At 50.8% G+C, this 136621-nt stretch overlaps 9 protein-coding genes, 2 long non-coding RNA genes and 1 other non-coding gene across 19 annotated transcripts in view; 7 read left to right on the forward strand and 5 right to left on the reverse strand.

Moving 5' to 3' along the window:
* Positions 1–1427: 1427 nt before the first annotated feature.
* FBRS (fibrosin) lies at positions 1428–13964 on the reverse strand. The gene is given in 19 exon segments (XM_086692379.1): positions 1428–3246; positions 3359–3566; positions 3689–3772; positions 4741–4821; positions 4927–5047; positions 5357–5428; positions 5808–5837; positions 6638–6706; positions 6943–7038; positions 7254–7298; positions 7414–7619; positions 7825–7930; positions 7932–8127; positions 9522–9822; positions 9914–9962; positions 11024–11053; positions 11174–11209; positions 11948–12127; positions 12417–13964. Coding segments are annotated over 19 exon segments (2949 nt in total). The 5' UTR covers positions 12873–13964; the 3' UTR covers positions 1428–2663.
* Positions 13965–15429: 1465 nt separating this feature from the next.
* Positions 15430–20356, reverse strand: PRR14 (proline rich 14). Of its 2 annotated transcripts, none has more exons than XM_025920400.2 (12): positions 20279–20356; positions 19410–19481; positions 19117–19285; positions 18342–18463; positions 18082–18271; positions 17804–17847; positions 17493–17602; positions 16603–17191; positions 16397–16466; positions 16225–16316; positions 15893–15964; positions 15430–15802 (listed from the first exon to the last, which is right to left on the reverse strand). In XM_025920400.2, exons 2-12 carry the CDS (start codon positions 19430–19432, stop codon positions 15523–15525), a joined length of 1761 nt encoding a protein of 586 aa, XP_025776185.1. In that variant the 5' UTR covers positions 19433–19481; positions 20279–20356; the 3' UTR covers positions 15430–15522. The 2 variants fall into 2 exon arrangements, with proteins under 2 accessions (XP_025776185.1, XP_086548506.1); XM_086692380.1 differs by having other exon boundaries at positions 15430–15742; positions 20279–20355.
* A 24462-nt stretch (positions 20357–44818) lies between these two features.
* LOC112856248 (uncharacterized) lies at positions 44819–54140 on the forward strand. 2 transcript variants are annotated; one of them, XM_086692382.1, is made up of 4 exons: positions 44819–45262; positions 45449–45562; positions 46503–49519; positions 50753–54140. In XM_086692382.1, the coding sequence occupies exons 1-3, from the start codon at positions 45067–45069 to the stop codon at positions 47717–47719; spliced, it is 1527 nt and encodes a 508-aa protein (XP_086548508.1). In that variant the 5' UTR covers positions 44819–45066; the 3' UTR covers positions 47720–49519; positions 50753–54140. The 2 variants fall into 2 exon arrangements, with proteins under 2 accessions (XP_086548508.1, XP_086548509.1); XM_086692383.1 differs by lacking the exon at positions 45449–45562.
* A 1002-nt stretch (positions 54141–55142) lies between these two features.
* On the forward strand, positions 55143–60650 carry ZNF689 (zinc finger protein 689). Of its 2 annotated transcripts, XM_025919825.2 has the most exons (3): positions 55146–55876; positions 56089–56202; positions 57783–60650. In XM_025919825.2, the coding sequence occupies exons 1-3, from the start codon at positions 55672–55674 to the stop codon at positions 58964–58966; spliced, it is 1503 nt and encodes a 500-aa protein (XP_025775610.1). In that variant the 5' UTR covers positions 55146–55671; the 3' UTR covers positions 58967–60650. The 2 variants fall into 2 exon arrangements, with proteins under 2 accessions (XP_086548510.1, XP_025775610.1); XM_086692384.1 differs by lacking the exon at positions 56089–56202 and having other exon boundaries at positions 55143–55876.
* Positions 60651–67532: 6882 nt separating this feature from the next.
* Positions 67533–67639, reverse strand: LOC112857420 (U6 spliceosomal RNA). Its single transcript, XR_003223320.1, has one exon. It is a non-coding gene; the product is annotated as a U6 spliceosomal RNA (small nuclear RNA).
* A 4338-nt stretch (positions 67640–71977) lies between these two features.
* On the reverse strand, positions 71978–76148 carry LOC147573007 (uncharacterized). The gene is made up of 2 exons (XR_015245536.1): positions 76079–76148; positions 71978–72817 (listed from the first exon to the last, which is right to left on the reverse strand). It is a non-coding gene; the product is annotated as an uncharacterized LOC147573007 (long non-coding RNA).
* A 409-nt stretch (positions 76149–76557) lies between these two features.
* Positions 76558–79022, forward strand: LOC112856268 (uncharacterized). The gene is given in 7 exon segments (XM_086692805.1): positions 76558–76591; positions 77911–77959; positions 77961–78048; positions 78051–78168; positions 78171–78433; positions 78435–78738; positions 78741–79022. Coding segments are annotated over 7 exon segments (909 nt in total). The 3' UTR covers positions 78794–79022.
* Positions 79023–79026: 4 nt separating this feature from the next.
* LOC147573008 (uncharacterized) lies at positions 79027–79525 on the forward strand. Its single transcript, XR_015245535.1, has 2 exons — positions 79027–79234; positions 79467–79525. It is a non-coding gene; the product is annotated as an uncharacterized LOC147573008 (long non-coding RNA).
* Positions 79526–86293: 6768 nt separating this feature from the next.
* On the forward strand, positions 86294–89182 carry ZNF688 (zinc finger protein 688). Of its 2 annotated transcripts, XM_025919668.2 has the most exons (3): positions 86299–86846; positions 87158–87271; positions 88040–89182. In XM_025919668.2, the coding sequence occupies exons 1-3, from the start codon at positions 86651–86653 to the stop codon at positions 88558–88560; spliced, it is 831 nt and encodes a 276-aa protein (XP_025775453.2). In that variant the 5' UTR covers positions 86299–86650; the 3' UTR covers positions 88561–89182. The 2 variants fall into 2 exon arrangements, with proteins under 2 accessions (XP_025775460.2, XP_025775453.2); XM_025919675.2 differs by lacking the exon at positions 87158–87271 and having other exon boundaries at positions 86294–86846.
* Positions 89183–98451: 9269 nt separating this feature from the next.
* On the forward strand, positions 98452–103294 carry LOC112856093 (zinc finger protein 764). The gene is made up of 3 exons (XM_025919639.2): positions 98452–99092; positions 99254–99367; positions 100151–103294. The coding sequence occupies exons 1-3, from the start codon at positions 98897–98899 to the stop codon at positions 101062–101064; spliced, it is 1224 nt and encodes a 407-aa protein (XP_025775424.1). The 5' UTR covers positions 98452–98896; the 3' UTR covers positions 101065–103294.
* Positions 103295–107297: 4003 nt separating this feature from the next.
* Positions 107298–109663, forward strand: ZNF768 (zinc finger protein 768). Its single transcript, XM_086692381.1, has 2 exons — positions 107298–107687; positions 107979–109663. The coding sequence occupies exons 1-2, from the start codon at positions 107600–107602 to the stop codon at positions 109511–109513; spliced, it is 1623 nt and encodes a 540-aa protein (XP_086548507.1). The 5' UTR covers positions 107298–107599; the 3' UTR covers positions 109514–109663.
* A 5422-nt stretch (positions 109664–115085) lies between these two features.
* ITGAL (integrin subunit alpha L) overlaps positions 115086–136621 on the reverse strand; it is a 42426-nt gene continuing 20890 nt past the window's right edge. For 3 of the 4 annotated variants that reach the window (XM_086692385.1, XM_086692387.1, XM_086692388.1), the window contains 17 exons: positions 136463–136593; positions 134777–134937; positions 134538–134689; positions 133127–133216; positions 129804–129860; positions 129637–129710; positions 129156–129297; positions 126730–126840; positions 126328–126407; positions 126124–126210; positions 124517–124592; positions 119922–120062; positions 119628–119684; positions 119433–119531; positions 118923–119018; positions 118086–118196; positions 115086–116460 (listed from right to left, as the gene is read on the reverse strand). In XM_086692385.1, the coding sequence (XP_086548511.1) occupies positions 116287–116460; positions 118086–118196; positions 118923–119018; positions 119433–119531; positions 119628–119684; positions 119922–120062; positions 124517–124592; positions 126124–126210; positions 126328–126407; positions 126730–126840; positions 129156–129297; positions 129637–129710; positions 129804–129860; positions 133127–133216; positions 134538–134689; positions 134777–134937; positions 136463–136593 (1839 nt within the window). In that variant the 3' untranslated portion in view covers positions 115086–116286. The remainder of the gene's footprint in view (positions 116461–118085; positions 118197–118922; positions 119019–119432; positions 119532–119627; positions 119685–119921; positions 120063–124516; positions 124593–126123; positions 126211–126327; positions 126408–126729; positions 126841–129155; positions 129298–129636; positions 129711–129803; positions 129861–133126; positions 133217–134537; positions 134690–134776; positions 134938–136462; positions 136594–136621) is intronic. The other variant, XM_086692386.1, reaches the window with a different exon arrangement.

Consider the following 136621-nt stretch of genomic DNA (forward strand, 5'->3'; position numbering starts at 1 on the left):
AGACGGCTTTGGATATTCTGTCCTCCTCTGTCCCTCCCCCATTCACACATGTGCACATGCCCCCACCCTCTCTCTCTCAAATAAACATTAAAAAAAAAGAAAGCATTTTCCTGAGAGTTTCACACCCAAATGTTTATGGGGGATCGTCAATAGTGACAATGGCTCGTTCCTAAACAATAGAGTGGGGGAGACAGTGGCAATGTGGAAAGATCATGCCCCATCTCAAGGGGCAGTCATAGGGAAAGCAGGTATGGCGTCAACGGATTTTTAGATTTTTCTAAAGAAGCTGAAAGCGAGGACTGCCATGTGAAATCTTGTCTACAAGCCAAGTTTCTTCTTCTGGTCAACCTGTTTGTGACTTGTTGGAGCGATCTAGGCTTGAGTCTTCCCTACAAGTCTTGGGTATGTACAGTGAGTGACAGTAGAGAATGTCAGACGCATCTCTTCTAAGGCGATGGATACAGTGGGACAAGACAATTCTGGGTGGCTTGCGGGGGAGCCAGCGGCTCTAGCTGGGTTTAGCCACTTGGACTTTTTTTTTTTTTAACATTTTTAAAGTGTATTTATTTTGAGAGAGTGAGCACAAGCAAGGCAGAGGCAGAGAGAGAGGGGAGAGAGGATCCCAAGCAGGCTCCATGCTATCAGCACAGAGCCCGATGTGGGGCTCGAACTCAAGAACCATGAGATCATGACCTGAGCTAAAGGCAGACGCTTAACCGACTGAGCCACCCAGGTGCCCCTAGTCACTTGGTTTTCAATGATCACATCAAAAAATAAAGTTAAGTGTAAAAAAGGAAAATTAGGACATTTGAAAAATAGTACATTTCACAGGATCCCATTTTTTTTTTCACGGTATTTTAAGCTTCTAGCTAGAAAAATAACTGGGGGAATATACTCCTGACAATTAGCAGCGGTCATCTCTGAGGGGTGATATTATGAGGCACTTTCCCTCTGTAGTATGTATTTGCATTTGTTTTATAGTGACCACACATAAAAATTAGTGTTTAAAAAAACTGCAGATCTTTTTCTAACACAACTACGCAAGTACACGTACGTGTACGTAAACACACGGAAATGGGCCTGAAGAACGTAGATCAAATGATCAAGAGTGGTTACCTCAGAAAAGGCATGGGGCTTGCGTGGGTTGGCAGGTGAACGGGAAATTTAGTTTTGCCATCCTTCTGTCTGGTTTGAACCCGTATAGTATGTACCCCTGGGTTATATAAAAATGTGTGAAAAACGTCAATGCCCAACACCCCAATTCATCCATCTACAAGTAAAATAACTACTCTCCCAGGTGGGAAGGGGAACCTTCCAGGACATATCCTGTCTTCAGTACTGTCCTCCCTCATCCCTCCCTGACCCAATGCCCCTTGCCCGCCGCCAGATGACCCCCCCCCCCCACACTGAAAGAGCAGCCAAGGGGCCTCATTGTAACACTCATTTTTATATAAATATCCGCAAGTCATGTTACAGAATAAGCCCCACCGGGGAAAAAAAGTCAACGTTATGTTTTTGTTAAATTGACCCCTGCCTTCTAGGTTGGGCCCCAGCCTGGGGGCGCCTGCTGCTTTGGGAAGGCTGGGACTGCTGCCGAGAGGCTGCTGAAGAAGCTGCCTGTGTGGCCCACCCCCGGGCCGACCCCCTTCTTTGGTGTGTGGTACATGGTGACCTTCTCTGTCCCCCACCCCCCCAGCCTAGGGCAGGGTTCTGGGGAACAAGGTTCTGGGGAGCAGGGCCCAGGAGTCCTGGGGGCACTTGGAAATGGAGTAGGGGGACTGAGCCACTAAGAGGTGGAGTCTGAAGCTTAGAGAGTTGAGCCTTTTGGGAATGGTGGCACACAGAGGTAACAGGAACAAGTGGGGGGGGGGGGGGGACCTGGGCTGTTAGCCAAGCAGGAAGCGTTTGCCCTTCTTTCCAGCCTAGGTACCCAGGTCCCTTCCCCTGTTGCTCTGTCTCCTGCTGACTCCATATTTCCAGGGATAAGCCCTGGGTTCCTGCCTGTCCCCTCCCAGCTCTTCCCTCTACAATCCCCCCTCCCCCCACAGAGAGGCCAGAGGCTAGGAACACAGCACCAGTCTGAGGATTTAATTAACCAGGAAGGGGGGTTATTGGGAGGGGCACCCCTGTAAAAATGTACAAAAGGTCTGGGGGGCTATGTGGAAGGGGAGATAAATATGTACACGGAACCCCCCTTCCGTTAGCCCCTCCTCCCCCAGCCCTGAGAGGGCATGAGGACTTGGGTGGTAGGTGAAGGGGAGGGGGGGCACTTTGGCCTCTGGCTTAGTGAGCCCTTGGGGAGGCAGGCCAAGGGCCTAGGGGCCCTCAGAGGGGGCGATGGTGTACCTCAGGAGATCATGAGCTATGACCTCTGAAATGACCCCCACTCTCATCTCTCACATGTACACACACGCGCGCGCGCACACACACACACACACACACCCCTCTCTAGAGGATTGTGACCTCTGCCCTCCCAGTGACCCCAAGGTCCATCTGATGCTTGATCTTGTGGGGGTTGGGGCTTAAGCTCCCAGGTTCCATGACCTCAGAGATGGCTGGTGAGGTCATGACCTCTGCCCTCTAGCCCTGGCTTGAAACCTCAGCTCTAGGACCTTGTCAAAAGGAAAGGGGGATGGAGCTTGGCCCCCGCCCCTCCCCTTCCCTCACCTGTCAGCCCGGGCTGGGCCAGGGGCCCTAGGTGGGGAACTAGGCCGGGGGGCGGGCACAAGTGGAGGTGGTGCCCCCAAAAGGGCTCCTGGGGGGGTCTTGCTGAGAAGGTGAGGGGTTCCCGGGGCCGCAGCAGGTGGCGGCGGCGGGGCCAAGCGGCTGTATAGCAGGGGGTGGGCAGGCTCCAGACCGTAGAGGCGGGCGGCAGCCACAGCCCCTGGTCCAGTCAGCTCCTCGCCAGCCTCATAGAAGCGGGGTGGCCTAGCAAGGCGAGGGGGCCCTGCCAACCAGGTTGGCTCCAGAAAGCCAGCGCAGCGCTCTGGGGGACTAGGGCCCAGAAAAGGGGGTGGCCGGGGCCTCTCAAACAGTAGGTGAAGGCCCTGAGGCCCGGTGGTGGCGGCAGCGGCGGCGGCGGCGGCGGCGGCGGCAGCGGCGGCAGCGGCGGCGGCGGCGGCCTCCTCCTTCCGTTCTTCCTTTACCCGCACTGATTCCTTGGCCGGTCTGGCCCCTTCCTCACCAGCCCTGGCCTTGGGAGTAGCAGGAGAAACTCGGAGCTGGGGCCGTGAGAAGGGGAGGTCCCTGTGGGAAAGAATGGAGGTACTCCAGTGGTCTGACCAGGCTGCGACCAGACCAGGCTTCGGGGAGGGAGGGCCAGGGGTGTGGGCAGTAGGGGGGGGACGGGGAAGCACACCTGTCTTTCTCCTCCTTGGTAATAGAGGGCTCTCTCCGCTCCACAGGCCGCTCCTTGTCTGAGCCTGGAGTCCGGGCGGCCTCAGGGGGCCGGACCCAGGCAGGAAAGGCCAGAGGACTGCGGTGCAGGCGGCCCCATGGGTCTGGCGGGGAGGCGAAGGCTGGTGGAGCCCCTGGGCTTTCTTTCTGGGCAAAGACGGCGCCGGAGTCTAGACAGAGGGCGAAGCAGGGAGTGACAGGAGCCACGAGGAGGAGGCCCCACTCAGGGACAACCCCCCCTCCCCAGCCCACTGCCACAGCCACCCACCCGCCCCACCCCACCCGCACTCACTGAATGTGGGGCTGCCCAGGCCTCCAAAGGCCCCGTTGGAGAGGGCAGCCAAAGAGGCGAAGCTTGTGGGACGCCCAAAGGGATCTGTGGGAGAAAAGGGGAATGGTCAGAGCGTCGGCAGCCGGCTCTGATCAGGCACCAAGACTGGCAGGGAAGAGGCAGCTTATTAGCAAGCAGGCCCCAGAGCTCTCGGCCGCTTGGGTCTTGGTTTTAACCACCAGGTGCCGAACACCTCCTTAGGCCTGGCAAGGCACTAGGCTTTGACATGCATCGTGTTGGTTAACCTCACAAACAACAAGCCCCACTAGGCAGACAGGATCACTCCCACTTAAAGATGATGAAACAGGCTCAGAGAAGTGAAGTGACTTGCCAATGGTCATCTAGCCAGTAAATGGTACCCCCAGCCCAAGGCCTCTCTGACTCCAGAGGTCAAGGTCTTACCCCACAATCCCCCGACACCGGCCACCCAGACCGGCTCTAGAGCAAACCATTCACCCAAAGTTCTCTGCTGGCTTCCTCCCACCTGACATGCAGGGCCTTTCCCAACCTGACCCTAACTTCATGCACATAGCCAGTCAGAAAAACTAACCTATCCCACTAGGGGAACATCTCACAACTTCCTCTTCCAGGAACACCTAATCCTATGCTATCAGGCTCAATTCCCTTGTGTCTACCCAGACCCGAGTTAAATCTCCCCACGAAGCCTGACAAGACTGCTAGGAGCCAGCGACTATGTTCTCACCTGGGCGTGCACAGCCTTCCTCCACCCTCCTCTCCCAGGTGGCACGCTATACCCCCTACCACTGGCTATTTCAGAGACAGTGTCTGAGGTGGCAGAGATTGGCAATCGCTTCTCCCTTTCCTATCCCACTTCACAGGTGACAAGATCAAGGCTCAGATGGGTTAGAGTAACTCGCCCAAGGTCACGAATCAAGTGGAACCAGGCCTACCCCCATTCCAGCTGCCTCTCAAGTCTAATTTCCGTCCCCAGCTTGAGAACTCCTGAAGTCAGGGACAAGGCCTGGGTTGCCCAACATGCCCTTGGCTCTTACCAATGTGGGTGCTGGGGCTCAGAAAGGTTCCGTGGGCCCCGGGAGCTGCGGTGAAAGGGTTGGCTGCAGCGTGGACGGCACCTGGGGCAGAGAGGTGGGAGATTCTGGTGAGGCTGAGTGGGCGCAAGGTGGGCCTTGGGCTATAGACAGGGAACCTCAGGCCCTGAGAGGGCTGGCCAGACTCACCAGTCGCAGTGAAGAGGGAGGCGGCCGGGTGGGAGAGCTCCTGCCCAGGGGGCAGGGCCCCATAGGGCCCCGGAAGGCAGGGCAGGAGGTCGTTCCGAAAGTCAAGCTTGTGGGAGTCGCCCTGCGTGGGACAGGGAGAGGGGTGGTGAGTGAGGAGCCAGGTGAAGTCCCGCTCTTGCTCTTCCACCCCTAGGTCCCCTCCAAGGGCTAGCGGGCGCCAAGAAGGGGCTTGGGTGCCTAGCCTCTGCCTCTCTCAGAGCCTTCTCAGACCACCTCCCCCTAGTTAGCCAGACAACCTAGTACTAACTGTGAAAACGCTCAGGCAGTGACCGGGACAGAGCCAAGCAATTCGGCCAAGCTCTGCCAAAGGCAGATGCCCAGGGCTCAGGCTGGCCCACTCTCGCTCTCCCCAGCCCTCCGGCCCCAGTACCTTCATCTTTTCCTGGTGTCTCAGGATCATGTAAGCCACGCGCACGTGCATGGCACACCACTTCCCTGGTTTCTGCCGCCCCAGAAGGATAACCAAAGGGAAAGGGAAGGAAAGAACGTTCACTCATCACCCACTCCAGGCCTGGTCCTAGGCCCAGCCTTGCCACACAACATCCCCACTCATCATCCCTACAACTGAGGGATGACTAGGTTCATTTCACAGCCTAGGAAACTGAGGCTCAGAGAGATAAACTGTCTTGCCCAAGGTCCCACGGCCAGTTACATCAGAACCCTGGTCTGTAGCTTGTAAGCCTTTCCCTTTCTGTTGTTCCACATCTGGCTGCCTCCACGTCTTGGGCTTCTCGCTCATTCCCAAGCAAGACCCGCCCTTAGCCAAACACCCTGACACCAGCCCGCAGCCTCATGCAGCCTGAGGTCCTCACCAAACTCACCCTCAAAGGTGGCCGGAAATGGTCGGGGATCTGGGGATGGCAAAGCAGAGATTGGCGGCGATTCAGACCTGTTTACTGTCTTGGGCACCTCGTCTCCACAGTCCCCAATCCCCACCCAAACACCAGAGCCCTTGTGTGGCTCCCTCGGGCCTTGCCTGCCTCTGTCAAGACTAATTTCCCCATCTCTCCCACTCTGGGTATCTCCCCTCCAGCACTAAGGTCTTGAACCAGGCCCCAAGGACGTGCCCCTGCTTGGAAGACTGGGGAGTGAGGAGGCAGACAGGCAGCTTTCTCAATCTCAGAACCTATCCTACTAACAGCTTTACATAGTGAGACTCTGCTGAAGATTCCTCTAGTAAAAAAAACCTTTACTGCTGCTAAAAGAGGTTGCAAAATCTCTGGTCTAGTCTACCCTTTAGGAAACACATCCTGTGCTTTTCATGATATTCCCAGAGCCGTGGGCTCTAAGGCTGCTCCCTGTGCCACTTCACAAAGGAGCAGCTTATCTTTTCATTCATTGTTTTATGGACAGGACTTCCTGGTGTGATGTCACTTGAAAAAAAAAAAAAAGGATTTTGTAACTTGAAAAATTAGAAAACTCCTACAAAAACTACTCTCCTAGTAAGCTCACTTCTGGGACAACTTCATGAAATTTCCTATTCCTCATGCATGGTAAAACTTGTCCTTTACAGAAATTCCCTCTTGTCAGATTCTCAGGGATGCCCCTGATCGTGTATTAAAGGCAGGGATCAGTCGTTCACTTTCAATCAACCCTGCTCTCCCTCAACAGATATTCTAATTCCCCCAGGACCTGCCTTGGCCCCCCTCACCTGTGTCCCCTTTTGGGGAAGCCCGCTCGGCACTGGCCCCAGTCGTGGTGGCAGCTCGGGGTTCGTGCTCTGGGAAAGGGGAGTGGAGGGATCAGTCAGGAGAGCTGGCGCCAGGCATAAAAAGGGGTCTGGAACCAAGCTGGGGGCTGGGACAGGGAGGGTGCATTGGCTCTGAAGAAATCTAGGTCCACAAGGGGAGGACAGGAGAATGGGCGTGGTTTTGGGGAACGGAAGAAGGTATGTGGATCTGGGGCGTCTGGGTTTGTACAGGGTGGGAGGTGGTGGTATTTGGATTGGGAGCTCACCTTGGGCTGGAAGGCCCCCTGCAGGGAGCCAAAGGAGACAGCCGGCGGGAGGCCCGGAGGGAGGCCGGGCACTGCGGGAGGGAAGGCCGTGTACGGCTGTGGAGAGAAGGGGACTAGTCCAAGCTGGGGGTGGAGGGGCAGCCCACGTCTCGTCTGCCCATCAATCCTCTGGCCTCCACCCTAAAGTCCCCCAGGGAGCTCTCCCAGGCTCAAGGCTCTTGCTTTTGAAGCTGAAGACTGGATCCCCAACAGTCAGGGCCACACGCATTGATGCATCCATCACATGACACACCACACACACACACACTCACATTATGCCGGAAAAGGCCTTCCATCTTTCCTGGATATTTCTCAAACTGGGGAAGAGAAGGGAAGAGTAAGCTGCCAGCCAGGGACCCATGATCTTCCCCTGGAAGCCACACCCTCCCCCCAAGTCTCTGAGCCTCATCACCAGCCCAATGAGGAGCTCACCATGTGGGGGCCATGGGGTGGCAGCAGGCCCGGGGGATAAGGGGTGAAGTGCTGGTGGGTGTGCTGGTGGGTGTGCTGGTGCTGGTGGTTGTGCTGGTGGAACTGGAAGGCCAGGGGCCGGGCGGAGCCCCCTGCCCCCACCACCTCGGGGCCACCCTGGGCATTCAGGTAGCGAGAGTTCAGGTCCTGGCCGATCAGGTCCTGCTCTGTGGGAGGGGAGGGGGAGAAGGCTTTAATATCTGTCGCCACCAGGTCAGCCTCCTTGGGCCCAGGTGACTGGCCTTCCCTTCTGGCCTTTAGCCACTCCCTCCTCAAGCCCTGATGTCTGCTGAGGTCCAGCTGCCCCAAAGCCGACTGGGCCCAAGCCCGGGGCCATGGCCCCCCACCCCCCGGCCAGGACCCCAAACTCACCAGAAAGGGCGTTAGCGGCTGAGGCCCCAGGGTGCCCTGGCACCTGCAGCAGGGGTGGGGGTGGGGGCAGGGTGGGGCCAGGGGAGAACAAGGAGGGGTGGGGGGGGCGGTGGGGGGGGCCGCAGCCCAGGGGGGGGAAAGCTGTGGGTGGACAAAGGCAGGGGCAGTGAGGGCGTCGGGGGCCGGTGGGTGAGCTGCGCGGACGAGGAGGAGGCAGATGAGGAGGAAGAGGACGAAGAGGATGATGAGGGGGGAGGCTGAGCCACGGGAGGGGCCGGGGCCTTGGGGGGCGGCCGTGAAGAGCTGGGGAGAGAAGTGGGGAGATGAGTGAGGGGTTGGGAGGTGCCAGCTCTGACGGGAGGGGGTCAGAAGCCTGGGCGATACCTTGACCCTGGTTCTCCAACATGGAAGGTGGTAGAACCCGGCCCCCAGGACCCCCACCCCCGCCCAGGGAGCCCATCCTCAGACTGAGGTACCTCCCACACCCAGCGACCCCCACGCTCTCCCTCTCCAGATCTCTTCCACACAGCTGCCCGGACGTCTCTGGCCACATGACTTGCCCTTTTCTGACTCAACTGCAGCACGAAACATGTCGTTCGCTTTGCCGCTTAGTTACAACCTAAGCCACCTGGGTTCCCACCCTAAGACAGTGGAAGCAGCACCTCCCTGGCCTGGCCTAGGAGTCAGGTGACCTGAATTCTAGGCCCATCTTGCCATTGACACCCTGGGTGACCTTGAGCAAGTCACTGCCCCTCTCTGAGCCTTAGTTTTCTCAAGAATAAGAAAAAGAACAATAATGAGAATGACAACAATAGAACAGCATCGATAATGATAATAATAGTGTCAGTGATTCTTACCCTTTAACAAGCACTTACTGTAGGTCAAGTGCTGGCACCTGCTTTACATGCTAATCCAAATCTCCAACATGTCACACCACCTTCCCAACTGCTGCTGCGTCCGTGCAACCACCTGTACCATTTACTTCTTTCTTTAATTTAACTCTTTCTTGACTTTTCACTTAGCCTCGCCCAAGCCACACATGTGAAATCAAGGGTTTGAGATACTAGTCATGTTTTTCTAAAGCAAGTAACAACTGAAAAAAATTTACTCACGTAACAGCTCAAATTATCTCACGCACCAATGACGATGCACGTACACACTTTGGGAAACACTGCATTAACTCATAATTAATCCTCACAATAGCTTTGTTAGGATGAAAGTACTCTTGCTATTTCTTTTTACAGGAGGAGGAAATGGAGGCTCAGAGAGATTAAGTGACTTGTCAAAAATCACACAGTCACTATGTGGCAGAGCAAGATTTTGAGTCCAGGTCTGACTGACACCAAAGCCAGCACCCTTAATCATCATGTCAGCATTTCCCAAAGTATGTTCTGAAGAACAGTATTCCTAGCAGATGTGCCCTGCAAGAAGGTCTCACCAGCAAATAAAATTGAGAAACGGCACAAAGCGGATTTCCCTGCATGTGAATGTAGGGTGGAAAGGTTCTGGTAAGTCCTGCAAGCAAGTAATTTCTTTAAATCTGTTTCACCCAGTGTCTCTAAAACTTTTCAGCCTCGGAATCCTTTCTTCAAGTCACATCCCACAGGTACCATCCCATGTCCCAGCCACAGAATGCAGGGGTTGGCGCCAAAATGACCAGGTCCTTCCAGATCAGACCAAACCCCTGGACCACTCACCTGCCAGTGCTGAGGTCCAGGCTGCTGCCATAGGGAGAAGTGCGGAGGCCGAAGGGCGAGACCCGAAGCTGCAGCTGGGGCTGGGGTGGGGGTGGCAGACTGGGGGCGGCCGGCAGGGGTGCAGGGGGTGAGACAGGAGGCCGAGGGGCCGGTGCAGGCGGTGGTTCCTTCGGGGGGAAAGGCACTAGCAGCGGGTCGGGCCCTGGGGGCTGTTCCTGGCTCCGCTCCAGGCCCGACACTTTAGGGACTACGGAGAGTTTTGCTTCACAGTTCCCATTGAAGGCGCCGTGGGGGCCCGAGGCTGTGAGGACAGGACAGCAGACATATTCAGTTGAGGCCCATGCTCACCCAACTTCCCTCCCTTGTCTCCAGCCCCAGCCCTTGAGACCAACCTTTGCTGGTTGAGACAGTAAAGGATGGATCGAGGTCATCATCGGAGACCTGGGGAAGAAGGGTAGGGACAGGGTCAGGTTCTGCTCAGGAAGGCTCTAACCCAGGAAGGCTAACAGCCTCTAGAGCCTGCTAAGAATAAGTGATGGTAAGAAGTCTATTTCACCAGGTTAGCTAAAATCCAGCAAAGACTATGGGCTCCAGAGGGCCTATCCTTGGGAAAAAGGGTAGGATAGCTGAGCCTGAAATTAGGCCAGGAGGACTGAATCAAGGTAGAACTTATATAGCAAAGAAGTAGACACATCAAAGCAAAAATGTTAGAGATCACTAACTGCTGGCCCACATGTCTACCTGACTTACAGATCAGTTTGGTCCACAAGTGTTAGCAAAATCTTTGAAAATTAATTGCTGATAAATGCAAGACGTCCTCATAAAAACTCAGACTTGCAGGTTCTCTTAAAAACTGGCTCCTATTCTTGCATGACAATTAGCTAGAACTAGACAGTGGTCACCTCCTTTAGACAGACAAGAACTCTCTGGTTCACCACAGCCCCTGTCCAGCCAACTTTTTAAACTAAAACTAGACACACATCAGGGAATACAAACTCAGTTAGTTATAGGAGTAGAGCATCAACTGCTACAACACGTTATTTCAAAACAAGCACGTCAAGCCTGATGAAAAAACTGAAATCTAATTTATAAGACTTGTTCTGACACTGACCACAACAGTTTAGAATCTTCGCTGCCATAATCTCTGCTTGGGACTCTAATCTGTGACAGCAGACTAACTGCTAGCAGGAAGGACCAGCTTAGTTTCACAGTCACCTAGGATTTCTGTGGAGAACCACTGGTATCTCCAAGGGCTTTGAAAAACGTGGGATACCAAAACATGGGCTTTCTATTCTTTGGTCAACTGGCGCTAGTTACTAAAGAAAAGAAGTCATTTACCCTCTCAATCTCCCTCCCCCTCCCCACATTCAATCCTGGCCCACCCTAACCTATGTTCCCCACTCAAGGGGAGGCTCTGTCTGCTGCACATAGGAGACCTTTAAGCTGCAGTACATTTTACAAGTTGTAACACTGCCCACCCCACAAGTTCTACCCCCACTCACCCTCTCGTCCAGATCGCTTTCTGCATCGCACTGGGGAGAAGGAAAGACAGAGATGTCACAAGAGGGAAGAAGAGTGGGGCCCAAGGTAGAGAGGGGACTTCCAAAGAGGAATTGAGAGGGGAGGGACCAGTACAGGTGGAGAGCACTTACTATGTATCCAGCTTCCAGAGAATGACGGGAGGAGGCCTGAGAAAGACCAGAGTCCAGAGGTAAGGGAGGCTGACTGGCAAGGCCTTTGGATAAAGTCTAAACTCCCCGGCAAAGAACTCAAGGTCTTTCATGACACGCTCAATCCTTTTCCAGCTACTTCTCCTGCTAGTGCCCACCGTTCCCAATGTTCTATCTTCCAAATACATTCTCACATCTCTGTGTTTTTGCTCAAAACAACTTGGCTCGTTTCTTCTCTTAGCACAATTATGACTATCCTTCAAGGCCTGACTAAGACATCCTAGGGGGCTTTCCCTAACCACAACCCTCCTCCCATCCCCCAGGCAGAATGAGTGGCTTCCTCATGTGGGTTTCTACAGCATCTCTCCCAGACCTCTGCCTTCTATAGCTTCTCAGATTTTGGTCTAGGTATTTGTTCACAGATTGTTTTTTTCTTGGGAGATTACTACTGCCTCAAGAGAGAGGGCTGAGACCCTATCTAATTCATTTACAATTCAGTGAAATCTCTTTGATACAGCTCTGAATTATCAACATGTCTGAAACAGAGCCAGCCAAAAGCAGAAAAGTCTGACTGTAGGAATGTCTCTGTCAGACCCGGACTGAGGAGTAGAGGGCTCAAATTTGCTCTGCCTTCTTTGCCCTTAGAAAATAAAATCACTGTTTACGATGGGCAGTGGCATTACTGATGAAAAACAGGTCTATGTGAAGGACGTTCTGCCCAGAGTTTTAAAGGACAAGGATCTATGACAAGCTCACCTCTTTCCTTCTCCGTTTATTGGGCCATTTTCGGGCCCGATCCCCAGAGGGCCGGCCAGGCTCCCGATCAGAGCTGTCCCCTGGCTCCCCAGTGGCCCCACTGGAGCCCCCCCTCTTCCGCTTCCCAGAATGCTTCAGCCGATGTTCCAGTCGCTCTGGGGGCTGAAGAGATGCATCCTTCTGTGGAGGAGGAGGTGGGACTAAAGTAGATGGAGAAAGGAAAGCTCCCGACCTCTCTGGGGGTGACCAGGCTACCAAAGTGGCTCTCAGACCAGATAACCTGGTTGGTCCCTGGAGACTAACTCTACCTCCTCCCACCCCAGGGTGGGGCAGAGGCCTGGCCAGAGGAGCCGGTTGCTCTGGTTTGGGGTGCCAGCATTCCCCCCTCAACTCCACCCACTCCAGGCACGATACCCTTCTCTCTGCCCCTCTGAAGCCCCCAAAGGTCCCCAGCCCCACCAGGCCCCACCTGCAAGGCCTCAAGGCTGGCGAAGCTGGCGATGGCGAAGCCATCGATCAAGTCCTCCTCTTCTTCTTCCTCCTCCTCAGGCTCCTCCTCGGCCTCCCCGTCGTCTGCGCCCCCCTCCTCCTCCTCCTCCTCTTCCTCCCCGCGGCTGCCCGAGCCGGCAGGCCGCTTCCGAGCTCGGGGTCGCGGGGGCCGAGGCCTGGGACGGGGCCGCCGTCGTCTCGGGCCTCCGGGCCGCTCTCCAGACGAAGCTGACGACCAAGGCCTGGCCGGCGGTGGCGGCGACGAGGACGACGAGGAGCCGCGCGGGGCGGCCAACAGGGCCCGGGGCGCGTCGCCGCCGGGACCTCGGCGGCGCCGCTGCTCCCGGTCTCGGTCTCGGCGCGAGCAGCGCCGCCGCCGCCGCTCCCCCTCAGCGGCCCAGCCCGGGCCCGGAGCCGCGGCCGCTGCCGTCTCCATGGCGACCGCCCTCAGCGCCGCATCCGGAGGCGGCGGGGCCCGAAGCGACCTGTCCGCAGGCCCGGGGTCGCAGGCGCGGCGCTGGCGGCTGCACAGGGACGAAAAGGCCACGGCTTCCCCTTTAAAGCAGGATCTACTGGCCCCGAGCTTGCCCCAAGGCCAAGGCCCGGGGAGCCGGCGCCGCCCCCGGGGCGACAAGCCCGAGGGCCCCCCCTGTGGGGCCGCCGGGGCCGAGACGCCGAAAACGGGGCGGCCGTCCCTTTAAGGCGAGGCCTCAAGTTGTCCAGCCCCTGACCCCTTTAAGACGACCCGATGGTGTCCAGCCGGCCTAGTGCAGTGGCCGCCCCCTGCCAGGGGTCGAGACAAGTCTCCCCGAGGAAGAGGAAGGGCCACCCCTTTAAAAGGGACCGAAAGCTCGCCCCGAAACGTAGACCTCCCCTTTAAAAGTGTCTCAAGTCCTCCGGCTAAAAGAGGCCACCCCTTTAAGGAGTCCAGGGTCCTCCAAACAGCAGGCCGCCCCTTTAAGGGCCCGGGAGTTAAGTTTCTGGTCCTCCACAAGCGGCCACTTCCCCTTTAAGCTGATTTTAAAGGACTTCTTGCGTGAGAGAGAAACGGCGGTGAGAATCCCCACTCGTTCCAGCTCTCCCAACAGCACAGTTCTCAATTTGTCAAGCTTCTGTTCGATGGCTTCCCCTTTAAGGCTGCCGATGTAGTCTGCCGAGTTCAGTGGCCGCCCCTTTAAGGAGATTTAAAGGGGCCTCCTCCAGGCCCAGCTCTTCCAGCCTCCGCCTCCGGTCGCCATGAAAGGCGAGGGGGGGGGCGGGGCCGCGGGTCCAGCCCTCCAAAGCCCCGGATGTGAGGCAACGGTGACGGGTAGAGCTTCTCTGTCTGCCGACATAAAAGTCTCTTCCTCCTTTCCTCCGTCTCTGCCTGACTTGCGCCGTAAGGGATCCGGAACAGCCGCTGGGCAGCGGGGTAGCTCCAGCGCACCCTCCTGTTGTCTCCTTTGGAGTCCTGGGCCTCTTCTTCGTCAGGACTTCCCTGCCCCTCCTCCCTCTTCCTCCTCAGCCTACGCCTCCTTCCTCTCTCGGCCTCCTCCCACACTCCGCCCCTTTCCCCTCACCCCTCCACAAGCTTAGTCGTTGATAGGTTGAGAAGTGTACGTCAAGGCGGAGGGCGGAGTCAAGCTCCGGGGAATGGGTAATATGTAACCGCCCTCAAATCTTGGATTGGGTATACGTCAGGTTAGCCCCGCCCTTCATCAGGTCTTGTGACTAGACTGGTTAGAAGTAAGCGCTTGGGGCGGTCCCTCAGGTGACCCCGCCTCTTCCTGCTCTCTGCTCATTGGCCCGTCTTCAGACAGCGTCGAGACTAGGAGCCAGGAGGTGGTGCGCAAGTTCTAGGAGGCGCTTGGCCGCTGGGCGGCGTGCGGCCGCGGAAAGTGCCTCTCGAAAGCAAGACGTCGTCTCTCCCTTTCCGCCGCTTGCCTTAAGTCCACAGGCCGCCTGGCTTTCTCGCGCACGCGCGTTGGCAGTACTGTTGAGCGGCTGGCAACTCAGCGGGATCCCCTCGGTGCCGGGTGGCTCGAGCACGCGGCATGCCTTGCGAGCACCAGACGCGCTAGAAGGAAGCTGCGTCCTCATTATCGGTTCATTGCGTGGGAGAGTGGTCTCCGCGTGCTAATAGGAAACACTTTGCACTTGTGTGCCGGCCACGGCCACTTTCTCACATATTAACTCATTTGACAGTAAGAGTTCTTTTAGGAAGCTACTGATATTGGCCCCGTTTTACAGAGGGGGAGGGGAATTAATACACATTGAGTTTCCTACACAGGATTTGGGCTCAAGAAGCCTTAACTGTGCTCTTAGCCACTGCTCTGTTCTGGCCCTAAGTTACCAAAGATGGAGAATGCCACTTCTGGCCTCTGCTTGCCTGGGTTAACCATTTTAACAAGGACATCTCATTACACATTCAGCTTCCTTCCTTTACTTAAAAAAAAAAAAAAAAAATCTGTACCTCCAATGTGGGGCTCAAACTCACGACCCCGAGATCGAGTCACGTGCTCTACCAACTGAGCCAGCCAGGTGCCCCAGCTTGCTTGTGTGTAAAATGGGTATAATTCCCTCCCATAGTGCTATCTGCAGGGCAAGTACGTATGACAGGTTGTTGTAGGTGCTCAGTTACAGCTGATTACTCTTATCTCTTGAATCCAGAAGCAAATCCTGGCCTGCACGTTCAGAGGAATTCAGGGCCATATTGATCAAGGCCTTGGTCCACTCTGGGTCCTTCAGTCTCCTCCTTGATGTAAGTGAATTTAGAGAACCCTGCCCAGGGTCCAGAGCCAGTATCTTCTGGAACAGATTCTCAAGTATCCCTCCACACAGGAAAATTCTTAAATCAAGGAAGTATGTCCGATGACCATTCCCCCACTTCCCGTATCAAACCCTCATTGCCTTCCCTGGCACCTCCCCCATTTCCCAGTCTTTGGGAGCCAAAGTAAAAACATCAGCTGGTACTGTCAGTCAATCTCAAACTTAGCCAGAGACATACAAAAGAATCAGAAACATATTGAAAACTTTACTAGAAATATAAAGAAAAAAATATAACTGCCTCAGATGCTTCAGGATGGACGGACAAACAGATGGAGCTCCTAGGTCCGATGGGGATGCTCCCTATCCACTTCCTCCTCCTCCAGGAGCGAGGCATCCAGCTCCTCCAGCCGCTGCTGCAGCAGAGGTCCCACATCTGGGCTGGGGGCCACGTTGGAAGTAAGGGTCCTGCCAGCTGCAGCCCGGACTCCACGAGATGGCCGCCGGGATCGAGGAAGGCTGCTGTCCCGAAATTCTACAGCCCGCCGAAGCTTCTTTGAGCTGGTGAAAATCAGAGTCCCGTTGCGCTCCCGGGGCTCCTCAAAGATGGTTTCAAAGGTCCTGGACCAGGCAGGGAGGGGTGCTGGTTACCAGCATGGCCCCTGGTTCCAGCCTTCCCTCTATTACCCCCAAGCCTTCAGAGTTTCTCACCTCCTGGTTGTAGGTGACTGATAATTCTTGTTGGTATAAATTTCTTCTAAGCTGAACTCCTTCTTGTTCAACCTGGGAGCAAAGAGCAGAGGCCATTGAAAAACCCAGGGCCATTGTGCCCTGAAAAAAGGATAAGCAAGGTGTGGTCTATATTTTAGTTTCTGGGACACACTGAGGCCAGGAGTGCTGCCTGAGACAGACATATAGTTCTAAGTGCAAACCATGTTCAGACCAAATTGACTCCTCCCTGGGAGAAGACAGAGCCCCACTTCAGAGGGTCCAAGCCTACACCTATTTGGCCAAGGCAGCTGCATGTACAATGAGCCACTCACCTGATTGGTCGAGGCAGTCCCATTGGTGTAAGGTTTGGCTGAGGACGGACTGGTGTCCTGCGTATTCTGAATCGAGAAACCTTTCCCATGGTCTGCAAAAACAGGGCAGAGGATAAGGGTGCAGCATGGACTCAGAGTCCCACCTGTCTCCTCCCCCCATCTCTACTCCTACCTTGGTCTCAGGGTCTGAAAGCACCTGGTCCTCTGAGGCCCTTGGCTCCTTCCCCTTGGTTGAGCCCAACCTGCAGATAAGGTCAAGGCTCAGGGACAAAAAATATTCATAGCAATATCCCCATCTCCTGCCCACTGGATAGTAGGGAAGGAGGCTGGGCCCAGACTGTGGCCAGGGCTTTAAGAAGGGTTTATTGAGAGCACTACCTGGGTTCTGCAGGTTCAGAGAAGGAGGAAGTAGATGCGGTGGACGAACAAGATGTGATGAGGGGAGGAGAGCCTCCCGCTCCTCCAAGAGGGAAGACCTCTTTCCGGAGACAGGGCCGAGGGGGTGGTGGGGCTCGGGCCATCTCTCCACCACCCACAGTGTGCCGCCGGAGCCGTGACCGGCTCGGGTGGTGTGGAGCAGGGGGCCAGCTGCAGGTATCTGGGCCAGGGGGCCCCAGATCGGGGCAGGAGTGGCTTCGGCCCAGAGAGGGCTTAGAAAGAGGTGCTGGGGGATTGTGGTCTTGGGCCCGCCACTGGCGGATAGGGGGCCGGGGACTGACAGATGCAGTGTCCTCAGTAGCCCCAGACTGCTCAGCCTCTGAGATGGCAATCTTCAACTCCAACTTCATGGGAGGTGATGGGGGTGGGGGCCGTGGGGCTTTGTTGGGTGTGAGGAAGATGTCAGCAAAGCTCTCCAGCTTGGAGCGGACGGAACGGAAGAGGGGAGCCAAGCCCCAGGGACTGAGGCGGGGGCGTAAAAGGCTGGACGGCGGTGGGATCGATGGGGGCTCCAGTACAGGATCCGGGGCTAAGGAAAGGAGAGGCTCAGATGGGCATTCCTCAACTGCAGGTGTCTAAGCCCTACTTCAGTAGCCTCAGCTCCTCCCCCAAACACTAAACTTTGCCCACAGAAGTCTAAGCCCACCCCTAAAAAGCTAAGTCCTAAATTGAGGAATTGAACCTCGGACCTCTGAAGTCTACACCCCAACTTCACACACTGAGCTCCCTGAGGGGAAGGAGTTAAGCCCCACCCCCACCTTTGCCTCTGATACTTTTAAACTCAGCTAGGATTTTCCAGAGCCCTAAATCTCATCCCTCTGAGTCCTTACCTCCTGGTGGGCTCTCCAGAGGGTCTTCAGGCAAGGCAGATGGCTGGAACGGGGGATCCAGGTCCCTGGACGGAGGCATTGGCTGGTGAACCACGGTCATGGGCTTGGCTCTGGGGTTAAGGGGAAGGTAAAGGCTGAGGGAGCTTCCAGGTCCAGATCCCACCTGAGCCAGCACCTCCCCTGTCCCTTAAGGCTTCTGAAGGTGCTACAAGGAAGGATTGGACAAGTAAATTCTGATGCCCCTAACTCTAGTTGCCTGGGTAACAGGTGTTGCCTGGACATTTCGATAATTCCTTCCCCAGCCCTCTCACCTTCTTGCTGGGATGATGAAGTTGGGAGTCTCATCAGCAAAGCCCTGGGTGTAAACAAAGAATGTTTTGGGGGAGGCAAGGAAGCCCCCTTCAGCCTTCTTAGCTACCCACATTCCGACCCTCTCAAGTCTCCAAAGGCCTGCCGGGGTTCACACCAAAGACTTTTCCATATAGGTCTTTCCTCGATGTCTTCCATCTAAAATAATATTCTCCTTACTCAGAGCAAAAGCTACCCCAGCTGAACGAGTCCTGACATCCTTACCCCAAAATACTCATACCTCAGCTGCGGATCTTGAGCTGGCTATGTCTTCTAGCATCACCACCAGAGTAGGCTGGGGGGCCCAGTCCACCTTTTGTGAAGGGCCTTCCTCTGGGCCAGGGGTTGTTCTTGATCTCCGTCTCAGGGTAGAAGGGGGCCGGTGGGTGCGGCTCAAGGGCTCTCGGCATAAGTGCAGTGGGTCGGGAGGCCTAGAGAGGACACAGGAATATCAGAGGGGTTCAGTTGTGTCCCGTTTACGCTCTATCCTGCCATGCTCACCTGGTCTGCGAGGACCACATAGCCTGTTGGGATGGCGAGGCAGGCGGCTGGTTTCGGACAGAATCTCGGCGGTTGCTGCGGTGTTGTGGGGTGGTGGTCTCTTCTTGGGGCACCAGGGGAACCTAATTGAGGAGAAAGTGTCAAGAGCAAGGTGATGGACTGAGGTCAGACTGGACAGGGCCTCCCTGAACCTAACAGTGCCCTGTGCCATCAAAGTGACAGAGACTGTGGCTAGAATTCACGTAAGAACCCAATGAAGTGAGTTGAACTGAATCAGGGGCCAGATATTACAGTGTCCTGAGCTGCAGTAATCTCACCCTGGCTATTTGGCGAAATGAAAGGGAGAGAGTAACCTTGGGTGAGTCACTGCCCTATTTGGGGCTTCAGTTTTTCTAATATGTGCAATGGAGCCAAAGTCCTCAGCCTGCTTCCCAAGGATAGCCTAAAAGTTTGCCCGGGAAGAAAGCAAGGGTTTCTCATACTTAAGAGTGTAGAGATGTGGTTGCAGCCCAACAGGGTTGATGGTGGGGCAGGCGAGATTCTACCACTGAACCACCAATGCTGGGTTGATAGTGGGGAATGGGCACCAGAGACTCTGCCCAAATCTAGGTTGGATTGAGAGCTAAGCAGAACTCTAGTATTAGTGAGACTACCTGAGCAGGGTGTGAGAATGAGGTATCTGGACCTCAATTATCCTCACTAGTGATCTACTTTCACCTTGGTACTGAAGAGAGGACCTGAGGAAGAAGGGGGCCTTTCAGTTCAGGGGGCTCACCATACGGGCAGCCATAACATCTTCCAGCACTACAGCCAGGACCCGCCGAGAGGCCTTTTCCAAGGGCGAAGGGGCTGCCAGAGACTGCAGCCTCGGCCGTTTGGGGCTCCTGGCTCCCCATAATGCTCGAGCCAGGGGCTGGCGGCACAGACGTGGCCGGCCAGGTGGGCTGGAGGATGAGAGAAGCAGAAGACAGTCGCCTGGGTCTGTCGTTAGCTCTGTGGTTTCCCCGGTACGGTCGCCAGGCTCCCCGTTTCCCGTGCTCAAGACAGGCGGGCGGGGTGCGCTCTCACCTGGAGTCCCCGGGCAAGTCCATGGGGGAAGCGGCGGCTCCGGGGAGTCCCTGGGGGATCCCAGGCTGCAGCCTGGGATGGGGGGGGAGCGGGGGAGCGGGGAGTGAGGGCCAGCCCCTCCCCTGGGGCTCCGCCCTTCATGGTCCGCCCAAGGCTCCCGGTAGCCCACAGGCCGGGGCCCTGGGGCGTAAAAGGGCGCCCCCGGCTGGCCGTCCGGAGCGAGTGTCTTCCCGCTGCCGTCGCCCGAAATCAGTGGATCACCCGCGCCCAGACTGGCACTTGCCGGGAGAACCTGGCTTGTAGCGGCCCCAGTTCTCCCACGGCCCGAGCCTCCTGGTGGGGCCTTTGTCCCTGAAGAATCCACCCTGAGATCCCCCGGGATCAGCTGGGATCCCGGTCCTGGGAGGCTCACTTTCTGCCGGACCCCTCTGCAATCCTCATCCACTGCCAGCGAGTGGCCGAGAACTCCGAAGCAATACTCTCACACACCGACGGCACCCCCCGCCCCACCAGATCCCCTACACTAGATCCCTGTGGAAAGAATCCTACAGCGCGGTTCCTCCAATCAGACGCCGCGAGGATCCTCCTCTCCCTGTAAGTTTGGGCTCCGCAAAGCTCCACTCTGACAGGGGCAGCCCGAGCTTGAGCATCACGAACTCAGTCCGGATCCCCGGGGATCCACTGTCAAACAGATACCCCCTTCACTCCAATCTCGGGAGGTCCCACCCACAGACCCCATCCTCCACCCCTCCCCGGCTCCCCGCCCAGTGCTCTCCCCAGCCCAGGACCAGATGGTTCAAATGTTTCCTTCCCTCCCTCCTCCCGCCCTCTCTCCAGCCGCTCGGTGCCCTCCCCCGCGCGCCGCTCACCGCCGCCTCCCGCGGATCCCGGGTCTTCGACGGCTCCCACCTCCGGCTCCTTTAAAACCAGCCTTACCCAGCACTGTCCAACCGCCAAGGGCCTTCTTCTCGGAGCCTTCGGGCGCCGCCCAATCGCCGGTCCCCGTCTTCCGGGGTGGTGAGAAACTAAGTGAAGCCACCTGGCAGCCATCTTCCCTAGGGGCAAGAAGCCAAATTGGGCAGCGCCGCCATTATAGTTGAGGGCAGGTAGCTCTGTCCTCGAAGAACCGAAGTGGACCGGATGGAGTCGTTTTGTGAAGGCCAGTCAGTGGCCGAAGACTATGCCAAGTTTCTTGAACTACTGAGGCAGCTGTAGTGACTAGAGTGCCGCCACGTTTTTTAAGGGCATCTTCCGGTTTTGTTTTTTTTTTTGTTCTCAGGCCAATAAACGTGAACTGAGTTGCTAGCGACATGTGAAATTCCCAATTTCCTAGAGAGGCCTCATCGAGGGCGGTTCCGGTTACCCTCCGGGATTCCTCAGCCGGGTTCCCACGTCGCTGAGAAGATCGGGAGGGACTAGGGGCCAGAGACTAATGATAATGCCACCTCCAGCTCCTGTGTTTGCGCTATGTCCCGGAGAGACTGCTGGGCTGGGCCAAAATTGGGAGGAGGCTGGGGCGTTGACCTTCCTGGAGGTGTGGGGGTTTCTGCGGCGCACGCCGAGTGTTCAGTATAGGGGCGCCTTTGCAGGGGACCAATAACCCACCTTGGCGTGCTCCGTAGGGTCCGGCAGCTTGCCTCTCTGTTCCGGGCTCCCACTAACCTTCTTTCAAGAGGGGCCTGGAAATAGCCCTTAGTAGTAAGGGATCGAGGGTGCATTCCCACTGCTTGGGAGAGTCTGCATCATGCAACCTTTACCAGGAGTCGGGCTATTAGTGGGGAGGAAGTGGGCAGGTACTAGGTTTTTGAACTGTGAAGGGGCTCTCACCGCCTAACCAGAGCCTGTACCTCCACTAGTTCTCCTTCCCCAGAATTTCCTCGTCCAAACCAGTACCTGATTTTCGTGGTGGAACAAGAGAGCCTGAAGCCTAGAATCCTGGGTCTGAGATGAAGGTGCAGCCCAACCCAGCAGAATTCTGCCTTCTGGGACTTCGTGATAAACGTATTGACATAGTGAGAATGATATGGAAAGAACAGACTCGGCAAGAGCCGGTGTGGAAAGTGAAGACTCGCCCACTCTGTAAGCAAGGGCTCATCCAGATAGCTCTCCCAAGCCTACAGCAATTCTCTTTGTAACACAAGGCCTGCTGGGTCCTCTGGAAATCCACGATGAGGCTTCTGGTGTTGGGGGAGCAGCAGCTTTTCCAGTTGGAAGTGTTCTCTCTTCCCTGGATAGGGGCTGGCTGTCTGGTGATGCTTGCAGCTGTGAGTGCTTGGAGATCCTTCTCAACCTTGTTGAGTTGAGAGGCCCTCTGAGGCTCTCACTTTCTTAAACAGGTGCTTCCCCAGCCCCAAGGCAAGAAAAGCACTCAAGGGTAGAGCATGCCTGATCAGAGTTTTGATTCTCTGGGTCTCCTGAAGAAGTCAGGCAATGGCAAAGGACATAGGCTTAAGGAAAAGGTCTGGGTCTGAGGATTTGGCAGGGACGGCCCAGCCCTAAGACCTAACTTGGGGTGCTGGCGTTTATCAAATTGAAGTTTAATGTAGACTGTGGTGTCTTGGCCTTAAGCTCAGGTCAGCAAGAGCAAACCTGATAGCCTCACCGTGTTACCTCTGCCTTTTTTGTGACTACCATTTCAACAACTCTTACCTCACCCACCACCTGTGTCCACCCTCTAGGGCCTGGTCAATGTGTGCTGATCCACTGGCAAGAGGCCCCACACAACTTCCAGTGGGGCAGGTGATGTGGCTGGAGGTTGGCCCATCAGTGCATCATTGTTCAGAAACTCTAGGGTGCCTGGGTGGCTCAGTTGATTAAGCATCCAACTTCAGCTCAGGTCATGATCTCACAATTCATGAGTTTGAACCCCGCATCAGGCTTTCTGCTGTCAGCACAGAGCCCACTTCGGATCGTCTGTCCCCCTCTCTCTCTGTCCTTCCCCCGCTCGTGTGCACACACCCATTCTCTGTCTCTCAAAAATAAATAAACATTAAAAAGAAACAAACAAACAAACTCTGGGTCCCTTTGACTCTGGGTCTCCCATCTGCTTAACTATTCTTGACCTCAGTGGTCTCACTTGTGAAATGGGAGCAATGAACTCTATCATGCCTATCTCAAAATCGACTTGAAAGATAAAGATCAAATAAGACACACCTGAATGTGCCTGATAAATGAAGTCTCCTGTAAACTGAGGAAGATGGGGGTGCCTGGATGGCTCAGTCAGTTGAGCTCTTGATTTCAGCTCAGGTCATGATCTAATAGTGGATCCTGCATGGAGCCTGCTTAAGATTCTCTCTCTCCCTCTTCAGCTGCCCCTCCCTAGCTCATGCTCTCTCTTTCTCTTTCTCTCCCTCTCTCTGTCAAAAAAGAAAAAAAGATAAAAACCACCTCTTCTTTCTCTCAGAGTACCCTATCCCTTCTGGCCCTCAAGCCAGCTCTGCTCAATACCTTTGTCTGCAGAAGCCTCTAGCCCGAGCTCCAGATCAGCTGGGGTGGGATGAGTTGGGTCGTGGCTGCAGGGGATTGGGAAGGGTGGGATGGTCAGTGACAGAGCTTTCCTAAGAACCACCCCCAAAAAATGACAGGAAGCTTCAGGTTTGGGTTGCTGTTGTGGTTCCCATCAACCATTTAACAAGAGTTCAACTCCTCCTACATGCTCTGCCCTGGGGATAAACGGGTGCTTATTTCCAGGAGGTTGGAGTTTAAGTCCCTGTACACAAAATTGCCATTGGCTCTACTACTTCCTGCAGCTTCTGTCCTCTCCACCTTAAAGGACTTATTCCAGCCAGGTGGCAGCACATGCCTGACCAACTTAGTTCCCCAGCTGAGGAGCTTTCAAGATCCACCTCTGAGGGCTTTTCCTCTCTGGTCAGCTATTGCTAGAATTTGTAAGCAAATCCTGAGAAAAGCTGGTCCTACCTATGGTCTAACTCCTCTTCCCCAGTTAGAGAGCCACCTGCCATCAGTTCTATACTTGTCTCGTTGTTGTTGTTGTTGTTGTTGTTGTTGTTGTTGTTGTTGTTGTTGAGGGAGAGATCATAGGGAGGTGTCAAGGTCAGAAGAACTGATGGTGAAGTGATAGGGCTTATGGTGAGGGTTTCAGAGGAAGGGAGAAGGTTGGGGGAAGTAGAGAATCAAGAAGGTGAAGGGAGGGGTGCCTAGGTGGCTCAGTTGGCTAAGTGGCTAAGTATCTGACTCTTGATTTTGGCTCAGGTCATGATCTTGCAGTTCCTGAGTTTCAGCCCCGCATCAGGCTCCACACGGACAGTGCAGAGTCTGCTTGGGATTCTCCCCTCTCTTTCTCTCTCTCTCTCAAAATAAATAAATACACCTAAAAAGAAAAAAGAAGGTTGGGGCGCCTGGGTGGCTCAGTTGGTTAAGCATCGGACTTCAGCTTAGGTCGTGATCTCATGGTTTGTGGGTTCAAGCCCCACGCTGGGCTCTGTGCTGACAGTTCAGAGCCTGGAGCCAGCTTTGGATTCTGTCTCCCTCTCTCTCTGCTCTTACCCCACTCGAGCTGTCTCTCTCTCTCTCTCAAAAATAAATAAACATTAAAAATAAAAAAGAAGGTGAAGGGAAGTGTCCACTAATATCTGAAACAATGACGTGTCACTGTTATCAGTTACCAATTTATTACTTAGCTCCAAATTCACTCTTTTTGCCTCCTCTGTGAAAAGGGATCTGGGCCCTTTAAATATATTTTCTTTGCCAGCTGGCATCGTACTAAATTGTCAGTAGACAGCTGGGGAGGCATTGCAGGAAGAAAGGATTTTCTTCCTGGTTCCAATGAGCCCTATGGTCAAGCTCCTGCCGTGTAAGTGGGTTCCCCAGCCCCCAGCTTCTGCAGTCCCTGAAGCTTCTCCAGCACCAGCGCGCAGTGGCCAGAAGCTCTCCCTGATGTGCCTCTTGCAGTTTCCTAGTGGAGTGCCTCTGCTGAGATGCCTTCCTGTGACTAGTTTCCCCTGACATCCCAGAGGGAAGATATCCAGGATGTTCCACCAGAGGTGACACCCCAGCCACTTCTGTGCTCTCTCTAAAAAGTTCTGGATCTCAGCCCCAGGGAGGCCCAGATAGAGGCTCTTCCTTGGGTGTTATATCCCCAGCGAAGGGTTAGCGTCTTCTTATATCTCCTATTCCTGCCTTCTTTAGAATTCTCTTTACTTCCTGCTATCTGTAGTGGGCAGAACTGTGTCTCCCCCTCCCAAATATATGTTCAAATCCTAACCCCCAATTCCTTTAATTGTGACCTTATTTGGAAATAGAATCTTTGCAGGTATAATCAATGAGGTCGTACTGGATTAGGGTGGGTCCTAAGCCAGCGTCGGGTGTCCTTGTATGAAGAAGGGAATTTGGACACAAATAGAAAGGAGAATGCCATGTGAAGACACGCACAGAGACACAGGAAGAATGCCATGTACAACAGAGGCAGAGACTGGAGTGATGTATCCAGAAACCAAGGAATACCGGAGATTGCTAACAGCTGCCAGGAGCTAGGAAGAAGCAAGGAAGGATACTCCCCAGGGTCTCAGAGGGCGTATGACCCTGTTGATGCCTTGATTTCAGATTTCCAGTCTCCAGAACTATGAGAGCACGGATTTGTGTTGTCTTAAGCCACCTAGTTTGTGGTAACTTGTTAGGACAGCCCTGGGAAACGAATACACATTCCAAACCCTCATTTCTCTATTTCCCTGTTATAGATGATAATTTTTTTTAAAGATTCTATTCTATTCTTTCTTTCTTTCTTTTTTTTTTTTTTAAATCAGGCTTTACACCCAATGTGGAGCCCAACACGGAGCTTGAACTCATGACCCTGAGATCAAGACCTGACCATGCTTACCTGACTGAGCCACCAGGCACCCCCTTTAAGATTTTATTTTTTAAATTTTTTTTCAACGTTTTTTTTTTTTTCAACGTTTATTTATTTTTGGGACAGAGAGAGACAGAGCATGAACGGGCGAGGGGCAGAGAGAGAGGGAGACACAGAATCGGAAACAGGCTCCAGGCTCCGAGCCATCAGCCCAGAGCCCGACTCGGGGCTCGAACTCACGGACCGCGAGATCGTGACCTGGCTGAAGTCGGACGCTTAACCGACTGCGCCACCCAGGCGCCCCAAGATTTTATTTTTAAGCAATCTCCACACCCAACACGGGGCTCAAACCCACGACCCCAAGATCAAGAGCCGCACCCTCCACCAACTGAGCCAGCTAGCTGCCCCTATAATTCTTTATAACAAACTTGTCCTTGTTCAAATTACTGTGTGGTTTCTCTCTCCTGATTGGTCGCAGACTTATTCTATGATTTAGAATACAAAAATACTAGTGTTTTAGCAGTAAATAAAACAGAATATCTGAAAGTGCCTACTGCGGTAACTAAGGAGATATTTCAGACAGTCGGTCATTTCCAAGACAGGCTTAAAGTCTGCGTTGTAGACATAATCCTTAAAGGCATTTGAATGCTCCCATCACACTTGAGGAGGGGGCAGGGAGGAGAAAATGCACGCAGATGGTGCCTGTGAGGACAGCTGGCTCAACTGGGATGGAAGAAGTTGAACTGCAGAGCTCCCATGTTGTCTAAAGGCACTTCCTGGCATCCTGTGTTTCAGATAGGGGGATAGTGCTCTAGGGAGCACTCAGAAAACAAGTCGAGGTAGAGGCTCGTGGAAATGACCGTGGTTGATGTCACAGGCTGAGGGGGCAGAGAGACAGTGGTATTCAGGGCTAGAATGGCAATTGGGGGGCAGGGAGAACCATGACCCACACACCTGACAGATTCACACAGCCATGATCTTTCCTTCAGAGAAAGAGGCCTAAATGGAGGACAGTAATGTCCTTGGCTGGTCAAGAAGGCTAAGGTGTCCATTTATTTGCTCAATACATTTGTTGAATTCCAACCACATACCAGACACAAAAGCTACCACGGTGAATGAGACAGTGAGAGTCCTTTTCCTCAGACAGACAAATAAATGGGCACAGGGCATAGGGAGATAAACACTAAAATCCACTTGTACACAGCTTCCCAAAAGAGCACAGAAACAGAGCCAGAGAAGACTTCTCTGAGAATGTGATGAATCATCTGAGATTTAAAGGAAAGGGGGTCAGGAAGAGAGACTGTGCATGGGTCACCCCAGTCGTGCGAAGGGCCAGAGGGCAAGACTCAGGAGGCTGCAATTCGGTCGTCAGCCTGTTGGAAATAATCCATGCCTTTTATTTATTTAAAAAAATTTTTTAACATTTTATTTTATATTTGAGAGGGAGAGACAGCATGAGCAGGGGAAGGGCAGAGAGACTGAGACAGAATCCGAAGCAGGCTCCAAGCTCTGAGCTGTCAGCACAGAGCCCGACCCCGAGCTCGAACCCACGAGCCGTGAGTTAATGACCTGAGCCAAAGTTGGACTGAACCACCCAGGCGCCCCTGCACGCCTTTTAGAATAAATATTTTGAATGCTCCTTTAATGATGATGAAATAAATGAATAGAGAAGTAACTCATTTACAGTCCGACTTTTAAAAACTCAATATAACCCTCAATATAAAAGACAGGCCATTGATATTAAAATGTGTATCCAGTAGTATAAGAGTATACTATACATGATTTAGAATACAAATTACAGACAGCAATATGAACTTTAGAAGGAAAAGAATCCAGACACGAAAGAGTATGTATGTATGTATATACTATATACTGTATATGTATGTACATATTATATATATAGTATGATTCCATTTGTATTACATAAAAAGAGGCAAAACCAGGGGTGCTTGGCTGGCTCAGTCAGAAGAGTATGCAACTTTTTTTTTTTTTTCAACGTTTATTTATTTTTGGGACAGAGAGAGACAGAGCATGAACGGGCGAGGGGCAGAGAGAGAGGGAGACACAGAATCGGAAACAGGCTCCAGGCTCCGAGCCATCAGCCCAGAGCCCGACGCGGGGCTCGAACTCACGGACCACGAGATCGTGACCTGGCTGAAGTCGGACGCTTAACCGACTGCGCCACCCAGGCGCCCCAAGTATGCAAGTTTTGACCTTGGGGTGGTAAGCTGGAGCCCCGCATTGGGTATACAGATGAATAAAAAATAATAATATAAAAGAGGCAAAATTAATCTATAATGTTAGAGATTGGACTAGCCAATACCCTTGGGAAAGACAGTGATTGGAGAGTGCATGGGAGGGTCTAAGGTGCTAGAAATGTTTTGGTTTCTTGATCTGGGTACTGGTTATATCCACCAGTTCACCAGTTATATTCTGGTTATGTTCACCAGAAAATTCATTGAGCTTACACTTAAGAATTGTGCACTTTTCTGTATACTATTCTTTAAAAACTTAAGTAATGTGTATCTCAATGTGTGAATGCTTGGGTAGGGCTTTGCCAAAAGATTTAGTGAAGTGATCATAATGAAGTCATCACATGCTTGCATCTACATATAGGATTTTCGTGAATTCTGCAGCTACAAGCTCAGACTGTCACAGATGGGTTGCATTGGTGACTCAAATTCAAATTGGCCATCTGTGCCACGATTTTCCAAAATGCCAACAATTCTTGGTGAAATTCCAAAAAAACAAAATACAATTTTCCCTTGATATATATGGCTGTCTGCCTCTCTGAAAAAGTCAGGATTAAAACTATTCTTAAAATTTTTAAATATACATATATTTAATGTTTTATTATTTCTGGGAGAGAGAGAGAGAGAGGGAGAGGGAGAGAGGGAGAGTGCACGTGGGGGAGGGGCAGAGAGAGGGACACAGAATCCGAAGCAGGCTCCAGGTTCTGAGCTGTCAGCACAGAGACCGATGCAGGGCTTGAACTCACAAGCCTTGAACTCACAAGCTGCAAGATCATGACCCGAGCTGAAGTCGGACGCTTAACTGACTGAACCACCCAGGCACCCCTAAATATATTTTTAAGTTTTACTTATTTAAGTAATCTCTACACCCTTCGTGGAGCTTGAACTCATGACCCCGAAATCAAGAGTCGTACGCTCTTCTGACTGAGCAAGACAGGCCCCTGAGATTAGAACCATTTATAACTTTATGTTTATATATATAAAATGAATGTTGGTTCTGTACTTGGATAATTATAAATGTGTTCTTACTTACATGAATGTCCACGGAGCCTTCTGAAAATGGTGGAGGACAAGGGACTTTTTTTTTTTTTTTTTTTCATTGAATAAGGCTGTCTGGTACTATGCAAGACAACTGATATCCCTGGGTCCACCCATTACATGCCAATAGGTCCTCCACCACTGTGATAAAGAAAAAAAAATGCCCCCACAAATTCACAGAACAGTCCCTATGGGTAGCACTGCCCCCTGTTGAGGACCACTGGTTTAGGGCCACAGATTTAAGGCATAAAGGTCAGCAACGGGGGGACGAATACCCAAAGAAATGGGAGGTGAAAAGATTAGTTAGAGCTCAGCGAAGGTCAGCTTAGTTGGAGGGGAAATGTAGTGGGGGAAAAAGACGGTGAGTGGCACTGGTATGCTCGAATCCATAAAGATTTGTTAGGTGAGTCAGGGAACAAATGAATGAGTGGATGTTTGCAGGTAATAAGAAACTATTGACTTTTGATTATCCTGTTTTTATTTTTATTTTTAATTCATTTTTAATGTTTTATTTATTTTTGAGACAGATGGAGACAGAGCATGAGCAGGGGAGGGGCGGAGAGAGATGGAGACACAGAATCCGAAGCAGGCTCCAGGCTCCGAGTGTCAGCACAGAGCTGACACGGGGCTCGAACTCACAAACCGTGAGATCATGACCTGAGCCGAAGTCGGACGCTTAACCAACTGAGCCACCCAGGCGCCCCAATTCTGTTTCTATTTTATTAAAAAATTTTTTAATGTTTATTTATTTTTGAGAGAAAGAGAGAGAGTGTGAGCAGGGGAGGGGCAGAGAGAGATGGAGTCAGCACAGAGCCCAACTCGGGGCTCAAACTTGCGAGCTGTGAGATCATGACCTGACCCAAAGTCAGACGCTTAACCGATTGAGCCACCCAGGCACCCCAAGTGTCTGACTCTTGATTTCCGCTCGCGTCATGATTTCACTGTTCCTGAGTTCAAGCCCTGCTCCTGGCTCTGCACGGATGGTGCAGAGCCTGCTTGGGATTCTCTCTCTCCCTCTCTCTCTACCCTTTCCCCACTCATGAGCACACTCTTGCACTCTTTTGCTCTCTCAAAATAAATAAATAAACTTGAAAAAATAATTTTCTAGTCAGTCCTGGCACCCTATAGAAAATCATTCTTATTGGATTCTTATCTATCCTGCAGAGTTTCTTTGTGCATACAAAAGCAAATTTCCATATCTACTATTTTCCCCTTGGCTTTGTTTATACTTAAGAGGTACCATACTACATATACTGTTCTGCTCTTTGCTCGATGAGTCTGGAAGCTTTTTCCTTAGCGGTGCCTAGAGCACTTCTGTGTTATTTTCAACAGCTGCCTAGTTGGCCATTGTGTGATTCCACCATACTCTCTTCAATCACTCTCTTATTGATGGGATTTGAGTTGTTTTCTATCAGTATTAGAAACAACGCTTCAATGATAACCTTTACAATGTGTCATGTGTTTTATGGTGGAGATTTTTGAGGAAGGACAAAACAACATTAAGATGATGTTTTAGGAAGATTTAGCAACTCCTGGACAAGATGGGTTTGGGAGTATGGGCGAGTTACTCTATCATATGGGAGGGCAAGTTATTAAAATAGACTAGATATAACAGGGTGGGAGGTGTGGTGGTTTTACAAATATATCCATAGAGGGGCGCCTGGGTGGCTCAGTCGGTTAAACATTTGACTCGAGGTCAGCTCAGGTCATGATCTCACAATAGGGAGTTCAAGCCCCACTTTGAGCTCCACACTGAGCATGGAGCCTACTTGGGATTCTCTCTCTCCCTCTCTCTCTGCTCCTCCTGCCCCCTCCTCTCAAAATTAATAAATAAACATTTAAAAAACCAAATATATCCATAGATTCTTAGAATCTTCTCCCCTCAGATTTGGAGGCTAACTCCCCCCCCCCCCCCCCGTCTTGAGTAGGAGCTGACCTAGTGCCTTGAATCTAATAAATGGAAGAAAGCAGAACCAATGGTATGAGACTTTGGGCACCAGGTCATAAAAAGGCATTCTCTTCTGGGGCGCCTGGGTGGCTCCGTCAGTTAAGTGTTCAACTCTTGATTTTGGCTCAGGTCAAGATCTCATGGCTCCTGAGATCAAGCCCCGAGTCAGGCTCCTCGCTGACGGTTCGGAGCCTGCTTGGGAATCTCTCTCTCCCTCTCTCTGGCCCTCCCCTGCTCTCTCTCTCTCTCTCAAAATAAATAAACAAAACTTAAAGAAAAGACACTTTATTTTGCTCTTTCTCTCTATCTTGGATCACTTGCTCTGGAGGAAGCCAGCTGACGTGTTGTAAGTAGCTCTATGGAACCCTATAGAGAGACCCACATGGGAGAAACTGAGGCCTCCTGCCAACAGCCATGTGAGTGAACTTGGAAGCAAATCCTTCAGGCCCTGTCAAACCTTCAAATGACTGCAGCCCTGGTCAATACCTTGCCTGCATCCTCATGAGAAACCCCGAGCTACAGCCATCCAGCTAAGCCTCTCCTAAATTCCTGCTTCACAGAAACTGAGATGATAGATGTTTGTTGTTTAAGCTACTAAATTTTGAGGCAATGTATTACAAACAGGTGGAATTTTGGGCATGAGAAAGAGAGGGAGGGTAAAGGAGGCATCTGGAAATATCTTCCACCTCTGTTTATTAGAAATTGTCCATACTCTCCCCTTGCAGTGTAAGCTCCTTGAGGAGAGGATCTTTGCCTGGTTTTTTTTCACTGACTTATCCTTAGCTTCTAATATATAACAGACTCTCAGGATTGCTAGGGAAAACCTTGAAAAAGGGGTCAGATAAAGGAACAGTAGGTCTGATATGTCAGTAACAGGAGTGAAGTGTAGTTGAATAGTCAATTAAAATACCCCCCAAAATAACAAGCAGCCAGCTAGATGTGTAGGCCTGGAGGAGGATTTCTCAACCTCAGCACTATTAATAGTTTGGACCAGATTATTCTTTGTTGTGAAGAGCTGTCCTGGGCATAGAAGAGGTTTAGTAGAAATATCCCTAATCTCTACCCACTAGATGTCAGTAGCGCACACACATCGCGTCCCTGTCCTCTGTCACCACCCTCCTCCCAACCAAAAAGTCTTTGCCAAATGTTCCTGGGAAGGAGGATCACTCCCCAGTTGGGGATCACTGACCTAGAGGATATAATGACAATTGAAACCAAGGGAAAGGGGTTGGATGCCTGATCCTTGGGGAAATGCACTTTAAAAAGGAGGGCCAGGGACGCTTGGGTAGCCACCCAAGGTCTCACTGTCAAAGGTCTCACTCTCGATGAGTGAGATGGAGCCCCACGTCTGGCTCAGCACTGGGTGTGAAGCCTGCTTAAGATTCTCTCTCTCCCTCTGCCCTTCTCCTGGGCACATGAGGTACATGCGCTCTCTCTCTCTCTCTCTCCCCCCCCCCAAAAAATGAGGGCTGTAGGGGCATCCGGCTGGCTCAGTAGGAAGAGCATGTGACTCTTGGCCTCAGGCTCATGAGTTCGAGCCCTATGTTGGGTGCAGAGATTATTTAAATAAATAAATAAATAAGCTCAAAAAAAAAAATCAAATAAATAAATAAGAAGGCTGTAACAGAAGACAGAAAAGCCGAAAAGCAAAACCAACAGAACAAAAAGGGATTCAGAAGTCAATGAAAAACAAACAGCAGAGTGTTTTAGTGAAGAGGTTGGCAGGATTTGGGAGAGGATTGCTTTAATAGAATAGTGTGACAAAACCCTGGTTGCGGTGTGTTTGCGTGTGCTTGTGCACACCTATGTGTCCTCTCAGGTGAGAGAGGCGAGGAAAAAGTAGAGGCAGTCTGGTAGCTGGTAATAAGAAAGCAATCAACCGAATGCGAATATGGAATATCACGGTGGGTGGAAAGCAGAGAGAAAGGATCAAAGGAGAGGGCGAGGCTGTAGGGGAAATGTGAAAAGAGAAAGCAATGGTGTATTCCACCACATCCTTCATCTCTGGAGAGTCATGGAAAGGACGGAGAGTATCAATCTTTACCCTTCCCTAGAAGGAAGGAAGAAGGGAGCAGAGAGCTTTAACAAATTAGGTTGGAGAAAACCGTGAAATGGGATCTGCAATGGACCGTTAACTCCCTCAGACTAATTTCAAGAGGTAGGCTTCCTGGGTTGGAAGCCGTAAGAATTTTCTCTGAATAAAACAGTATGAAGCCATGCCATTCCTTTAGAACACAGTAGACCGGGGCGCCTGGGTGGCGCAGTCGGTTAAGCGTCCGACTTCAGCCAGGTCACGATCTCGCGGTCCGTGAGTTCGAGCCCCGCGTCGGGCTCTGGGCTGATGGCTCAGAGCCTGGAGCCTGCTTCCGATTCTGGGTCTCCCTCTCTCTCTGCCCCTCCCCCGTTCATGCTCTGTCTCTCTCTGTCCCAAAAATAAATAAATAAAAAAAATAATTAAAAAAAAGAACACAGTAGACCACCAAAGGTTCTGGAAAGGACCCTCCTGTGCATTTCTACCACTCTTCCATGAATTAAGACCCCTGTTTACTCTGATGTGGATGAACTAAGGCTCTTCTCACCTCCAGGTTCTCCTCTTCCAAATCTTCACATCATATAACCCCCTTGCTTAAGAATATTTACTACCTCCCTGCCACCTACAGTGTAAGGACCAAAATTCTTGTTTAATTTTCAGGGAAGGGGAGGAAACTATCACTCATCAGTGCCTAGCATATGCTAAGTGTATTCGTTTCCTAGGGCCGCTGTAATAAAGTACCACAAACTCGGTGGCTTTGAACAACAGAAATTTATTCTCTCACAGTTTTGGAAGCTAGAAGTCCAAAACCGAGGTGTCAGCATGGCCATGTTCCCTCTGGGACCCTGAGCAGAATGCTTCTTTGCTTCTTCCTGGCTTCTGGTGGTGGCCACCAGTCAGTCCTTGGCATTCCTTGGCCCACAGCTGCATCGTTCTAATCTCTGTGCTGCCATCACATGGGTTCTCCTTGAGTCTGTCTTTGTATGTGTTTTCCCTTCTTATGAAGACATCACTCACTGGGGCACTTGGCTGGCTCAGTTGGTAGAGCATGCCTCTCTTGATCTTGGGGTTGAGTTCAAGCCCCAAGTTAGGCATAAAGCTTACTTAAAAACAAATAAATACGAACACCAGTTCTATTAGATCAGGGCCCACTCTAATTGGGTGTGATCTCATCTTAACTGGACTACATTTACAAAGACCCTATTTCCAAATAAGGTCACATTTCTGAGCTGCTGGCAATTAGGACTTGAACATGACTTGAACAGGGACATTTGCAAAAACTCTCCCTCAGATACTCTACACTAGAGCCAAAGGGATCTAATCATTGCTAGGCTATATAGCCTATGCTTTCCCACCTTGTGCCAGGCCATTGTTAGGTTTCCATTTACCCATTCTTGAAGGCCCAGACGAAATGGCACCTCCTCCCTAAAGACTTCTTCAGTGTCTCCTTCTCCTGATCTTTCAGGGCATTTCTCATTGTCCCTTCTGCCCTGCAATTATTTGTGTTCCCTTCTTAAATGCTGCTCACCTCCAAGAATTGGATGGAGGACAAATTGGATAATACATGGGGAAACTGTTGTTGTTGTTTAATTTTTTTCTTTATTTTAGAGAGAGTGTGAACGGGGGAGGGGGCAGATGGAGAAAGAGAATTTCAAGCAGGCTCCACACTCAGCAGGCATGACCTGAGCTGAAATCAAGCATCTGACGCTGAACCTGAACCGACTGAGCCACCCAGCACCCCTGCGTGAGGAAGTTTTGCAATACCAGAGTGCCCCCAAATTTTAGGCCAGTGACAACGAACTTTCACACACTTTAAAACAGCTTTATTGGGGGAGAGCTCACATCCCACATAATTCACCTCTTTGAAGAGCGCAATTCAAAGGCGGTTTTTTTTTTTTTTCCTATTACCATCACTGCAATCTAATTTTAGAACATTTTCTTAACCTTCCGAAAGAAACTCCATACCCATTTACTGTCACTTCCTATTCCCCAACCCCCTCCCCAGCCCTTCTACAAATATGTTTATTCCGGACATTTCATATGAACCTTCACCCATTTTCATTGGGCTTCCACAAAGGCTTCACGTTGTGGGATTTTTTACAGTATTGTTTGGGGATCAACACCCCTATTTTCACGGGACAAGACTGACCGCTGTTGAGGATGTGTAAGACTTCAACTCGCACACGGATTTCGGATTCCATCGCTCTGTAGATGCAAGGATATCTTGAGTGGGAAGTCCGCCGTCCTCCAGCAGCCCGGTTGAAATCGAAGCGGCGCGGGCAGGAGCTAACCCCGAGCTCCTCCTGGGTTCCCCCCCGTTCTGGCCGCTGCACTGCCAGTGAGGGCAGCCACACGCTCCCTTTTCCTCCAGGCGCCGCGGTCACCAGCCCCACCAGGATCCTGAGCCGCGCCGAGGCAGGTCACTCCACGCAAGCGCCATCCAAACCTCCCCGCCCTCACCCCCACCCCGAGGCCCAATCACCGCGCTGCTCCTTTCGGCGTGCTACTGTAAATGGCCCACCTACCAGCGCGATCGTGGGACCGCCCGCAGCTCCTGCGCCGGGGGCCCGGTGCCCCAGTCCCTAGGGCAGCGGGGAGTCTGGAGCACGAGTCGTGTTCGATTCAGAGGGTGAACTTGACCTAGCGAGGAAAGGCCATCCCACGGCTCTGGGGGAAATGGCTGTGAAGCTGGCGTCGCCGGGTTTCCTTTGGGACTTTCTCAGGATACGGATCCAAAACGAGGGGCTCATAAACTTAAGGGGAGGCCCGGGGCCCTGAGTGGGGAGGATCCGTGGGCGGGAAGGAGGCCTCCCGGGAGCGGTGCCCCAGGCCTATGTGGGTCGGCAGACTGCCCTGGCCCTACATATCTACCCCCCTCAAAAACTGCCAAACTTTTTAAGGGGGGGGGGAGGGAGGGAGGGGGGGGCTTACAAAACAAAACAAAAAGTGTAACAGTGGTATAGCTTAAAGCGCATTTAGCATGAGCTTTTAACACAAAAGCCCACTGCAATCTGGTCGCCTGCCTGGCTCAGGCAGTTAAGTGTCTGACTCCTGGTTTCTGTTCAGGACACGGTTTGTGAGATCCAGCCCAGCATTCGGCTCTGCACTCACTGGCAGTGCAGACCCTGCTTTGGATTCTTCTCTCTCTCCCTCTCTTTCTGCCTCTCCCCTGTTCATGCTCGCTCTCTCTCTCTCTCTCTCAAAATAAATAAAAAAGTAATTTTTTTAAAAAATACACTGCAATGTAATTGTGCTTCACAAAATAACTCTATGAGAAAAATAATACATAAGATCAAGGTAAGGTAAGGCCCAGTAATGGTCTCTGGGTCCAGACTACTTGTTTGAAGATAAAAGTTTACATTTCAGAGTTTCCTGGAAGTAAGGCCTGGGACCAAAGACCCTCTGCCCCTCACTCCCCCTAGGCCATGCTTCCGAGGCTCTATAAAGCTGTGGGTCACAGAGGCAGCATATTCAGTAGCTCCAAGTGGTTAACTACTTGGGGACTGATGTCAGACAGACTTGAATACTGATCCTGATTCTTTCTCTTACATGTGGTGTGGGCTTGGGCAAACCACTTGATTTTTCGAACGTCCAGTTTTTTAAACGTTAAAACGGTTCCAATAACGCCTAGCTGAGGACTCACAGGAGTTGTACACACACGCACACACACACGCACACCCCACACACGCTTCCTTTGGGACTCCTATACCACTCTGATTCATTTATTCTTTCCTAGGATCTGAGAGAACTTCTGTTTCTTGGGTGGGACAAAAAGTTGAGGTCTGTGGTCCTCTGAAGAGATCCCAAAGATAAGGCACGTCCCAGAGAAGTCAGTCTGTTGAGTTGAGGGGGTCAGTGTATGCCTGAAGTCAGACTTCTTGGAAAACCTCAAGGATCCATTCCCCACAAAGTTCTCCCTCTAAAGGCACTTATCTAGTGCAATTTCAGTACCTTTTCTTTTTTCTTTTTTTTTTTTTTCAACGTTTATTTATTTTTGGGACAGAGAGAGACAGAGCATGAACGGGGGAGGGGCAGAGAGAGAGGGAGACACAGAATCGGAAACAGGCTCCAGGCTCCGAGCCATCAGCCCAGAGCCCGACGCGGGGCTCGAACTCACAGACCGCGAGATCGTGACCTGGCTGAAGTCGGACGCTTAACCGACTGCGCCACCCAGGCGCCCCTCAGTACCTTTTCTAGGTTAGTTCCATTTTCTCAGATTCCAAGTGGTGCCAGACTGCTCCTAGATTTGGGGAATATAACAATAAGTTTGTAAAAATAACCCTTGACTATTCTTTCTCTATACATCTTTTCTCCAGTGAGTTTTATATATAGAGAGGGTCCTGAGGTGGAACTAAGGGAGATAAATAAATTTGGTTCAGCACTGGGGCGCCTGGGTGGCGCAGTCGGTTGAGCGTCCGACTTCAGCCAGGTCACGATCTCGCGGTCCGTGAGTTCGAGCCCCGCGTCGGGCTCTGGGCTGATGGCTCAGAGCCTGGAGCCTGTTTCCGATTCTGTGTCTCTCTCTCTCTCTCTGCCCCTCCCCCGTTCATGCTCTGTCTCTCTCTGTCCCAAAAATAAATAAACGTTGAAAAAAAAATTAAAAAAAAAATAATAAATTTGGTTCAGCACTTACCCAACTCAGGTCCTGAACTCCAGTGTTCTTAAAAAGGATCTTTAATTACATTATCTCATTTAATCTTCACAACATCCCTAAGAAAAAAAAGAAATGATTATCCCCATTTAACAGGTAAGAAAATTAAGGCAGAGAAGTTGGGCCCCTTGCTAATGGGGGGGGGGGGCAGAGGATCAGAGTGCTTCATAAATGGGAATTTGCAAGGGAACATGAACTCTTTGGAAGGGGTACCAACAAAGAGTTGGGAGCTCAGAGTTCATTTTCTTTGGTTGGGGTGGGAGAGTTGTATAAGGTCAGTCGATGTACATGATTACTTCAAGGTGAAGATCAGAATTTTAGTATGCCACTCATTAAAAGAGGTTAAGATCTAGTAGTTGTTTTTTTTGTTGTTGTTGTTTTGTTTTGTTTTGTTTTTTGTTTTAAGGTTTCCAGCTACACGTTTCTGAATACTCATGTGTTACCAATCTTGGGCCTTTAGAAAGGTAAAATGTAAAGGACGTTGAAGTAGTTTCTCTATAGGGTAAGGATCTCAGGACCCTTGTTTTTTCCTGAGCTAGTCCTAGAGGCTCCCTATAGCGTTCCTGTTATTGAAAAGGAGAGTTGGGGCGACTCTACCTTCACACATGGAGAATAATGCCCCATCTGAGGCATTCTCTCAATCCTCACTGGTGAGGGATTAATGGTCCCAGATTTCCATAGGACTATGAGCCAGCTGTGGGGACTTGGGACACCTCTCTCAATCAACTGTCCAGGGGAGCTCTGAGTCAAGTCTTTGAATTTGCCCACTGCTCTCATCCTCACCCTCATGGACCAAAAGTGGCTACAGCCTAAGTTCTGAGATTCTCCCTATTTTCCAGCAGAAAACAAGAAGTGGTAGATGCAGAAGGAAGGGACCAAAAGCAAGAAACTTTGGGGAGCTAGAAATATCAGTGCCAGAGCAGATGCCTCACCTTGACACTGAGGACCATGGGCTGGCACTCATGATGCCCTGATATCTTTGGACCTAAAGTCTGTGTCCTGGTCTGTGTTAAACCCCCCCACTGCAAACCCTGGAATCAGGTATGTTACCTTGACTGTAACCGGGCTTTCCGGAAACTCTCTACCTTGGATTTGCACCAAGGTGCATGGCCTTGCCTGTTTCCTGAGTGTGAGTGACTGTTGCTTCTCTAGGGCCTAGAAACTGATTAGCACAGAAGCAGCACCCAGGAGTATGTCACTACTTGTGCGGGGGCCCTTCTCAGCTCTTACAAGGACATGCCGGAATGAGTAAGTGGGAAATGACCTCACACCTTTCCTAAAGGCCTGAAGTGTTGTTCTAGCTACTAGCTCTGATTAAGCATCGGCAGAATCACCCTCAGTAGTTGGAAACAATCCAGATTAAGAAGTAGCAAAAGGACCCAGGGTGCCTGGGTGGCTCAGTCGGTTAGGCCTCTGACTCTTGATTCAGCTCAGGTCGTGATCTCATGATCTCATGGTTCGTGAGTACCAGCCCTGCACTGGGTGCCACTCTGACACTGCGGAGGCTGCTTGGGATTCTCTCTCTTCCCCTCCTGAGATCCTTTGATATTTTTGAACAATGCTGTGCTTGGAAATAGCTGTGTAGCACCATGGTTACGATAAATGGGCTTCAAAGTTGGATACCTTGGATTCTAATGCTGGCTGCTTAATTTAGCTGTGTTACAGAGGGTAACTGAGTTTGAGCACCCCCATTCCGAAAGTGAAATGATCAGCCTCATTAGGGTTGTTTCTTGAGGATTAAATGAGCTAATGGTTTTGAAGTGTTTTGCAGTTCCTGGCACATTGCGTGGGTTGTTGTTTTTGTACTTACACTACAGTTTTTAGATGGTTAGGAACAACAAAGAATAAGATTCTGACTTTGGCCGCTCAGCCTTCAGAGCGGTGGATAAAAGGGAAGAGGGCACTTCTGTAAGTCACTGGAGCCCAGCTGGTGGCCAGGACTTCTATCCCAGGAGTGTGTGTGAACTGCTCAAGGGCGGAGATGGCTCCGGAGAGAAAGCTTTAGTGTTAGGTCAGCAGAAAGAACACTGGACTAAGGAGCAGTAGCCAGTCTCACTGTTTTTATTCTTTTTTATGTTAATTTTTAAATGTTTATTTTTAAGAGAGAGACAGCCAGACAGACCGTGAGCGGGAGAGGGGCAGAGAGGGGGCAAATCCGAATGGGGCTCCAGGCTCTGAGCTGTCAGCACAGAGCCTGGCTTGGGGCTGAACTCACCATCTGTGAGATCATGACCCGAGCCGAAGTCAGATGCTTAAACCGACTGAGCCACCCAGGCGCCCTTCAATGTTCTTAAACAGGGGCCACAGTCCCTACCCTCACAAGGAGTGTTGCTCAGTTAGATGATTCACAAGAAGGCTGTTGCACACGTGGGACAATGAAGAAATTCCATACATATGCTTAGCTCCCTAGAACTGGCTTCATTTTTGCAGCCAGGAAGCACTCCCGGAGGCCTGTGGGCCAGCGGAACAGAGGTGGAATGCTCAGAGGACGCTGATCAATGCGGGCTCCCTACACACAACCTCCTCCGGACACCTGGTAGTACGCGTGTGGCGTTACCTAGCAACAGCGTTCTAGAGTCTGGCCCCAGGGACCAACCAGAGCAGACCTAGTATTTCACCAGGTCCAATCACTGGGCGCCGCCAGAAGGCACGTCCTCTAGCCAATCTCCGCCGGCGCCCAGAGGGCTTGGGAATTTCAAGAGCCGCAGCTGAGCGTTTGGAGCTGACTCAAATGAATAAGGTCAACCGAAACGAGTAACAACTTTCCGAGTGCATCTGAATGACCGTTGTGAAGGCAGGTCGCCATATTCTCTTGGGAGCATTTTCCTGTACCGTTGTCCACTCTGAGTACCAGAGTGACCCACGACGCCGTGATTCCTCTGTTCCGACCGCAGCTTGGCCCCCATGCGAAGCCGGATCCGGGCCAGCTCCGACGCTGGGCCTAGCGCAGCAGTGTCTCCTCAGCTCGGAAAAGACAGTGGACCTGGGGTTGGAGCTTCCAGGGTCTGGGGACTGGAAAAGTCCAAAGCACCCCCTGCATCCCCGCTCCCCATGCGGAGCCCAGAGCCTAGACCCGAGCCTCGCCGCGGTGGTGGTGTATTTTTTCTCGGGGGAGGGTGGAGAATCTGAGGCTCAGAAGGCCTTGAACTAGATGTGATGCCAGAGACCTACGGCTACCTGGGGGCGCTCACTTTGCCCATTTTTGCACACCCCTTTATTAATTTTTCACAATGTGTCTAAACCAGTCCTTGGGCGAGAGCTGCAGACGCAGACACCACTCAGACAGTGCAAAATGCCTAGAGCGGCTGGGGGACAGAGGGCAAAATGACGAGTATTGGGCTGAGGCTTACCGAGGGATTATTCTAGAATGCCTCCTGGAAGCCTTGAGGGTTTTTTATTTTAAAAAATAATTTACCTTTCCTTGTCTAAGGCTACAACGTAGTTGCTTTTTAAAAACAGCTTCATTAAGATGAGATATAATTCACACGTCATAAACTTTATCCCTTGAAAAGTATACAATTCAGTGATTTTTAGTATATTTAGAAAGTTGTACAACCATCACCACAATCTAACTCCAGAACATTTTCATCACCCCAGAAAGAAACCCTTTAGCCATCACGACCCCATTCTCTCCTCCTTCAGCCCCTGGAAACCACTAATCTACTTTTGTCTGTTGAGTTCCCTGTTTCAGACATTTCATATCATTGGAATCATAAGATATGTGGTCTTTTGTGTCTGGCTTTTTTCACATGGCATAATGTTTTGAAGGTTCATCCATATTGTAACATGAATCATTATTTTTAAAACATTTTTTTAAAGTTTATTTATTTAGGGGCGCCTGGGTGGCTCAGTCGGTTGAGCGGCCGACTTCAGCTCAGGTCATGATCTCTCGGTTCGTGGGTTCGAGCCCCACGTCGGGCTCTGTGCTGACAGCTCAGAGCCTGGAGCCTGTTTTGGTTTCTGTGTCTCTCTCTCTCTGCCCCTAACCCACTCGCATTCTGTCTCTGTGTCTCTCAAAAATAAATAAACATTAAAAAATAATTTTTTTTTAATGTTTATTTTGAAAGAGAGAGAGATGGAGAGTGTGAGCAGGGGAGGGGCAGAGAGAGAGGGAGAGAGAGAGAGGGAGAGAGAGAGAATCCCAAGCAGGCTCTGCACTGTCAGCAGAGAGCCGGACTCAGGGCTCAAACTCACAAACCATGAGTTCATGACCTGAGTGGAAATGAAGAGTCAGACACTTAACTGACTGAGCCACCCAGGCACCCCATTTTTAAAACATTTTGAATAGATTTTATTTTTAAAACATTTTGAATAGATTTTATTTTTTAGATTTTTATTTTAATTTAGGGTTAAGCTGACAATGCAGAGAGTTCCCATATCCCTTTACCCTCTATCCCGGCCTCCCTACTATCAGCATCCCATACCAGATTCGTACATTTGTTATAATCTATGAATCGACATTGATATATCATTATCACCCAAAGCCCATAGTTTACATTAGGGTTCATTTTGATTTACATTCTATGAGTTTTGGCAGATGCATAATGCTATGTATCCACCATTATTATAGAATCATTACCCTAAAAATCCTCTGTGTTCCTCCTGTTTGTTCCTTCTCCCCAAACCTTGGCAACCACTGATCTTTCTATTGTCTCCATGGTTTTGCCTTTTCCAGAATGTAATATAGTTGGAATCATACAGTATATAGCTTTCTCAGATTGCCTTCTTTCTCTTAGTAATATGTGTTTAAGGTTACTACATGTCTTTTCATGGCTTAATGGCCCATGTCTCTTTAGTGCCACTATTTCACGGTATGAATGTACCACAGGTCATTTATCCACTCACCTACTAAAAGCAACCTTGGTTGCTTCCAAGATTTGGCAATTATGAAATAAAGTCGCTATAAGCATCTGTGTGCAGGTTTTTGTGTGGACATGATTTATCAACTTATTTAGGCAGATACCAAGGAGCATAATTGCTGAATCATATGCTTAGTGTATGTTTAGTTTTGTGAGAAATTGACAATATTCATTCATTCATTCATTCATTCATTCATTCATTCAACACTGGGCCCAAACTCACGACCCTGAGATCAAGACCTGAGCTGAGATCGAGTTGGACACTTAACCGACTGAGCCACCCAGGCACCCCATAGGAATTGACAATCTTCTAAAATGGCTGCACTAATGGCTTCTTTTTTCTTTGTCAAAGTATGCTCTACACCCAGTGTGGGGTTTGAACTCACGACCCCAAGATCAAGAATCATATGCTCTATCAACTGACACAGCCAGTTGCCCCAGTACTAATGACTTTTTAAATGAATTGCTCAAGAATTTGTATATCATGTCATCTACAGATAGCAGTAGTGTTACATCTTTCTAACCTGGATGTTTTATTTGATTTTCTTGCATAATTGTTCTGGCTAGAACAGTACAATGTAGTCAAATAGAAGTGATGAAAATAATAATGGTGAGGAGAATAGAATAGAAGTGGCCAGAGTGGCAAGAGCCTTGTTCCTGATCTTATGAGGAAAGTATTCAGTCAGCAGGTTGAGGACATTCCCTTTTATTTTTAGTTTTTGAGTGTTTTTATCATGAAGGGATGTTGGATTTTATCAAGTGCTTTTTGCACTTCTGTTAAGATGATCATGGGGTTTTTGTCTTTATTTTACTGACATATGATGTATTAATTGCTTTTCAGATATTAAACCAACTTTACATTCCTGGGTTAATCCTGTCCAATCATAGTATATACTTTTTTTTATATGTTGCTGGGTTTGGTCTGCTTGTATATTTGGTCAAGTATTTTTGGTTTTATTTGTGGTAAAATACACACTGCAAAAAATTTACCACCTTAACCATTTTTTTAAGTGTACACTCGCATTGTTGGGCAACCAATCTCCAGACCTTTCTCATCTTGCAAAACTGAAACTCTATACTCATTAAACAACTCCCGCTATCCCTCTCTCCTGAGCCAGTGGCAATCACTCAACCACAACCCCCCCTCTGCTTATATGACTTTGACTGCTTTAGATACCTCATATAAATGGAATCATTCAGTATCTTTTTGTGACTGGCTTATTTCACTTAATATAATGTCCTCAAGTTTAATCCAAGTTGTAGCATGTGTCAGAATTTCCTTCCTTTTTAAGCTGGATAATATTCCATTGCATGTTTCCACCATATTTTGTTTATCCATTCATCAATCAACAGACACTTGGGTTACTTCCATCTCTTAACTATTGTGAATAATACTGCTATAAACATGTGTATACAAATGTCTCTTCGAGGCCATGCTTTGAATTCTTGGGGGTATATACCCAAAGTGGAAAAACTATTTTTAATTTCTTTAAAACCCATCATACAGTTTTCCATAGGGGCTGCACCATTTTACATTTCCACCGACAGTGCATAGGATCCCAATTACTCCACATCCTCACCAACACTCGTTCTTTTCTTTTTCTTCTTCTTCTTCTTTTTTTTTATAGTAGGCATCCTAATGGTTTTGAGAACACAGCTTTTTTTTTTTTTTTTTTAATATTGAACAGTTTTCTCTAATCATCCCTGTTTTAAACAACTGCTTTTAATATAATTTCTCTAGTTCTCCAGGTTTTAGACAATTGGGAACTATTTGCCTTTTTTCTTCCTTTCTTCTTCCTAATTCATTCACAATATCTCGTTTTTTCTGTGCTCAACTCAGGTGAAAGAGTGTCTTATGATTCCCTGGAGTGTATCAGGGCTACCACTGTGGCTTTCTCATAGTAAATCCCGTATAAATCTTCACAGGCAAATACGTTGGAACATGGGTGTCACCTGAGGTGAAATATGCAAGAGGCCTACTGCCCTGCTCTCAAATGCATATAGAAGACATACTAAGCTGGGAGTGAAGTCTTCAATGTATTATGATGTCTCTACTACCTCGGGACTGCTGGCTCCGATCTGAGGCTTTTCCGCCTCTAGAGGCGCCCAGACCTTTGTGTATGTGTGTGTCTACCTCACAAGGTTGTAAGCACCGCTGAGCGCAAGCACCCTTAGAGCCACCTCTTTCCAGTCCCCAGCATTATGTTTGGAGATGCTACGTTTAATCACATCAGACAGGAAGAGCTGCGGGGGCTCAAGGACTACATCGTGGGTCAAGCCCGGCGAAGACTCGAGAATCTGGAAGGCTGTAGACAGCAATGTAACCTCCATGGCCGAGGAGGCTTTGTTTAGCTCCCTGCTCTGTACCAGGCTCCTGGAGCTGTGTTCCACGCAGGAGGCGCCAATGCACGTTTGAACGTCGTTCATATCTAGGTGCAAAGGAGTCAGGGAGCCCCAGCCGCAGACAGCGCTCTGGCCCGAGGCCCAGCCGGCCAGGGTGTGGGGGGCGGGGAGGAGGAGCTATGCTGTGGGCCCGTCGTCCCTTCGCACGCGCGGCCTAGGACGGCGCCGAGCAGGTGCTCAACCAGTGCGAGTCCTGGAGAGTTGTGGCTCCAGGGAGAAGGCCGGCTCGCACGCTGCAGCCGGCTTCCCTCCAACGGAGTGATTCTCTGAGACCCAATCAGAACGCCGGCTCGTTGCTTCCGGCCCCGCGCCACCCAATGACTGTGCACGGGAGGGAGAAGGGCGTGAAGCCCAGCGGCGCCATTATTCTTGAGGGCAAAGGGTTTCTAGCGCCCATGCGGGGGGGGGGGGGGGGGGAGGGGGGGTGGTGATCGAGCTTCTTGCGCGCTTCCACTGTGGCAGAAGGCATCCTCCGATGCTCTAATCCGGGTCCATGTAGGACCTGTAAGAATAACACTTTAGGGGGTTGCGCTGGTCCCACGAGAGGCTGGTCCTGGTGCCCTTCGGGCTTCCTCGGCGGCGCCCTGGGCCCGAGGACCGACCAGGTTTGGTCCCGCGGCGTCCAGAACCCCGGGCCCACCGGCGAACGGGGGAACAGCGCTGGACCCATGGCGCCGCCCGGGGCCCCGCGCCTCGCCGGCGAGCAGGGGGAGGCCCACCCAGAGCGAGGGAAGCCGGGCGCCTGGAGCTTCGCAGACGTGGCCGTGTACTTCTCTTCGGAGGAGTGGGGCTGTCTGCGGCCAGCCCAGAGGGCCCTGTACCGGGACGTGATGCGGGAGACCTACGGCCACCTGGGCGCGCTCGGTGAGGCCCGGCCCGCCCCCTTCTCTCCCTTTTTGTGACACGGGGATTTTTAGACTTCTGGTGTGGACGCGTCCAAGTGTCTGTTATTAAGGAGGGTCTTCTCCGCTAGGGTCCGGAGGCTGTGTCCCCCGCCTTGGCTGGGCTCCATCCTCTCACCCTGTCCGCTGTTGGCCTCTTCTCCCCTAGGATTCGCAGGCCCCAAGCCCGCCCTCATCTCCTGGATGGAGAGAAAGAAGGAGGCGTGGAGCCCGGAGGCCGAGGATCCCGAGGACAGGGCGAGGCACCCAGGATATGGGATAGGTGAGGAAAGTGGGGCTGAGCTGGAAGTCACCCTCTCTTGGGAGCGAGTCCCGGGCAGGAACTTTCCCCTGGCAGTCTCCTTCCAACACACAGCCCAGTTAGTGAGGATCTTCTGAACCTTCACTTCCAAATTTCCCTTTATCAGACCTGGTGCCTTCCTTACATCAAGGATAGCTGGGTAGGGGGGAAGAGAAGGGGGGGGGGGGGTAAGAATTTATTGAGCCTTCCTTCTCTATGTGCCCAGAGCATTTGCATGCCTCAGAAAGGGGCCAGAAGTTCACTTAGTGAAATTGTTAGTTTTGGCCCAGGTGGTGACTGCTGTGTGTGAGTGTGTGTGTGTGTGTGTGTGTGTGTGTGTGTGTGTGTGTGCACGTGTATTTATTATTTATTTTAAGATACAGAGCACAAGCAGGGGAGGGGCAGAGAGAGAGGAATAGTGAGAATTCCAAGCAGGCTCTGCATTGCCAGCACAGAGCCTGCTGTGGGGCTCAAACTCACGAACCTCGACATCATGACCTGAGTGGAAATCAAGAGTTGGAGGCTTAACCGACTGAGCCACCCGGAGCCCCTGTGACTGCTGTTTTTGTATACACTGACCTGTGGTCCATTCCAGTGCCTTGAGAAATCTCTGTCCCTACTGAAATGCCTACTTTTAGGGGCTTTAATGTGGCAGGTGATTGCTTATTTTTGACAGGCAGTACTGTCCGTCACCTTCTGACAAAACTGTAATTTTCCAAGCCCTAAATGAGGGGAGTGGGGTGGGGAAGGCCATGGAGTGGGGAGCTGCTGCCTTAGATGAACCCAGGGGCTCTGAAACAGGGAATACACCAGAGAAACAGACTGCTGCTCCCTTCACCTACATCTCCCCATGGTGAGAGAAAACACAGGCGGGGGCATGCAGGCACTCAACTCTTTGGTTTCAATTCTCTCATCTCTTTAGAAAGCAAGAAAAAGAAGAATGAACCAAGCAGTAGAATCAGGACCAAGGAGCTGGAGGACCCCCCTGTAAAGAACGGGCCACTGATGAAGGCCAGGCTGGTTCCTGGTTTTAGAGACTGCAGCCATTCATTGCCTCAGGTCTCCTCTGACATGGGACACCAGTGCACCGAGACTCCCAAGAGGCCCTACCCCTGCCTGGAATGCAGCCATTCTTTCAGCTACCCCTCCCTCCTAGCCAGCCACCAGCGGGTCCACTCTGGGGAGCGGCCCTTTCCCTGTGACCAGTGTGGACGCTGCTTCCGCCAAAGAGGCAATCTGGCTGTTCATATGCGCATACATACAGGGGAGAAGCCCTTCTCCTGCCCAGACTGTGGGAGGCTCTTTGCCTACCCCTCGATGCTGGTCAGACATCGGCGAATCCACTCTGGAGACCGTCCATATGTCTGTGGGCCTTGTGGGGTTCAGTTCTCCCAGAGGGCTCACCTGGTCCAGCACCAGCTGCTTCATACAGGGGACAAGCCTTATTCATGTCCGGATTGTGGCCGCTGCTTCCGCCAGACGGGGGCCCTGGCCATCCACAGACATAGACATGGTGGGGAGAAGCCATATGTGTGTACTGAGTGTGGGCGCCACTTTACACATCCTTCGCTCTTGGCTATCCACCAGCGCACCCACACGAGGAAGAAGCCCCATATCTGTTCTGACTGTGGTCGGGGCTTTGCCTACCCCTCCCTCCTGACCAATCACCAGCGGGTCCACTCTGGTGAGCGCCCCTACCCTTGTGCACATTGCGGTGCCCGTTTTGCCCAGCAAAATAACCTGCTTCAGCATCAGCTCATTCACACAGGCGAAAAGCCCTATGAGTGCCCTGATTGTGGCCGCTGCTTCCGGCAGAGTGGCTCTCTGGCTATCCATAGGCGCACACATACAGGGGAGAAGCCCTACTCCTGCCCTGAGTGTGGGCACCAATTTACCTCTTCGTGTGTCCTCAACAGTCACAGGCGTGTCCATTCTGTTGAGAGGCCCTTCCCCTGTTCCCAGTGTGGGAAAACCTTTAAACGAAAGAGTGCCCTGGAAGCCCACCAATGGATCCATCGCACACGCAGGACAAGTCAGAGGGGCGCCGGACCTCTGTTACAACCTCCAGCCCGAGCTTCTGTCCCTGAGGGTCAGGAACCGTCAGTACACTTCCGGCATTTTCCTGATATGTTTCAGTAGTGCGAGTGTCTGAGTTCAGCAGCGTGAACAAGCGAGTGTTTTAAGATTCTCCCTGATCAAGTGTTGGGAAGGAGGTGCACAGAGGGCATAGGAGGGGTAGGAGAGGGGAGGAAAAGGGAATCAATCAAAAAGGAGATAGTGGGGGCTGAGCCACATCTAGAGTCTGTGAGTGACCTGGAGCTGAGAGGGAGGACATCCAGAGGGAAGCACCATCCAGGAAAAGCATGAGTCTCCTCCAATCCACTCCCAGCACCAACTGCTGACCTCTGAGCTTTCAGCTCCCAGTTTTCCCTAACTCTAGAACTCAGGAGTTCAAATCTTAATTTGGACCAGAAGCCAAAATGGAAGAGGAGGATCATAGGCTTTGAGCCAGTTTATCCCATGTTCAACCTTGGTGCATCTTGCGTCATCAACATCTTTCTATAAAATAAGTACATGAATCGGGCCCCCAAGGTGGTTGTGAGGATTAAATAACATATATTCAGTTAAAACTGTCTAGTACAATACTTTTTGCTGTATATATCCTCCCAAGCTTTGCAGGTAGAGTTGTTTGAATATTGTCTAATCATCCCTGCTGAAAACAACTCTTTCAATGTGATTTTCGTAGCTTAAAAAAATTTTTTTTAAATGTTTATTTTATTTTTTGAGAGAGATACAGGGCTCCAGTTGGGGAGGAGTAGAGAGAGAGGGAGATACAAAATCTGAGGCAGGCTCCCTGCTCTGAGCTGTCAGCACAGAGCCCTACCACGGGCTTGAATTCACCAGCTGGGAGATCATGACCTGAGCCTAACTAAGTCAGATGGTTAACCGACTGAGCCATCCAGGCGCACCTCGTAGCTCTTTTCTATATTTCAGCAAGTTATAAACTATTAATGCCTTTGTTTTTCCCCCAAGTGATTCAATGCTTATTTTCTCTGTGCTCAACTCAGAAGTGAGAGACTGTCTCATAATTCCCTGGAGTATGTTAGAACTACCACACTGGCTTAGGCACCCATGCCTTTGCTTACATATTATGTGTCCCTCTCACGGGGTTGTAAGTACCGCTGAGCGCAAGCACCCTTAGAGCCACCTCTTTCCAGTCCCCAGCATTATGTTTGGAGATGCTACGTTTAATCACATCAGACAGGAAGAGCTGCGGGGGCTCAAGGACTACATCGTGGGTCAAGCCCGGCGAAGACTCGAGAATCTGGAAGGCTGTAGACAGCAATGTAACCTCCATGGCCGAGGAGGCTTTGTTTAGCTCCCTGCTCTGTACCAGGCTCCTGGAGCTGTGTTCCACGCAGGAGGCGCCAATGCACGTTTGAACGTCGTTCATATCTAGGTGCAAAGGAGTCAGGGAGCCCCAGCCGCAGACAGCGCTCTGGCCCGAGGCCCAGCCGGCCAGGGTGTGGGGGGCGGGGAGGAGGAGCGGTGCTGTGGGCCCGTCGTCCCTTCGCACTCGCGGCCTAGGACGGCGCCGGGCAGGTGCTCAACCAGCGCGATCCCCGGAGTCGTTGTGGCTCCGGGGAGAAGGCCGGCTCGCACGCTGCAGCCGGCTTCCCTCCAACGGAGTGATTCTCTGAGACCCAATCAGAACGCCGGCTCGTTGCTTCCGGCCCCGCGCCACCCAATGACTGTGCACGGGAGGGAGAAGGGCGTGAAGTCCAGCGGCGCCATTATCGTTGAGGGCGAAGGCTTCAAGGCTCTGGTGCGGCGCACTGGGCTGTCTTCAGGGAAGTGATGCGGGTGACCCAGGACTGCCTACCTGGGCGCGATCGGAAAGTCCCAGCCCTCCCCTTGTCCCCCCTTTAGCGAAAAGAGGTACTGGTAGGCTTCGGTCCGGACGCGTCTGAGTGTCTGTTGTTGGGGAGGGTCTTCTCCGGTAGGATTCAGGAGGCTGTAACTGCCCCTGTAGAGGAAGCCCACTCTTTAGGCTTCATCCTCTCACCCAGTCCTCTGTCAGCCTGTTCTCCCCTGGGATTCGCAGGCCCCAAACCCGCCCTCATTTCCTGGAGATGAAAGTAGGAGGCGTGGAGCGGGGAGTCCAAGAAGGAGGGGGCAAGGCACTCGGGATCTGGGATAGGCGAGGAAAGTGGGGGCTGAGCTGGAAGTCAACCTCTCTTGGGAGGGAGCCAGGGTAGGCCCTTTCTTTCCGCAGCCACAGCTACACCGCACCCTTCTCTTTAAATACCCCAATTCATAAGAATCCGATGGACTTTCTCTTCTAAAGGTCTCTTTCCCAGACCGGGAGGCTTCCTTGTGTTCAAGGGTAGCCCGTCCCGTTGGTTCCAGTTGGGGGTTGGGGCGAGACAACAGTTGGGGATTTAGGTTCTTTCGCCTTCTTTCTGCTGAGTGTTTAAGAGTATTGCTTCCAACAGAGCTTTCTTCAGTCATGGGAATGTTCTGTATCTGTGGTGACCAACACAAAAGCCACCGGCCACATGTGTCTATTTAGCACTTGAAATGTGGCTAGTGTACCCGAGGAAGTGAAATTTTCATTTTAATTAACTTAAGCCTAGAGAATATGCATGATGTATTTCTGACTGGCCTTGGAAAGAGACCAGACATTCACTTCGGTTTCTTGGCCTGGCCTTGTTTCTCAGGGCATATCCTGCCTTTTGAAGCTGCCTAGAGCCCTCTATAGAATTTAAAGCCTTGCCACCTTTCATTGAGGATGCAAACAGGTGTTTTTGTGTGCTCAGACGGCACTGAGGTCTGTTTTTTGAGGAACGTTTCCACTGACATGTCTGTATTTAAGGTCTTTCACTAGGGAGAGGTGCCGGCTTACCTCTGAAAAGAATTCAGCCCTTCCTTATGGGAACCCTCTATGGTTCTGGAAGCCTGGAGTGAGAAGGCATGGTACTTTTTCTGAAAACTAGAAACTTCTGCCTGAGGCAGGTGAGGGATCACTGTGGAGGGGTGGGGGGTGGGGCGGGGATTCACACTTAGATCCTCCTGCCCTGAGCGAACAGGCACTCGGTCTCCAGCGCTGCCCCACCAGTGGCGATTCAGAGCACCCCACAATCTTTAGTTCCGATTCTCTTGTCTCTGCAGAGAGCAAGAGTAAAGAAAAGAAGGCGGAAATGGACGTGAAGAAGCTTAAGGAGCCTGTGTGAGAGAGGCTGCCTGGTTAGGCAGCATGGCAGGAGTCCTTTGAAGAACCAGGGGCCCTGAACCAGGGGGTATGGCCAGATATCACCTCAGGGCTCCTGAACTATGGGACGACAGTGCTGTTTGGCTCCGAAGAAACCCTACCCGAGTCTTGGCTGTCCTCTTCCTCCTGGCCAGACACCAGCAGGCCTACTGTGCTGGCAGCCTTCCCTGTGACAATGTGGATGCTGCTCTCTCAGTGCAAGAACCTGCCCCACCATCTGCCCGTCCACAGGTGAGACAGTCGTCTCCCCCCCCCCCAACCCCCCCTGCCGTGTGGCTGCTGCCTTTGAAAAAGTAGGGCCCTGGCCACCTACAGAAGGAAGAAGCTTTATGCAAGTCTGGACTGTGGGCAGCTCTTTGCCACCCCCTCACTGTTAGACACGGACAGACCACTCCGGTGACTGTCCCCGTGTGAGTGGCTCCTGTGGTGTCCCCGTTTCCCGGAGGGCTCACCTGATCTAGCACCAGCTGCTCCACATAGGGCACACCCGTGTCCTGACTGCACCCGCTGCCTCCACCCGGGGAAGTGCCCTGGGTGCCCATAAGTGCAGACATGTGGGCAGACTGGGGGTGCGACTTTGCATACCCGCCTCCCGGCCAACCACCTGCTTATGCACTTGAGTAAACACTGCCATACCATGGTCTATAGTGTGGTACTCACTTTTGCTCACCAAAAAAATTTGCTCCAGCACCAGCTTATCCACACGGGAAAGAAGCCCTCTGGTGCTGTGGCTGTAAGGCGGTGTTCCTGCCACAGGCTCCTTTGACCGTTCACAGATGCCCACGCACACCCGGGGAAACCTTCCCCCTGCCCAGAATGTGGCATCTGCTTCCTGCACTCCTCCCTGCTCAGCCACAGGCACATCCACTCTCATGAGAGGCCCTTTCCCTGCACTGAATGTGGGAAAAGCTCCAAGAGGAAGCATGCCCAGAAAGCCCACCATGGAATCCATCAGGGATACACGGAAGGGCCAAGGTGTGGGAGCCCTGAGCCAGCTTCCTCCCTTGGGGATCAAGACCCTCAGTTCATGTCCATTATTGGATACATTCCAGGAGTGTGGGTGACTGGGGTCAAGTGCTGCGAAGGGGTTTATGATGGAAGACATTGTTTCCTGTCAAGTGTTCACCACTCAGAGCGGGTGGAGGCAAGAGAGAGAGGAAAAAAGGGGGAGGTGTACAAAGTGACAAAGTCCATAGGTGCCTTGGAGTCCTCCTTCAGAGAGCAGGATATAGAGGTAATCGGAAATGTACCAGCGAGTTACGTCACCCAGAAATGGACAGGTTGGAACTGGACTGCAAGAATCTGTTAAGGAACGGGAAGATTCCATCATTACCCATGACTTTGTCCCAGGACTAACACTGCTTGCTGGAGTCTGGGTTTATGGCGCAATGGCATTTTAGGCAAATCGAAGGTTGCACTGCCTGATGCTTTCCTCTCACTGAGCATGAAACAAGGAGAAATGACGCTCAGAGCCTTTCACCCAGTTTAGAGCTGCCAGTGCAAGGCAGAGGACATTCTCCAGCTTCAAATCTCATCCCCACCTTTACTAACAGGCAGTCTGCTCAACTGTCTGCTAACCATCCTCATAAAGGACTCTGGAAGGTGAATTTCCACCGTGGTTGTCTATCTCGACGTGCCTACGAGGTGGCACCTGGGACCTAGCTGGCTTTCAACACCATTTCCCTTTACCCCAAACAGGGGGCCTTTGGTGGCCTCTTGGTGTGTAGACTCCCTGGATCTTCTCCATCCTTCTCTACAGTGGACATTCTGCAGGAGGAGCCCCGCGTGTCCCTGTGCCCAGTGTGAATCCAGGAATTTATACAGAAGGGAGCAAGGGCCTCTGCTTTCACATGAAGTCCTGGGTGCATCTCTCTCCAAAATGTTTCCCTATAGGTAAGAGCACCTGACTCTGCCTGATTCCTAGGCTCTGCCTTAGTGGCTCCCACCAAGATCACCTTGGCCAAGATCATCTTTGGCAAGCCAGGCCAAATGGGGCCTTTCCAGCCCAGGGCCAAAAGGGCGAGGCTGAGCCTGTCTTGCCATCTCCTGTATGTGGGAAGAGGGCTTAACACTCTTTCTCCTCAGTATTTAACCATCTTCTTTCCTAATCAATGTCAGCATCGTTGACAGTGCATCATTACCATTTAGGCAAAATATCCACAGAGGAAGTCTGATTCCTTCCCAACCTTCTCTGTTTACTCATTGTCTTCCCAATGAAATAGTTTGCTGTCTGTTTGCCCTTTTATTCCCTCAGCAGCCTACGTTTACCTTCTGATTTCTCCAAACTGAACTATGTGTGGCACAAAGCTATCAGTTTGCCCTGCACACTATCAGAGTAATTCTCTTAAAATATTAACAGAAGGTAATTCACTTCTTTAGACCGGTGTAGAGCTCCCCGATGTGCAGGATGAAACCATCCAATATCTGGTGTCAACCTATCCTTTCAATCCTTCAGGGTTTTTATTTTATTTATGTTTGTTTATTTTTTTTTTATTTTTATTTTTTTTTTAATTTTTTTTTTTCAACGTTTATTTATTTTTGGGACAGAGAGAGACACAGCATGAACGGGGGAGGGGCAGAGAGAGAGGGAGACACAGAATCGGAAACAGGCTCCAGGCTCTGAGCCATCAGCCCAGAGCCCGACGCGGGGCTCGAACCCACGGAGCGCGAGATCGTGACCTGGCTGAAGTCGGACGCTTAACCGACTGCGCCACCCAGGCGCCCCATGTTTGTTTATTTTTGAGAGAGAGGGAGAGAGTGCAAGCAGGGGAGGGGAAGAGAGAGAAGGAGAGAGAGAGAGAGAGAGAGAGAGAGAGAGAGAGAGAGAGAGGGAGGATCTCAAGCAGGCTCCGCGCTGTCAGCACAGAGCCTGACGGGGGGCTTGAACTCACAAACCCTAAGATCACGACCTGAGTTGAAACCAAAAGTTGGACACTTACCAGACTGAGCCACCCAGGGGCCCCTCAATCCTTGTTTCACCCTAACAGTATCTGGCACTGCATCAGAAAATGTCCTCATTCCCTTCACACTCAGAACTTTCCTGAATTCCTGGCTTTGTATCAGAGATGTTTATGGTCATGGAATTCAGCTGTTTACTCAACAAATATACATTGAGCACTGCTGCCCTCTCTGAATTCCACCCATTCATAGACCAAACTCATTTCCCACTTGATGCATCAGTCTGGAAAGTCATTCAAAGCAGGGATTCTGTCTTACTCATTTTGGCAATCTTGACATTCCACTTGCTCCCCCAGTAGTTTGTTCAATAGACAGTCACTATGCTTGGGACAGAGTAGAACTCAGTGTTTACTGTCATTTTGTTGTTGGTGTGTTTTGTTTTTCCCTACCTCCTGTGTTCAAAAGTCATCTTCCTCAGAAAGCTTTACTACCTCACCAGGTTATCTTGTGAATTCCTGAAATGTTGTCTTCACTCCTGGTCAGCTCTGGGATAGCGTTTTATCCATAAAAGGTGCTTTAACAAATTGATCAATGGGTTGGAGAGAGAGATGTCACCAGTTGAGGTATGTAGCAAATGGCATATTCTCTGCCCCCTAGATCGCCTGGGAGATGACCCTGAGCTGGTGAAACCCTGAACAACAACACTTAGACAGAAGTCGGGACTGATGGAGTGGGAGCCGACTGGTTACATCGGCAATTTTCCTATGCCTTTCACATACATGCTTGCTGCACTCTGTTCATTTGTAAATTTATATGCCTCACTCAACTACAATCTTCATTCAGAGCATGGTTCATGACTTATTTCCAAACTGCCTAGCACTACGCTTTGTACACTGAACAAATGTCATGTAAAAAGAAGGAACGGAGATGTGCATAAGACTGAACCTGGAAACAGGCCAGGAGCTCTGATTGTTGAGTTGACCAGCGAATTCGCATAGTGCGGGGCAGGGGGTCGTGTTCTGCGGTATGAATGAAGACCCGGTTGGCCCTGGGTTTAAATCTGTTGGTTCTCCTTACTAGCAGTATCCCTCTGAGATTTTCCTCATCGGTAGAACTGGATGGTGACCACCAACGACTTCACACAATAGTAACAAAGAATAAATAAGATCCCCTCTTATTAGAGGGGAATGGTGCCTGCGCGCAGGAAACGCCAACGTTAATTTCCCTCCCCAAAAGGCAACAAGGAAGTTATCCAATTCTCTGAGAAGGTCACCCGGGGTAATCTCAGCCCCGGGCTGGCCGGAGTGGCTCCGTCACTCAAATCCTTCCCTCCCTCCGCGAGGCAGCGCGTGCCAGAGAATAGGGGCCCGTCAGCGACGCCAGGCTAGCTCACAGCTGCCGGACTCAGAACCGGCCAGAGGCAACCGGCTTGAAGGGTCGACTTCCTGCCCTTACGCTTCCGTTGGCTTCGTTTAAACAGGCCGCTTTCGACAGCACCCAATCAGGAAGCTCGATCTTCGGCCGCTGCCCAATGAGCGCGTGTAATGGGGGGAAAAAGGGCGTGAAGCCCAATCGCAGCGCCATCACACTTGAGGGCAAAGAGGTTAGGAAGCCGGCATGGCGCTCCGGTCAATAAAATCGATAGCTGGAAGCTGCCTGTGTTCCAGGCTAAGGCGGTGCGGGAGCAGCGCCGCCATCTTCCCCGAAGGCATCTTCCGGTGCCTTTCACCCAAGTTCGGGCAGGAGTTTCCTGAATAACAGCGAAAGGTTTCCGTTAGCCCTGCAAGGCGGCCAATTCCGATTCCCTCCGGGCCTCCCCAGGCACACTCAGCCCCGGTCCGGCGGGGGCTCCCAAATCTCCGGGTCTGCCAGGGGTCCAGGCCGAGACGGGGAAGGCCGTGGCGCCGGCTTCTGGGGTCCAATGGCGCCACCTTCGGCTCCGCTCTCTGCGCGGGGACCAGGAGAGGCCAGACCCGGCCGGAGAAGGGGAAGGAGGCCGAGGGCGGTGAAGTTCGCAGACGTGGCCGTGTACTTCTCCACGGAGGAGTGGGGGTGTCTGCACCCCGCGCAGAGGGCCCTGTACCGGGACGTGATGCGGGAGACCTACGGCCACCTGGGCGCGCTCGGTGAGGCCCGGCCCAATTCGCTTCCGCGGGGCCCGAAGGGATGGAGGAGCTTAGGGGCGGGGGTTGGGGGGACGGCAGAGTGTCCAGGGACCTGGCCTGCGACCAGGTTGTGTCAGGGGAGGAGGACAGGGTCTTGGCAGGAGATGACACCGGGTAGGTATTTACCCAGCGTTATCTAGGAGCTGGGCGTCTGACTGGTTCTCCTTCCCCAGGGTGCGCAGGTCCCAAACCAGCCCTCATCTCCTGGTTGGAACGAAATACCGATGATTGGGAACCGGCTGCTCTGGATCCGCAGGAGTGCCCACGGGGGGTAGCAGTCCAAAGAAGTGAGTGAAAAATGCCTGTGGAGGGCCTGCGGCCTCTAATGACTCAGTTTCAAGTTTTGGTAGCTAGGGGTTCCTCTGGCCCGTCCTGTAATGCTTTACTTACTTACTGTGTTGGTTTTCATAACTTCAGGGTCTTGTCTCTCTGATGGTGTTGGGTGGGTCCACCATACGGTGGTTTACCCATCAGTTTGCAAACTAACGGTCTGCGGTTCTCTATTGTGTGAATGAACCAGTGAGCTTTTCAAAGGAGTTACACTCCGGTGTCCTTCCCAGGATCCCTGTCCTCAGCTAGCTTTGAATTGGGCCCTGAGGCACCTGGTACCTTTCTGAGTTTTCCGGACTTTGGTTGAACGGATCTCATAGGGAACAGCTGCCTGGGATGTAGGGCCCTCTTTCTGCCCTTTTGGCGGGGTGACTGCTAATCAGTGCAGGAATCTGTACTCTTCTCAGGATCAAGCAAGGCTCTGATTGATGCCATTCAGGTAGAAGGACCCCAGATCCACCCACAGGGACGGATGTAACTGTCGGAGCTGGAGTTTTGGTGCCAGATTCTCTGAGACCGGTGCTATCTTTCCAAGATTCAGATCTGACCATGATACTTCCTTACTTAAAACCTGTTAGTTTGCGGGGCATCTGGGTGGCTCAGTCGGTTGAGCTTCTGACTTCGGCTCAGGTCATGATCTTGAGGTCCGTGAGTTCGGGCCCTGCATCGGGCTCTGTGCTGACAGCTCAGAGCCTGGAGCCTGCTTCCGATTCTGTGTCTCCCTCTCTTCTCTGTCCCTACCTGCGTGCCCCCCCTTAAAAATAAACATTAATTTTTTTTTGTATTTAAAAAAAACGTGTCCGTTTTTGCCACGACAGGTTGGCAAATGGCTGTCAGTTATATCAAGTCATTTGGGGAACTTGGTTAAAAAAAAAAATACACAGATTTCCTGGACCCAGAACTATTGACTTACTCTTATGGATGTCTAGGCCGTTTGTAACGGCCCCAGTCAGTTGGCATGTACGTTTAGATTTGGGAACCACTGGATAAAATATAGTTCAAGGCCCTATACAGCAGTGGTTCTCGGAGTGTGGTCCTCAGACCAGCAGCAGCATCAGTCAGGAAAGAATTAGAAATACAGATTCTTGGGCCCCATCCCAGACCTGCTGAATCCAAAATTGTCTCAGTAAGTTATCCAAATGCTTCTGATCACAATAAAATTTGAGACCCATTGGCTTAGACGGCCTTAGAACCTAGTCAGCTCATAGCCATTATAGCTCATAGCCTATAGCCAGCTCATAGCTCATTTGTTTCTGCTTCCTTGCCTTACACTTAACCTGTTAAAAAACTTTTAATTTGTAAAATCTGCATAACCTCCAAGAAACCTTTTCTGACTTCTCCAAATTGAGTTAGGGACTCTTGGAATCTCCTCTATTTCTATAGTAGTACGTCACCGTGGCACTGACACAGATTGTCTGTGGCACTGACACTCCTTGAAGAGGGGCTGAGTCTGTTTGTGTTCCAACCTGTAACACTGTCTTAGGCAAGGGTGGGGGCCCAGTATTTGTTAAATTAATTTCTCCCTGTGTTCCTGTAGAAACCAGAACCAGAAAGAAGAACGGAGACAAGGAAGTATTCCCACCTAAGGAGGCACCCCGAAAGGGGAAGCGAGGGCGGCGGCCCAGCAAACCCCGACTGATCCCCAGGCAGACGTCGGGGGGCCCCATCTGCCCTGACTGTGGTTGCACCTTCCCTGATCATCTGGCCCTGGAGAGCCACAAGTGTGCCCAGAATCTGAAGAAGCCTTACCCTTGCCCAGACTGCGGGCGCCGGTTTTCCTACCCCTCCTTGCTGGTCAGTCACCGGCGGGCACACTCTGGTGAGTGTCCCTATGTTTGCGACCAGTGTGGCAAACGTTTCTCCCAGCGCAAGAACCTCTCGCAGCACCAGGTTATCCACACAGGCGAGAAGCCCTACCACTGCCCTGACTGTGGCCGCTGCTTCCGCAGGAGCCGGTCCCTGGCCAATCACCGGACCACGCATACGGGTGAAAAGCCCCACCAGTGCCCTAGCTGCGGGCGTCGCTTTGCCTATCCCTCGCTGCTGGCCATCCACCAGCGCACACACACGGGGGAGAAGCCCTACACCTGCCTGGAGTGCAACCGCCGCTTCCGTCAGCGCACCGCCCTCGTCATCCACCAGCGCATCCACACCGGCGAGAAGCCCTACCCGTGTCCGGACTGTGAGCGGCGCTTCTCCTCCTCCTCCCGCCTGGTCAGCCACCGGCGGGTACACTCCGGGGAGCGCCCCTACGCCTGCGAGCACTGTGAGGCCCGCTTCTCCCAGCGCAGCACCCTGCTCCAGCACCAGCTCTTGCACACGGGGGAGAAGCCGTACCCCTGCCCAGACTGCGGACGTGCCTTCCGGCGGAGCGGCTCCCTCGCCATTCACCGCAGCACGCACACCGAGGAGAAGCTGCACGCGTGCGAAGACTGTGGCCGCCGCTTCGCCTACCCCTCGCTCCTGGCCAGTCACCGGCGCGTCCACTCGGGCGAGCGGCCGTACGCCTGCGACCTGTGCTCCAAGCGCTTTGCCCAGTGGAGCCACCTGGCCCAGCACCAGCTCCTGCACACCGGGGAGAAGCCCTTCCCCTGCCTGGAGTGTGGCCGTTGCTTCCGCCAGAGGTGGTCTCTGGCCGTCCACAAGTGTAGCCCCAGGGCCCAAAACTGTAGCGCTAGATCTGCTCTAGGGGGGGCCAGCCAGAAGGGCGATGCCCTTTAGTGTGGGAAGGACAGTGGCAGTTCATTTCAGTGCATGGAGGGGCCCGGAGAAGGGAAGGAGAGCCCCAGGTCATACAGGGCAGAGTCAGAGCAAAAACCCAGGTTCCCTGCCGCAGAGACCTGAACTTCAGTGTATTCCACCACACTGGCTGCCTTACTGGATGTGTCGAGAACGGACGGTCCCGTTAGGAGAGGTGACATCATTTGGTTGTTTCCCGGCTACCCTGTCCTGAAAGAATTTCTGTGTGTGGATATCAGGACTGAGAGTTCTCCCGTCTGCTTTAGAGGCTGTTGGCTTTTGCTTTGTCACAGGGGTTACCTGTCCTCTTGCACAGTCAGGAGAATCCCATACTCTGCCCCTTCCTCCATACGTGGTTAAAGCCAACCTGATCTAGCCCTCTTTTTACACACTCCTGCCAAGTGTTGTTTTTTTGTTTTTTACCCTTGCTTTAAAACCTCCCTTGACGGGGAGCTTACTACCTCACAAGGCAGGTCATTTCGTTGTGGGATAGCTCCGATCTTTAGAAGGCTGTTCAGGACCACATTCTCCTTCCCTATAAGCCTTGCCCAGAACATGTCATACTTCATGTGCGTGACAGCATTTCAGAGAACTCTATCACGACTGCTTTTGCCCCACGTTTTCAGGTTAAACAGCATCGTTTGGTCCATCATTCCTTAAAGACAGGGTTTCAGTTCCCACACACATGCTCGCTCTCCACACAGGTGCTGGGTTTTCAATGTTCCTTTTAAAGCCGGCACCACAGTGTGCACAGGACACCTCCTTGGTCTGTACTTGTCTCGGTGGCTCTAGATTGCACTGACTTTGGGGATGGTGGCACTGCACGGGGGCTTCATGGGGTGGCAGGCACCTAAATACCTAAGGTTTTTGTTTGTTTGTTTTTAAACCACATACTGTGAAGCTAAGTCTTCTGCACCCTATGTTTGAAAAATTGGTTCCAGTGGGTCTGGGCCATAGGCAAAGTAAGCTCTGGGAGAAGACTGATTTTAAGGCAAAGCAGGGGAGCTATGGTCTAGCAGCAAGAGGGAAAACTGGGACCAGCTTGTACTTCATCCAGTGGATTTGGATTCGTTCCAGGCAGCCAGTGGCTGGAAAACCCTTGAGAACTGGGTCTCACCCTTCCCTGATTTCTCATCAGAATAAGGAGACATCAGCACAGACCTTCCAGGAGTCCTCAGCCAACATTTTTCATAAAATGGAGTGAGGCCATTCAAGGAGGGTAGAGTCAACAGTCATCAAGTTGTGCTCATGCCTGCCTTCCTCACATAAGCTCTCCAAAGCAGCAGCAGCAATGTGTCTTAATCTTTGATATGCCTCCCTGGTACCTACCCCTGAGTAGATGCTCAGTAAAGCTTTACCGCATTAAATGAACAAGGCCTACCACTTTGCCTTGGGTAGCTGCACCAAATTGGAATTTCCAAACATGACTTCTCTCCTATTCCAACGGCTGGAGTGGGTCATGTTCCTACCCCTATTGCTTGTTCCTTCGGCTCTCCTCATCTCAGCCCCAAAGTCGGGGAGCAGTTGGGGAACAGTGTTTGTAATTACCTCTGTTCTGGTGTTTAGCAAGTTGCATTGTAACTGTTTCTCCTTGGATGAATGGATGAGCTACCCCAAGACAGGGGTCGTACCAGATTGGGTCTCATTAAAATGTCTGATAAATGAATTATGTTCCTTGTGGAATTACTATTTATAAAATGTAAGTGTAGGTCCTTGACTGACTAGAAATTTTTACAGTTTTTTGTTGTTGTTGTTGTTTTTTAATGTCTATTTCTGAGAGAGAGCGGGAAAGGGGCAGAGAGAGAAGGAGACTCCAGGCTCACCCAACTCTTTCTTTACCTAGGAATTTTGTAACTTTCTTTGGCCTGGATTGTAACTCCAAGACTTGCGAGCCACTGGTGGCCAAGTTCCAGTGTGTGGTCTGTGGAGGGTTGAGACGAGTGACAACTTACTAGGTTCCCTAAAGCACTTTAGTCCCAGGGTCCGTTCCATTGACCAGCTGTGATCCTGGCCCTGTTTTCAGTGGGAGATCCCAGTATCCTTCTAATAAACTCCCCCTTCTGTTTTAGGTAGAGTTTCTGTTACTTGCAACCAAAGAGCGAACGGATTCACAGTCCCAGTATGGATTTACCTCCCATCTGCCTTCATGTCTATGTACGAGCTGTGAAGAAGAAAAAATTGCAGGGTTGCTGAAAGCCAGCATGACGCCTTTCCTGATCTCCAACCTCAGTTGAGCCTTCCTTATTACTTAAGTCTTCCCTCTGTCCTTCACCAGTGAAACACAAGGTTTCACATGGGAACTCTTAACATTCCACTCCCCACTGCCCCCACATTTACCAGTGTGACTGCAAGTATTTACCTGCTTCCAGGAACCACCTCAGGGGACTCCCTTATGCACCATGCTCGCCAACAAAGCTGTCCTTGGATTTCATCTGTCCTCTCAGGGATTTTGCTATTGTTCGTCTCTCCCCTTAATTTTATGGTTTCAGAGTCCCTCTCTTTGCTGGAACACACACATGCCAGTCTTTAAACATGATAAATATTTTTTAAGATTTTATTTTTAAGTAATAACTCATAACCCCAAGATCAAGCGTCGCACACTCTACCAACTGAGCCAGGCAGGCGCCCCTCAGCTAAATTTCTTGAAGGAGTAGCCTATGTTCACTCTATTCTTTGGCCTACTGCAACAGTATTGTAGCTACTTTGTTGAGCATTTAATGATGCGCCACGTACTGTGTTAAGTACCTTGTACACTCCAATCTAATTTGTAGGAAAACCCCTTCAAGTAAATGTTAGGAGACGCTCCACAATGTGTCTCCAACATTGCCCCGCATTCTGCTGAGTATGCCAAAAATGCAAGGCCCTGCCTTCAGCAAATTCTCCGACAAGCCGATTCAGACCTAGAGCCTCCTGATGAGGAGGGGTTGGGTCCCTTGGTGAAGGACTATGTTACACTGGCAAAAACATGCTGTGTATCTTCTAGCCTTTTCCAAATGGACCTGCAGCCATTTCCCAGAGTGGCAGGGCACAGGAAAAGGGGAAGTAACAAGAGTGTTCAGCGATTACTGGACACTGACTGGGTCTAGACATTTTCTAATTCTCGGAGATCCAAAACATGACTGTTAGTTCACCAGGCACAGTGGACTCATGGAGATCAGGCGTGTGTAGAAAAGCGTTGACTCAGCAGGCCTATGTTGCTTCAACCCTGCACATTTCAAAGAAAGTTCACCTTCAAGACTGGCACTTGGCTCACTCCTGCGAGATAAATTCTCAGCCCTTGTAAGATTTGGCCTGATTAGGGTGTTTTGTATGCTGGAGGCCTCGAGTCGCACTCTACCAGTCTGGCCAGATGAGTTCATCCTAATAACGTGGTTTATGATGAATGCCTGTTTTTGCTCTGGGGGGCTGAGTCTGAGTAGCTGAGGTCAGTCATGTGGATACTCCATGTCTGTATGACTGACCCCCCCCCCCCCCCAATAAAAACCCTAGACACCAGGGCTGAGTTTCTCTAGATGGCAACGATTCACATGTATTGTCACAAATCCTTGTTGGGGGAATAAAGTGCATCTCTGCAACTCTACTGGACACCTGGAAATTTCCAAGTTTGTGCCTGGTTTCTCCTGGGCTTTGCCCCATGCACCCTTTGCCTTTGCTGATTTTTTATCTGTATCTTTTTGCTTTAATTAGCTACAAACTGGAGGATAAAAAGAAAGGGGGAAAAATGCAAGGCCCTGACCACTCTTTCACTCTCCCCAGCCATTTCTTAGGGTAGTGTTTGCATGAAGCAACTGTCAGGGAGAAATACTGTCTCTACATGGGACAAAGAGCAGCTTCTCCCTACTTGCCAAGAAACGCCAGGTTCCCCCAGCTCATTGTTCCTCCCCCACAGTGCAACTCTGTGTGTCTAGCATCCACTGGGCCCCTCTGTGTTGTCTCTGTGGAGCTTAGGAGGCAAAAGAACCAATGCATACGTGATGCTCAGGTGACGTGTGCCATGAATAAGGTCTTTTGTCTCTGACATTGGAGTCTCTTGTCCTCTGCCAGCATCCATGAAACAATAACAGACTAATTTTTTTACTTTGTAAGTAGGGTAACCTTCACTTGCACACTTGACAATAGGTATTATTTCCCTTTAATAGAGGAGGGTCAGTGATATATTAAGTAACCGGTCCAGGATCACATATCTGGTACATGTAAGGGCCGTGATTTCCAAGCCAGGTCTGACTTCAAACCTAGCTGCTAGACAAGGTATTACAACACAGAAACTGTCCTTTAAGATGCCTTGATGACTCAGCGAATCAATGATTTAGTTTTTATCTTTTTTACTTTAGTTTTCCTACCAGAGGTCTCTTGTAACTTCGCTTTCATGCCTCATATTCTTCTAGTGTTCCTGGTATTTCTTGTGGTTCCTTCCAGTGTGTACACGTAGGAATTCCTTCTCAGTGTTTCTTGTGAAATGTACACGTTTTCCCAAATTCCAAGAACAATCCGTCAAGAAACTGGGAAAGTGCAAAAAATGTATCATAATTCTCCTGTGAGCTAAAGCTTAACAATAAGTATAGAGAAGGTGCTGGTTTGGAAGAGGTCATTAAAAGCAAGAGCAGGAAATGCTGACTGTGCAGAGTTGAAAGTGAATGTCAACACACCTGTGAAAGGGGCAGGAGCAACTAGAATAAAAGATATCACAACAGGGGCGCCTGGATGGCTCAGTCAGTTAAGCATCTGACTCTTGATTTTGGCTCAGGTCATGGTCTCACGGTTTCTTGAGTTTGAGCCCCGAGTCCCCGCGTCAGGCGCTGACAGAGTAGACCCTGCTTGGGATTCTTTCTCTCTCTCTGCCCCTCTCCCACTCATGCTCGCTCGTTCTCAAAATAAATAAATAAAAAAAAAGCTATCACAACAGGATCAGGCAATGTTACCTGTAGCTGTGGCCACGTTGGAAGCCTGTGTTCCTGGTCCTGTCTGCTGCTAATCAAGAGTCATTCTTGCAAATAAAGTGTTATATTCACAGGATACTTTGCACAAATCTATAAATGGTGTTAGAGAAATAAGTTTTGGAAGCAAAATAAGTTGGTCTCTTTAAAAAAAATTTTTTTTTAATCTTTATTTTTGAGAGAGAGACAGAGAGAGACAGATACAAAGTGCAAGCAGGGGAGAAGCAGACAGAGAGGGAGACACAGAATCCGAAGCAGGCTCCAGGCTCTGAGCTGTCAGCACAGAGCCCGACGCGGGGCTCGAACTCATGAACTGTGAGGTCATGACCTGAGTGGAAGTCAGACACTCAACCAACTGAGCCACCCAGGCACCCCAAAATACTCTTAAAGTACTGTGAGAGCTACAAAACTGTGGACTGTTGTGGTAAAATATACATAAAATTTACCATCTGAACCATTTTTAAGTATACAATTCAGTGGCATTAAGTACATTCACAATGTTTTATAACCTGCCACGATTTCCAGAACTTCTTCATCATCCCAAACAGACACTATGTACCCATGAAGTAATAAACAAATACATGAATGTTGCATTTGCAATTTTGATAGTTATTACCAAATTGCTTTCCAAGGAGGTTGTATGAATTTACACTCCCATCAGCAATATGTGGGAGTGTCTCTACCACCTGTGAAAACACAGTGCGTCACTCATTGCTTCATTCAACAGATATTTTGGGCAACTATCACAGGCCATGTAATGTCTTTGCCCTCATGGAGATTCGAGGCTAAAGAAAAAAATAAATAATGTCAGAAGCGATCAGTGCAGGATGAGGGGATGAAAGTGAGGAGGGGGATTATTTTGGGACAGGAATGTCAGCAAACTTTTTTTTTAAGATTTTATATTTTTTAAAGTTATTGCTACACCCAACATGGGGCTCAAACCCACAACCCGGAGGTCAAGAGTCTCACACTCCACTGACTGAGCCAGCCAGCTGCCCCAGCAAACTTATTTTTTAAGTTAATTAATTAATTTTGAGAGAGGGGTGGGGGAGAGAGAGAAGAGAGAATGAGTGGGGTAGGGGCAGAGAGAGAGGGAGAGAGAGAATCCCAAGCAGTCCGCCCCATCAGTGCGGAGCCTGATTCGGGGCTCGAACTCAAAAAAACTGTGAGATCATGACCTGAGCCAAGATCAAGAATCAGACACCTGGAGCACCTGGGTGGCTCAGTTGGTGAAGCATCCGACTTGAGCTCAGGTCATGGTCTGGTTCGTGAGTTCAAGCCCCAAATCCAGCTCTGTGCTGACAGCTGGGAGCCTGGAGCCTGCTTTGGATTCTGTTACCTGTAGCTGTGGCCACATTGGAGGGGCCATGTCTCTCTCTCTCTCTCTCTCTGCTCCTCTCCGGCTCGAACTGTCTCTCTCAAAAATAAATAGACGTTAAAAAAAGTTTTTTAAGGGGCGCCTGGGTGGCTCAGTTGGTTAATCGTCCGACTTCAGCTCAGGTCATGATCTCACAGTCCATGAGTTTGAGCCCTGTGTCGGGCTCTGTGCCGACAGGTCAGCGCCTGGAGCCTGCTTCGGATTCTGTGTCTCCCTCTCTCTCTGCCCCTCTCCTGCTCATGTTCTGTCTCTCTCTGTCTCAAAAATACATAAAAACATTAAACAAATTTTTTTAAGTTTTTTTTTTAATATAAAAAAGAAAAAAAAGAGTCAGACACTTAACTGACTGAGCCACTCAGGCGCCCCCCAGCAAACTTTTTGATCCTTACTCATCTGATAGGTGAAAAATACTATCATTCAATTTTAGTTTGCATTCCTCTATTAGGAGTGACTTTTAAAAAGTAGGCTCCACACCCAGCGTGGAGCCCAAGGCAGGGCTTGAACTCAAGACCCTCAGATCATGACCTGAGCCAAGATCAAGAGTCAGACACTTAACCAACTTAGTCACCCAGGTGCCTCTGATTAATTTTTCAAATGCTTTAAGAGATCCCTGTATTTTCTTTTACATGAATTGTCATTTATATTATTTTTTTGTTGCTAGTCTTTGTCTTCTGCATTTGTAGTTTTTAAAAAATTTTTAAAAATTTACAGTCAAGTTAGTTATCATATAGTGTAACAATGATTTCAGGAGTAGATTCCTTAATGCCCCTTACCCATTTAGCCCATCCCCCCTCCACAACCCCTCCAGTAACCCTGTTTGTTCTCCATATTTAAGAGTCTCTTTTGTTTTGTCCTCCTCCCTGTTTTTATATTATTTTTGCTTCCCTTCCCTTATGTTCATTTGTTTTGTATCTTAAAGTCCTCATATGAGTGAAGTCATATGATATTTGTCTTTTTCTGACTAATTTCGCTTAGCATAATACTCTCCAGTTGCATCCACTTAGTTGCAAATGGCAAGATTTCATTCTTTTTGATTGCCGAGTAATAATACTCCATTGTATATATATGCCACATCTTCTTTATCCATTCATCCATCGATGGACATTTGGGCTCTTTCCATACTTTGGCTATTGTTGATAGTGCTGCTATAAACATTGGGGTGCATGTGTCCCTTCGAAACAGCCTACCTGTATCCCTTGGATAAATACCTAGTAGTGCAATGGCTGGGTCATAGGGTAGTTCTTTTAATTTTTCTGAGGAACCTCCACACTGTTTTCCAGAGTGGCTGCACCAGTTTGCATTCCCACCAGCATTGCAAAAGAGATCCTTTCTCTGCATCCTTGCCAACATCTGTCGTTGCCTGAGTTGTTAATGCATTTGTAGTTCTTAAATAAGGAAATTAGTCCTTTGGGATATAATTTATGAATATTTTTCTTAATTTGTCATTGTATATTGACTTCTTTTTAAAATTATTTTATTTTTAAATGCTTATTTAGGGGCGCCTGGGTGGCTCAGTCGTTTGAGCGTCGGACTTCGGCTCGGGTCATGATCTCGCTCGCGGTCTGTGGGTTCGAGCCCCGCATCAGGCTCTGTGCTGACAGCTCGGAGCCTGGAGCCCGTTTCAGATTCTGTGTCTCCCTTTCTCTGACCCTCCCCTGTTCATGCTCTCTCTCTGTTTCACAAATAAATAAATGTTAAAAAAAATTTTTTTTAACGTTTATTTATTTTGAAAGACAGGGAGAAAGAGCGAGTGAGGGAGGAGCAAAGACACAGAGAATCCCAAGCAGGCTCTGCGTGGTCAGTGCGCAGAGCTGGATGTGGGGCTTGAACTCAAGAAACCATGAGATCACAACCTGAATAAAAATCAAGAGTCAGATGTTTAACTGACTGAGCCACCCAGGTGCCCCTTTTTAAAATTATTTAAAAATTGAAAAAAAAGGTTATTTATTTTAAGAGGGGGGGGGAGGAGGAGGGGCAGAGAGAGAGAGAGAGAGAGAGTCCCATGCAGACTCCAAGCCCTCAGCCCCACTTGGGGCTCAACCCCACGAACCATGAGATCATGACCTGAGCTGAGATCAAGAGTTGGATGCTTAACTGCCTGAGCCGCCCAGGTGCCCCTAAATATTTTTCTAGTGAAATGTTAGTTTTCATTATTCAGTGCCACACGTTGTGCTTTGACTCATATTGTTTCCTCCAAGTTCATCTGGGAAGGGTGGCAGTTTGCTGGGGAACCGTACAAAACATGGAATACTTCACAAATTTGCTTGTCATCCTTGAGCAGGGGTCACGCTAATCTTCTCTGTATCATTCCAATTGTAGTATGTGTACTGCTGAAGTGAGCCCTGTATGCCTATTTTTAATCTAAAATGAAAAATACTTTTGGGGTGCCTGGCTGGCTCAGTTGGAAGAGCATGCGACTCTTAATCTCTGGGTCATGAGTTTGAGCCTCATGCTGGGTGTAGAGACTACTAAAAATAAATAAATAAAACTTAAAAAAATGAAAAATACTTTGAATTTTAGCCCTTGATTCCAACTGTTAGAATTTCCTGGATTTTAATATTATAAACAAAACATTTGTTAGTTGTGCTGTAGTTGATTTGGGGGTACTGTAACTCAATATATAATTTCCCACCTCAGTGTCCAGGTTGTACCTTGCTTATTCTATCATGTTTTATACCTCACAATATTCTTTTGGTCCTTAAAAGAAAAAAAAAAAAGCCATGTAGGAAAATGGTGTGGAAAAAAAGAAAAATGATGTGAGTAGCAAAATTTATATTTTTATTTTTTAAAATGTTTATTTATTTTTGAGAGAGAGACAGAGCATGAGCAAGGGGGGCGCAGAGAGAGAAGGAGACAGAGCGCGTGAGTGAGCAGGGGAGGGGCAGAGAGGGAGACACAGAATCCAAAGCGGGCTCCAGGCTCTGAGCCGTCAGCACAGAGCCTGACATGGGGCTTGAACCCATGAACCATGAGATCATAACCTGAGCCAAAGTCAGCTGCTTAACCGACTGAGCCACCCAGGTGCCCCCATTTTTTTTTCTTTTCTAGCCAATACTGGGCCCCTCTGTTCTGTTGCTTTTTCTTCCTCCACCTCCTTTCACTTATTCCACACTGCATAGCAAAAGATTAATGGGTGATAGTGATACAGTGCTTGTAAGGAAGGAACTTGCCATATTTCTTACAACAGACATTGTTGGACTATTTGCCAAAGCACACTTGACTCGGTGGGGAGCTTTTGTACTTTTTCTTGCAGGAAACACAGCCATCTTTGGAACTATAGTTTTCTTGGACTTTGGGAGCAATGATGACTTCAGTTGGCACCAGTGGAGCAAAGGAATCACTGATCTATCAGAAACTGGACACTTTGTCATTTGGTGGCAAACAGGAGACAGGAATAATGCTAAACAAAATAATAGCAAACCTCTTGGGGTTGATATAGGTACTCACCTTTCACTTTTATTGTACACAGTATTTTCACAGGAACTTGCTAACACATTTAAAAGGTTTTTATCTTTTGGAGGAAAAAAAATAACCCAAATCTCCATACTATAGGCACAATAGAAGGACCTTACAACATTTTCACGTTAAGTCCTTATGCTCCCATTTAGGTCACAGCACAGGCCACTCCCCAGCCACTGAGGGAGGAATTGATTAAATGGGAGAAATTTATTAAATAAGAGAAAATAAAATTTCCTTCTAGAAACCTTTACATTTATGATCAATTGATTTTCTTTCTTTCTTTTTGAAGTCGGCTCCACACCCAACACGGGGCTTGAATTCATGACCCGGAGATCAAGAGTTGCATGTTCTACTGACTGTGTCAGCCAGGTGCCCCTATAAGCAACTGATATTCAACAAAAATGCCAAGACAATCCAAAAAGTGAAAGTCTTTTTTTTTTTTAACTTTTTTTTTTTTTTTAATTTATTTTTGAGACCGGGAGAGACAGAGTATGAACAGGGGAGGGTCAGAGAGAGGGAGCCACAGAATCCGAAACAGGCTCCAGGCTCTGAGCCGTCAGCACAGAGCCCGACACGGGGCTCGAACTCACGGACTGCGAGATCATGACCTGAGCCGAAGTCGGCTGCTTAACCGACTGAGCCACCCAGGCGCCCCTGAAACAGTCTTTTCAACAAAGGGTGGTGAAACAACTGGATATCCACATACAAAAGAATGAAGCTGGATCCCTATCTTCAACCACAAACAAAACTTAACTCAAAGGAGCACCTGGCTGTCTCAGCTGGTACAGCATGTGGCTATTGAATCTCATGGTCATGGGTTCAAGCCCCACACTGGGGATAGAGATTACTTACTTACTTATTTATTTTTGATAGAGAGAGACAGAGCACAAGTGAGGGAAGGGCAGAGAGAGGAGACACAGAATCCAAAGCAGGCTCCAGGCTCCAAGCTGCCAGCACAGAGCCCGATGTGGGGCTCGAACTCACAAACCGCAAGATCATCACCTGAGCTGAAGTCTGACGCTTAACCGACTGAGCCACTCAGGTGCCCCGAGATTACTTTAAAGAAAAAAAAAAGCGAAAAAAAATTAACTCAATATGGACCGTAGACCTAACTGTAAAAACTGAAACTCTTAGAAGGCGGTGCCTGGGTGGCTCAGTCAGTTGAGTGTCTGATTCTTGGTTTTGGCTTAGGTCATGGACCATGGAATGGAGCCCCGTATCAGGCTCTGTGTTGACAGCAAGGTGCCTGCTTAGGCTTCTCTCCCTATAAGTGAATGAATGAATGAATGAATGAATGAATGAATGAATGAATCAATGAGGAAATAAACACTCTTAGAAAAAAAAACATTGGTGTCAGTCTGCAATCTTGGGCCAGGTGGTTTGGTGTTAATCTGGATCTTGGGCCCTTTTCAAGTTTATTTATTTATTTAGAGAGAGAGGGAGCATGAGAGGGGTAGGGACAGAGGGAGAGGGAGAGAGAGAATCCTAAGCAAGCTCTGTACTGTCAGCACAGAGCCTGATGCGGGGCTTGAACTCACAAACTGCGAGATCATGACCGGAGCTGAAACCAAGAGTTGGATGCTTAACTGACTGAGCCACCCAGGTGCCTCTGGTCTGGCAATGGTTTTAGATATGACACAAAAAGGACAAATGACAAAAGATATGCACTAATTAAATCAATATTAAAACTTGTGTTTCAAAAGATACCTTGGAGAGAATTAAAAGACAATCTACTGAATGGGAGAAAATATTCCCAAATGAAAGGGATTTGAATCCATAAACTCTTACACTGACGCTAGACAAAGACATTATAAAAAAAGAAAATTCTATGGGGCGCCCGGGTGGCTCAGTCGGTTGCACATCCGACTTCTGCTCAGGTCATGGTCTCACAGTTCGTGAGTTCCAGTCTCAGGCTGGGCTCATTAGCAATGAACAATCCAGAAAGGTAATTAGGAAAACAATTCCATTTATAATAGCATGAAGAAGAATAAAATACTTAGGAGTAAATTCAAGTAAGGAGGCAAAAGACTTGTACATTGAAAACTACGAAATACTGCTGAAAGAAATTAAAGACCTAAATAAATAGAAAGATATCTGTGCTCATGGATTGGAAGACCTAATATTGTTAAGATGCCAGCAATACCCAAGGAAATCTACAGATTCAGTGTAATCAAATCAAAATCCCAAAGGTGATGACGTTTTGAGAGAGGTGGTGGTTGCAAAACATTGTGAATGCTCTAAATGCCACTTAATTGTACTTTAAAAATGGTTAATCACAGGTGCCTGCCTCTGGTTCAGATCACGATCTCATGGCTCGTAGGTTCAAGCCCCGCGACGAGCTCTGTGCTGACAGCTCAGAGCCTGGAGCCTGCTTCGGATTCTGTGTCTCCCTCTCTCTCTGCTCCACCCCGCCCCTCCCCCTGCCAAAAAAAAAAAAAAAAAAAGCATTAAAAAATTTTTTTTAATGGCTAATCATGTTTTGTCTAGGCAATATGCAGTTTGCTTCTCTTTTCTTTTTCTCCCAACATTTTATTTTGAAAGTTTTCAAACACACAGTAAAGTTGAAGGAATTTTACAGTGACCACCCATATATTTACCACCTCACCTCATTCTAGCATTAACATTTTACTGTACTTGTACTTGCCTTATCATGTAACTATCCATCTCTCTACCAGTCCATTTTCTTTTTTGATGCATTTCAAAGAAATTGTCAACATCAGTACACATGACCCCTGAACATTTCAGCATGCACACTATTAGCTAGAGCACAATAATATTTGCTTTACATAGTTTTTGAGTTAAACTTACATAGAATAAAATGAAAATAAATTTTAAGTATTTGCTAAGCATACACCCAAACCTCCATCAAGAGATAGAACATCACTATCACCCTACAAAGTTCCCTCATGGCCTTTCCTAGTTAAACCCATCCCCCTCCCGCCAGAGACTACTGCTCTAATTATGTCGCCACTACAGATTCAATTACGCTGTCATAAAACATCACATAAATGGAATCCTACAGTGTGTGTTCTTTTGTCTAAGGCTTCTTTCATGCAGCAAAATGTCTTCATTGCTTCTCTTTTAGATCTTCAATTCTTGAATTCAGAGCTAGGAGAGTGCTCACATCCCCAACACAGTACTTGACAAAGTTCAGAAATTGCTATTCAGTAGTGTTACCTGTATTAGTTCCCCACTGCTACTGTAAATTACCAAACTAAGAGGTTTAAAAAAACACAAATTTATTATCTCACAATTCTGCAGGTCAGAAGTCTGAAAATAGGTCTTCCAGGACTAAAGTCAAGGTGTCAGCAAGGTCGCATTCTCCAAACTCTAGAGAATCCATTCCTTGCCCTTTCCAGCCTCTCGAGGCTGCCCCGAGTCCTCGATTTGTGTTCCCTTTCCAGCAATGCGTCACTCCCGCCTCTGTTTTTGTTGACACATCTTCTTTGACACTGATCTTCCTGCCGCCTCCCTCCCTTTTTGTTTACATAACTCATTTATTATAGGCTAGCAATGTTTCAAATGAAGAAAGACTCCTCCAGTCCTCAGAATTCACTGTGACAACGGAAGTGGTCTTGTAGGTCCAGACGCCACCGGCTACTCTTTTCATGCAGGCACTACGATGCCAGATCCCCACAGTTCACGTCTTCATCCTTGTTTTGCCACAGAAGGAGCAAACGTACTTGGAGTGCTGGCTTATTTCAATTTTCTTCACCATTTTCCTGAGGGAGGCAAATGGCTCCTGTATTTACTGACAATTCTGACCTTCTTGGGGCATTTTAGCCATGTCACTGCAAACTAGGTCTGAGCCCAGAGAGGACCCTCTTGCCTCCCTTTTATAAGGATCGTTGCGATTACATTAGACCCCCTGGGATAATCCATGATAGTCTTCCCATCTCAAAATCCTTGGTTTAATCACACCTGCAAAGTTCTGTTTGCCGATGTAACATATTCACAGGTTTCAGGGGTTAGAACATGGACATTCTGGGGCCCACTATTCTGTCTGCCATGTCACCTGAATAAATAAAAGACCTTAAAACCATGCTTCTCAAACCGGGTAGCCTGAAGATAGAAAAGAAATATGGTACATATTCTGGATATGCTTCTTATGGATTTGGGAGACAATTTTACTAACTTAAATTAATAAATGGCTTAAAACACTAGACTTCCCCTCTGAGTCAGAAATTCTGCTTCTATGATTTATTCTACAGACACGCTCATATATGTGCCTAAACAAGTATATCTAAGGCGGGGGTCAGTGCATGTGTGGCTCAGTTGGTGGAGCATCTGACTCCTAATTTCAGCTCAGGTCATGATGTCAGGGTTCCTGAGTTCTAACTCTGAGTCAGACTCTGCACTGACAGAGTCTGCAGAGCCTGCATGGGATTCTCTCTCTCTGCCCGCATCCCAACCCCAACCCCCCTCTCTCTCAAAATAAATAAATAAACTTAAAAAAAAAAAATCATATCTAAGGATGTGATTACATTATTTTATGGCAGTAAGACTGGAAAAAAACTAACTGACCATTAACAGAAAATGAACTAGATAGGAGCGCCTGGGGGGCTCAGTCGGTTGAGCATCTGACTTCAGCTCAGGTCATGACCTCATGGTCAGCTGTGCTGATAGCTTGCTCAGAACCCTGGAGCCTGCAGGGGATTCTGTGTCTCCTCTCTCTGCCCCTCCCCCACTCACGCTCTGTCTCTGTCACTCAAAAATAAATAAATGTTAAAAAAAATTTTGTAATAAATTTTTAATAATTTTTTTTAATTACAAAAAAGAAAATGAACTAGACAAACTGTTCCATCCATAGTGGAACACTATGTACGCAGCCATTAAAAAAAGCAGATCTATATGTACTGAAATTGAACAATCTGCAAGATGTATCAAGTGAGAAAAGAAAGCAAAGTGAACAGTGTGTTTATTATACTACTTATGAAAGGAAGAAAATGTATCCTTTCATGTACCTAAATTATCTCAGGAAGGACACAAGAAACTGGCAATAGAGGTTGTCTCTAGGAAGGGGAAGGGGAGCGGAGTAAAGGAAGGAGACTTTTTTTTTTTTTTAATTGAAGCATAACACACATATGTAAGTGTACGTACAGGTCAATTTTCACAGTCTGAACACATCTGCGTAACCAGTGCCTAGATCAAGAAACAGAATATTGGGGTGCCTGGGTGGCTCAGTGGGTTGAATGTCCAACTCTTGATTGTGACTCAGGTCATGATCCCAGGGTTGTGGGATTGAGCCCCATGTCAGGCTCTGTGCTGGGCATGGAGCCGGCTTGGGATTCTCTCTCACTCCCTCTGCCCTCCCCCCCCCCCCCATAGGCATTCTCTAAAAAAAAAAAAAAAAGAAAAAAAAAGGAAAGAAAGAAACAGAATATTACCAGCACTGGGGCACCTGGGTGGCTCAGTTGGTTAAGCGTCTGGCTTCGGCTCAGGTCACGATCTCGCGGTTCCTGAGTTCAAGCCCCGAATCAGGCTCTGTACTGACAGCTCAGAGGCTGGAGCTGCCCTCAGATTCTGTGTCGCCCCCTCTCTCTGCCCCTCCCCTGTTCATGTTCTGTCTCACTCTCTCAAAAATAAATAATAAAAACATTTAAAAAAATTAAAAACAGAATATTACCAGCACTTTATTTATTTTTAAATGTTTATTAACTTTTGAGAGACAGAGCGCGAGTGGGGGAGGGCCAGAGGAAGAGGGAGACACAGAAACTGAAGCAGGCTCCAGGCTCCACACTGTCAGCACAGAGGCGGACGAGGGGTGCCAACTCACAAGCTGTGAGATCATGACCTGAGCTGTAGTTGGATATTTAACCAACTGAGCCACCCAGGTGCCCTGCTTTATTTATTTACTTTAATGTTTATTTATTTTTGAGAGTGAGAGAGAAGGCACACGAGCAGGGGAGGGGCAGAGAGAGAGGGAGACAGAAGATCCCACGCAGGCTCTACACTGTCAGCACAGAGCTGGACATGGGGCTTGAACTCATGAACCATGAGATCATGACCTGAGCCAAAATCAAGAATGGACACAACTGACTGAGCCACCCAGGCACCCCTATTTATTTATTTTAAAGTAATCTCTACACCCAACGTGGGGCTCAAATTTATGACCCTGAGAGCAAGGCTCTACTGACTGAGCCAGTCAGCCACCCCATTATCAGCACTTTACAAACAAAAAGCTTGGATTAGTTTTGCCTGTTTTTATACTTTATGTAAATTGAATCACATATTACATATTATTTTGTGTCTGGCTTCTTTTGCTCAACAGTATGTCTGTAAGATTCATCCATATCATGCATGTAGTTCTAGATTATTCATTCTCATTTCTAAATAATATTCCATGAATAGTATTCCAATGATTTATTTATTCATTCTTCTACTGTTGTGAATAGTTTCTGGTTGTTGGCTACTGCAACTAATGTTGCTGTGAACATTTGAGTACGTGTCGTTCAGTAAACCTATGTATGCACTTCTTCTGATTATGTGAGTAGGAGTGGAATTGCTGGGTCGTAGATAGGCACTCAAATATTTAGCTTTGGTAGATACGGACAGTTTTCCAAAGTTGTACCAATTTACACTCCACCTGTAGTATAAGAACGTTCAACATGTTCAAAACTTACTTTTGACTATGCACTCTATTGAATTTGACTATATTATGAAATAGAATGCATATCCACATGAATTGTATAGCTAGATTATGTCTTCAAAGTGGTTTCACTGTACGGATGGACAGCTTTTTGTTATATCCGTAGAACTTTCCTTCTCTGCTCCCATGAATACTACTTGGTTGGAAAAGTTTGAAAAAACAGATTAAGAGGTGATTTGATTCATTTCCCAGTTTGATTACTCATTTATGAGCTGTAATTCGAACACAAAATTTCTGATCGAGACAGGGTACAGTAAGTGCTTAGCTAAGCACTTGGCTGAACCTGGGAGCCAGATGGTTTTGAACCTGCTTTCTGTCCCTCAGCTGCTGCGTCTGTGAAAGGCAAGACATCTGTGACCTCGGGGCATGGGCCAAATCAAATACCTGGTAGGAATCGTTTCCGCAGCTCGCCCGGGCTAGCCCTGCCCAGGGTACCCAGAGCAGGTTGGGGCAGGCCAGCCCTCACTTCCATCATCTCGTTTTCAGCCTTTGGCTTTTACTCACCTTCAAGCCCGGGACATCTGCACCTGCTCGTAACAGGTCTCATGTAAGTAGAAGGCAGTAGCCTCAAACCGTCAAAAACACTCTTTTAGGTCCTGTCCCGGAAAAGCCAGGTCAAAAGAAAGCCTACTTAAGAAGAGAGAAAGAAAGAGAAAGAACCTACCGCCTCTCACCGCGCGCCACCTTCCAGACAGGTCGCTCCTTCTCCTCAGTCTTTCAAATAGGCCGCTCTGGAGAGACCAATCACAGCCTTCCTTCTTCCCCTAATCGCCGGCGCAGTCCAATCAACGTACGTCATCTACGATTTGCTGCCCTGCAGGTCCAACCTCCCTCCTGGTTTTCCCCTTGGTGAGGAAGGGCAGACCGGAAAAGCAAGGGAGGTTGAGGCCGAAGAGGCGCCATGTTGGTTAAGGGCACGGCCGTGGCCTTTCAGGACTTTTTCAGAAGAAAGCTAGCAAACCTCGAGCGTTTTCACATATTCCAGAAGCCTCTCTTGGCGTAGCACTGAAGGGTTTTTCCATGACGCTTCCCGGAGAGGCCGGGCGTGAGAAAGCAGCCCTGGGGTCGTGAACTTCTCGGACGTGGCCGTGTACTTCTTCTGGGGGGCTGGGGGTGTCGGCGGCCAGCGCAGAGCGCCCTGTACCGGGACGTGATGTGGGAGACGTACGGCCGCCTGGGCGCGCTCGGTGAGGCCCGGCGGTCCAGCTAGGGGGAATGACGGGAAGGGGGGACTGATGTCCCCAGGTTCGAGTGGGATGGAAGTGTGGGGCACTAAGGAAGCAGCCTCATCCTTCCCTCTCGGGTTCTCAGCCGAACCCAATGTTTCCCCTCCGCAGGATTTTTAGGCCCCAAATCCGCTTTTATTTCTTGGGTGGAAGGAGAGGTGGAGGCCTAGGATCCAGAGGGTGAGACCCCAGCAGCTGTCATCAGAGACGGGGGGGGGGGGGGGGGGGGGGGGGAAGGTAACGGGTACTTCACTCAAACCCAGTATTGGCACCTCTTAGACGCTCGTCCCCTAACTCGAATCCATAGCACACACTGCCTCCTCCAAAGCCCCATCGCGTATCCCTAAACCTCCTCTCCCGAAGGTTCCAATCTCACTGCAAAATGGCTCGTAGAACAGCTAAATAGCACTACTTAATCATACTGGAAAACCCCAGTTTAGTACAGAATAGTGCTTGAGTTGTCAGGGCAGCGAAAGGAAAGGAGAAACACATACCTAATTAGATTTTTCTTGTGTAATAAAATGAAGATAAATGTTCCTTTTAGGTATTAATATGCGGACCACAATGCAAGGATAATGTCATTCATCAGAGATTCTAAAATAAAACATGTTGGGGTGCTTGGGTGGCTCAGTCCGTTAAGTGTGGGACTTTGGCTTAGGTCATGACCTCCTGGTTCAGAGTTCCAGCCTCGAGTTCAGCTGTGTGCTGAGAGCTCAGAGCCTGAAGTCTGCTTCAGATTCTGCATCTCCCTCTCTCTCTGCCCCTCTCTCACTCATGTTCTGTCTCTCTCAAAAATAGACATTAAACAAACAAACAAACAAACAAACATGTTTTCTCTGCCGTCACGTCATAATAAATGCTCGTTCCCAGGTCTTCCTGTGGAACCTGGAGTACAGTCCAAGTGTAGACTTTTTGATGACATCCCCTTACTGGGGATGGCCTAAGGGAGGTCATTTAGTGGCTGTTTTGCAAAGGGGTCATAAATAGGTTCAGGGTTGTAAGCTCCACAAAGGCTGAGACCATCACCACCCTCAATGCCTGACAGAGTAGGGGTTCACCTCTGTTTATCTCCAGTTTTCAGAGCTTTCATGTGTCAACACCGTCCAGATGATGAAATTTGCTTTTACTCCAGGCTAGCTTTCTGGGTTTGATGAGGCCCCCATCTCAAAGAGCCCCAATCCAGCAGACTGCCGTATATTCAGACATTCATGCTGCTTCCCAGGTCAGGCCACCATATGGAATATGCTAAGTTTGAAGTTTTATCTTTTATCCTGTCTCAGGATCCGGGGATGACAGTGAGGAAAAAGAACTGAACAAGAGTCCAAAACAGAGAGACGGCGCATGAGGAAGTGTCTCTCAAGGAGTGGTTACCATCCAGCAGGCCACCTGGCCCCAGTCACAAAGCCACCTGCCCAGAGCTCTACTGGACTCTGGGCAGAGCCCAATCTAGCCTTGGTTCAAGGACAGTACAACCCACAAATCAGCCTACGCTTGCCCAAACTGTGGCCACAACTTCAGCTACCCCTCCCTCCTGGCCAACCTGGGGAGCGGCCCTTCCGGTGTGACCAATGCCAGGCTCGTCTCTCCCAGTGCAAGCATCTGCTCCAGCATCAACTCTTCCACACAGGTGAAAAGCCCCACTCTTGCCCTGACTGTGGGCAACGTTTCCACCAGAGGGGTTCCCTGGCCATCCACAGGTGGGCTCTCACACCTGGGAGAAACCCCCCCCCCCAAGACTGCAAAAGTCACTTCACTTACCCCTACCTGTTAGCCATCCACCAGCGCAAGCACAGTGGGGAGAAGCCCTGACAGCTGTCCCAGCTGCAGCCTCTGTTTTGCCTACACCTCCCTGCTGGCTGGCCATCCTCAGGTGCACACATACAGGCGCACACACTGTGTGGACTGTGGCCTCTGCTTTACCTATATCTTTCTTCTTCTCAGTCACCGGCACATTCACTCTGATAGCCCGCCCTTCTCCTGCCCACAATGTGGGAAAGGCTTTAAGAGCAGGTATGCCTTGGAAGCCCATCAGTGGATCCATCGCTCCGGCGAGAGCCTGAGGGAGCAGTGGCCTGTGTTAGGGCTTTCAGAGCCGATCCCTGTTTTGGGAGGCCTCCAGTTCATTTCCGGTACTTTCCAGGTATATTTCAAGAAAGTGGGTGATGGAGCTCACAAGAGATGATTAGAAGGGAAAAGGCCAACTTTATGCATTTGGGGGGATAAGGAGTGGAAAGAAAGGAGGCATTTGAGGAAAACAAAGCTCTGAGTTCAGAGGGCAAGCTGATACCTTGGAAGGAGGCACGAATCAAAAGCCACTTGAGGGCTGAACCCATTTTCTGAGGCTTCTGCTCCCAAGTCCCACGTGGAGTTTCTTCACTGCCAATCATTTCCCTAACTAGCTTTTCCCCCTGGGTTGTTCTCTCCCTTACAGCATTCTGCTTTCTGGACTGTAGCTCTCCTGTTCCTCAGAGATGAGGTCCCCTGGACGCAAGAGCCTATGGAAGGAGCCTGCACCCTCTCCAAGGACCCTCTGAAATAGAGGGCACAACTTGGGCCCATCCCCAGTGGGGGAAGCTCATCCAAGGATTCTTTTAGCCAGTGCAGGTGAGACACTTGGCAAGGAGACACATGCAGTGTCAAGCCACTGTTGGCACTCTTTGGTCATAAGGGCCTAAAGGTGACGACAGGGAGGAGAACAGTGGCTTCAGCTGGGAAACTGCCCTGTCCTGTGCTCACTCTGAACATAGCGCACAAAAGTATCACGCTTAGCTGAAAGGTTTTTTTTCCTTCTTTTATGAATTAGTGATTACGATGTTGTGGTTTTTTTTTTCTTCAGATATTCGTATGTTCTCTGGACTTTATACCTTCTGAATAAAGATGTGTTCTTGGACCACAGCAGGCGGAAACAAAATGCTGGGACTTTTGTTTAAAAGAAAGAGTAAATTACCGGTGATAAGGGTTGAAATCAACGCCTAGTATCTCCAGTCTAATTTTTACTGTAACGTTTGTATGTGTCAACAGTTAAAAGGTGTCTTTGTGACCCACTTAGATCTGCTAGCCCTATTTTCGATTAGGAAACTCTTGAAGGAATAAGCAAGGAAGTGGATGGGACTAAGCATGTCTGCATGCCAGGCATGGTGCCAGGGGATTCAAATAGCTCTTTGAACAAAAGACTGCTCTCAAAACCCCTGGGTTCCAAAAATGATTATTTTCTAAAATGTTTATGTATTTTGAGAGAGAGAGAGAGAGAGAAAGCATGTGCAGGGGAGGGGCGGGGGGGGGCGGGGAGAGAATCCAAAGCAGGCTCCACGCTCAGCAGGGAGCCTGACACGGGCTCGACCCATGACTAACAATATCACAACCTGAGCCGACATCAAGAGTTGGATGCTTAACCAACGCTTAACCACCCAGGAGCCCCCCCCCCACCCCCAAATGATTATAACTGGGTGTTATTTTACCTCACCATATAGCCTCTCCTGAATTGGTAGACCTGGATTCCAGGTTGGGCTCAGTCCCAACTAGCTATGGGGCCTTAAGCATGTCATTCAACCTTTCTAAGCCTCAGTTGTCTCACTTGTCAACCTCACAGGGTTGTTGGAGATAAAACGTGAAAGCACCTAGCATGTCTTCATAGTCTGAAGTGACTGAGTGCCCTCGTGTCATTGTATGACATTTTTTCAAACATTCAAAAGAGTTGTAAGAATTTTATGGTAAACACTCATGCCCATCATTTAGATCCCACAATTAATCCAGATTCTACAATTACGCTTTATCACATGTCGATCCATCTCTCTAGCCCCTGTCCGTTCATTTATGCGTCGTATTTTATTTCACAGTAAGTTGCAGACCTCATTACCCATCATTCCTCAGCTCTTCAACATAAGGCTGAGCTGTACTCAAGAAACTTCGGCGTTCTAACTAAAGCTATCTCCTGCATGTTTTATGAATTCTCATAGTCCTATGTGATCGAGATTCTGGAACAACATGTTAGTGGGTAATCAAAACATTTTGAAAGCGAGAGCATCTTTGTATTTTTATGTGTGGCAGGAAAAACAACATGACCTCAGCCACTTATGATGGAGCACAGTTTTAGTCTTGAAGGTGTGTTTCAATCCGATTAGTTAACACCCGAGTTTATTGTTTAGCTCTATCTCCTTCTTAAGTTTTCTCTATCCCTCGTGCAAAAAGAAGTGGTTTATAACATTGTACATGAGTACACAAAAGTATTTTTTGGTCCAGGTGAAATCCTTTGTAGTTTCTCTTTAGGTAAAGTTGATTCTCTGCTTGGAAGGAGACTCCTATCTGGAGGCACATTTTTCCTTACTCTATTTCTACACTATTCATCACTGTGAGTGCAGTGAGGCCCCTCCAGGACTCAAGGTTTGTTTGTTTTGTTTTGTTTTGTTTTGTTTTAATGTTTATTTTTGAGGAAGAGAGAGAGAGACAGAGTGAGCAGGGGAGGGGCAGAGAGAGAGGGAGACACAGAATCCGAAGCAGGATCCAGCACAGAGCCTGATACGGGGCTGGAACTCACGAGCCATGAGATCACGACCTGAGCCGAAGTCGACGCTTAACCACTGAGCCATCCAGGTGCCCCTCAAGTTTATTTTTTAAATAAAAAAAAAAAAATTCTTGGGGCGCCTGGGTGGCTCAGTCGGTTACGCGTCTGACTCCAGCTCAGGTCGAGATCTCCCGGTCCGTGAGTTCGAGCCCCACGTCGGGCTCCGTGCCCATTGCTCAGAGCCTGTTTCGGATTCTGTGCCTGCCGCTCTCTCTGACCCTCTCCCGTCCGCTGTCTGTGCCAAAAAAATAAATAAAGATTAAAAAAAAAATTAAAAAAAATTCTTTTTAATGTTTATTTTTAAGAGAGAGAAACAGAGCATGAGTGGGGGAGGGGCAGAGAGCGAGAGGAAGACCTAGAATCTGAAGCAGGCTCCAGGCTCTGAGCTGTCAGCACAGAGCCGGACATGGGGCTCAAACTCGTGAACTGTGAGATTGTGACCTGAGCCAACGTTGGACACTTAACTGACTGAGCCACCTAGGCGCCCCCCCGGGACTCAAGTTTAAAAAAATTATAAAATAAGCAAGTAACTGTTGAAGTGATATCAGTGGAAGGCACACCATAAGCCAGAAGTATTCCAGTGAAAACCAGCAAAGGTAGGGCAAGAAATACAAACACGGAAAAAGGCACTAGCTTGGACAGCAATGAATAATTTGTGAACACAAGGGGGGGGGCGGGGACAGCAGGTGCTAGCGCAGGCAGGACAGCCAAGCAAGGAGTGGTTCCAAGACCAGACAGTGGACTGCCGTCAACAGAGAGGAGGGTTTTGTTAATCCAAGGACCAAATGGCACCTGCCTGATTGCAGGAATATTCCCAATGGGATAAAGCTATCTAGTATCTGTAGTCCAATGCCACAAACCATTAAGCTGATCCATCTTGGCTGAAAAACTAGGAGGATTTTGAATCTAGGAGGCAGAGGATACAATCCAGGACAGTGGGGAAGTAAGATCCTGGACGACAGCTAAGGCCCAGTCCAGTTTGAGGGCTCAAGGAGGGAGGAGGGAGGTTTCCCTGGGGGGGGGGGGGGGGGGGGGATGGGAATTTGAGGTTTGTTGCTATCCGTGGTAGTTCAGAACAACTTAAAGAAGCAGAAAGGGCAGATGATGCAAGGAGAAAGGAAATATAATTAGAAAGTTTTTTGGTTTTTTTTTTACTTTTATTTATTTTTTTTAACGTTTATTTATTTTTGAGACAGAGAGAGACAGAGCATGAAGGGGGGAGGGGCAGAGAGAGAAGGAGACACAGAATCGGAAGCAGGCTCCAGGCTCTGAGCCATCAGCCCAGAGCCCGACGCGGGGCTCGAACTCACAGACCGCGAGATCGTGACCTGAGCTGAAGTCAGACGCCCAACCGACTGCGCCACCCAGGCGCCCCAATAATTAGAAAGTTTTCAAAAGCGGGTGCCTGGGTGGCTCAGTCGGTTTAAGTGCCTGACTTCGGCTCAGGTCATGATCTCACAGCTCCCGGGCTTCAGCCCTGCATTGGGCCCTGCACTGATAGCTCGGAGCTGGAGCCTGCTTTGGATTCTGTGTCTCCCTCTCTCTGCCCCTGCCCCGCTATTCTCCGTCTCTCTCAAAAATAAATAAACATTAAAAAAACTGAAAAAAAAAAAAAAGGTTTTAAAAGCAAACAATGACAATGGCAATATTACAATATATAAATGCACCAAATCAACATGTTATACACCTTACATTTACACAGTGCTATATGTCAAATACATTTTAATTAAAAAAAAGCAAACACTGACCAGAAAAGAAACATAATCACAGCATGTATAGGAAATTTCACAAATTTATTACCTCATGTCTGGAAAAAAGGTGAGCAAAATGGGGCTAGAAACCAAGCAAGTATCATTGCAGGATGCTCACAAAGAATTTCTAAAATGAGTCTATCAAGAACAATAAGAAAAGCATATTTTTAAAAATGAAAGCTCCAGAAGAAGTGGCTAAGAGTTAAAAGTATATTGACCCAGGGGCACCTTGGTGGCTCAGTCGGTTGAGTGTCTGGCTCAGGTCATGATCTCCGTGGTTCATGGGTTCAAGCCCTGAGTTGGGCTCTGCACTGATGGTGTGGAACCTGCTTGGGATTCTCTCTCTCTCTCCCCTCCTTTCTGCTCCTCCCCTGATCCCACTCTCGCTCTCTCTCAAAATAAATAAATAAACTTAAAAAAAAAAAAAAAAAAGGTGTATCGATCCAGTTTGGGAAGATGAGAAAGTTCTAGAGAGGATGGTGGGGATGGTTAAGATGGCAGTGAAATAAGTCAGACACAAAAGGACACATGCTATATGGTTCCACTTACAGGATGTACCTAGAATAGGCAAATGCATAGACACATAAGGCAGATTAAAACTTAACTAGGAGCCAGGGTAGAGAACGGGGAATGACCACCTAGTGGGTTCCCGGTTTCCTTTTGCAGTGATGGAAATGTTTTGGGAGTAGATAGTGGTGATGGTTGCACAGCATTGTGAATGTAATTAACACCACTGAACTGTAAAATTAAAAACGGTTCAAATGGCAAACTTTACATCTTGAGTATTTTACAATTAAAAAAATAATGGGGGCGCCTGGGTGGCGCAGTCGGTTAAGCGTCCGACTTCAGCCAGGTCACGATCTCGCGGTCCGTGAGTTCGAGCCCCGCGTCAGGCTCTGGGCTGATGGCTCGGAGCCTGGAGCCTGTTTCCAATTCTGTGTCTCCCTCTCTCTCTGCCCCTCCCCCGTTCATGCTCTGTCTCTCTCTGTCCCAAAAATAAATAAAAAACGTTGAAAAAAAAATTAAAATAAAATAAAATAAAAAAATAATGTAACATACCAAAACCCATTAAACTGTACAATTTAAATGCAAGAGGTATCTATTGAGCTAATTTAATCTCAAAGCTGTTAAACAAAATGCCTTATACAAATGTTCACAGCAACACAAAAGGTGGAAACAACTCAAATTTCCATCAGCTGATGAATGGGTAAACAAAATGTGGTATACATGTGTCCCCTCACTTTTCAAAAGCTCCCATTAGGCCACTTCACTTTAAGAAAAACCTACGTTAAGGGGTGCCTAGGTGGCTCAGTTGGTTAAGCATCCGACTTCGGGTCAGGTCTTGCGGTTCATGAGTTCAAGCCCTGCATTGGGCTCTGTGCTGACAGCTCAGAGCCTGGAGCCTGCTTGACATTCTGTGTCTCCCTCTCTCTCTCTCTGCCCCTCCCCTGCTCGTGCTCTGTCTCTCTCTCAAAAATAAACAACCATTTGAAATAATATATTTGTTTAAAAAAACACAAAAAAACCTACATTAGAACCCGTTTTCACTAACTGAAAGAAAGCCAAAAAGAATTTTTGCTTTTACAGAGGCAGCTTGCACCCCAAGCAGCGAGAGTGGCCCCACCAAGCTCCTTCCCAGGGAACTACACTCAGCCCCTTGGCATCAAGCTACTATAGCTTTGAACTGTGTGAGTATCTGTTCTTGATCTAGATTTATTTTGTGCGTCCTACGGTATAAGTAAAGCCTAAGAGAGGTTATTTTTGGGGTCTGGAAATGTTAAAAAAAAGTTTTCCATATAAGTTAATGGTAATTGTTTCTTGGCTTTACACCATTTCTGAATGGCTCAGTTGGTTAAGTGACCAACTTCAGCTCAGGTCAAGATCTCATGATTGGTGGGTTCGAGCCCCACACTGGGCTCTGTGCTGAGCACTTGCTTGGAGCCTGGAGCCTGCTTCAGATTCTGTGTCTCCTTCTCTCTCTGCCCCTCCCCTGCTTGTGTTCTGTCTCACTCTGTCTCTCAAAAATAAATGTAAAAAAAAACCCTTTTTTTTTTTTAAAAGAAAGGTTTCATAGAAACATTCTACTATCAGATAGCAGAGAAAAAAACCTATATCCATACAGTAGAGTATTATTCAACCATAAAAGGGGTGAAGCACTGATAAATGCTACATCGATGAATCTTGAAAACTTTTTGCTAATTTCAGAAATCAGACACGTAAAGGCCACAGATTGCAGGATTCCATTTCTGTGAAATATCCAGAAAAAGTAAATGCATAGAGACAGAAAGATTCGTGATTACCATGGGATGGAGGAAGGGGAGAATGAGGAGTGGCTGCTCAAAGGGTTGGGGGTTTCCTTTAAGGGTAGTTCTAATGTTTGCATATTATTAATGTACTAAATGCTATTAAATTTTAAGGTATAAAATTAGTTTTTGTTATGTGTATTTTACCACAATCAAAAATTGTGTAATGACTGGAAGATGTGTACAAGGAGACATTCAGGGGTGACATCTAAGATGTATATTTTGTTTTGAGTGATGGTTAACACGGTTGTATGCATTTGTCAAGACAGCGAATTTTACATTGAAGAGCTGTGCGTTTTACTTTATGTACAATATAATTCAAATTAACAAAAGAGTTCAAAGTGGTCTTTAGGGAACAAAGTGAAAAGGGTACGGGGAGCTGCCTTTTTCATTAAAAACCTTTGCATTACTTTTTAAAAACCATGACTATTAGTTAATTTGGAAAAAATTAAAATGTAATTAAAAATGTCCCCGTTCCGATTCCAACCTCACCAACCAAGTTCTCCCCCTAAGCTCCAGTCCAGAGACTGACAGCCGTCCCGCGATGCAAGGAGTCGGGCGCGATCCACAGCCGTGGTCCCAACGGTAAACGTGTATCTGGTTTCTACCTCGGCTGTACCCCAGGGCTTGGCCAGAGCATTTGCGTCTCTGGGGCTGGGGACCGGATTCCAGATCCTGCCGCGGGAAGGCAAGGAGGGACAACGTCGAGGACACAATGCACAGCTCCACACCTGCCGAGGGCCGCCAGAGGTTCCACAACCAGCCGATCCAGGGGCGCTTTCCAACGCTCCACTCGCCCGGCCGGCCGGGCGGTGCGGCCTCTTCCTGCTCTTGGAACCAATCACCGGCCGCCTGGCAGTGCAGGCAAAGAGCGGTGCTGGAAGCCACCGTCCGTCCATCTTTCTTGAAGGCAGGAAGGCTCCGCCCCTCAGCCCACCTCTACCCAGTTCCCATTCCGCCCCGCCCCGCCTATCTCCTCTCCCACCCCACCTGCAGCGGCCATTGTGGTTGAGGGCAAGTGGCCGCTGAGGCCAGAGAAGCCAGATAGGCGCCATGTTTGATATGATCAAAGAATGGCGCCCTTAAAGAATCCAGAGACAACTGGAGCCAGGATGTCGCCATATTTTCTGAAGACACCTTCCGGGTCTCTTAACCCGGCTGTCTAAATCCAAGCTGCCATGAAGTGAATAAACACCGAGGGGTTTTGTTTGTCCCCATCACACCCCCCCGAATCCCTAGCAGCCAGTCCCTGCTACCTCGGTGCCCTCGACTGCGTCCGGACGCTAAGGCTGGGCGGGGCCCCGGCCTCCGGAGCCCTTCCTGTGGACGACGAAAGCTGAGGCCGCGCGCGGGGAGGCAGTGGCCTGGGGGACAGGGCGGCAGCTGCTCGGGGCCGGGAGGCCCCATGGCGCCCCCCCCAGCCCCGCTCCTGGCGCTGAGACCGGGGGAGACCGGGGTTGGTTGTAAGAAGCCTGGGGCCGTGAGCTTCGCGGACGTGGCCGTGTACTTCTCCCCGGAGGAGTGGGGGTGTCTGCGGCCCGCGCAGCGGGCCCTGTACCGGGACGTGATGCGGGAGACCTACGGCCACCTGGGCGCGCTCGGTGAGGCCCCGGGTCAGAATCCCCCCCCCCCCTCCTTCACTGGGGTTCACAGGGGAGATGACGTGAGGACCGAGAGGATTGTGAGCTCTAATCCCGCACTATTCCACCAACAGCACCACAGCCACCTCCATTCCCAGGGCTTCAGGTTAGGGAGTGCTTCCATCCGGCATCCGCTTCCTTCAAGCAGGAGCGTTGCAGAACTTGTCCAGCTTGAGCATAAGTTCTGAGGAGGTGCCCTTACCCTGGCAGGGGGATGCCATCTTCCCAGGACAGCCTCTCAGGCCAGCACTGTGATCCCTGTTCTCTCCCAGGATTCCCAGGCCCCAAACCAGCCCTCATCTCTTGGATGGAACAGGAGAGTGAGGCTTGGAGTCCCGCCGCCCAGGATCCTGAGGAGGGGGAAAGCCTGGGAGGAGCTCTGAGAGGTGAGGGATTGTCCCAAGTCCCCCCGCCCCTCCCCCCACTTGGCGCTCCAGGGCTTCCTGTTTCACAGAATTTTCTTTTGAATCCCCTCTGCCAGCGTCCCTAAAGGAATTAAAGAGACTGCCAATGTTGGATATTAAAGAGGAAAGAAGACAGACCTGGTACAAAATTTTCAGAACTTGGGACAGTAGTCACGTTAGGACCAGAGTAGGAGAAGTAGGAGCCCAAGTCCAAGACTCTGGTTTCTAGGTCCCACTTGGAGAAAACACCAGCCATTCTTCCCTTTTCAAGAACAATTAAAAACCCCTAGGAATGGAAGCGGCTTCAGGTCTGCCTTTCACATTCCTCACACAAGGCAAAGTGGTACAAGAGAAAATGCCCAGTAATCAACAACTTGGTTGCCACCCCCCCCCCATCACCATCCCCTAGCCGAATGCTCTTGTGCAAATGTTTCCTCGTCTGTAAAAGTCTTACCCTACAAAAAGAAATTGAGAAAACACAACAGTAATAGCTACTGTTTTCTTGAGCATTTACTAAATGCCTAACATGCTTCTACTGATTTAATCTTCCCGGCGACCCTGTGAAGTAAAGAAACCTTTGAATCCCATTTGCTACATTGAGACACCAAGGCCCAGATAAGTCACTCTTCAAAGCCTGTGTTTTAATCGCTGGACAGTACTTTTCTGACACTTCCTAAGTAAAAGAATCCTGTAACCTGAGACGGTGGAAGCAAATGTGTTTTAAAACGTATCTTAATTCCTGTTTCCCAGGAGGCACCCCAAACAAGAAGGAAGAGGCACCAGAGGAAGGGCCAGGAGCCAAGGGACCCAGAAAGACTCCTGGGAAGGAGCCTTCTAAAGAGCTGGTTAAACACAACCCTGACTGGACCGTAAGAAAGGTTTCGGCAAGAGCACAGCAACCCACCCACGCTGCCTGGAACCAGAGCACAGGTGTGCAGCCCTCGGTCCCGGTGCCGGGCGTGGACACTCAGGACAGCCAGCGGCGTCACGTGTGTGCGGACTGTGGCCGCCGCTTCACCTACCCCTCGCTGCTGGTCAGCCACCGGCGCATGCACTCAGGGGAGCGGCCCTTCCCCTGCCCCGAGTGTGGCATGCGCTTCAAGAGGAAGTTCGCTGTGGAAGCCCACCAGTGGATCCATCGCTCCTGCTCTGGGGGGCGGCGGGGTCGGAGGCCTGGGATTCGGGCTGTGCCTCGGGCTCCGGTGCGGGGGGACCGGGACCCGCCGGTGCTGTTCCGACACTACCCGGACATCTTTGAGGAGTGCGGGTGAGCTGCTCCAGCAGGCTGGGGTGGAGCCTGACCTTGGACTGCCTGGGCCCCCCAGGGAGGCTCCTGAGTCAGGGATTTGGGAACCAGAAATTCATCCCTTGGGCTTCCCTCGAGGATCCCTCAAGTTTTCAAACTTGTAAAAAGAAAAGTGCCTGTAAAGATTCAAATAGATTAAACTTGACGCTACTCCCCTCTCAGGCTTTCCAAAAAACTGAAGAGGGTAGACTTTTCTCAAAGTGTTCATCTCAGCAGCACATGCCACCGAGATCTTTCTGGGGTCTCAGAAACCAGCCCTTGCTGCTTCTCTACAGAGGAAGCAAATGCTGAGGGGACTAAGGCCTGGGGAGGCCCCAGGGGGTGGCGAAGCCCTGGCTAATTGACAGCAGCAGGGAGTCTGGGAAGTGAAGTGGGTGGAAAGAACACAGATGCACCGATCTAGTCTCTGCAACTTGTCCCCAGGCACAGCTGGTAAGTCACATGCCATCCCTGAGCCTCAGCTCCCTCACCTGTAAAATAGAGATTCATAATATCTACCTCAGAGGGTTACTGTGAAGGCTGAAATTTTAACAAGGTAGTATGTACAACATAGTAATTGTGCAATAAACATTTGTGGGAAGAACAAATTATTGTTGATATTTTATGCATTATAAAGAAAATGTAAAGAAGCCTGCTAAAGAGGCAGGGCATGGATATCAGCAGCCACATTTTGCAGATGAGTAAACTGAGGCTCTGAGAGAAAAAGTGATTTTCTCAAAGTGTCACTGTAAGGCAGCAAAGCTGGAAACTGACACAGTGCCTAGAAATCTGCCACTTTATTTTTCTTTTTAAAACTTATTTATTTATTTTGAGAGAGAGTGAGCGGGAAAGGGGCAGAGAGAGAGAAAGGGAGAGAGGGAGAGAGAGAATCCCAAGCAGGCTCTATGCTGTGAGCACAGAGCCTGACACCGGGCTCGATCCCACAAACCGTGAGATCATGACCTGAACTAAAATCAAGAGTCGGACGCTTTACCAACTGAGCCACTCAGGCGCTCCTATCTACCACTTTCAATGGGCAGTCCTATCTGGAGAGAAAACAGATCAGGGGCCCAGGTGTGGCTGAGGTGAGAAAGGAGGCCTGGGCGGAGGCCTAGCCCTGCCTTCCTGGGGGAGTCTCAGCAGGAAACAGAGTCCCATCAAGGCCGGTGACCTTGCACTTAGAAAGTGCCATCAACATTCAGTGGCCATATGTTGAGTGGCTTCTGTGGGAGACTGCTAGGTGGTAAAAGGGAATTCTGGGATAAATTAGTCTGATCCCATTCATTCATTCAGCAAACACCCTATGAGGCCTCTGTGGGTTTTTGTGCTGGGCTCCAGGGACACTCAGACTCACTCAGACTCAGGTCCCAAGTTCCATGTGGGAAGATAGTGATTGGGGCTATGATGGAGGAAGCCCAGAGGCACCACCTAACCCATCCTGGCTGGTGATACACCAGGAAATGCAGCTTGGAGGAGATGGTTGTGCTTCCCATGACATGAGTAGGAATTAGAGTAGAAATAGAGCAGAGTAGGAATTGGTGTGTGTGGGAGGGAGATTTTCAGGCAAAGGGAGCCTTGTTTCATAGAAAGGATAAAAATCAGCACGGCGTGGAGTAGAGGTTAAGAGCATGGTCTCTGGAGTCAGACTGTCTGGGTTCGGACCCTGACTCACTTGCTTTATAGCGGTGCAGTCTCTAGCAAGTCACTTCTTGCCCCGCCTCTCCTGTGCCTTAGTCTCTTCATCCATGAAACCTGGATAATAAAAGCACCTACCTCATAAGAGTGGTGTAAGGATTAAATGAGAGGGTACAGGGGCCCCTGGGTGGCTCAGTCGGTTAAGCGTCTGACTTTGGCTCAGGTCATGATCTCACAGCATGTGAGTAAGGGCCCTGCTTCAGGCTCTGTGCTGACAGCTTGGAACCTGGAGCCTGCTTCGGATTCTGCGTCTCCCCCTCTCTCTGCCCCTCCCCTGCTCACGCTCTCTCTCTCCCTCAAAAATAAATAAACATTAAGAAAAGAAATTCTTAAATGAGATAATACAGAAGAGAACCTGGCACGTTAGAGTTTAATAAACAGTGGTTATTGTTATTCCAAAACAATACAAAATAGTATGTGAAGAGGGCAAGGAGGAGACCTGGGCAGGTCTTCTGATTCAAGGAAGGTTTCCTGGAGGAGGTGGTTCAAACTGGCCTTGAAGGAAGGGAAAGATATCAACCAGACGAGGCATGTATAGGGAGTGGTCAGGGGCTCCACCTGAGTGGAAGGTAAAGAACCAGGTACAGAGTCATAGAAGACACCTGCAGTAACCTGGGAAGGTCACAGATCCCAGCAGGAGGGCTTGGGGTTTACCCTGTAGGCACTCAGGAGCCATAGAAAGGTCTTGAATAGGAGCAGGGCTATTTGACTAGTGCTGTCTGAAGATGTCTTTGTAAAACAGTGTGGAGTGTGAGTAAGGAGACGGGACTAGGAATCTGTTCGGCATTTGCTCCCAGGTAAAGGTGAGCGAGAGCTGCGATCAGGCTAAAGACTTTTTCTTTTCCTTTTTTTTTTTTTTTAGGTTGGTTTATTTTTGAGAGAGAGAGACTTCAAGTAGGGGAGAGGCAGAGAGGGTGAGAGAGAATCCCAAGCAGGCTCCATATAGCACAGAGCCTGACACAGTGCTCAATCCCATGAACTGTGAGGTCTTGACTGGAGTAGAAACCCAGAGTCAGAAGCTTAATCGACTGAGCCACCCAGGTGCCCCCAGCAAGACTTTTTCTTGCAGCTGCTCTGGTTTGCTGACTTTTGAATTGGAGAAAAGGATACTCAGGAGAGGCTTCTGCCATAGAATCTGCATGGCTCGGTGACTGACAATATGGGCTATGAACAAGTAAGCCCCAGAGGGTTCAAGCATGGAGACACGGAGCAAGGGAGCCAGCAAGTGGGAGGGCGTAGAGGCCAAGGGATGACCAGTCCTAGAGAGGGATGAGTCAAAGAGAAAGGGAAGCTGGAGAGAAGAAGCCCCACCAGGGAGGGAGGAGCAGAAGCAGGCACAGCGTATCAAACACAGAGTTGCCCAGGCCAGCATAAGGCACAGAGGGAGTGCTGTCTGCTTTCTTTCTCATGTATCCATTTAACAAGTAACAAATAGTAAGCATTTGCCATGAACTAGGCACTATTCTGTGTGCAGATACAGCAGGGAAAACAGACATAGGAACCGTTTTGGAACTTACTTTTGAGAAGCTTGGGGAGAGACAAGTGATAAGCCAGTACCTAAGTAAGACAAGGTATTGTAACTAAATAATAAGTACTACAAAGGTACTAAGACAGAGATGTGCTCAAAGTGCCTGTTGCAGATGGGTACTTAGGCCAGGTCTTGGTACAGAGGAGACCTCTGAACGGAGTTCCAAACGATGAGAAAGAACCAAGGGGAAAGGGGTCAAGTGGCAGGATGTGGGAGTGGGGGAGCGCAGGGTTTCAGAGGCTGGGAGTCGGGGGCAGGCAGGGGTTCCCAGACAGACGGAATAGTAGACGCCATGCTCTGAGGTAGGGATGAGTTTGGGTGAGGTGCAGAAAGGACGCTGGTGGCTGGATGGAGGAACTGAGTGGAGAAAAATTACAGGTGAGCTTGGAGGAGGGGGAAGGGAGTGGGTCACAGGACTCTGGCTGGCCACGGTGCCAAGTCTGGATTGATTCTAAATATATTGGGAAGCCACTGGGTTATGATTTTTCTTTTTCTTTCTTTCTTTCTTTTTTTTTTTTTTTGCCTTGTGATAAAATATACACAACACATTTTACCATTTTAAACATTTTTAAGTGTACAGTTTAGTGGCATTAAGTACATTCACATTGTGTGCATCCATCACCACCATCCCATCCCTCTCTAGAACTTTTCCATCTTCCCCAGCTGAAACTCGGTACCCATTAAACACTGACTCCCAACTCCTTTCCCCAGGCTCCTGCAACCACCATTCCACCTGCTCGATGAATTTGACTGCTCTAGGGACCTCATAGAAACCACTGGGAGGTTTTTTTTGTTTTGTTTTGTTTTGAATGTTTATTTTTGAAGGATGGGGGGAGGGGCAGAGAGAAAGGGAGACACAGAATCCGAAGGAGGCTCCAGGCTCTGAGCTGTCAGCCCAGAGCCCTACGTGGGGCTGGAACCCACGAGCCGTAGATCATGGCCTGAGCTGAAGTCAGACACTTAACCGACTGAGCCGCCCAGGCGCCCCACCACTGGGAGGTTTTAAGTAGAGTGTCAAGGTGAGGTGATTTGCAAACCCATTCTGGCTGCCCTAAGAATGGGCTGCAGTGGGACAAGCAGAGTGGAAATGGAGAGTAGCAGAAGGACCAGAGGTAACCACTGAGAGTTAAAAGGACAGGACTTGTCTGTGGGCTGGATGTGGGGGCTGAGGCATCAGAGGAGCCTGGAATGATGATAAGGTTTTGGCTGAGTGAGGAGGTGGATGGAGGAGCCGGTTCCCGGGGGGGCCCTGGGGTGGGGGGTGGGGGCGACCACAGGGTGGACTGCAGCATTTTAGAGCTGGAAGGGAGCGCTTGGGAGCTGGTTCCAAAGTTTAGGGAGCTGTGGGTGGAACAGGTTTCTTTGCTGAGGAGGTGTGTGGGGAAGAATGCTTGTTCTTTCCAGAAGCTCTCCTGTAAATACTGTTCCACAGAATACGCTCTGAGAAAGGCTGAGGCCCGGTCTTAAAGACCTTATTTAAGATCACACAGTTGAATTAGGGGCAGAGGTAGGCTTGGAACCCAAACCTCTCGATTTCTCAGTGGGTGAGCCTGCTCTTTTCACTACACCAGGCTGCAGTGTCGGATGGATGGGACAGGCAAAAGCTGGAAGCCCAGACACCAGCCAGGTGACCCAGGCCCAAACCATCAAGGGCCTAAGCAAGAGGAGCCCACTGGTGACAGCTGCAACAGAGTGCCTTTTGGGAAGCCTGTCACCCTTCCTCCAGAGCAATTTCACATACCTCCTAAACACCTGAATGACACACATATATATTTTTTGCCCTGACATGACCCTTAAATGCAACTCTTTTACTTACTTTCAATACTTACCAGAACCTGTCATTTTTTTCCTCTTTACATTTATATGACAGTATGGAATTGTACATGCGACCAGAAACAGCCCTTCTGCCCTCCTAACCACCTCCCATTACAACTGCATCTTGGTCACCTGGCTTGAAACCCTACCTCTCTCTGGTTGCTGAAGTTGTACGTTCAGTTGTTTGAGGCATTACAACATGAGTTCTGGAGTTAGGCTGCCTGGGTTTGAATCCCGGCTTCACCACTTACTAGCTGTGTGGCCTGGGGCAAGGTCACCCCTCGGGCCTCAGCTTCCTGATCCAGAAGGGCACTTATCTTTGAGGGATTTTAAGGGTTAAATGAGTTAACCGGAGGAAGCACTTAGAACAGTCTGGCATACAGTAAGTGACCAAAGTAACATTATTGATGTCTTAGTCTTTATCACAGAACCCACTGCAGCCCCTGTACAGGCTGCCATTGTTCTCTTAGAGGAGCCTGGGCTTGGGAAATCCGGGAGCACCTTCAACTGGAGTATCAAAACAGTTGAGGGGCGCCTGGGGGGCCGACTTCAGCTCAGGTCATGATCTCACAGTCCGCGAGTTCGAGCCCCACATCAGGCTCTGTGCTGACAGCCCAGAACCTAGAGCCTGGAGCCTGCTTCAGATTCTGTGTCTCCCTCTCTCTCTCTGCCCCTCCCCTGCTCATGCTCTGTCTCTGTCTCAAAAATAAATAAAAATATTTAAAAATTTAAAAAACAACAGTTGAGCCATGTCTTTCAGTAACTCATCTACTTTTTATACAGTCATCACTTAAATGGAGAATGCTGTTCATTTTCAGTAGGTCAGCAGGGGTCAGTACATTCAAAGTCTTCAGCTGCTTTTCTGGAACAGGCCTGGAGGAAGCAGGGCGAGATGGTGGAAGAGGCTCGAATTTAGTAGGAGTCTCAAGACCTGGAGTCACTAACGGGTTGCCTGACCTTGGGAACAACTAGGTTTGTTTCCTCTTCAGTCAAATAGCTGAATTCTAAGGCATCCAGAGGCATCTGGCCCAGTGTCCTCCGTTAAAGACACAGCAAATGGGGGCGCCTGGGTGGTTCAGCCGGTTAAGCGACCGACTTCGGCTCAGGTAATGATCCCACGTTTCATGGGCTCCAGCCCCGTGTCGGGCTCTGTGCTGACAGCTCGGAGCCTGGAGCCCGCTTCGGATTCTGTGTCTCCCTCTCTCTCTGCCCCTCCCCTGCTTGCTCGCGCTCTCTCTCAAAAATAAATTAAAACATTAAAAAAAATTTTTTAATAAAAAAAAAAAGACCTAGCAAATGTATGGAAATACCACAGACAGGCTATATCTGGAGGCATTTAAGAAACGGTGAGGAGGCGTCACAGAATATCATGCTGTACCTTGCAAATGAAAAAATTATTTTTGAGCAATGAACTAACTTGCTAAACATAATCTTTCTTGTAAGACCGGAATAGGCCTTCTGACCCGGATTGGAAGAAGGTCGCCAGGCCGGCAGCCCCTAGTCCTGGCCCCTTTTCCCTCCGTAGGACCCCTGGCCGCCACCGGCGCTCACGCACCGGAGCCTCTTCCCCTTTGCCTCGCCAAACCGGAGCACAGACGCCGAAGCGGCCACGGCCATCTTAACTATGGGCAAGAGGGTCTCAAGAGAGCTGGCGAAACAGAAGACAACTCGAGGGTGGAATACACCAGGTTATTACCACCAGACCCATAATGACGCTATTAAATGCTTCGCTCTAAAACTGGAAGTCGCTGGAGTGCCACCATCTTTTCTGAGGGCGCCTTCATTTTCTCGGACCTGGGACCACCAAGTTCGCGTAACGGACCGTTTCTCGCCGTCCTAGAGCGGCCCCGCCGAGGCTACTTCCGGCCGCCTAGGCCCGAAGAGCCCAGCTCCCGGGAGGTGGAATCCCGGGCGTCTCTCCTTGGTGCGTGGGGGTGGGGACCCCGACTCCGTCCTTGGCCAAGTTCCCGGCGCCCTGCTGAGGTGCCTGCTAAGGCCGGTCAGGAAGGAGGAGGGGAGAAAAGGCCGAGGGCTGCGAACTTTGTGAAGGTGGCCTCGTATTTTCTTCCCCGAGGAATGGGGATGTCTCTGGCCCTTGCCGACGGCCGTGTGCCGGAACGTGATGCGGGAGACCTACACCTACTTGGGTGTGCTCCGTGAGGTCTGGTCGTCCCGCATCTCAAGGGAAGGGGGCGGGTGAGATGCGTAAGTCTGGGTGCCAGACTCGCCCCCACTTCTCCCCTAGGTTGGGTTCGTTTCCCGTGATCCCCGCCAGATCGGCCTAACTGAAACTTATAACTGATCCTCTTCTGCCCGACACCTCCAGTGGCTCCCCAGGACTTACGCAAAAAGTTCAGAACCTGTGTACCATAGCGTGAAGGCCCGTGGCATGCTAATCTCCTCTTCCAATTCAAACCCAATCTCTCCCTACAGGCGAATGATCCCATGGGTTCCAGCTACATGGAATCTGTGTTTTGGAGGACAGACATCTAACTAGATGACCCTAATGCAACATCTTTTGTGAGCTCTTCTGTCTCAGGCAGGAAGACTCAACTGCAGCTTTTTAGCTCTGTAGCTGTGCCTGAAGGCCTCCCTACTGCGCCCCCATAGCTAATAGGTGACATCTCTCTCCCTCAGTGTAAATGTAGAGCTGAGTGTAAACTTAGAGCAGGAATCTTATCTTGGTTCACCAACGTCTCCAACACCCAGCACATCTAGAACAAAGCCTGCCACACAAGAGATGCCCAATATGTTTTCTTTAAATAATGAGTTGTTTCTTGAGTGCTTTGGGTTCTTCCCCAGGACTCTCAGACTCCAAACCAGTCCTCATCTCCTGGGGGGAGCAGGAGGCCCAGCTGTGGGGTTTAGATGCTCAGGATCCCCAAGAGGATGCCAGAGAGAAAGAAGGATGAGAGGTGGGGGTAATGTTTCAGTTCCAGCTGGAAGGGAAAATGTTTTGTTGAACAAGAAACACCATCTACATGTTCCTTACTACTTTTTGCTGACCTGAATTTATGATTACCCACTGGAGACTGGAGTCTTGACCTTCTCTTTCTCAATTGACTGTGGCATCCAGTGGCCCCATGGCCAGGTCACAGTATGAATCATCCAAATTCTGACAGTGGAAGTGTATGAATTAAAGCTTAGGATGGAGGCCGTTCACCTTTTTGTCCCCAGGTGCCTGTACCTTGTAACAGCTGCTCCTCTGGATGAGGGTGTCTCTTCGGGTTGGTTTCAAAGTAGAAATGGCCCTGACTTGTGACCCCCTCGATTGTGACCAACACAGTCTAGGTGGGTGCTTCCAGGGGCTAGGTACCTATCTGCAGTTGTGAAGGTTGAGTAGAGTTTGAATCTACTGTGTTTCACAACAGCCACTCAGAAAAATGATACATTTGGAAGGGGCCAGCAGAAGGAGTCTGTTTGGGAGATGTCATGAGCCCCTGGGGTGAGAGACACTAGCTTGGCGTCTGAGCCTGTGGCCAAGGGTGTCTGTATGTAGCCAGGCCTTTCCCAAGCCCCAACTCTACGCCCAGCCTCAGTGTCTGCTACTCACACAGCACCCTGCACCAAGTGCAGGCATGATTTGCCATGACCTTTCACCTGGAGAGGGACCCTGTGCCTGCAGCTAGTGTGGCCACTCCTTCTGCCATAGTACCTTTCATGCTCCCTGATGACTCACACAGGCAAGCTGTTTTATTCCTGTCTCCAGTGTGGGAGGTACTTTAGTCAGAGAACCACCAGGAGACCCCGGCCTGGTGCTATGGACCTCAGGGGCTGACATGGGTGTGAATCCTGCCCTGGGTTCTTCCTCAGGAGCATCCAGACCCCTCTGTGGGTTTTCAGCACTCCCAGAGCTCTTCTAGGCCTGTGTGTGAGAGGCACCACCATGAGCAGTGGGCACTGACAGATGAGAAAACCCCATTAGTCTTATGGAAATCTGTTTTTTTTTTCTTATGTCCTTCAGTGGTGTGAGAGGCTAGGAGGAACTGCGGCTCAGTCGAGTCCCTGGGCAAATCTGCATGCTTACCTTTTCCAGGCTTTTTGTCTTTTCCTTTTCCCCTTTTCTGTTGTGATCAACTCTACTTGCCCAGCTCCTCCGATGTGGGGAGATGTGTCCACCAGATACAAGGTGTTGGGCGCAAGGCTCAGGGAGGCCTCTGGAAGGAGGCAAGCAGAGAAAAGCTCCAGACTAGACCCCAGACCTGCTGAAGGGAAGTGCATTTCCATGAGGTGTGTGAAATGCTGTGATTTAGCTGGAAATGATCAAAGTCTTCTTAGGGAAGGGTATTTATGAAGGCAAGTAGGGACACAGAGTAAACTGTCAATTAAATGTGTGGAGAGAGGGGGGTTCAAGGTAGAAATGATGGAGAGAGTTGGTGCCGTTTGCTGTGATAAAAACCCCAAGAGGAGCAGGTTGGAGGACCAAAGGGATGAGTTCAGTTGCAGCCGTGACTAGTCCAAGGTGCTAGTTAGTGGGACATTCACGCAGGGCAAGGGCGGCAGGAGGCTCTGTGATCAGGAGCTTATGAGCCAGGCTCCAGCTGGAGGTAAACAGACGTTCGAGAGGCCTCCTGCAGGGCAAGTGGGGGAGAGTAAGCTTGCAGAAAGTGGGTCCTTCTGACCTTTTACAGACCCTACCCTACTCTCCCCCAGCTGCCCCCACCATCTCCTGAAATAGAAGCTCCCAGAACATCAGGCTCGAACAAGCGTGCAGGAGAGAAGGTTCTCTTTTACCCACTACATTTTTCTCCTTTCAACATTCGGAAAAGGCTGCTGTCATCCAGTGACGGGTGGAAACCCATTTAGGAACGTGGAATTCACAAAGGCAGAGCGGGCGGGGTCAGGCCGGACCTCCCGCCGCGCCCGTGCCTTCTGCAAACCCTGGCGGGGCTGAGACTGCGCCTCCCGGCGCGACGGGTGCGGGAACCGATGCGGGGCAGTGGTGGCCCGCCGCCCCTCCGTGGGCCGGGCGGAGCGGGCCGCCCTCACCGGCATTTGTAGCCGTCGCGGCCATTTTGGCTGAGGGCTCGAGGACAAAGCCACCTGGAGACCCCGGGGGAGGCGTCATCTGGGCACGGTTGCGTAGGAGCAACGTTCGCGCGGCGCGTTGCCGCCATTTCTTTCTGAGGGTCTGTGTCCCTTCGGCTGGCAGCTCTTGGTCGTTGGCCAGCGGGGTGGGCCCTCGAGGGGCCGGCTGCCGCGCTCCCGGCCTTCCGGCCCGCACCCCGGCCCGGAGGCTGCTTCTGGCGCGGGAGGCTCCCCGGACCCCGACCCGGCACTTTCCATGGCGCCGCCTCCGGCCCCGCTCCCCGTGGGGGAACCGGACGCTGCCGGGCGCGAGCGGAGGAGGCCGGGCGCCGTGTGCTTCGCGGACGTGGCCGTGTACTTCTCCCCGGAGGAGTGGGGGTGTCTGCGGCCCGCGCAGCGGGCCCTGTACCGGGACGTGATGCGGGAGACCTACGGCCACCTGGGCGCGCTCGGTGAGGCCCCGCCTGCTCGCCTGGGCCACCTCCCCGCCCACCCCGCCCACCCCGCCCGGCCTCCGGGCCGGCTCGGGCAGTAGGAGGCCCTAGGTCTGGGAAGTCGGGACCGCAGGGGGAGGGCCTCCCGGCAGCGTGGGGTTTGCGTTCTCCTCCCCCAGGGTTCCGAGGTACCAAGCCAGCCCTCATCTCCTGGGTGGAGGAAGAGGCCGACCTGTGGGGCCCGGATGCCCGGGATCCGGAGGTGGGAGAGTGTCTGACGGCAGCAGACACAGGTGAAGTATTGGGTTCTGCGTCTCCTGGGACCTCCTCTGGGCCTGACCCATCCTGCTCCCCTGTGCCAACACCTACCCTGCTCCTCATTTTCTTCCCTGAATTGCTTTCCCAGCAGAGGTTACCATGCCGGCCTCAGCCTAGCTGCCGGGTTCAGCCCAGTCCTGCTGGGCTGCAGGACCCTGCCTACCTGCGTCTCCAGCGAATCTGTGCCCCTCACCACTTGTTGGTCCCTAAGCTCTTTTGAGCTTCACATCATCCCTCCTGCCATTTTCCTACCCTCTAGCTTCTCTGCCGCCTTTTGTTTCAGTTTTCTTTCTTTTGGTTATATTTTTGTGGCGTCTCCATTCTCTTGGCTTCCACTGTTTTCTTTCTGCAGTTCATCCTTGCACCGTATCCTGTCCCTGTGTACTTGTCAACGCCAGCCGCGTTCATCCCTCTCTTGTACTGTTCCTGCTGCCTGGACGGCATCCTTAAACATCCACTCCTCCTCCGTGATCCAGCAAAAATGTCCTCCCCTCCCCCATTTCCCTAACTCTGAGGTAGAATGTACGGTGCCCTGTTCCTTCCTTTTTTGTCTCTGCGTCTTTTCTGTCCTCTGCAGCTCAGGAAAAGGTGTCACTCTGAGCTTCCCCGCCTGTACTGAGCCGAGTCCCAGAGGCAGCAGTGGTGGGTCCAGAAGGTGGCTCTGTATCTAAGAGGCTTCTCTGTCACCATTTGGGGTTTGGCTTTAAGGACCAGGACAAGCCAGAGTCTGAGCTCTCTCTCCCCTTACCTCCCAGCAGATTCCAGAAACAAGGAAGAGAAAGGACAAAGAGAAGGGACTGAGGCACTAGAGAAGATCCTCTCTGCGGAAGCTCGGCCTGCTGGGCTGACGACTCTGAAACACCCTTCTGCTGGGCTCCCTTATGGCTTGGAGCAGCCATCCAAGGCACCTCGCCGGGGTCGCCCCCCACTCTGTGCCCATCCCCCTGTCCCGAGGGCAGACCAGCGTCATGGCTGCTACATGTGTGGGAAGAGTTTTGCCTGGCGCTCTACCCTGGTGGAGCACCTGTACACCCACACGGGTGAGAAGCCCTTCTGCTGCCCTGACTGCGGCAAGGGCTTTAGCCAGGCCTCCTCTCTGAGCAAGCACCGGGCCATCCACCGTGGGGAGCGGCCCCACCGCTGCCTGGACTGTGGCCGGGCCTTCACCCAGCGCTCTGCCCTCACCACTCACCTTCGGGTCCACACAGGCGAGAAGCCCTACCGCTGTGCCGACTGCGGCCGCTGCTTTAGCCAGAGCTCTGCCCTCTACCAGCACCAGCGGGTCCACAGTGGCGAGACTCCCTTCCCCTGCGCGGACTGTGGCCGTGCCTTTGCCCACGCGTCAGACCTTCGGCGCCACGTGCGCACCCATACGGGCGAGAAGCCCTACCCGTGCCCAGACTGTGGGCGCTGCTTCCGACAGAGCTCCGAAATGGCAGCCCATCGGCGTACCCACAGTGGTGAACGCCCCTACCCCTGTCCTCAGTGTGGCAGGTGCTTTGGCCAGAAGTCAGCCATGGCCAAGCACCAGTGGGTCCATAGGCCTGGTGCTGGAGGGCACAGGGGCCGGAGTGCCGGCGGGTTGCCTGTGCCCTTGGCCCCTGGCCAAGGGGAGCTGGACCCACCTGTGGGCTTCCAGCACTACCCGGAAATATTCCAGGAGTGTGGGTGATGGTGATGGTCTGTAAGATGGCAAGGCAAAGGGTGAAGGTCTAGGCATTGCCTGAGGCCCAGGATTAGCTCAGGGGCTTGAACCTCTGTGGCAGCTCCAGGGAGGTCACAGAATTCTGGACAAGAGGTGGACCTGAGGGACGAGTACCATCTAATCTTAGGCCTTCACAAGCTTGATCTGTTGACACCTTGCTCCCAGATTCTAGAAGCCCCTTTTGCTGAGTTAGGGCTGAGGTAAGCACTTCCACAAGACATCCACTGTGGGGGAAGAAAAGGCCCGTTTCTCAGCCTAGACGTGTCAAGAGGATTGAGGTAGAAGAGAACTTTATTCTACCCGTTGTCTTTTTACTGCAGGGCTTAAAAACTGATGGCCATGTACTGAATCTGGCTCGCAGCAACATTTAAAACATTACTTTTGGCCCAGCCAGCATTTTCAAGTGTCCCAAATTCTTGGTTAAGATTTAAAAGGATATTGCACACAAAAATTCAGGTTTCTGGGCTCTTTTGAAAAATCCAAAGATTTGGCAACTTGACCTGCGCTCCCACGAAACCTCAATTGGCAGGAGCCTAGGAGCAGCTGTCCAGCACACCCACCACTCCATGTCACCTCCTGACTAGCATCAGCTGGCACTTGTCATTACTTGTCCATGCCCCTGGGTAAAGCAGGCCCTCTTTATCTGGCATTTCCCCCTCATTTTACATGACCTCTTGGTTTCCTCTAGTCATTTGAGTTTGCAAACCGGTGCACAGCATTCATGTTCTCCTGAATCAGGGATGCAGGTAGCATGTATGTGAAAGGGTGGCAGGAGAGAAGTAAAAGCAGGCTTTATTTCAGATGTTTGCTGTATCACATTCTCTGATTTACAAAGTACTGTCTTGTCCATCAACTCATTTTGTCCTCATAACCACCCGAGGAAGGAACCATCTTGCTTGGAAAGGACAGTCCAGGAAGAGGCTGTCAGGATTGTATATTTTGCCCCAGACCGAGTGGTATCTCTGTCAGGCCATGGTAGGACTCTCAGCTGACTGGCAGTTCCTGTGTTTGAAGAGGAAGGCTCTGAATGTGCCCTCCAGTCTTTCTCGGGTCACCCTGGGAGAGCCCTTTTGCTCAGGCTTTAAGCCACCCTCGAGCCAGCAAGGAGGGCTTCGTCATCTTTTTGAACTGGAAGGGATCTTGGCCTTTCCATCCTTTTTTCATCTGGGGACTCTGAGACTGGGGGAGGCCAAACAGCCTGTCCAAGGTCACATACAGAGTGATATTCCAGGGTTCTTGGTCTACAGCTATCTTGACCACAGCACTCCTGAGTTCCTTGCCAGTGTCTCAGCCAAGGTTCTGGAGGCATCTGCTCACTCCCTATAATGGCTCCTAAGCAATGACCTGGACTAGGGACAGAGGAACCCAGTATCGGTGAAGCCCAGGCACAAGACGACTGACAAAACACACATAGCAGAACAAGGCAAGAGAGAAACCAGCCCAAGATGAGAGCTCCAGGGCAAACAGAAGCAAAGCTTGCCTCTTCTCCTTTTTAAGTATTGCCCATCATGAACAAAGGGGTCAGGCCAGGAACATGTGGGATTAGCAGCCTAGGGACCCGTGCTCCTCTTTGTTCCCAAGCTGTATCACCTGTGACTCCATTATCCATCTACTACCAGTTCCTCTGTGGTCAAGTCCAGCCTTGCCCAGGTGATGAAGCAGCCAGCCAGGAGCGGACCTGCCTCTGGCCAGGATGACCCTTCACCTTCACCTCAAGGAGTAATACCAGGGTCTTGTGTCTTCTGCTAGCCTGTATGCACTTGCTTTCTTCACCCAACTCAGCCCCAGTCGTGTCTGGCCTACGTTAGGAAGAAACCAGATTTGTTGTAAAGGAAGAGGTAGAAAATTTGGTGAAAAGACACTGTTCAGGTGAAGTAATCAACCAACTTGATTCCAACTTAATCTTCAAATCGGACCCCACCAAGACCTGACTTACCCTAAATTTTACTGGGAGGATTGGCTCATGCGCCACCTTGTCACAAGGGGGACGTGAAGTGAAAAGAGCACCTTGGCAACAGGAGCTACATTTGTATCAGCTTTTAATTCCCTAGAGAAGCCAGTGTACAACCCTTCCCTTGCCTAAACCCTCAGCACTGCCTGGGGAAAGCCCAGCCTGCAACACCAGTTGTCAGCTCAGCTTCAAAGCCAGATCTGGACCCTGCCCGCAGCTTACCAATTAAAGGTACCATAATTGCTACTTTCTCTGAGTGCTTTGAAGTTTGCAAGGCTTGCTTAGGGGCCCAAAACCAGACCCAGCTCCTCTGCTTCCTGCCTTTGTGACCCAACGTTCCACCATTTAATCTAATTAAAAAAATTTTTTTAAAAACATTTATTTATTTTTGAGAGACAGAGAGAGACAGCACAAGCAGGGGAGGAGCAGAGAGAGAGGGAGACAGAATTTAAAGCAGGCTCCAGGCTCGGAGCTGTCAGCACAGAGCCTGATGCGGGGCTCGAACTCACGGACCGCGAGATCATGACCTGAGCTGAAGTCGGCTGTCTAACCGACTGAGCCACCCAGGCGCTCCTGATCAATTTTTTAGTGTGATGAAATAACTTATGGCTCAGCTTCACTCTGTTCTCAGCTCCTCATTTCTTGGCATGGATACCGCCACCAGGGATGGAGCTCCCTTTTCTCTCTGCTACCACAGGTCTTTGAGGCTCAGAGCCTGAACAATTTAAGCCAGGAAGACAGTTTTCCTAGGGCTTCCTGGTGCATCAGGAGAAATGCTTGTCTGCACTGGACAAAATGAGCCCCATCCACGTAGCTAGAGTGAAAGGTCGAGGTCATGACCACGTGACCCATTCCTAGCTTGTCCAAGGCATGTAAAATAAGGACAAGTATTGACTTGAGCTTTTAAAGACCCCTAAACAGTTTTGAATGTTTATGTGCATCTTTCTAGGAACAGGATGTGCAAAGATGTTTACAAGCCAAAGAAGCAAAAACCTGCTCTAGGGCAGTTTTTTTTTTTTTTTTTAATGTTTGTTTATTTTTTGAGAGAGATGGGAGTGCGAGTGGGGGAGGGTAAAGAGGTGGGGAGACAGAATCCAAAGCAGTCTCCAGGCTCTGAGCTATCAGCACACAGTCTAACACAGGGCTTGAATTTGTGAACTGTGAGATCATGACCTGAGCTGAAGTTGGACGCTTAACTTAGCCATCCAGGTGCCTCTATGCCAGAATTTTTTCAAAATAAGGCCTTTCTGCTACAGAATCCCATGCAGTAACTTTAAAATGTAGCTAGCTTCCTGGGTTCTGTCTCTGGCCTATTGACGTTTATTTATTTTTGAGACAGAGAGAGACAGAACATGAACGGGGGAGGGGCAGAGAGAGAGGGAGACACAGAATCGAAGCAGGCTCCAGGCTCTGAGCCATCAGCCCAGAGCCCGACGCGGGGCTTGAACTCACGGACCACGAGATTGTGACCTGAGCTGAAGTCGGACGCTTAACCGACTGAGCCACCCAGGCGCCCCAGTCTCTGGCCTATTGAATCAGAATCTCCTGGGATGGAATCTTATGCCTGGTAATGATGTGCTGAGCAAAACATTACTTTCTAGCTGCTCTTAATTTTGCAAAATGTGTCAGGTCAGACGATGACCTAGCCATATACAAAGACTCCCATTTTCTTTGTTTGTCCCAAAGGGGCCTGTGCCATGGCTGAGCTTTTCCTGGGGACCTGAAATCTTGAAAATACAGGGGCATCTCTTGTAGCATCTGACAGAAGGCCTCTTAGAGGGCTTGTCTGTTGCATGCAGGGAAATGACAGTTCACGCAGAAGCCCCCTCACACTGAGAAACTTTGCTTGGGTGTTGGCCAAGTTGGCTGGACCATAAGCCTTGGCCGCACAGTCAATAGCTCTGCCCCAGTGCTGCTGCACACCAGGGATGATGCTGTGGACAAGGTGCCCCCCCCCCACCCCCAATTCAGGACACACACACAGCTCTTCCTCACCAGGGCACAGTGATAGAATAAGGTCTGTGGACTCCTGCCTTGGATTAGTTGGTGCTGGGTCAAGTTGGAACCTGCATCAGAGGATTCCCTGTGCTTAGAGCCTCTCACTGCTATGGCTGGTTGCTTCTCAAAGGTCCATTGCATGGATAGGACTGGTACTGGAGGAGCCTACTGGGAAGTCAGCCACTCTCACTCTAGGCACTAGTAAGACTGAATTTCCATGGGGAAATGCTGGTGCCAGAGGAGCCTGAAGCCCTGGCCTGACTCCTGCTACACGTGGGGCTTGTGGAAAGTATAGGCGATGGGACCACTTCAGAGCTGTGGCTGGAGGCCTCGCCACACACTTTGCAGGGAACAGCTACTCTCCTGTGTAAATTTTCTGGTGGGTAAGCAGCTTGGCGGTCAGAGAAAAAGCGTCTAATGAAGGAGACTTGTTCTCATTTGTGTGAGTGCGTGAGTAGTGTATTCTGCCCACGTGGACCATCTAGTGCTGGGCGGTGTGAGCCATCCTTGCCAAAGGCTTTAGGATAGGTGTGGAGGTGGAAGCTGTTCCTCTGGAGGGGAAACTACTCCTGCTTTATTTCTAGGAAGATAATTGTGATTCTACTTGTAAGCCTGCTTTCTCTAGGCTTTTACCGCTTGGAATTCTCCAGATTCTTGTTCTCATCTCTTTCAGGAGAATAGAAGATGCCATCTTTCCTCCTAACCACTTTCTTCCCTTCATTTGTCTGAGAAGGCAACAAGAAAACACAATCATGGCTCCTGATCATGCATACAGGGAGAATTTGGCTCATCAACTGTCAAGAACACTACCAAAATAGTTTCAGCAGCAAGGGTGAGAGAAAAAAAAAAAAGGGACAAGCATTGGATCCTATGAAGTTGTCTTTCCAGAGTCACTTTTTCCTTGATTCAGAGCTGCACGTAGGGCAGTGTTCCTCAGGTTCCCTTCCTCTACAAACTTCTATCCCAAGTCAGACAGGACTGGAGAGTTCTTAGCTCCCTTAAAGGCCAGATGGTTCTCTCCTTCTCCTGAACTCCATCACCCTCACGTGGAAGTAACTCCCATAGGATCCCTGTCTCCCTGTGAGAAAATCCAGGAACTAGGGACTAAGGATCCCACTTCAGGGAAGGTGGAAGGGAGAAGCAGGTGATAGAAAAGAAAGCCGCCTCCTTTCTGCGGGAGGATCCGCCACTGGCCCTGTCAGCACCAGAAACGTGTGGGAGAAAGGAAAGTGCTGGGAAAGGAAGTATGCGGGAGACCGGGGTAGGAAGGTTGTGTGTCTCCAGGTCCCTGGCTTTCTTCAAAAAGGCGAGACAGAATGAAAGGTAAATAGGGGCGGGAAAAGTTCTGAAAGCATACGCCCGACTCTAAGGCAGACGCCAAGCGCCTCCCACTCAGCCCGCTGGCGCTTCTGGCCGCGGGGGTAGGTGGAGCCAGCCTGCGCACCCCCCCCCCCCCAATCAGAAAGGTGCCTCGCGTTCCCTGGCGACCATGAGTGCCTAGCAATTGGTGTAGAGGGAGGAGGCGGGACGATAGAGCTCTACCGGCCAATCGCTGTAGTCCCTGGGAAGTAGAGGCCGTGTCTCTGGAAACCGGAGGCGGGGCTGTTTCCCTGGCAACGATCCTAGCCCTCCCGGAGGGGGTAGGGTGGAGATTAGGAGGAACCGAGAGGGGAGGGGGCCAGGAGGAGTCGGGGTGGGCGCGCTGATGTGGAGAAGTAGAGTTCGGGTTGGGGGTGGGAGGGAGGTCCCAGACTCAGGAGCACTAGACGGGGAGTCCGTCCAGGTTCCCGAGGCGCGGCCGGAGCTGACCCTAAGGCCCGAGAGGGGAGGGGAGCTAGACACCGCCCCCGCTGGCGCCGGGAAGCGTCGCTCCTTCTCGCTGACCTTGGTCTCGCTTGTCGCCTCGCCCTTGGCCACAGGCACTGACGGACGCAGGGCTCTTGAGACGGATAGATAGGCTCCTGGATGGACGGAGACCTAGGGCACAGCACACAAAGTGCCCCAGCCTTTCCCGCCGGCTCCAGGGCGCCCCGTCATCCCCCACCTCAACCACGGGGGCCATCCAGCCCAGGGTTAATGCCAACGAGTTTCCACCTCCAGCCGCTCCTAGAGAGGCCGTGGCGCTAGCCAGCGGGGGAAACTGGCCGCGGACGGACACTTCCTGTGCGGGAGGGGGAGGGGGTCGGACAGCCGCAGCCCAGCCTGGGCTGGGGGGCCAGACGGCGGGGTCGCGGGCGGGGAGCGACGTTCGGGGGCGGCAGGGCGAGTCGTGAAGACCCTCATCTCCGAGGCCACGACGCACGGGGGCCTTTGAGGGCCCCAGGGCAAGGCGAGACCTTGTGGGTGGGGGCGGGGCCGCGGGTAGGGGAGGGGCCCGGCCGGCCGGAGAGGCCCAGGGTCAAGACGTCCGGCCTCAGGGGCCCGGGCTGGGCAGCCGGGTCCCCTGGGCGGCGCTGAACAGGCGGGCGGCGAGGGCCCGGGTCTCAGGGCACTCAGGCCTGGTCGCAGGATCGTCCGCCATCGCCGCCGCCGCAGCACTGGGAGCCGGCGGGGATGGAACGGGAGGCGTCGCCGTGGGGCCTCGAGCCCGGGGATGTGCAAAGTCCTGATGAACTGGGGAGCCCTGAAGGGTCCCTCAAAGGTGAGGGAGGGAACGCCTCTCCGGGGAGCGTGCCTGGGAGCGGGAGAGGGGGCTGTGGGCCGTGGGAGGGGTAGAGAGCCGTGGGCTTGGACACTTGGGACTTGGAGGAGGCGGGGGCGGGGACTGGATGTCCTGGGTCGGCTAAGGGGGAGTTGGGAATTTCAGCACTTGCTCAAGGGCCAGCGACCCTGCTGGAGGAGGAGGGAGAGGTTTGTGACAACTAGTGCTGGGACCAAATGACCTTCCAGGCCCCACGCAATATGGGTTTTCTGTAATTCTCTGATCCTGCAGGCAACGTGAGTGAGAATGAGGAAGAAGAAATGTCTCAACAAGAAGGCACTGGGGACTATGAGGTCGAAGAGATACCCTTTGGGCTTGAGCCCCAGAGCCCTGGGTTTGAGCCACAGAGCCCTGAGTTTGAGCCCCAAAGCCCCAGGTTTGAGCCTGAAAGCCCAGGTTTTGAGTCCCGAAGCCCTGGGTGTGTGCCCCCAAGCCCTGAATTTGCACCCAGAAGCCCTGAATCAGATTCTCAGAGCCCTGAGTTTGAGCCCCAAAGCCCTAGGTATGAGCCCCAAAGCCCTGGGTATGAACCCAAGAGCCCTGGATATGAACCCCAGAGTCCTGGATATGCACCCCAGAGCCCAGGATATGAGCCCCAGAATCCTGAGTTCAAAACCCAAAGCCCTGAATTTGAAGCTCAAAGTTCCAAATTTCAGGAAGGTGCAGAGATGCTTCTGAATCCGGAGGAAAAGAATCCCTTGAGCATCCCCTTGGGAGTCCATCCCTTGGACTCCTTCACCCAGGGGTTTGGGGAGCAGCCCACAGGGGCCCTGCCCCTAGGGCCACCTTTTGAGATGCCCACAGGGGCCCTACTGGCTACACCCCAGTTTGAGATGCTCCAGAATCCCCTGGGCCTAACCGGGACCCTTCGGGGGCCAGGCCGGCGGGGTGGCCGGGCCAGGGGTGGGCAGGGCCCTCGGCCTAACATCTGTGGTATCTGTGGGAAGAGCTTTGGGCGGGGCTCCACCCTGATCCAGCACCAGCGCATCCATACGGGTGAGAAGCCCTATAAATGTGAGGTCTGTAGCAAGGCCTTCTCCCAGAGCTCTGACCTCATCAAACACCAGCGCACCCACACGGGCGAGCGGCCCTACAAGTGTCCCCGTTGCGGCAAGGCCTTCGCTGACAGCTCTTACCTGCTTCGCCACCAGCGCACCCACTCTGGTCAGAAGCCCTACAAGTGCCCGCACTGTGGCAAGGCCTTCGGTGACAGCTCCTACCTCCTGCGGCACCAGCGCACCCACAGCCACGAGCGGCCCTACAGCTGCCCCGAGTGCGGCAAGTGCTACAGCCAGAACTCTTCCCTGCGCAGTCACCAGAGGGTGCACACCGGGCAAAGGCCCTTCAGCTGTGGCATCTGTGGCAAGAGCTTCTCGCAGCGCTCGGCACTTATCCCCCACGCCCGCAGCCACGCTCGTGAGAAGCCCTTCAAGTGCCCTGAGTGCGGCAAGCGCTTCGGCCAGAGCTCTGTGCTGGCCATCCATGCCCGCACCCACCTTCCAGGCCGCACCTACAGCTGCCCCGACTGCGGCAAGACCTTCAACCGCTCCTCCACGCTGATTCAGCACCAGCGCTCCCACACGGGCGAGCGGCCCTACAGGTGCGCCGTGTGCGGCAAGGGCTTCTGCCGCTCTTCCACGCTGCTGCAGCATCACCGGGTCCACAGCGGGGAGCGGCCCTACAAGTGCGATGACTGTGGAAAGGCCTTCTCGCAGAGCTCCGACCTCATCCGCCACCAGCGGACCCACGCAGCTGGCCGCCGCTGACCTGGGACCCCTCCGGGGGTGGGGAGGCAGTGGGCTGAAGAGAAGGAGACAGGAAGCTAGAGAAACCTTTAGAAGGAATAGTGGAAAAGCTGGAGGAGGTTGGAGGAGTGGAGGGCCAGGGTGGAGGAAGTCACGAGCCCTGGAGACTTATGGGAAACGGGCTATGGAGAGGGGTTGGAGAGAGGCCAAGCAGGCGGTGGGAGGCTCTGGGAGAGATCCAGAAAAGAGGTCAGCAGAGATCTGGCCTCGGCAGCAGCATGCCCCTTGGTGGGTGCCTGGCTTGGCGAAGTGCTAGGCAGGGAGGGGGGAGGGGGGAGGGTTACTTAGAGCGGGGTAGCTTAGATTGGTAGCTACTGAGACCCTCGTTGAGTCAGGAAGGGGTGAGGGTAAGTGGGGTGGGGAGTGGGACCCTGGGGTGGGGCCTGGGCCTCGGTGCAAACCCCAGCCTCCCTTGTCTTCCTCAGGCTTTGGAGCCCCTGAATTTGAGTTCAATAAAAACCTTTATGTGGTAAAAGACTTGTCCTTAAAATGTGTGTATGGACAGTGCCCTGGGCAGTGGGAGACACTCGGTGGCAACTATACAGTGAAAGCCATAGGGCCTTGTTTGGGAAGTGCTTTTATGTTCCACATGTCACGAGAATCTTATAATCCGATGCCCCAGAGACATGACCTTCCCATATCTTCCCAGGTTCATGTCTCATGCTTTGAATCCTGCACACGGAGGGGGCTCAGTGTGGGAGGTGCGAGAAAGCCTTCAACTTTGTGGGATATCCCTCTTACCAAACAGAGGGTCTGGTCTGTCCTTGAACCAGAGAACAGACCCTGTTCTCGTATCCAGGCCTAGAGCCTGGGTTCCATCTCCATCGCTCTCTCCTCTCCCCAGCGGGAACCTCTAACCATCACTTTGGGCGGACCCTGAATCACCAGAACTGCAGGGAGTGTGTGCAGTTCCGACCCCACCTGTAGGGGGCACGTGTGGGACCAAGCGTGAGGATTGGACAAGTCTAGCCTTTAAAACCCACCCACCTGGGGCACCTGGCTGGCTCAGTCAGTTAAGTATCGGACTCTTGATTTGGCTCAGTTCGTGATCTCGCCGTTTGTGAGATAGAGTGTCGGGCTCTGAGCTGGCAGTGTGGAGCCTGCTTGCGATTCTCTCCCTCTTTCTCACTCTGCCACTCCCCTGCCCTCTCTCTCTCAAATAAACTGAAAAAAAAAAAAAAAAAAAAAAAAAAAAGACCCACTCCCCAAGCTGTGCCTGATTTGCTACAACTCTGCCTGTTTTGGGGAACCCCTAGACCTATTGGGGTCACCTTGCTCCCACCCCACCTTTAGCCTACTTTTCTTTCCTAAGCCTCAGCCCTCCTAACACTTGGCTCTTAGGAAAGGATGAGGAGTTGGTGCTGTGGGTGAGCCTGGGAGCTCCTGGGGCGTAGCCTGCCTTTACCTTAGTTGAGTAGGACAGGCTCTTTCATTCTTTTTTCACGCATGAGGAAAATGAGTTTGCAGAGCTGCTCAAAGTCACTGCATGGATAAGAGGCAGTGAGACTTTCAGACCATGTCTGCCTGGCTCCATCGGTCCCCGGTGGCTCGGCCACGTAGGCAGGTGAGGAATCCTCGCTCTATGAGGGCTCTCGGGCCTCAGAATCCTCACCTCACCCCCAGCCCCACGCCCGTCTATAGGGCCTTATAACTTGTCAGAAGCAAATAACTTCTCTAAGCACATTTCAGTTCAGCGTCTCATGTTCTCCAAGGTTTAGAAGGAGACTTAGAGATTATGCGGTTCAATGCAGTTTGGTTGTATTTAGTGTTTTTTTTTAAAGTTTTAGTTTTGGAAGTGGGACATTATTTTTCAAGTAACATCTCTTGGTCTTTTAAAGACCTTTGTAAACTTTATGCACATTCTTGTACAGACATCCTACCACACAGAACTTCAAATATTAAATGAAATATTCCACCTCCCCCATTTGATAGACTTCATATATGTACCTATATGTGTTAAATAGAACTGCATTTGACCACCTGACATAATACATTTATAGACATTTGTTTTAACATTTATTCCAGTTATACAATTTAATTTTCATATTTTGGAGTTGATTTTCTTTTTCTTTTTTTTTTTTTTTTAATTTTTTTTTCTTTTTTTCAACGTTTTTTTTTATTTATTTATGGGACAGACAGAGACAGAGCATGAACGGGGGAGGGGCAGAGAGAGAGGGAGACACAGAATCAGAAACAGGCTCCAGGCTCCGAGCCATCAGCCCAGAGCCTGACGCGGGGCTCGAACTCACGGACCGTGAGATCGTGACCTGGCTGAAGTCGGACGCTTAACCGACTGCGCCACCCAGGCGCCCCTGATTTTCTTTTTCAACTCCCAAACGTGTTTGTGGGCCACTGAAAGCTGGGAGGCCCCGGGCACGGTTCATTGATAAAGTAGCCTATATGCTATTTCCAGAACTTTAATATATTAAAGCAGATCAAATGACAGGGGGAGACTCAGCTGCTCCGCCCCTACCCCTCTCTTCCCCGTGAGAGCTCCTGAGGTACCTTCAGATCCCAGGTGGGGCAGGCCAAGCCCAGAAAGGGCACGCATCGTTCCCAAGGTCACGGTGGAGAACTAGGACTCCAATACTAGGTCGTTTGGCCTGCAGTCCAGTGAGCCGCTTTCACCACATCATCCTGTACAACTAAACTATATTTTAATGTTTATTTATTTTGAGAGAGAGAGCGAGCATGCATGAGCAGGGGAGGAGCATAGAGAGAGGGAGAGAGAGAGAATCCCAAGCAGGCTCAGCACTGTCAGGGCAGAGCCCAAAGCGGGGCTTGATCCAATGAACTGAATGGTGAGATCGTGACCTGGAGCTGAAATCAAGAGTCGGATGCTTAACCGACTGAGCCAGCCAGGCGCCCCTAAACCATGTTTTAAAAAGTAATCTCGGGGCGCCTGGGTGGCTCAGTCAGTTAAGCGTCCGACTTCCGCTCAGGTCATGATCTCGCAGTTCGTGAGTTCAAGCCCCGCGTCGGGCTCTGGGCTGACGGCTCAGAGCCTGGAGCCTGTTTCAGATTCTGTGTCTCCCTCTCTCTCTGCCCCTCCCCCGTTCATGCTCTGTCTCTCTCTGTCTCAAAAATAAACGTTAAAAAATTTTTTTTTAAAAAAGTAATCTCTATGTCCAGTATGGAGCTTGAACTCACAACTCCAAGATCAAGAGCCGCGTGCCCCACCAATGGAGCCAGCCAGGCGCTCCGCAACGAAACCATTCGTATCTACCACCTTTATCAAGCACTTAGGTGCTAGCAACAGCTTGCCAGTATTATTTCGCGTTCACAACAGCTCTGAGGTCTATGCAGCTATGATTCCCATTTTACAGATGAAGAAATGAGTCCCAGAGAGGTTAGGTACTTGCCCTGCGCGGCTTAGTTACAAAGCAGCAGCGCCTGGACTCCAACCTAGGTCTGACTAGGTTTTGACTCTTTTCCCAAGGAGACCAAGATGCTACTTTCTCACTTTGTGCCATGAGTACAGTGTTTTCTAGAGGCGGCATGACACGTGATAACATCATTCTGACAGCTTGCGGGGAACGTGGGCTGGGGTGTCCTTATGTTTTTACATTTTTCTCCCTTTTAATTTCTTTAAAAAAATTTTTTTAACATTTATTTTTGAGAGAGAGAGAGAGAGAGAGAGAGACAGAGCATGAGTGGGGGAGGGGCAGAGAGAGAGGGAGACACAGAGTCTGAAGCAGGCTCCAGGCTCTGAGCTGTCAGCACAGAGCCCGACGCGGGGCTCGAACTCACAGACCGTGAGATCATGACCTGAGGTCGGACGCTTAACCGACTAAGCCACCCAGACGCCCCTCTCCATTTTAACTTCTAATCGGATAAACACTGATAGATATAACCCATATAAACAAAAGCTCTTTGGGGATCTTTAATTTTTAAGAGTATAAAAGGGGGGCGCCTGGGTGGCTCAGTCGGTTGAGCATCTGACTTCGGCTCAGGTCACGATCTCGCGGTCCGTGAGTTCGAGCCCCACGTCGGGCTCTGTGCTGACGGCTCAGAGCCTGGAGCCTGCTTCGGATTCTGTGTCTCCCCCTCTCTCTCTGCCCCTCCCCTGTTCATGCTCTGTCTCTCTCTGTCTCAAAAACAAATAAAACATTAAAAAAAAAAAGAGTATAAAAGGGTTCTGAGACCAAAACACGTGAGGACCACTGAATCAAACGCTTACTTGTGCCAGCCTTGGTGAGGGGTCAGTGTTGGTCACACATGTGAGTGAAGACTGAATCCTGCCTTTTAGAACCTCCTAGTCTTGAGAGAGGAGCCCACACAATCAGCGTTATGTGTTCCAATGAGGTATGCAAAGTGGAGATTAAATGGGTCATTTTGTCCAGGAGCTGAGGGGATGAAAAAAGCTGTGAAGTGCTTCGAAGTAGGAAGATTTTGTTTTATTTTTTACTTTTTTTTTTTCCAACGTTTTTATTTATTTTTGGGACAGAGAGAGACAGAGCATGAATGGGGGAGGGGCAGAGAGAGAGGGAGACAAAGAATCGGAAACAGGCTCCAGGCTCCGAGCCATCAGCCCAGAGCCCGACGCGGGGCTCGAACTCACGGACTGCGAGATCGTGACCTGGCTGAAGTCGGACGCTTAACTGACTGCGCCACCCAGGCGCCCCTATTTTTTACTTTTTAAAAACATTTTATTTTATTTTTAATTTTTTAAACATTTATTCATTTTTTGATAGAGACAGAGCACGAGTGGGGGAGGGGAAGAGAGAGAGAGAGGGAGACACAGAATCCGAAGCAGGCCCCAGGCTCCGAGCTGTCAGCTGAGAGCCCGACGCGGGGCTTGAACCCACAAACCGTGAGATCATGACCTGAGGTCGGACGCCCAACCGACTGAGCCACCCAGGCGCCCCACATTTCTACCTTATAACTGTTTTCCCAGTGGGGTGACGCTTCCTGAGGGCAGGGACTTCTCCCTGGTTTTCATCACCAGGCCCTCAGGGCACAGAACAGAGCCTGACACAAAGCTCTCAAGAATCAGTAGAAGCCGGTAGGCTTCTTGAGACCTAGAGATAATCTCATGTCTTTTTAGCAGTTTTGCCTTCCCTGGGACACGGGCCTCACTTCTTCCTTTCTCAGGTCTTCCCTATGAGGAACCATGGGGCGGGACCAGAAGGGTGCTGACGAAGCCGAAGAGGCAGGCAGGCTTTGAAAGACTGCTCTGGGCTTTGTGGGCTCAAGAATATTCGCTTACTCTCCTGCAGGCAGAAGGGAGCCATCAAAGGTCACTGCTTGGAAGGCCAAATGTTCCTTCTCAGCTCCCATTGTTGGACCCAGAGCTGGCTTCAGAATTACTCCGTATTCCGCCCCACCCCACCCCCACGCCCCCATCCTACTGACCACAAGAGGGCAGCAGTGATGAGCCCCCATCCCTCCAAATGCTGTGGGCCTCGGGGTCAGGCTCTACCAATTGTTGCTTAAAACAAAACAAAACAAAACAAAACCAGGGAGGGCCTATTCTCACATCTAAATGAATTGTCAGGGCCAGAATGTGCAGCGGCATGAAAACATCACACAATTGGACAGATTTTCACATTTATTGGGTACACATATGCAGGCACCGTGAGCCAGGTGGACAGACGTGGCCTGCTCCCTTGAGCTCACAGCCTCCCAGTGGGGGCCGCAGCGGGGTGGGATGGAGTTCTGGTGGGGGCTGGGAGCAAGGAGGCAGGAGCCTGGGGAAGACCTTGAAGGGTGGAGACGCCAGGGGCCCATCCGAAACGCTTTCTCGATCTTTTCACAGGTGCTAGGTTCAGTGAAATTGTGCAAGCGCCTACTGGGTCTGGCTCTGTGATGTCACCAAGGGATCCCAAGGTGAACATGACAGGTATGGTCCCTACCCTCTCGGAGTTCGATGTTTAATTTGAGAGACAAATATTAAGTAACAGTGTGATCTGTACTGTGAGGGGCAAATGTAACACGGGAACCCACCTGGGTAGGGGTTGGGGGCGGCCCTGAGGCAGTTGTACGCGAGCTGAGATCTGAAGGCTGAGAGAGTCAGCCAGGAAAAGGGCTGCGGAGGAATGTTCCAGGCAGAGGGAGCAGTCTGGGTGAAGGCGGTGAGACAGGAAGGAGCCTGGCTAGCGAGAAAGGCTGGTGTAATCGGAGCTTAGAAAGGGAGGCGGGGAGTCTCTGGAGGAGGCCAGGAAGGCAACAGGGGCCCAATTCTGCACGGGCATGTTAAGGCTATTTTGCAGATCGTGGAAGGCGTATTAAGGAACTTGGTCTGTAGCCAAAGAGCAGGGGGTTTGCAGCGGCCATGTAGTGACACAGATCGGATTTGCTCTCTGGCGGCAGACTGGAAAGCTGACTGGACTCCAGGCAGGGGAGAGTGAAGGACGAGGTTCTGGGAGTCTGAGGCCTCTGGGGACGTCCAAGGGCAGGTGGGTGTGAGGGCCGGGAGAGTCACTAGGTCCTGAGATGACAGTTTTTCCAAATTTAGATCAGACAGTCTCTTCCAGGGGAGGATACTAAGAAGGGCTGGGGGAAGCCAGGACCAGCCGAGAATTACAAGGCCTCGCCTAGCCTTCCTGGCCCATCCCTCACCATGAACCTGCAAAGCAGGCCGGCAGGAGTGAGCTCCACGTGCAAGACAGCGAAACTGGGGCCTAGGTGGGAGCAGTGATTTGCCTGAAGACACGCAGTGAAACACAGGTAGAGGCAGAGTGGTACCAGGCCTCCCGGGTCCAGTCCTGGGCCCTCTGCATCGGGCCTGGACCTCAGTCTTTGTCATTTCCATCCTGGGTCTCCTCCTCCTGGAGGGGCTCCAGGCAGCCCGGATCCCCACCCTCTTCCTTGGGCTCTGGTTGTCCAGAGTCTTCTCTAGGGATTCCATTCGAAGCTTCTACGGTAGCCTCCATCTTCTCCTTCAGGTTCCGTTTGAAGAAGCCGAGCTGTAGGAAGACAAAAATTGAGTGAGCCACGGTCCATGGAACACTCTGGATGAGTCAGCCTCGGCAAAACATGAAAGCACCCTTAATGTTAATGAGTCACACATGCCACGGACGCGTGGTATCTGCCCCAGGGACAGGACGAGGGTCTCTGCCACACCCAGCTCCTGGCAATATGTTAAAAAGCTGTACGTTTAATAGTGCGTTCTTTAGGCTCATCAAAATGTCATGGAGCAATATTTTAGGTGGGCGATTTGACCATATCCAGTGATACTATTAGCGAGAGCCTGCTCTCTGTTGAAAGGTCAAAACATATATGTTCTTTGGCTCAGCCATTCCAGCTCCAGGAATTAATTTTTTTTTTTAATGTTTGTTTATTTTGAGACAGAGAGAGAGAGAAAGCATGAGTGGGGTGGGGGAGGAGCAGAGAGAGGGGAGAGAGAGAGAATCCCAAGCAGGCTCTGTGCCATCAGTGCAAAGCCCGACGCTGGGCTCCATCATATGAACCATGAGATCATGACCTGAGCCGAAATCAAGAGTCAGACATTTGGGGCACCCAGGTGGCTCAGTCGGTTAAGCGGCTGACTTCGGCTCAGGTCATGATCTCACAGCTTGTGAGTTCGAGCCCCGCGTCGGGCTCCGTGCTGACAGCTCGGAGTCTGGAGCCTGCTTCGGATTCTGTGTGTATGTGTGTCTCTCTCTCTCTCTCTGCCCCTCCCCCGCTCATGCTCTGTCTCTCTCACTCTCAAAAATAAATAAAAGTTTAAAAAATTTAAAAAATAATAATAATAAACATTAAAAAATTAAAAAAAAAAAAAGGTGGGGCATCCAGACAGCAGCAAACCAGCCAAGTGAAAAAGCAAGAGGCAGATCTGATTGTGCAACACACACAGAGACATCAGGATATAATATCCAGTGGGAAATATAAGCTCCCAAGCAGTATATGTGGTATTATTCCATTTGTGTTTTCTACACATACACATAGACACTGACTTCTCTCTTTTTCTCTTTCATGCTCATACATATACGTATGTTTAAACAACAAAATTAGACCCTGGAAGAATAGAAACAAAATGGTTGCTAATGACAGCCCTCTGCGGGGTGCAACAGGGAGAAATTGATTTTCTGTGTTGTTTTCTGGAGTATTTGAGGTTTTCATGTGGAACAGCTGCCCTCCGGCACTATTCACCTGCCTGCTCCTTCTTCAAATCCCAACTCAAATGCCTCCTCTCCTGGGAGGGCTTCCCGGACTCCCCCAGCCTAAGTGAGGCTCCAGCACCCAGGCCCCTGAGTGGGGCCCTTAGCAGGTGTGTTCCTGTCTGCCTCCCCCATTAGACTGTGAGCTCCCTGAAGGCAATGTCTGTGGTACGTGCCCCTGTGTCCCACTGCTTGGCCCGTGATACGTGGGAAAACCCTCCTTCCCTAGGTACCCAGTCCTGGCTCTGCCAGTGCTTAGTGGAGGCTGGGGGAAAGTCTCACTTGCTCTTTGGGACTCAGGAGTCCTAACTATAGAAGGAGGGAGTAGGCTGAGGACGCTTTTAGCTTTAACGCTCCCTGATCTTGGTATTTTCTGCCCTTTCCCTAGCCTGGCTGTCTCAGCCATGCCCATTACTCCCAGAAGCTCCCACCTTGTAGAGTACCCCGAGAATCACCAGGAACAACAATAGTCCCCCAGTGCTGCTCAGCACGTAGATGTACAGCATGTCCTTCTCATATACGATGTCCACCTTCATGATGACCTGGAGGAGGGGGGGAAAGGGGACCGTAGGAAGAAGGCTTTTCCACCTTTAATATTCTTGTGAAGGGCTAGGCCTTAGCAACTTCTGGTCAGCGTTGCTTCCTGACACTACCAGGCTCTGGCCCAGACACTTCCCTCCAGCGTGCACCCCTGTGCGGCCACCGGAGTGAACTGGCGAACTTGCACATGACCCACCTTCAGTCCTTAAACGGCTTCCCTTCGTCCCAGGATAAAATGCCAGAATCTCAGCTCAGCGTGCAAAGCCTCCAGAATCCGGCTTACGCTCACCTTGTTAGGCGCAGCGTCCCTTCTGCTGCTCTGAGCTTCCTGCTCTTCAACCTGTCTCGCCCACCGGCTCAACTGGGTGGCCTGGGCCCCGCGCTCACCACCCACGCTGCTCGGAGAGCTTTCCCATCATGCGCAGAGTGGGTATGGGGTGGGTACCCTGGCTGAGCTGCCCGCAAGTTGACCTCCGCCCGACACATCTCAGACAGGTGACCTCGGGGGCTGCTTGGCCACCAGTGGTGGTGGGGAGCCCCGGGCATCCACCAAGGCCCTCGCCAAGGCTGACGGCTCTGATGGCCGGGAAGCTCTTCCCTGTGCCGAGCCCGGACCTCCCATGTGGCTGTCCCCCTTCTGGCTCTAGCTCTTCTAGCTCGACCCTGGGGCTCCTCAGATGCCCCTGCTGACCTCTGCTGCCGGGGCTTCTGAGGAGGCAGAGACATACCTGGGCCAGGGAGGCACTGTCGTCATACAGGTGGAAGTGCTTGCTGCTGTTGAAGGAGATGGAGAGAGAGCTACAGAGGCTGAGCATGGAGGAGGCCTGTGGGAGGGTGGGGGAGGGGTCAGGCCAGGGAGAACAAGGGCCGGGACCCACCGACGTCCGCACCCCACCTCGACTCAGCGTGGAGAAGCTGAGGAGCACGGGACCCAGTGGGGTGCACCACGGCCACCGTGCTCTCTACCGTATTGTCCTCACGGACCGCTCCCCGCGGCTGGAAGGAAAGTTTTCCTACGGAGAACCCAGAAGAACCATCCGCAGGCCTGTGAACACAGCCCGGCGAGTTTCAAACAAATCATGGTTCTCTTTCATCCGCCACTATGTAAATATCAGGGCTTTTCATCAAGGTAGTAAAGAAAAAGGCAGGAAGACCAGGTGGTGAGGAAGCCCACCCTCGAGCCGTCGAGGTCCCCCCACACCCCCTGGACCATGGCGTCTGCGGCCAGCGGGTGTTACCTTGATCTCCTCCACCAGCTCCATTGTCCCGATCACTTGGACGAGGATCTCCTGCTTGAACGTAAGTGGGCAGCGGAACTTGGCTTCGGGCAAACAAGGCTGCCAGGAATAGAGAGAGCAGCGGTCAGAGAGGCCCGTCTTCCCACCTACACTCTGCCGGCCCCGGCCCCAACCTCTGAGCTCGTGCCCCTGTACCTCAGCCACAGTGGGCAGCGTCTCCGGATCCACACGGTGGCAGGTCACAGAAGGATCCTAGGAATGGTCTTCAGTTAGTCCAGAGCAGAGAGAGGACGCCGGCCCCTTAAGAACCTGGCTCCCGCCTCCCCCCCCACCCCCGCCCCCCCCTCCCCCAGCCTCCTGGGGTGTGGCATCTCCCACAGTTCAGTCCCACTGGCTCTTGGCGGATTCAGAACTCACTGAGCCCAATGGGATTTGTCCACCCTCACACCCTACACATCTGTCCCCCTTTAGGAGCTCCCCGCCACAGACCTGGGTGTGTTGCCCTCCTCTGGGCAGGATCTGCACAGTCCACTCATGTTTGATGGGCCCCTTGCTGTGTGACTCTGGTACCCCGACCAAGGCCTCCAGGGGGGGCACGTTGTGGTCATAGGCAGAAGGCTGAATCCTCACCTAGGACAGAGGACGAGGGGCTGCAGAGCCCTAAATGCCAGCCGCCCCCCAACTGCCACTCCAGATGCCATTCTCACGGGCTGAGCCCTGAGAAGCCATGCTCTGTCGGGCTTCACCCGGCCCCTGTCCTCAAAGCCTTACAGCGTGGGCTACGGGTGCCTCCGTGCTTTCTCCCGCGGGGCAGACCCTTGCACATCCAGCAACGTACTGCTCCAATATCATTTTTGAAGGTCTGGCTGATCCCCTCAGCGGCAGGGCGGCTCCCCCCTGTGTGTATCTCCACTAGACTGCGTGCTTCCTGAGGGCAGCAGCTGTGGCTTATTTCGCTTGCAATTCCCTGCTGCTTGACACCCTACCTAGCATAGCAGGCCTCCAAAAAAGTCATTTTTTGAATGAATGACATTTAACAAGGATAGATGCAAAAATTATTCGCACGATGCAGGTTGGAAAGCCTCCTTTTGCCAAGGGCCTTGGTTTAAGAAACATTTCCTGAGTACCTTTTGTATGAAAGAGCCGGGGTGCCTGGGTGGTTCAGGCGGTTAAGCGTCTGACTCTTGGTTTTGGCTCAGGTCGTATTCTGTGGCTCATGGGATCGAGCCCCACGTCAGGCTCCACTGCACAGTACAGAGTCTGCTTGGGATTCTCTCCCCTCTCTCTCTGCCCCTCCCCAACTCGTGCTCTCTCTCTCTCTCTCAAAATCAATAGACAAACTTAAAAAAAAAAAAGAAAGAGCTATCTGTGCTAAGGCTGGAAGACCCAGATATGGACAAGAAAGTGACACAGAAATAGCACCAGTGAACGTCCCAGGGAGGTCAAGCAGGGAATCAGATGTCCAGTTTGAGAGGTTCTATCATTTATTCACTCAACAAACATTTGTGGACACTTGAAAAATATCAGTCAAATTAAATTGAAAAGGCCTAATGTCAGAGGCAGCGTTTGAATTTAACTGTGAAAGGTAGAGAGGAGTCAAACGGATAAAGACAGAGAAGGGCATCCAAAGAGAGAAAATGTAGCAGTTAGGGCAGCACCAGGGGAGTATGATGCGGCTGGAGGTGCGGTGCCTGGGGACAGAGATAGGAGGTACGTCTGGAAAGGAGACTCGGGATGAGACAGTGTGCCCGGAAAGCCTAAGGGCGAGAGATCAGGGGACCCTCGGCTAGGCAATGGGGAGTCATGGCAGGCAGCTGAGGGGGGGCGGGTGGCTCCAGGGAGACTCACTCACTGCAGGCCCAGAATGGAAAGGAGTGGGAAAGGCAGGTTGAGGTCCACGCTGGGAGCCTGTGCCAACAGTCCAGTTGCAAGAAGACGAGGATCTGAGTCCGAGCAGTAGCGGGGGCAAAAGAGAGAAGAGAATACAGAACGGAAGCTGAAGAGGCAGGGGCCCCAGGCACAGAGGAGGGAGAAATTCCCCCAGGCTTGGAAGTTTTGCTTGAGGAAAAGGGTGCCTTCGAGGGATTCTCAGCAAACCGGAGGTGATGCTGGCTTAGGAGAAAATGACACATTTGGTTTAGAACATGTTAAGACAAAGCATCAAGAGGAACCACTGCTCTCCTAGGTGTATATCTAAGAGTTTATGAAACACGTGTGCATCAAAACTTGTACAGGAACGTTCAAGCAGCGTTGTCTGTAATAGCCAAAAAGTGGAAGCCACCCAGATATCCACCGGTTGATATGTGGATAAATCAAACGCGGCCTACCTTGCCATGGAATATTATCTGGCAATAAAAATGAATGAAATACTGACACACGCTCCAATGTGGATGAACCTCGAAAACACTCTGCTAACTGAAAGAAGCCAGTCACCAAAGACCACATAATGGGGGCGCCTGGGTGGCTCAGTCGGTTAAGCAATTGACTTCAGCTCAGGTCATGATCTCACGGTTCGTGGGTTCGAGCCCCGTGTCGGGCTCTGTGCTGACAGCTCAGAGCATGAAGCCTGTTTCAGATTCTGTGTCTCCCTCTCTCTCTGTCCCTCCCCTGCTCGTGCTCTGTCTCTCAAAAATAAACAAACGTTAAGAAAAATTAAAAAAAAAAAAAAAGACCACATACTGTATGATTCCTCCTCCACATAATACCCAGAACAGGCCAATCTATGGACAGAGACTAAAGTTGTGGTTGCCGGGAGCTGGGGGAGCGTGGGGGGAAGAGTGACTGCAAAAGGGGACAGGGCATCTTTCTGGAAAAAGGAAAATCTTCTAAAATTATACAGTGGTGTTAATAGTAGAGCTGGCATTTTAGCCTAGGCTGGGACTCCAGAGGCTGGAACTGGCGCGCTCTATCGCCTTCCTTGGATGACGGTGATGACGACAATGCTGACAGCAACCACGGTTGACTGGTCCCTCGTGGGTCAAGGGCTACGCAGGACACTTAACAAGCCTTTTCTTATTTGCTCCTTATAACGACCCCATACAGTAGATGCTATTAGTGTCCCCATTTTACAGATTGAAAACCTGACACTCAGAGAGGTTAAGTAAACTGCCCAAGGCCGCACAGCTTTACATGGCAGAGCTTCAGAAAGACTTCAGGTCTGGCTGAGGCCTATGCTCCTAACCAGCCAGGGGAGAGGGAGACCATGAGGAAGAAGATCCCGTGGCCCAGCTGTCAAGCTCTCACTGGATTACCATGCCTGTCCAGTTTACTATAAACCTGAGCTGACCTCCTGGTGGCAAAAAGGGCCTAATGGGACAGCTTCAGGCAAGAGAGAATGATCCCCGGGGTGCCTGGGTGGTTCAGACGATTAAGCCTCTGACTTTGGCTCAGGTCACGATCTCATAGTTTGTGAGTTTGAGCCCACATCGGGCTCTCTGCTGTCAGTGCAGTCTGCCTGGGATTCTCTCTCTCTCCGCCCCTCTCCCACACTCTCTCCTTCTCTCTCAAAAATAAACAAACAGTAAGAAAAAAAGAGGGAGTGATCACCAACGTCCCATGTCATGTTGGGTTGTAGTTAAAACAGAGACCGTTAGGGGCTTTGGCAAGAGTGCCGAGAGGGGCTGCGTGGTGGGTCAGGCGTCAGGGAGCCAAATGCAGAGTTTAAGATGCTGAGGGTGGTGAGGTGGACAGAGGCATCTAGCCCCGACAGAGAGATAAATGGGGTGTGTGTGTGTGTGAGGGGAGCTCAAAGGGCTTGAGATGGCTCCCTGTGGAATGGCACAAGAATGGAAGCAGGCTTCCACAGTAGCTTGGGAATGTCATGGCCACAGCCCAACACCTGCCTCAGCTATTAACAACCTCCACTTCCTGGGCATCACGCCAAGCACTCCATGAGGAGTAAGCAACCCACTTAAACCTCACGACACCTGGAAGTTCTCGTTCCAAACGCCATTTGTCACAGCGGGGAACAGAGGCATGGATAGGCAAGCCCTTGGCCCAAGGTCACACAGAGCTCGAGTGGTAGAGTTGGGGTTTGGATCCAAGCCTGTCCAAGTCTTTCCCACTATTCTGGTGGTAAAAGGACTGGTCTGCCCACCTCCGTAGGGAACCCAGAGCCATCCCGCTGAGCAGCACTAGAAACCAACTCAACTGGCCATTCTCAATGCAAACGGGCATCTGACCTCCCTGAGGGCCACTCTCCTCCATTGTCATATCCAGGTGACATGACTGCAGCCTCTGTTCTAAGGGGGCTACCTGCCTGGGGTCCCTTTCCTGCTGGGTTCCCGCTCCAGCCTGCCCTGATACCAGTGCGGCCTTGGGTGAGACAGTTTCTCTTTGGGGCCTCAGTTTCCTCCCCAGAAAAACAAGAATGCTCTTGGCTTGGTCAATGCCTACTCCTCCTTAGAGTCCTTGAGCTTTAGACTCAGCGGCTGGCCTCCCTCTTCTTTGTTACCACAACAAAGATGTTATCACGGCACCAAGCATATGGCGTGAGAAGCGACACATCGTTAATTTAGAGGTTAAACACATGGATTTGGGCATTCAAACATGTGCTCGAATCTGACCTTTCCTCCTTATGAGCTGTGTAACCTGGCAAGTTACTTGACCTCTCTGTGCTGTGGATTTCTCATCCGTAAAATGTGAGTGGCAACGCCTCTACCTCACGGGTTGGTGGAAGATCACAGGGGGGTCGCACATATAAAGTACCAGGCCCAGAACTTGGGTTGGGTGAGCAGTCAGGGGCTCCGATTTACTTATGGTTGCCCCAGCACCTAGCAAAGTATCTAAACTAGAACAGTGGCTCATTAAACGGGGGAATGAAAAACTAGGTTCTCTCTCAGAGCGCTTCTCCCAAGTGCTGCGATCCCACAGACCATCCGTCCGGGTGGTGGCGGAAAGGAGCTGCTGAGTGTGTCGCTACCGGAAGCGTGTGAGGCTCTACCGGAAGGATCATGGGATGAGGTGGAGGGTGCTGGGTTTGCTGAGGATGGGGCCGTGTCCCGCTGGTCTCTGCAGCCTTGGTCCCCAGGGCGGGGCTGACAAATGTGTGGCCCAGAAGGGCCTTTTCACACGGGGGCTCCTACCTCGTAGATGTGTTTGGCATGGCGGATCTTGGGACCCTTGGGGGTGAAGTTGACATACAGCGTGGAGTTTTCCTGGCTGTGGAGAGAGAAGAGCAGAAGTAGAAAGTGGAGATGTCAACAGCCCCGTTTCCAGAAAAGCAGGGGCCCCGGGCCAGGGGAAGCCTCTGCGCTACCAGGCCCTGGGCTAGCGCTCTCATAGGCATGACCCCCCGTGACCCTTCCAGCATTCTGCTGTTTCCCTTGGGAAAGTAAGGCTGGTGGGAGGGGTCAGTCTGTTGCCCCGCGTCCTGAGGCAGCGGGACGGGGCCGGAACCCAGGTGGATGTGCCTTTGGAGCTGCATTCTCCCTGCTCCATGGGGTTCCCCACCCCCCTTGAGGGTCTCCACTGTCCTCTGGGTTCTTCATCTCCTGCATAACAGCACAGCCTTTGGCTTCTTCTCCACCCCATCCTTCCAGGGACCTTCTTACGTCACTGTCTGATCCTGCCACCCACCTACTCAGAATCTGCCACTGGCTCCCTGCTGCCCACGAGGGTCGGGTCCAAAGCCTCCCATGTCCAGGCCTGCCCACTTCCCAGCCTGCCTGCTCACCAGGCCCCACGCATACCTGCCGTCCCCTGAGCCTGCACACTCCCTACTCCTCAAATCCACCCCACTGCTTGCTTCTTCCTTTGCCTGGGCTCTTCTTCCTGCTGGACCATCCTTTCTCCTCCTTGGCCCTTATCTGATCCCCTCATTCTCCAGACTCCAGTTCAAGCCCCTACCTCCTCCACGAACCCTTCCATCTCTCCTCAACCCACATCATCTTTCCTGGCTCTAATTTCACACGACACTTCAGACAGTATCATTGTGTTTGGCATTTATGTTTTAAGCACCAGAGACGTTGGCTCGGTCACTGTCCCTGTCCTTCTCACTGAGCCAAACTGAGAAAGTTCCTCTGCTTTTCTGGCTTCGTCCTCTTTTCTGTAAATGAGAAAATCCAACTAGTGATCCCCATGGGTCACTCCTGTTATATATAACCTCCTGAGACTCACTGACTCTGTGTGCATACGAGCTTGGCCTCTCCTACTGGACTAGGAGTTCTCTGTGGGCAAGAGCCACTGTGAACACCTTGTCCTAATCTCTTCCAGCATGTCTGACCCCCCAGGATGGGAGGGCATCCAGCACAGGGTTTTGGAGTTGGACAGGCCCAAGTTCAGAGGGTTCATCAGTGCTTTCTAGCTGTACGCCTCTGGATGAGCTCCTCCCTTCTCTGATGATCCTGTTTGTTCATCAGTAAAGTGGAGAGAGGCGTGGTTGCCTCATGACACGTTGAAAGTGTTGAAAGCTTGGTGGGGGGGGAGCCCCAGCTACACAGCGCAGCCGGCACAGCATCTGACATAAGGTCAGCACTCACTGTGCCTTTTCTCCCATCAGTAAACTGCTGATCTGACTCAGAACTCTTAAAGGGCCTCCACTCTTGTGGGTGTTGAAAACCGTCAGGGCTGTGGCTGGAATCAGTTCTAATTACTCCTGGTGGGGGGGCTCTAGAGAAGGAGGGGGCTTTGAGGGAGGGCCCTGGGAGGCTGAGGCGGGGAGGACAGAGCTGGCCGGCTGCTCAGGACTTACTCCTTGGTGAGGATGTTGATGGGGTACAGGACTGGGATGCTGGTGGTGGCAGAGTTGTCCTCCAAGAGGTCTGAGTCCTCATTGTCACTGTGTTGGGGCGAGGCAGAGGGCAGTGTTAGGAAAAGGGCTTGGCCAGGGCCAGGCGGCAGTCTGAGAGCGAGCGGGGCAGGTACGCTGGCGGGGGTCCGGTGGGGGCCTGCTCACCAGTTCACACTGGCGTGCAGCTCGACAAAGTCCCCCCAGGAGCTGTTCAGCAGCTTGTGGAACATCACCTGGATGGCAACCTGGCAGGGGAGGAGAGGGGAATGAAGCACCTCATGGCCCCCACGCCTAACTGCTGTAATAATAGAGACCACTGTTACCCCTGAAAATGGTGCTTTATCCCCGTTGCACAGATGAGGATACAAAGTTCCAAACGGTTAAGTCACGTGTGTAAGGTCATTCGTAACCCAACCCCAGGTTTGTCTGATTCCAAAGTCCAGGCTGTTATTCCCGTTGGGGTCGGACCTGGGGTGAGTCCGTCTTTACCATCACCTGCACCCTTCCCTCCCCACATGAGCTCACAGCCCCTTGGTGGCTTAGTTCCTGGGGGCCTGAAGCACTCACCAAGGTGCCCGCTTTAAAGATCGGAGAGCTCACGTTGCAAGAGAGGGTCCTGGTCAGAAGCTTGGATTCCTGAGGAAGCTCCTCGCAGCTCACAGGTATCTGGCTGTGGGGCTGCATGTGAGAAAAGAAAGAACAAACTGAGTAGGCCAGGCCACCAACCCTTAGTGGGCCACCAACCCTCTGGGGCCACGGTCCCCAGCGGTGTCCCTACCAGGGCACATTCTCAGAGAGGTGGAGCCAAAGTTTAGTTCAAAGATGTTCACTGCACCAGTATATATAATCATGAAAAACGAGAAGTGATCAAATAGTTCAAAGAGATAGGAATGGTTCCGTGTGTTGCACAATCACAGGAGAGGATACAGTGAGATTGTTAAAACGCTACTACATCCACACAGTCAGCAACCATTTTTATTTATTTATTTTTTAAATGTTTATTTATTTTGAGAGAGAGAGAGAGAGAGAGGAAGGGGCAGAGAGAGAGGCAGAGAGAATCTTTACACTGGCGGCACAGAATCCGACACGGGGCTCCAACTCACGAACTGTGGGATCACGACCCGAGCGGAAATCGAGAGTCAGACACTTAACCAACCGAGCCCCCCAGGTGCCCTGTCGGCAACCTTTTTAAAAATGAGCTTGCTCCTGGGCTAAGCAGCGTAAAACCAGTCATCTTCATCATCTGTGAGGACAGATTTCAGCCTCAGATTGGGAATGGAATTAGACAGGGAAATAGAGACTTGGGGAAGTTCAGTGACTTCCCCAAGTCCCACCACAGGGCAGAGATCTAGAAGAAATCTGAACACAGGTCTGTCTGACTCCAGATCTCAAGTTCTTAATCACTCTACTAGATGACCCTTCCGGAAGCATTTAATGTGTCTATATAAAGAATAATTCAAATGTCCAACAGATGACCGGATAAACAAAATATGGTCTATCCATACAATGGAATACTGTTCAGTCTTAAAAAGAAAGGAAATTCACCCATGTTTTCACATGGATGAAACTCACAAGCACTATGCTAAGCGAAGAAGACAGACACAAAAGGACAACACCATATGATTCCACTTCCGTGAAAAATGAGAACAGGCAAATTCATAGAAACGGAAAGTAGATTAAAGGTTACCAGGGACAGGGAGTGGGAAGGGGGAATTATTGCTTAACAGGTCTACAGCTTCTGTTTGAGATGATAGAAAAGTTCTGCAAACAGATGATGGTTGCACAACATTGTGAATGTGCCTAATGCCACTGACTCGTATGCTTAAAAAGGCTTAAGATGGTACATTTTCTATTACATATATTTTACCACAGTAATTTTTTTTAAACATGGAGGAAAAATAACCATATGGAAAACAAAATGCCAATTAGTTAAAACAAATATAGAGTGAATAAATATACAATGTAATTTGTACGTACGTGTATAGATACATGGAAGAATAAACATCGAAATATTAAAAGTAGTAAGTGCTGAGTTATAGGAGAATAGGTGATTGTTTTCTCTAAACTGCTGTGTGGTTTCCAACCTTCTGTGGTGATCATGTATTATTTCTATGATAATAATTTAAAAAATAAAATTGTGCTTAAAACAAGTTAAAAAAATTTTTAAGTTTATTTATTTATTTTGAGAGAGACAGAGACAGTGTGAGTGGGGGAGGGGCAGAGAAAAAGGGAGAGAGAGAATCCCAAGCAGGCTCCAAGCTGCCAGCACAGAGTGCGTCACGGGGTTTGAACTCACGAACCTGTGAGGTCATGCCCTGAGCCAAAACCAAGAGTCAGGTGCTTAACCACTGAGCCACCCAGATGCCCCTAAAACAACTTTTAAATACAGGCCAAGAGGTGCCTGGGTGGCTCAGTCGGTTAAGTTCCTGACTCTTGGTTTCAGCTGAGGTCATGACATCATGGTTCATAAGATCGAGCCCCGCGTCAGGCTCTGTGCTGACAGTGTGGAACCTGCTTGGGATTCCCTCTCTCGCTCTCTCTGCCACTCCCCCGCTGTGTTTTCTCTCTTAAAATAAATAATAAACATTAAAATAAAATAAAATAAAATAAAATAAAATAAAAATAAAACGATCCAGGCCATCCTGCAAAAACACTTTGGTCACCTTTAGGAGGGAAGGACTTTGAGTTTACTGTATCTATGCACACCTTCTTGGTCACCAGATCCACGAGCCTGTGTCACAGTCTCCATTCCATGTGACCCCCTCACTAACCTTGCGGATGCCCCAGCCTCACTGATGGTGGAATCTGAGGCCCACAGAGGGTGAACCTTGTGTCACAGGCACACAGCTGGAGGGTGGTCATCAGGCTGAAAAGTTGGATGTGTCCCTAAACCTTCTGCAGGCCAGCTTTGGCCTCTCTTTAGGCTGTCTTGTCTGCCCGCCTGAGGCTCCTTGAGGGGAGCAGAAGCTGCAGGGACCAGTGTGGGTGCTCACCTCGAGTATCTCTACTTTGCGGAAGGAGAGTCCCTGGGGGAAGCTCAGGTTGAGCTGGACCCAGTAGGCATCTTCTCTCAAGTTACTCAGCATCAGCTCTACGGAGAGGCTGGCAGAGGGCGTCAGACGTAGGACTCTGGATCTTGGGGCAAGACCAGAGAAAAGTTACAGGGGCCAAGGTGAAGGAAGCAGGGTCACAGGCAGGGGCTTTCAGAACGCAGGGATCTGCTAGGCTAGAAAAAACGAATACACAAAAACCAGCTCTTGTGCACAGGCTTTAAGTGGTGTGACCTTGTCTAATCCTGCCAGGAGTGCACAAGGCACGTGAATTTCTCAGACAGGGGGCTAAGCCCCAGAGGACAGATCTAGTGAGTACAGATGGGGGTCTTCTGACTCGGAGCCCCCTATCCTTTCTGGCACACGAGCTGCCTCAGGAAAACACCAGGTGGAACAGGAGGGTCCAGGGGGTTGGAAGCCTCACCTCGCAGGGGAGAAGGACAGCTTCAGGTTTGCCTCACACTCCTTGTCCTCCCCGCAGTTCTTCTCAAAAGGGATCTGAAAGGCCAAGAAGAAAGACTAGGAGGCTCAGGCCCCAGACCCATTGGGGAGGGACCCTGGCCTCTCCGGCTGCCCCTTGTCCCTGCTTACCTCCTTGGTCTCTGCATGCGGTGAGGGTCTCAGGATGGGCTGAATGTCCTGGCCCTGCTGAGCATGGAGTGGTGGGAGGGCCGGGAGATAAGACAGGTTAGTTGGACAGTCCTCCAAGACAGTCCTCTTGGAGGAGGGCTGGAAGGAGGGCTCAGGGCTTGGGGCTCAGCTGGGTTGGCTTGGCTGGCCCCTCCTAGGAGCCAACGCCTGCCCAGGCGGACCTCACCCTTCTGACTCGGCCCAAGGCCACCCTGTGCAGCCCTCGGGCAGCAGCTCCTCGAGGAAAGCTGAGGCTCAGGGTGTCCGTTCTCCTGAACAGGAGATCTTGGCCTTGACACAGCAGCTCCAAAGCTCCTCCCAGCCCATCTCCTTCCCTGGGCTCGCCTGCCTATGACTAACTCTTACTGTGCTTCTCCTCTGCGAACCCCATCTCCCTGCTGAAAAGTTCCATCTCTTCTCAGATCAAGGCCAGTTTTCCCCAACATTTCCAGGGCTTCTGCTCTGGGCCAGGCCCTGTTATGGGCACCAGGTATACACCAGAGGACAAAACAGACACACTGCACTGCTGTGCCCCCAGTCTGGTGGGAGAAATGACGTGGTATCTTCAAGTGTTTGATGGGACAGATACAGGTATATTCAGAGCATGTAGAAGCGAATCCTACCCCCGACATGGGGATCGGGGAAGTTTCCTGAAGAAACAGATCTCAACTGAAATCTAAAGGATGGGCAGGAGAGAGCCAGATGAAGAGAATGGAGAGGGGCAAGAATGGATGGCCCCACACAAAGGCACAAGGCAGGAGGTTGAGCCTGCGCACGTGACAAGAAGATGCTCAGACGAGCCGCTGTGCTGTGTGTCGGGGGCAGGAGATGGAAGCAGGGTCTAGGTTCCCCTGGGCCTTGCAAGCCACGATTGAAAGTTGGGACTTTATCCTGAGGGTAATGGGGTCATAGAAGTGTTTATGAGTTATAAGCTGAATGCTCTAGAAGGACTCCAGCCTCCACTTGCAGGCCACCCGCCAAATAACCACCAGACTCCTGAGTCCCGGCAGCCTCTGCTGACTGCTCCCACCCACGCTCAACACAGATTCCTGCTACCCACTAGACTGCAGCCAGTCCCCAAATGGGCATTCTGGGTCTCTGTCTTGCTCAGTTGTCCTTCTACCAGAAGATAAGCCCACCTCCGCATTTCCCTTGAACGTACCACTGTACCTTTCCTTATGCTGTTCCTTTTGCCTCTCCTCAATCCACCTACCCAAAAAGCTACTCATTCTGAAAGATCCAGAAACAATGACGCTCCCCCCAGGAAGCCTTTCTTGTCAACTCTGGGCTCAGGTCTCTTTTTTACCCTGAGTTCCTACTCCACACAGCTTGGCTTAAAAAAAAAAATTGGGGCGCCTGGGTGGTGCAGTTGGTTAAGCGTCAGGCTCTTGATCTCGGCTCGGGTCATGATCTCATAGTTCATGAGTTCAAGCCCCGCATCAACTCTGGGCTGATGGTGTGAAATCTGCTCGGCATTCTGTCTCTCCTTCTCTCTGCTTGTGCTCGAGTTCTCGCGCTTGCTCTCTCAAAATATATAACTTAAAAAAAATTAGTGTCAACGGCAGAGATTGCTGGCTGTCTCCTTACATCCTTCCTCACTATCTGCCCTTAAAATAGAGCCTCCACTTTTTGTCTTGTCATATGGCCACCTGGACAGGAGACTCTGTTTCTCCGTCTCCCTTGCAGTTAGGTGTGGCCATATGACCAATTTCTGACCAATGAGATGTAAATGAAAGAATCATGTGGATTTCCAGGAACTAGTCTTTTTTTGTTTATTTATTTTTGAGGGAGAGAGAGAGAGAGAGAGCGAGCATGAGTGCGGGAGGAACAGAGAGAGAGAGGGAGACAAAGAATCTGAAATAGGCTCCAGGCTCCGAGCTGTCAGCACAGAGCCTGATGTGGGGCTCGAACCCACGAACTACGAGGTTATGACCTGAGTTGAAGTCAGACACTTAACCAACTGAGCCACCCAGGCGCCCCTCAGGAACTAGACTTAAAGGGAAGGGGTGTGCTCTTCTACCCTTTCTAGTGAGCCGTGCTCCCAAAACCCACAAGCTCAGGCATCTTTACTGCCTGTGCTCACACTACACCATCTTGCTGAATGCCCACCCCCCTTCTCTAGCTGGGGACGTTAAGGATCCCGTCTTGTGGGAAGACTTTCCTTATCCCCCAAACATGTGGCGTGAGATTGTACCGCCACCCTGTATCTAACTTTACCACAGCCTTATCACAGCATGTTGTAACTGTCTGTTGACTCGTCTGGCCTCCAGAGCAGACTGTGAACCCCTTCCGGGGAGGGACCATGTTTTGTCTACTCCAGTGGAGCTAGTGCCCCGAATAGGGCTTAGCACAGGCAGGTGCTCAAGCAACTTCCCTTAAGTGCATGATGAGTGTCTGGTGGGGGGGGAGGGGGTCTTTAATTTTGGTGAGCACGTCACCGTCCTCATCAGATCTCAGGAGAGTGAGCGCGCGTGGGGGAGCGCTCGGTGCATGCTGCCAAAAGCCACGAGAAAGAGTGCACTTAGCAGCCACCGCGCTCCAGCTCTGAAGAGGCCTCATAAGGTCGGGACTTCTTTTACAGATGGGGACACAGTCCCAGAGAGGGATGGAACCTGCTCATATGTGCTCATGCCAGGAAAAACCAATCCACATCTTCAGGCTGGGGCGCCCAGGCTCTTTCCACCAGACCCTGCTGCCTTCAGACAGAAGCTAAACCACTGAGTGTCAAGGATTTGAGGACATGAGATCTGGCTTTGGCCCCGGGTAGGGAGTATGCGGTCCGGCAGATGAGGGTAGATACTGTTTTCCTCTTCTTTGACACCATGACGAACACCCCAATTTGGCTTTGAGGGAACTACCTGCTCTCAACTGGATATGCTCGGGTGGGAAGGCGGATCAGGGCGCCCTGTCTTCCCACGAGTAAGGCTAGGCAGGGTGCCGTGTCCCCCCTCGAGTGTACACTTTGAGCAGCGCTAGGGGCCTGGTGAGGTGTAAAGCTGACGCTTGGCAGGGACCTGGAGCAGATTCACCGAAGGGGCCGTGCCCTGAAGAGTCCATCCATTATCCCTTCCCCTCAAGAGCCCCTGGTGCCTCCACCCTGGCTCCCTTTCTTCCCAGTCTTGAATGGCCAAATACAAGCTCCCATACATTCCCTTCCTGCTGAAGTGAGCTGTATTTGGTTTCTATTACTCAAAACCAAAGACTCCTCTATGATACAGTCTTGCTAAACTGAAATTCTCCTCTCCCCAGTTTCCTATCAATTCCCCTAGGTGATCTCTTCTTACCAGCCATTGGTCCCTTGGTGTCCCTTCTTCTTCCCGGAGAGAGAAATTTAGGGAGACGTTGATGGGAGAGATGAGGTCTTGAATGCACACCTGAGGGTGATGAGAATACCACCTGTGTTGTGAGTTTAACCTTCCAGTTAAATGCTCACCTTGCTTATACTTTACAAATGATGAGATTCTAGTATCTGGTGTTTACAATGTCCGGGGTCACTTCTCAGCACGAGTGTCACCCTCAGCCCCAATTCCCATGGCAGACACCACTAACCAACCACCCCACTTTTCCCACTGAGTCCTGACCAAAGCCCCTGAATCTCTGCCAGGCCGCTCTAGGCAGCCATTATCGAAGTATGCACTAGAAAAGAATATTCTAGAATAACTAGAATATCCTAGTTCCTCAAGAACAGAGCTGGGGATTGGCCTTTTATGTTATTACTGGTCTCTCACAGTGGCACTTTGTAGGCACTCAAATCATCTTCACCTGAATTCCTACCAACCCGAAGATGTAGGCATTATTATTCCCACATTAGAGATGAGGAGAATGAGTTCAAAAGAGATGACCCAAGTTTCCTAAGGACTAGCACTAGGAAGTGAGCCCCAGTCCATCCAATTCCCAAGCCTAAGGTCTTCCCATCATAACATACTGCTTCTTCTCTGAAAGATTTATGTTGAAAATTTCCAAATCTTTGGGTGGGTGGGGGGGTGCAAGGAAGCAGAAGAGAACTGAGTGGAGCTATGAACGAGCTGAGAAAGTGAGCTCAGAATTGTTGACACTGGGCGATGGGTATTTGGGGGTTCATTAAGCTATTTTTTTCCTGCTTTTATAGATTTGAAACTTCCCACAACAAAAAATTGAAAACAAATTTCAAAATCTTATACACCAATCCCACACTCTGTCTCTTACGAAATATTTAAAAGACTGGAAGAATTTACCACCATCCCTACTTCACACAGGACTGTTAGAAGCAAACAGAATTTGGGTATTATGGCAGTTGTTCAAATGGTATTAAAAAAAACCAAACTTTTTCTGTGATGGATGTTAGCAATAAATGACCATGTACCTGGGAAATAAGGATGCACACGTGACTGAATATTCTGCAGCTATTAAAATAATTATGAAAAGCCGGGTAGCAGCATTGATATATGATGGGTGGAAAAAGGGGAAAAAATGGGAAGTATCTTACAATGGTAATTATGTTGAAAACACCGACGTACATAGATTAAGGACTAGAGAAAATATGCAACGGTATTATTACCACTATTACACAGTAGAGGAAATGATAGTATGAGAGATCCAAGAGACCTGTGACCCCATGGGACGTGACCGAGCTGTGCCTTGCACCCAGTGTCTCCTGTCACTGCAGTCAGTTCTGCCGCCCCCTCACTTCGCACAGCAGCTCTATGGCTCCCTTACCGGGAAGTGGAACCAGAACTTGATGCAGGACTCATCTTGGGTGACCTCTGTGTTCCTGCTGAGTTCACGTCTACCTCCTGGGAACAGCCCCCGGCTTCTGGTCCGATGGCCATCCAGCTGCAGAGTGTAAGTGAGGGTGGCAACCAGGTGCCCTGGGCAGGGTGAAAAGGCAGGGGTTGGATGGTGGCAGATCCTGGGGCCATAAGCCTGCATCTGGGGAGCAGGAGAATGGCACTGACCTTGAAATTGGGGGGTAATAGGCTTAACCTGGAAACAGACTGTGATGTTAACTCCTTCTTTCTTCTTGTTACTGGCTGAATAGGAGCATTCCACTTCATGCACTGGGATCTCAGCCGGGGAGAAGGACATCAGAGTGAGGACATCTACTACAGGCCGGGAGCTGCAGGGCAGAAAACCACCAGCTCTCTCACTCTCGGCCTCAACTGCAGTCCCCAGTCAGACCTGGGACTCCAACCACCAGAGTCCAGAGGACTCTCCTTCCTGAAAGCAGACCTCAACGTCCCTGTCTCCTTGAAATGGTAATAATAATTATAATTCACTAGGGCTTCCCGGTTTCTTCTAGCAACCTTCTGATCCGCTTTCCACACGGAAGGATGAGCTTTCAGAAAGAGAAAACATAGGCAGCTACTTCCATGCTTATAACCCTTCACTGATGCTACATGATATTCAGAATAAAATCCAAACTTGTTACTATCCATGCCACACTGGCTGCCTCTCCACTCTTATTTCCTCCCACCCTCTCCCTTGGTTGACGTTCCCGCCAAGTCAAACGTTTGCCTGCCTTATGGCCTCAGCACATCCTGCGCTTTCTACCTAGAAAGCTCTCATCCCAGATTTCTGCAAGCCTGGCTCCTTCTCATCTTTCAAGTCCCAGCTCAAATATCACCTCCTCAGAGAAGCCTTTCTTGGCCACCCGATCTAGAATAAGTCTCCCCTAGTCTTCTGTCTCACAGAACGCTGTTCACTTCCCCCATGGCACTTACCACAATTTGCAATCACCTACTTGTGTGTTTAATCTTGTATTATATATTTCCCCACCTACACAGTCTGTACCCAATGGCTGGTTCAGTATTAAGACACAGCAGGTGCTAGGGTGCCTAGGCAGCTCAGTCGGTTGAGTGTCCGACCTCAGCTCAGCTCATGATCTAGTGGCTAGTGGGTTAGGGCCCCACATCGGGCTCGTTGCTGTCAGCCTGTCAGCACAGAGCTCACTTTGGATCTCTGTCCCCCTCTCTCTGCACCTCTCCCGCTTGCGCGCTCCCGGCCCTCCACAGCAGGTGCTCAGTAAATGTCTATTCACTATATGATGTTACATGATGCCTCCAGTAACTCTAAGATATGGTCAAGACAGGAAATGTCTTCACCAGTTCAAAGATGAGGAAATTGAGGTCCTGAGAAGCTAAGTGACTGGGGTGCGATCATCCAAGAAGTAAATGGCAGAGCTTCAGCCTGAATCCAGGTGACCAGGTTCTAAAGCCATCACAGGATCTTTAATGTCAGACAGGCCTGGGTTCAAATTCCAGTCTGTCACTGAATTGTAGCTGTTTAAACTGGAGTAAGACAGGGGCGCCTGGGTGGCTCGGTGGGCTAAGCATCTGACTTCGGCTCGGGTCGTGATCTCACGGTTTGTGAGTTTGAGCCCCACGTCGGGCTCTGTGCCGACAGCTCGGAGCTTGGGTCCTGCTTCAGATTCTGTGTCTCCCTCTCTCTCTGCCCCTCCTAGCTTGTGCTCTGTGTCTCTCTCTCTCAAAAATAAATAAACATTAAAAATAAATAAATAAATAAACTGGAGTAAGACATGAAGCCTGTATAGGAAGGGTACCTATGTAACAGGGTTGGGGGAGGACCAAAAGAGTCCTGCTACATAGTAACTGCTCCAAGGATGATTAGCAGTCCCGTCTTACCTGAGTATGATCACCTGCCCTTCCGCTCCCACAGCCACATCTGTCAGGCCATCTCCTCCAAGGTCTTTCACCCCATGAATGGAGCGTCCAAACCACCGAATTCCTGAGAACACCTGGGCCCCTTCTATCCGCTGAGACCAAGAGAAAAATTCATGCTAA

Source organism: Puma concolor, chromosome E3 (assembly GCF_028749965.1).
Source record: "Puma concolor isolate L17-30 chromosome E3, mPumCon1.1.hap2, whole genome shotgun sequence".
Lineage (NCBI taxonomy): Eukaryota > Metazoa > Chordata > Mammalia > Carnivora > Felidae > Puma > Puma concolor.

What these genes read in the sequence shown, in the direction of transcription:
- PRR14 (XM_025920400.2), bottom strand. Translation starts at nt 19,432, where the DNA reads ATGGACTTGCCCGGGGACTCCAG. An exon ending in ATGTGGTCCTCGCAGACCAG is followed by an intron (nt 18,272 to 18,341) that starts GTGAGCATGGCA and finishes TGTCCTCTCTAG; the next exon opens with GCCTCCCGACCCACTGCACT. An exon ending in GGACTGCCTCGACCAATCAG is followed by an intron (nt 15,965 to 16,224) that starts GTGAGTGGCTCA and finishes CTTTGCTCCCAG; the next exon opens with GTTGAACAAGAAGGAGTTCA.
- ZNF768 (XM_086692381.1), top strand. Translation starts at nt 107,600, where the DNA reads ATGGAACGGGAGGCGTCGCCGTGGGGCCTCGAGCCCGGGGATGTGCAA. An exon ending in CCCTGAAGGGTCCCTCAAAG is followed by an intron (nt 107,688 to 107,978) that starts GTGAGGGAGGGA and finishes CTGATCCTGCAG; the next exon opens with GCAACGTGAGTGAGAATGAG.
- LOC112856093 (XM_025919639.2), top strand. Translation starts at nt 98,897, where the DNA reads ATGGCGCCGCCTCCGGCCCCGCTCCCCGTGGGGGAACCGGACGCTGCC. An exon ending in CGGCCACCTGGGCGCGCTCG is followed by an intron (nt 99,093 to 99,253) that starts GTGAGGCCCCGC and finishes CTCCTCCCCCAG; the next exon opens with GGTTCCGAGGTACCAAGCCA. An exon ending in TCTGACGGCAGCAGACACAG is followed by an intron (nt 99,368 to 100,150) that starts GTGAAGTATTGG and finishes ACCTCCCAGCAG; the next exon opens with ATTCCAGAAACAAGGAAGAG.
- ZNF689 (XM_025919825.2), top strand. Translation starts at nt 55,672, where the DNA reads ATGGCGCCACCTTCGGCTCCGCTCTCTGCGCGGGGACCAGGAGAGGCC. An exon ending in CGGCCACCTGGGCGCGCTCG is followed by an intron (nt 55,877 to 56,088) that starts GTGAGGCCCGGC and finishes CTCCTTCCCCAG; the next exon opens with GGTGCGCAGGTCCCAAACCA. An exon ending in GGGGGTAGCAGTCCAAAGAA is followed by an intron (nt 56,203 to 57,782) that starts GTGAGTGAAAAA and finishes GTGTTCCTGTAG; the next exon opens with AAACCAGAACCAGAAAGAAG.
- ZNF688 (XM_025919668.2), top strand. Translation starts at nt 86,651, where the DNA reads ATGGCGCCCCCCCCAGCCCCGCTCCTGGCGCTGAGACCGGGGGAGACC. An exon ending in CGGCCACCTGGGCGCGCTCG is followed by an intron (nt 86,847 to 87,157) that starts GTGAGGCCCCGG and finishes GTTCTCTCCCAG; the next exon opens with GATTCCCAGGCCCCAAACCA. An exon ending in CCTGGGAGGAGCTCTGAGAG is followed by an intron (nt 87,272 to 88,039) that starts GTGAGGGATTGT and finishes CCTGTTTCCCAG; the next exon opens with GAGGCACCCCAAACAAGAAG.
- LOC112856248 (XM_086692382.1), top strand. Translation starts at nt 45,067, where the DNA reads ATGGCGCCGCCCGGGGCCCCGCGCCTCGCCGGCGAGCAGGGGGAGGCC. An exon ending in CGGCCACCTGGGCGCGCTCG is followed by an intron (nt 45,263 to 45,448) that starts GTGAGGCCCGGC and finishes CTTCTCCCCTAG; the next exon opens with GATTCGCAGGCCCCAAGCCC. An exon ending in GCACCCAGGATATGGGATAG is followed by an intron (nt 45,563 to 46,502) that starts GTGAGGAAAGTG and finishes TCATCTCTTTAG; the next exon opens with AAAGCAAGAAAAAGAAGAAT.